General features: G+C 47.3%; 3 protein-coding genes across 8 annotated transcripts in view; all 3 read left to right on the top strand.

The window, feature by feature from the left end:
* The first annotated feature begins 20,167 nt into the window (after positions 1 to 20,167).
* ARID1A (AT-rich interaction domain 1A) lies at positions 20,168 to 90,602 on the top strand. 5 transcript variants are annotated; one of them, XM_060140950.1, is made up of 20 exons: positions 20,168 to 21,672; positions 46,561 to 46,773; positions 48,074 to 48,526; positions 49,535 to 49,651; positions 72,481 to 72,572; positions 73,024 to 73,112; positions 73,655 to 73,822; positions 74,528 to 74,840; positions 76,435 to 76,580; positions 76,668 to 76,777; positions 77,959 to 78,168; positions 80,847 to 81,054; positions 82,539 to 82,671; positions 82,846 to 83,021; positions 83,329 to 83,479; positions 83,566 to 83,712; positions 83,797 to 83,893; positions 84,369 to 85,254; positions 85,620 to 85,750; positions 87,498 to 90,602. In XM_060140950.1, exons 1-20 carry the CDS (start codon positions 20,533 to 20,535, stop codon positions 89,226 to 89,228), a joined length of 6,711 nt encoding a protein of 2,236 aa, XP_059996933.1. In that variant the 5' UTR covers positions 20,168 to 20,532; the 3' UTR covers positions 89,229 to 90,602. The 5 variants fall into 5 exon arrangements, with proteins under 5 accessions (XP_059996933.1, XP_059996932.1, XP_059996931.1 ...); XM_060140949.1 differs by having other exon boundaries at positions 72,481 to 72,721; positions 73,023 to 73,112; positions 82,849 to 83,021; XM_060140948.1 differs by having other exon boundaries at positions 72,481 to 72,721; positions 73,023 to 73,112.
* Positions 90,603 to 97,362: 6,760 nt separating this feature from the next.
* On the top strand, positions 97,363 to 110,494 carry PIGV (phosphatidylinositol glycan anchor biosynthesis class V). 2 transcript variants are annotated; one of them, XM_060140946.1, is made up of 5 exons: positions 97,363 to 97,800; positions 98,341 to 98,425; positions 100,534 to 100,668; positions 103,848 to 104,969; positions 106,495 to 110,494. In XM_060140946.1, the coding sequence occupies exons 3-5, from the start codon at positions 100,591 to 100,593 to the stop codon at positions 106,774 to 106,776; spliced, it is 1,482 nt and encodes a 493-aa protein (XP_059996929.1). In that variant the 5' UTR covers positions 97,363 to 97,800; positions 98,341 to 98,425; positions 100,534 to 100,590; the 3' UTR covers positions 106,777 to 110,494. The 2 variants fall into 2 exon arrangements, with proteins under 2 accessions (XP_059996929.1, XP_059996930.1); XM_060140947.1 differs by having other exon boundaries at positions 97,363 to 98,425; positions 106,547 to 106,677.
* Positions 110,495 to 117,887: 7,393 nt separating this feature from the next.
* Positions 117,888 to 140,853, top strand: part of ZDHHC18 (zinc finger DHHC-type palmitoyltransferase 18) — a 24,128-nt gene continuing 1,162 nt past the window's right edge. The window contains exons 1-8 of the mRNA XM_060140944.1: positions 117,888 to 118,327; positions 122,525 to 122,685; positions 134,876 to 135,025; positions 136,485 to 136,622; positions 136,753 to 136,801; positions 137,322 to 137,424; positions 138,964 to 139,076; positions 139,990 to 140,853. The exon at positions 139,990 to 140,853 is cut by the window's right edge and continues 1,162 nt beyond it. Of these exons, the coding sequence (XP_059996927.1) occupies positions 118,011 to 118,327; positions 122,525 to 122,685; positions 134,876 to 135,025; positions 136,485 to 136,622; positions 136,753 to 136,801; positions 137,322 to 137,424; positions 138,964 to 139,076; positions 139,990 to 140,107 (1,149 nt within the window). The 5' untranslated portion in view covers positions 117,888 to 118,010 and the 3' untranslated portion in view covers positions 140,108 to 140,853. The remainder of the gene's footprint in view (positions 118,328 to 122,524; positions 122,686 to 134,875; positions 135,026 to 136,484; positions 136,623 to 136,752; positions 136,802 to 137,321; positions 137,425 to 138,963; positions 139,077 to 139,989) is intronic.

Genomic DNA, 140,853 nt, shown 5'->3' with positions numbered 1-140,853 from the left:
TTAGTTGTGGTGTGCGGGATCTTTGTTGCATCATGTGGAATCTTTAGTTGCGGCTTGCAAACTCTTAGTTGTGGCATGCGGGATCTAGATCCCTGACCAGAGATCGAACCCAGGCCCCCTGTGTTGGGAGCACGGAGTCTTAGCTACTGGACCCCCAGGGAAGTCCCTAACATGATATGTTAGATGTACTTTTTTTAAAAAAACTTTTCTTAATGGCTTTCTTTTTTTAAATTAATTAATTAATTTTATTTATTTATTTGACTATGTTGGGTCTTCATTGCTGTGCGTGGACTTTCTCTAGTGGAGGCGAGCAGGGGCTGCTCTTCGTTGTGGTGCTCTTCTCATTGCCGTGGCTTCTCTTGTTGCGGAGCACGGGCTCTAGGCGCACGGGCTTCAGTAGTTGTGGCACGCGGGATCAGTAGTTGTGGCGCACAGGCTTAGTTTCTCTGCGGCATGTGGGATCTTCCCAGACCAGGGCTTGAATCCGTGTCCCCTGCAGTGGCAGACGGATTGTTAACCCCTGCGCCACCAGGGAAGCCCTAGATGTACTTCTTCCACTGAGAATGACTTTAACAGTTCTACTGTAAATTTCCACAGTAACATAAAATAAAAATGAGTTTAAAAAGTGTCTGCTGACTTGTCGACACCGTAATAATGGTATTTGCACCCATAGCTTTTATGAGTATTACTGTAAATACTATACAGTTTCAAGGCATTTTGCTCTGGGCTTTACTATTCCATGTATCATGAATCATCCAACTCCTCAGTTATCTCTTGGACTTTCTAGTATTTTGAATGGCAATCTCTCTCAAGGGAGCCCTTCTAATTGCAGAATCTGTGCCTAGTATCCTTGGATTTGCTGGTTCAGCATGAGCATGAATTGATTAGTCTATGTATCCACATGTCTTATGGAACGTGTATTTCCTGTGTTCGCCATCTGCCAAATTGGAGCAGCATTTGGACCAGAAGATATTATCCTTCCTCTGATTTACTGTCTCTCTGAATAGAACCTCTTACTTAAATTTGGTTTGGTCAAAGGGCATTAATAGAAGGCTTTTTTTTTAATAAGGCTTTTGAAAAAATTCAGTATAACTGATGATTCCACAACAAAGCAAAGAATCCCCAAAACTGCAATATTGAGTGAGATGGCATGCCTTCAAATCTTGAATAGTATCATGGGAAGTCCATCTTTAGTCATTCCACAGATTGATCGCCTCTTTTTTTTTTTAATTTTTAAAAAATTTAGTTGTGGCTCATGGGCTCTAGAGCGTAGGCTCAGTAGTTGTGGCGCACGGGCTTAGTTGCTCCGCAGCATGTGGGATCTTCCCGGAGCAGGGCTCGAACCCGTGTCCCCTGCAATGGCAGGCGGATTCTTAACCACTGTGCCACCAGGGAAGTCCCCAATCACTTCTCTTAATTTATCACTCAATAGCATTTATTGAACACCCTTGTGGCGGGCACTTGCAAATGCTGTAAATACAAAGGCAGTAAGCTAAGCTCCTTGCCCTCATGGAGCTCACAGACTGCCAACTATTACTATGTGTGATAATGCTACAATAGAGGCACATAAATGTTTGAATATTATGCGAAAAATGATTTTGGGAAAGACCACTATAATATATTTTAGGGATACAAAATGTGGGGAACAAATCATTCTTGGGTTTAGGATTCCTTATTTTGTTTGTTATTAGATATTTACTAAAACATATTTTAATGCCTTCTGTATGCTGGGAGTTGTGCTTGATGAAAAATTACATGTGGTCTCTGCCCCAATGAAGGAGATAGACAGACATTTTAAAATGTAGAATTCGATATTTTCAAAGCTAAGAAGAGAAGTTCAAGGTGTCCTGCAAAACTACAAGGAATTTAGATAGAAGGAAAGCCACTAACGGGACTTCCCTAGTGGTCCAGTGGCTAAGACTTCATGCTTGCAACGCAGGGGGCCCAGGTTTGGTACCTGGTTAGGGAACTAGATCCCACATGCCAAAACTAAAGATCCCGCATGCTGCAACTAAGACCTGGCACAGCCAAATAAATAAATAAATAAATATTTTTTTTAAAAAGAAGGAAAGCCACCAAGCATATTGTATGTTATCTATTGCTATATAACAAATAATTTCCAAAATTAGAAGCTTCAGACAACAATAAACATTTATTATTCCATATAGTTTCTACAGGTCAGGAGTTCAGGAATGTCTAAATGTTGTGGTTCTGAGACTTTCATGAGTTTTGTAGTCAAAGTGTCGGTCGGGACTGCAGTCATCTGAGACTTAACTGAGGCAGAAAGAGCCAATTCCAAGATGGCTTATTCACCTGGCTGTTGGCAGGAGGCCTCAGTTCTTTGCCTCATGGACTACTTTATAGGGTTGCTTGTCTTCAAGGCATAGCCACTAGTTTCCTCTAGAAAGAGTGATCTGAGAGAGTAACGAAGAAGCCACAAGTCTTTTATGAATTGCCTCAGAAATCGTATACCTGGGACTTCCCAGGTGGTCCAATGGTTAAGACTCTGTACTCCCAATGCAGGGGGACAGGGTTTGATCCCTGGTTAGGGAACTAGATCCCACATGCTGCAACTAAGAGTTCGCAAGCCACAACTAAAGATTCCTCATGCGCAACGAAGATCCCACAGGTGGCAACGAAGATCCCCCATGCCACAACTAAGACCCGGTGCAGCCAAATAAGTTAATTAATTAATTAATTAATATTAAAAAAAAAAGCAATCGTATGTCTTTATTTCCACACTACCCTACTGGTTCCAGAGGTCATCCCTATCAGCATGAGAGGGGACACGGATAGCAGGAGGTAAGGACCATCGAAGGCCATCTTGGAGGCTGACTACCACATGTATGAATCTTCAAATGCAAGCTTGCTGAAATCAGACTTTTCAGAAGAACCCAATGTAGTTTAAAAAAAACCCACCAAGGATGGAGTTGGTCAGAGAATCATGGAATGGCATAACCAACCGGGTAGAAGCAGTTTAGGCAGAAACTCTAATACAGTAGATATAGATATATATTGATAGATAGCTAATTATAGCATAAAACTAACCTAAAGCAGAAACAGAAAATGGAAGAAAGACCATGAATTAATTGAGGCACTAGAATTGGTGTTTGTCACAATTAAAGGGAAAAAAGGAAGAAAAATTAAAGAATTAAAGACTTTAAAAGTTGCTGTAAATATTAAAAAAGAACTCAGAAAAGCACGGTTCTATTGTCATTCATTCATTATGGACTATGCCACTGACTGACTGACAAAGCTTGTAAATGGCTCCTACGATTCAAATCGTCTCTTAGTATCATCACAGAAGATCTTGTCCCCTTTAAGCAAGGTTGACCCCTCTAGCTATCTTTCGATAACAGTTGTTTTAGGAAATTGCCTAAGATTTCCTCTTATTGAACTACACTTGTACTTGTTCTCACCAAAGTCTCAACGTTGTACTATATCAGTTCAACATTTGCCTTTGCACTCCAGATGGGGTGTTCATATCCCTAACTGCCTAGCAGGATCTAGTTCCCCGACTAGGGTTCAAACCCGGCCCCCCTGCATTGGGAGCCCAGAGTCTTACCCTGTGGACCACCAGGGGAGTCCCCCATCAGGTGGCTTTAGATCTGCTCTTATGAAACCCAACCCTGGCCTTTAAACAAGTTGGCCTTTGGTTTCAGCTGGGCTAGTCCAAGTCTCCTGACCACCCCCTCAGAGGGAGATTCTAGCAACTGGGAAGAACCACTTCCACTTTATCTTCTAATGATAACTGACAATTACAAGCACAGCTGGTTGGTTACATTTATTGCCAGTAGGTCCATGGTCAAGTTGGCCTCAATTACTCTGCTGAATACATGCTGATTACTCTATTATTACCTCTTAGCAACAGTATAAGGAAGGCAACCTGACTTAATAGAAAGGATGCAGAATCTGAGAGTAGCTTTCTAGGTCTGGGAACCAGAGAGAGGGAGGTGAGTGGAGGTGGAGAGATGGGCAACCCTAGTCCTTAACCCTCCTTATTTACCCAGGGGCACCCAGATTCCCTATCTCTCCTTTCCCTCAATACACAGGACTTGAAGTGTCCCTTACCCACTCCAGTCTGACCTCCGCCATTCCAGAGCAAGCTGGACCAGATGTGCATGGACTGAGTTTTGACCATGCAACTGAGGTGAAATCCTAAGAGAGGGCAAAGCAACAATATGAAAGGAACCCAAGTCTCTGATTGACCAGGTGCAGCAGAGCTACCTGCTGCTCAGAATCTTCCAGACTGTTATTTGAGAAATAAACTTCTGTTTTCTCATTTTAAAAAAGAAAAAAAGAGTACAGACACCTTTTTTTTTTGAATTTTTGAATTTTATTTTATCTTATTTTTATACAGGAGGCTCTTATTAGTCAGAATAGAGACTCTTGATTAAGGGTTGGATTCGAATATCAGCTCTTAAACTTAACACTCCTGTGACCCAGTTAAGTTCCTTTAATATCTATTAACTTCAGTTTTCCATAGGTGTAAAGTAAGGTTGTTATATATTTCACAGCACTGTTCAAGGTATAGGAAAGAAAATATGTACACCTGGCGTATAGTGGACACTCTATATTTATTTATTTATTTTATTTAAAACTTTATTTTTAAATTTATTTTTGGCTGCATTGGGTCTTTGTTGCTGCGCGCGGGCTTTCTCTAGTTGCATTGAGCGGGGGCTACTCTTCGTTGTGGTGCGCGGGCTTCTCATTGCGGTGGCTTCTCTTGTTGCGGAGCACGGGTTCTAGGCGCGCGGGCTTCGGTAGTTGCGGCACGTGGGCTCTAGAGCGCAGGCTCAGTAGTTGTGGCACACGGGCTTAGTTGCTCCCCGGCATGTGGGATCTTCCTGGGCCAGGGCTCGAACTCATGTCCCTTGCACTGGCAGGCTGATTCTTAACCACTGCTCCACCAGGCAAGTCCCTAGTATATTTTAATATTTCCCAAAATGCATTACTTTGCACTCTATTTCTTAATGCTAACAATGACCGAGAAAATAACAAGAGCTTAAAGTATATTTGCTATATGTTTCAAGAAGGCAGGGATCAATTTTATTTAAAATAATTTTTTTGTGGAGGGACTGCGCTGCGCAGCATCTGGAATCCTATTTCCCTGACCAGGGATCAAACCCATGTTCCCTGCATTGGAAGCATGGAGTCTTAACCATTGGACCACTAGGGAAGTCCCTAAAATATTTCATTAAAGGCAGATTTTTAAACATCTTACACTTAAGGGGATTAGTTTAAATTAATTAGAAAACTAATTCAGAATTTTCACGTTCTTCAAAGGTGTTAGATAAATGAAGATTTTCTAAATTATAATAGCAAAGTCAGAATAAATACCTGTTTATGTTGACAAGTCTTCTAAATGTGTCTTTAGATCTGGTTGGTTGCTTTGACCCCCAAGCAAGAGAGAATAAATAACGCATTCCTCTACAAGCTGACTAACCATAAAAGTGTAACAAGTTCCCATTGGTATGCCCAGACCTGTGGAAGAGAAAATGAGTAGAAAATAAGAAAGGTATGTAGCACCTTGTTCTGACTTCCCAAGGATTAAAGGATGATCATATGAACAAACCCACAATGTAAATTATTTATACTGTTGAATAATATGAAACTATATAAATTAACAAAGATTATATATAAGAACAATTTCTAAGCAATTCCTAACACATATAAGCTATTGTTTAAGAATTCAATAATATCTTGAAGTCCATTAATGCTATAGTTCTCACCTTTTGAGATACCTCTGTGGCTCTTAGGGGGTTATTTGTTACTCAAGGGTCAAAGTAAGTTGAAAGCAGAAAGTTCTGCAAGACTACCAGCCAGGAACACATGAATCTATCTGCTTTTCTTCCTTACTGTCCAAGACAGCAGGGTCTTTCTTGTCTGATTCACTCAGGAAGAGCAGGACTCTTCAAGACACGCTGAGAGAATCCACCAAGCACATGACAGGTTGGTTAGGGCTGCAGGCTACCATTATATACCTTCCCTCCCATCCCCTCCAGGGCAAAACCCCATGAGAGCTGAACCTTGTCTGTCTTATGTACAGCGTACAGCACAGGGCTGGCATGTAGTAGTATTCAACCATTTCCTAAATGAACATGATATAGTGGCAATGAGAACTTGAGGTAACTGGAGCCTTAATTTGGAAAGCATTTCCCAGGCATAAAGGCATGACCTGGGGATATATAAGCTACTCAAGGAGTACAGCGCAGTGTACAACAATCTGTAATGGAGCTATATGCCCCCAAATGAACTCAGACAAGGTCCCAAATCCAGGCACAGGCATCTAGGGAAAATGATTTTGTTACCATGCTAGTTTTTCTTTGGGACTGATAATTTATGTTTCATAACAGAAATTTGGCTTTGGGCAGCTTCATTTATTTATTAAAAAAATTTTTTTGTTTTTGTGGTATGTGGGCCTCTCACTGTTGTGGCCTCTCCCGTTGCAGAGCACAGGCTCTGGACGCGCAGGCTCAGCGGCCATGGCTCACGGGCCCAGCCGCTCCGCGGCATGTGGGATCTTCCTGCACCGGGGCACGAACCCTTGTCCCCTGCATCAGCAGGTGGACTCTCAACCACTGCGCCAACAGGGAAGCCCCCAGCTTCATTTATTAAAGAAGAACATCATGATTTTGGAGAACAGAACACCGTTTTCCTTGTTTTGCTGTTCAGTAGGGCAGAATGTTTAGACCGACTCTCTTTTTTACAGAAGTAACTTAGCATACCCAAATGTCTAAGTACACAACTGTTATGCTGCTGGAAGTGGCAAGAGAAAACAATCCAGGTAGAAATGAGCAGGAAAAGATGTTTAGGTTCCCTGTTCTGTGAAGAGTAATGTAGGGAAATGAAAGTGAACTGGAGAGGAAGAGAAATGGGAGCTGAAGAAACAGCCAAGAATCAGGAAGAGAGATTGCAAAACATGCCCCCTTTAGCCCCAAGTGCATTTGCATTTGCCTCTTTCTCTGCCTTTTGGTTGTTTAGAGGTGCCAGGCATGCGTTGCCACATGGCACACCCTCGACCTCTCCTGGTCACACTCTGTCATGAGTCACACCTTGAGTCCTGTGGAAACAGCAAAGAGCTGGGCTCTCGGGGAGGAAGACAGTGCCTGACCCAGTGTCCACTACTTCAAGAAATGGGCATAAGGTGGCAGCACTGGTAGTGCCTGCAGGTGTTGTGGAGAGAAACTTGGCCAAGGGCCAGCTGTACTTGAGCTGCTAAGTCCCAGGGAAAAGATGGAAAAGGGGAACTCTGTTAAAGACCTCCTTATTAGGGTAGTAAGTGATGGAAGGAAAAAGGCTTCTCCTGGGGAAGCAGTGGCACCAGGAGCTCCACTAGGAGGAATGCGTGATGAGGTCACATTGCCTGGCACCCATACGTCTGTTAAAAGAATAACTGCCACTTATGAGGAAGGATTAAGACGGACTGATGAACAACATGGATGAATCTTGAAAACATGGTAAGTGAAAGAAGCCAATCACAAAAGATGTGTACTGTACAATTCTGCTTACGTGAAATGTCCAGCACAGGCAAATCTATAGAGACAGAACGTAGGTGAGTGATCGCCTAGGGCTTGAGACTGGGGACAAAGAGGGGGTGACTGCTAAAGGGTTTCTCTTTAGGTTGATGAAATGTTCTAAAATTGATTGTGGTGATGGTTGCACAACTCTGAATAAGCTAAAAACCATTGAATTTTGCACGTTAATGGATAAATTGTAATGAAACCTCAATAAAGCTGTTACTTTTTAAAAAATGAATATTTAATTAAAACCAGAGAGGAAAGGTTATAACGTGAGTGCATTCTTAACCCTTCTCTCCCTCCCTGGTCCTTTGAATACCTATGGTTTCAATAGGGATGAGAGGCATGCCTTTTCCTGGAATCACCCACTTCTAAGCCAGTGCCTCCTAAACTTTAATTTGCATACAGATCACCTGTGGATCTTGTCAAACTGCAGAATCTGTTTCAGAAGGTCTGAAGTGGAGCCTAAGACTGTGCATTTCTAAGAAGCTCCTAGGTGATCTTGAAGCTGCTGGTCCTAGAATTACACTTGCAATAGAGAGACTCTAAGAGACTCATTGAAATTATATTTGTTCTTTGATTGAGATTAGTATTATGTCAGCTCTGTACTGAAGTTAAAATGCCAAGTAAATATTTTTATTTCGACTTGCTAGTGGCATAACATATATATGATGCTTCTAACAACAGTTAATACAGGTATCTTGAAAAAGTACATTACTAACATTATGGTATTTATTATCCATTTTTATTGAAAAGTTCAGGATTTGGAACTGTAAGAGAACTGGGTTTGAATCCTGGCTCTATCATTAACCAGTGTCATGGCCTTGGACTATCTGAGTTTCAGTTTCTTTGTGTATAGAATGGAGATACTAATACCTATCTCAGCGGATTTTTGGGAGTGCTGGAGACTATGGCACACACATTATACTCACTCTTGAGATAACTACTATTATTGTCATCATATTTGTGTGAGGTGGGAGAGCTACCACATTTCCTTCTCTGGATCTCGCATCACTCCATATTTTCTTTAAAACCTCCTAAATCTTGAAATTTTGGTTGTGTGGGAGATGATTCTCAAAAATTATTTTTCTTTATCTGCCTAAAGAAGGTGTTGTTTGGAGCTCTAGTAAAATCCATACGGAATATAATTTTTAATACGTAGATGTCTGCTTTCTTTTTTGTGGGAGGGTTTGTTCTTTTATTAAGAGATTCAAAGAAAAAGTTCAAGATTTGTTTTGTTTGTTTGTTTGTTTTTTTGCGGTACGCGGGCCTCTCACTGTTGTTGCCTCTCCCGTTGCAGAGCACAGGTTCCGGACGCACAGGCCCAATGGCCATGGCTCACAGGGCCAGCCGCTCCGCGGCATGTGGGATCCTCCCGGACCAGGGCGCGAACCTGTGTCCTCTGCATCGGCAGGCGGATTCTGAACCACTGCGCCACCAGGGAAACCTGTTCAGGATGTTTAATAAGGAATTTTGGTCTCCCTGATTCTCTAGTGTTAAGCTGGAATAATTCAACATCAATGACTTATTTTTGTTTAAAAAAATTTTCAAACTGAGTTACTCAATTTCACTTTAGGGCCTCTGCTATTTTCCTTTTCCTTTACAGGTACAGCAGGCAAGTTCTTCTAATGCTTGGCCCTCAGGGAAGCCTACAGAGAGAGGCAATTCGGAAAACCCTGTTTTGGAACAGAGCTGCTCCTCAATAGCTCCGCATGGAAGAGGAATTCTTGCCACAAATGACAAGACATCACAGGCACACAGCTTGGACTAGAGTGAGGACTGCTGCTTCTTCCTTCTTGTGGTGCTCTGACCTGGGAGGCCCATGGACTACAGTATTAGGCAAGCACCCAGGTGCCTTGTTCCTCCATGTTATACTTGGGCTGCAGTCTGAATGTTGTAGACTTGCAAGGGGCTGCCCAATGTATTTGCTTCCTTTTGTTTTTATAGTCTTTCGACTTTTAGGCTGACTTTATCTCCTTGATTTTCCTAGTTTCTGGAAGAATATGTAGCAAATACTAATTGTCACTGGCAAGTTCCCGGCATACAGCATTAGTGAAATTCATTTCTTCCTTCTTGTTAAATCATTCTTGTGTTTAAAAAAAATTTTTTTTAACACTTTTGTAAATTTAACCCCTTGCCAACACCTTTCTGTCACTGTATACTCAGCATTAGCTATATGAAGGCCTAAGCAGTATGGAGACTTAAGAACTTGTTTTCTTCTCTATTTGTTTTTTAAATTATAGAAGACTCTAATGCTGTCAGCTGGTAAATGTTTAGAATTTAAGGTAAACATCACTCTAACTTTTGTAAACACTGTAATAGAAAACTGGTTTTAGAGATGCAAAAACAAATCAAAAATTTTGTTTTATGGAGAATTGTGTTGAAGACATATTTTGAAATTTGAAGAAGGAAACAAGAGGTTCTATGTCTTCAGTGCAGCTTTGAATATTTAGGATTTCTTCTGTTAACTGTTCTGTTTTGTGTCACTACTGCATGAGGGCCTCAGAAAGGCTGGACTGGAAACACCAGCCCCCTGAAAGGGACAGTCACGTGTTCATGGAGTGAGGAAGTGCTAGCTGCTGGCTGGGGACTTCCCAGGTCACTAATTTTGAAAAACCCCCTAAACACTGATCTTAAAGATCCAATTCTTCTCTTCAACAGCAAGGATCAAAATGTTGGAAGGCTGTATCCTGTTTCCTCATCTAGCACCAGGATTCTGGTGAAGAGTTGCAATGGAGTGGACTCTAAGTCGGCTTGTTCTTTCCTTTCTTATTCGACCAATTAAGGACATTATTTCATTTGGTGCGTCTTAGCCATTCATTTTGGTGGACAGTTGTTTCTCTTGTTATAAAGACCAATGACCATTCTAAACCCAGAGTCAGCCAAATAGGTAAAACAAATATCGCATAATTCCACATAGCTGCCTTAGGAGGACTGAGTTCTAGTCTATGCAGGAATCCCTGGCATGAGCACTGTTATGTACAGAAGCCTGAGCTTAGAGAGCAGCCAGTGTGGCATAGATTGTGACTTGTGGACATTTCTGTGCCATTTAGTCCAAGTACAATTACCCATCATGAGAGCCTATGTGACGCAAACAGAAAGAGAGTAGGAGAAGATGAACAGGAGGAAAGAAGTTATCTTAATTCTATTCTCCCCAAGGGGAGAAAATGACTAAAATATAACCTGAGTGTAAGAGCATTAGTAATATTAATAATAATATCTTTGATAATTAGGCCACTGATCTCAAAGTACTTTTATTTATTTATTTATTTTAAATTTATTTATTTATTTTTGGCTGCATTGGGTCTTCGTTGCTGCGTGCGGGCTCTCTCTGGTTGCGGCGAGTGGGGGCCACTCTTCATTGTGGTGCATGGGCTTCTCACTGTGGGCTTCTCACTGTGGTGGCTTCTCTTGTTGTGGAGCATGGGCTCCAGGCTTGTGGGCTTCATTAGCTGCAGCACACAGGCTCAGTAGTTGTGGCTCGCAGGCTCCAGAACGCAGGCTCAGTAGTTGTGGCGCACGGGCTCAGTTGTTCCGCAGCATGTGGGATCTTCCCGGACCAGGACTTGAACCCGTGTCCCCTGCACTGGCAGGCGGATTCCCAACCACTGCACCACCACCAGGGAAGCCCTCAAGTACTTTTTTTTTTTTTTTTGCAGTGCGTGGGCCTCTCACTGTTGTGGCCTCTCCCATTGCGGAACACAGGCTCCGGACACGCAGGCTCAGCGGCCATGGCCCACGGGCCCAGGCTCTCCGCGGCATGTGGGATCTTCCCGGACCGGGGCATGAACCGGTGTCCCCTGCATCAGGAGGTGGGCTCTCAACCACTGCGCCACCAGGGAAACACCCCTCAAGTACTTTTAACATCCATTATTTTCTTTGTACTCACCAAAATCTCTTTAACGTCCCATAGAATGGGAATTGCCATGTCTTAAGTTTTTCCCTGTTCCTCTTTCCTCTTTATTCATCAACTTTCTTGGAAAATGAGGGATCTCGCCCTGAGAGTTAGGAACTTATCGATTTTGAAGGAAAAAGGCCTATCTTTCCTGTTAGTTAGACATCATCCTACACTGTACTTTATAGGAGGTACAAAAGTAGTGTATATTACAATTTTGTACATCACAGCAGGGTAATTGACAGAGAACCTTCCATTTACAGTAAACTGAATGAGAGGATTGACATCCAAAATCAAAAAGTGGAAACCTCTAGACTGGTTTCAAAGCATCACAGTGAAAGGACAGTCATGTGACTCATGGAGAACCTCTGCTCTGATGCTTCAGAGCATACATAGTCCATATGATTAGATTTTGTAAGTCTGAAATCTTGATCATTACAGTCTATAAATGGATATAGCCTTTTGGAAGTCTGACTTAGAATGAAAGCCTGGACCTTTGTCTCAAATATTGAGATACTATCAAATTGTAGGCTCTTTGCCTTGAATATTAGGTAGGTTATCCTCCTTTAACTCTTGTCTTCTGTTTCTTCATCCTCCACCCCCAATCACTCCCAAGAAGAACATCTCTGACAGAGTTTTCAATGTCTTTGTAGTACTTCATTCCTGTAAATTCCTTCTTCTCTATGTTTTTGTTCTGTTTTATGTAGTTTGGAAAATGACAGTGTAGAGTATGTTTGGTATAACCCTAGTCCTGGCCAGCATTTTTCATCCCTTTAAAAAATATATATATATATTATATATATATAAATATGTGTGTGTGTATATATATATACACACGGGTGTGTGTGTGTGTGTTCTGCGGTTGAAAGTATAGAACTAAAAACTTTATTTATTTATTTATTTAGGCCACACCTTGCAGCATGAAGGATCTTAGCTCCCCGACCAGGGACAAAACCTTTGCCCCCTGCAGTGGAAGCACAGAGTCCTAACCACTGGACCACCAGGGAATTCCCTAGAAGTAAAAACTTTAAATAAAATAGAGGGCTTCCCTGGTAGCACAGTGGTTAAGAATGGCCTGACAATTCAGGGGACATGGGTTCGATCCCTGGTCCGGGAAGATCCCACATGCTGTGGAGCAGCTAAGCCTGTGCACCACAACTACTGAGCCTGCGTTCTAGAGCCCGTGAGCCATAACTACTGAAGCCCACACGCCTAGAGCCCGTGCTCCACAACAAGAGAAGCCACTGCAATGAGAAGCCTGCGCACTGCAACGGAGAGTAGTTCCCGCTCACAGCAACCAGAGAAAGCCCGCGCACGGCGACGAAGACCCAACGCAGCCAAAAATAGATAAATAAGTTAAAAATAAAAAAGAAAATGTTTCTTGTATTGTTCCTGTTAAGCATTTCTCATATTTTGGCATCACACACCAAAACATGATGTCAGAGGTGTGGGGTGGGGGGGGAGCAGGTAGAGGTGAGGGAAAGACCAGGTTAGATAGTACAATGTGTGCAGTGGTGAAGAATTGACTAAATTTAATTAATCTTCAATTAGCAGATCACTGAGGATATGAATCACTCACTGGCAGTCAAAAGGTGATGTCAGTGAATGGTTATGGCTCAGCATGACTGCTTCTGTTTGCTCCTGTATTTACTCCTAGCACTATTGCTACTGCAGGGCTCTCCTATGAATTTTTTTTTTTTTTTTTTTTTCGGTACGCGGGCCTCTCCTGTGAATTTTATTGTGGGACTTTAGAAATGTCTACTGCCAAGGGTAGCATTAATAAGTATTCCAGTTGATAGTTAGAGCAAGGAACAAGTTTCTTAATGAAGTTTATAAATATGGCTTTGGACTGATCTTATTGGCAATAGTCATATTATTAATTTCTAGTTGAAAGAATCACATGCTCACAGGAGTACTGAGCCTACGTAGAAGACTCATTTTGGTGGAAATTGGGTTAGAACAGCACATGCAACTCAAGGATTGCTGAAGAAGGGCAGGTGCATAAAGTTGCTTCATCATGAAAGGTGAATATTCAACGTGGAGACTGAGCGTCCTTGGTTAAGTTTATAAAACAGTTTCTGCCTAAACTCTCTGTAATAGTTACCAATTGTGCTAATAATGGATTACAAAAATCCTCAGTAGCCAATCAGGTTGCGACCTCCTTACTTCTAAGCATCTTCCTAGAGAATATCTTATGAAGGTTATGTAGTATCTCAATTCTCCTATGATTGCATCTTGGAAACACTGGCTGCTAGTTCATAAAAAACCAGAGAGTATGTACAGAGTCAACTAGAATCCTTCTTTTCTAGATACTTTGGACTTCCAACTTTAGCTGGGCTAAAGTGGAACGACATGAGCCATGAACTCCAGGGTTTTCTGGACAGAGTGCCATATTTTTAAGTAACCGTGATTGACGGTTATGGGAAAAAAAATACTTAAATGGGCTCTTGGACTTTGTTCTGAGGTCAAAAGGGACCGCATTAAAAAATGTGTATTCTATATCCTGATCTTGGTGTTTGGGACAAAAATAGTACCTAATGTTGTGTGATATTGTGTATTCTTTTGTTTGAACATAGTTTGTAGATGGACTCTATTAGTGAAAACACACTGTGGTGGAGAGGAATGTGTGTGTGTGTGTGTTTCAGTGCTGTTTTTATTTATTTTTATTTTTTATTTTTTTGCGGTGCGCGGGCCTCTCACTGTTGTGGCCTCTCCCGTTGCGGAGCACAGGCTCTGACGTGCAGGCTCAGCGGCCATGGCTCACGGGCCCAGCCGCTCCGCGGCATGTGGGATCTTGCCAGACCGGGGCCCGTGTCCCCCGCATCGGCAGGCGGACTCTCAACCACTGCGCCACCAGGGAAGCCCTCAGTGCTGTTTTTAAATGGCCTGTTGGGTAGGTTTGATGAATGTGTTAGGTTATTTCACCTTTGTCTCCTGTTCTCTCCCTCCACAGTAAGACTGGAAGAACAACACACTTATACCCAAGCCTCCAGTAGTCTCTTTGGAAGGGTAGGCCAATTAGAACCAAACTGCTTGTCCCCACCCCCAGCCACTCTGGTAGGTTCTGAATCCAGTTTCAGTGTTGTTAAATTTCAGGGCAGAAAGTGATAATTTGGAAAAGTGCCAAAACCCACTGTAATTTTTCCTGGCAGCTTTCCCTTGGTGTCATTGGTAAGTTCTGCATTTCACTGGAGTACCGCACCACTACTACTACAGTACCTCGCAGCAGACTTTTTCATTTGGTCCACTTTTATCTTTGGAAGAAGCCGTTTTTCAGTAGGGATAGATGGATTTACACTCTATTAAAGCTAGTCAGAATGCTTTCCCTTAAGGGTCATTCACTTCCTGCCTTATGCTTAATAAGTTCCCTTGGATTTTCCTTGATGCTTACATAAAAAGCCTGGGATGATCATGCTGGAGTATTCTCTTGAGGCGGCTGTGTTGCACACTTGCTGTTTTAGGCTCCTATCCTGTTTCACAGGACTGCATGCCTACCTCCCTCCATTTTGTCAGTGCTCACTGGGTTTTTCCTTCTCTTTCCACCTCTCTTCTACAGACTTGTGTTGGAGCAAAAGACTCCATTCCAGATCCATTCCAGAGTTACTATGAGAAACTTCCCCACTCTCTGACTTTTTTTCCTATCTCAGTAAAATGGCAGTGTAAGAAAGCTCTATGCAGTCAGGGCTGAAAGAAATACCCACCTAGAATATTTGATTTTCCTTCTGATTTTCTTCTCTACTCTCAACTTTCAAAAATTTCCCCTACAATCATTTTACATGTGTGGAATTTTCTAGATTGGTTTTAAAGAATAAAGCAGAACAAATGCAGCCTGGATTGGTTTAATATGGGAAGTCAAAGAAAACAGACTTTTACTGTTCCTGAGCAATAGCTTCAGTATTAAGATTGGTGACCTTATCTTTCCTTGGTAGTGTTGTTAGTGTTTAGCTCTCCAAATCTAAAAACAGCTTTGTGTAATAAGTACCAAACACAAAATTGTCTTGTCTCTTCTGATGGACTGTAAAGTGGCTTTCAAGCTTCTTTGTAAGTAGGTTTTTCATATCTGCACTATTTTTGTGTCCGTTGGTGAACACAAACCTTCAGTGAGGCTCAGGAGAAATGCCCAAATTCCTGATCTGCCCAGTGGTTTTATAAAACTCGAGTCTGGGTTGGTTTGTTTGTCTTTAAAATATTATTAATAGTTTTACTCTATCTTCTACAAAAGAATCGTCAACAAGCTCACCAATGATATAAGTGGTTACGGAAAATGTATATATTAGAATGTGAGAGAGCTTGTGCTTTTTCCCTCATGTTAGATTGACTCTGGGTGCTTGCTTTGTTTGAAACCCACCACAAACCAAACTAGCCTGGACCTTTATTTATTTAATTTTATTTTAGATTTCAGTTTTGGGGTAGGTGATGGTGAGGGTAATTCTTATTTTATATTGGTACAAAAAAAGCAAGTTGACTTATACCTAAGGGTTTTTTTGCAGAGCTACTCTTTTGGTGAAGAAAAAAAAAGCCTCATTCAGAAATTAACATTTCTCAAAATGTGTTCCTTATTATTCTGAAATGTAAGTTCCTTCAAATTGTTTATTTTAAAACTCTGAGATGAATGGAAGAAGGATCTAGACAAGGAGTTGTTGAGCGCCCACCATGCTTGATACCTCTGGGGTTGCTCCTTTGGAATTCTAGGTGCTGGGCAAGCGCAATTTTACCAGGGCTGTTGAGCGCCATTCGGACTCCATTCCATTTTTCTCCGTGGCGATCCAGTTCGTATCTTACAGCTCCCGCCTGGAAGCCGGTAATGTAATGAATTGCCTTGACTCTTGCTTCAATCCACTTTCCTCGCTTAATATGCAGTCCAAAGTTTTGCAGCTCGCTGTCAGATGGTACTGCTACACTTTCACACTGCTCCCAAAGCCTCCGCTGGGGCTGTTTCAGAACACGGAGTTACAAACTTTAAGAAACAGACAGCTCCAGACGGAAATCCACGCCAGGCTTTGAGCTCTGCTTCTGGCTTCCGTCAACTGACATAGTTGCCCTTTTGCTCAAACTCGCAGCTCCAGTTCGCACTCGGGAGAGCTCCGCTGGGTATCTGCTTGCTTCGGCGCGGCGGGGACGCGTGTGAGGCTACGAGCCGGCGCTCCACCTATTTCGCCGCGCCTTAGTTCAGAACCGAGGCAAACCTTCACTTGGGTCCCTGGGCTTAAACGTCTTCCTTCAAAAAGAGTGGGGAAAGGAAGGAGCCGGGCCCGATCTTTTGTTTGTTTGTTGAATTTTGTATTTCGGACACTTGGGAAGCAAATTGCCAGAGAGGAAGGGCTGTCCTCCCTGCAAACGTTTCCCTCTCTTAGCAAACCCTCCAGGCCTCGGTTCCACATTTTGCAGTTGACTGCGTGGATTTTAATAGGCTGTTCCCTTACTCTCGGGCCCAATCCATGCACACTGTGTAGCCAGATAAAATGAGAGCACATTTTCTGCCATTTTCAGTCGGTTTGTCCTGGCAGCCCTGCCCCCTTCCTTGGCTGCGGCAGCCGCGGGAGTTAATGCTGCGCGCAGAAAACTCCGCCTGATCCTCCGGGCCGGAGATCCAGTCCACGTTTGCCAGGTGCCGTGCGGTAGGGGACGGCGATAAGAACTCTCTTGTGACGGAGCGAGCGAGACTTTAGTCCGGTTTCCATGTCAACGATACAGTCCATATTTGCCATCAGGCTGTTGGTGGCAAAGGAGCTTTCGTGCGGGTAGCGCTGTCCTAGTCCTAGTTCTCCAATCGGCGCCGGGATTCCTGAGCTGCCTAGGTGTGGGGTTAAAAGGCAGGGGCCGTGGGGGAGAAAACTCCACCAGCGGGAGGACCCACAGCCCCAAACCCGGGTCTCGGAGCTTGGGCCGGCCACGTGCCCTGTTCCTCCCCTCCCCCCCTTTCCCGCAGCCATTACCCCTAGGGAAAGCTGATGGGCCAGTTTCTAAGAAAGTTCCCGTCAACTCGGGATAGTGATGTGGGGCTGTAAGGGTAGGGGTGGAAGAGGACCCTAAAGGATTTGAGATTAAAAAAAAAAAAGTGGGAAAGGAGAAATCCGACATTACTACCTCCTCCAACCCAGGTGGAGAGATTTTTTGCGCACTTTATTGCTAGACAAAAATGGTGGCTGTTTTCAAAACAGCCTGCCCACGTGTCGGACAGGGATTTTGGCACTTTCCAAATTTCACAGCCATTGAAGAAAGGGGATGAGGGCTTCCTCTGGAGACAAATTCATTCTGGCTTCCAGATTGTCACTGGGCTCCAGGTTTCTCATTATACTCCACCTCTGAGGGAAATGGCAGGGTAATTGCAGGTAAAAAATTCCTCATTTGTGTGCAGGACTCAGGACTGTTTGCCAGCTCAGAGGCAGTTGATTAAATAGCCAAGTCCATTTAAGAGGCAGCCTATAATCTGGTTTCTAGGACCTAATGCACCGGGCGAGTTGTTGCCCCTGAGGACTGTGAGTGAAAGGAGGGCACTGGTCCATTCCAGTCAGTCAGATCCTGGTAGGCCGGTTTGGTTCTTGGCTTGGGGGGAAAGAAAACACCAGTAGGAAGTTTTTGCTTTTTTAGTGTAAGATGCTCTTAGGTTTTCTTGGGGGTAAGAATGAGTTCAGGTTTTCGGAATTATTCACAGTGACCAGTGGCATGGCCAAAACTCCAGGGGCCTGCAGAATCTGGAAGTTCTAAGGTAATGGTTCTGTGGCCATGAAGTCTCCATTTACAGAATCTAAGGGGGAAAAAGGCTCTGGTGTCTAGTGACTAGCTGGCTTGGCCTCTCCCAACGCAGCCTTGGGCTTGGTGAGGAGCTGGAATCCCCTCTGGCTTTTGTAGCCTGTCATGTCAGAGCATTCCAAGTCAGCCAGAGGAGGAAAAGGCTGCTGCTGGGATTCGGTGGGGCCTGTGGATCTAGAATTTTCTATGTATGCCTGCAGCTCAACCAGCATCTCTTAGAATATAATGGTAAACTTTGATGATTCTTTACAGTGTAGGACAGAAAACAAATTTGGGTTGCATCTGTTTTCTAAGTGACCTCTTAGACTGCACCTTTTCTCTCTTTAAGGTGAAATAGTTTCCTCCATTTGGTCATCCCTTTTCTGCAGTGGTTTCTTTGAACACTTAGGTTCCTCCAGTCCCTGAAGCCTCTTCTGTGATCTGTTTACAGTTTTACAGGTACTGTCTTTGGAGACTGGGGCTCTTGGTCATTGTGGGCAAAGGTGGGGCTTGTGTTCTCCCGCTAGAAGGCTGTCATATGCCCTCAAAGTAGCTTCAGTGGTGACTATTTTAAGTCAGTGTTGAGATGACCAGCTTTGATCTCAAACCCATTCTGATCACATTGTTGAATATGGCACAACTTGACCACTGTTTTTTTTTTTTTAATTAATTAATTAAAAAATTTTTGTCTGCATTGGGTCTTCGTTGCTGAGCACGGGCTTCCTCTAGTTGCCGTGAGTGGGGGCTACTCTTTGTTGCAGTGCGCGGGCTTCTCATTGCTGTGGCTTCTCCTGTTGTGGAGCACGGGTTCTAGGCACGCGGGCTTCAGTAGTTGTGGCTCACGGGTGTAGCTGCTCCGCGGCATGTGGGATCTTGCCCGGTCAGGGCTCAAACCTGTGTCCCCTGCATTGGCAGGCGGATTCTTAACCACTGTGCCACCAGGGAAGCCCGTGACCACTGTTTTTTGTTTGTTTTTAATGCTAAGTAGTTAGGGGCAGCTGTGGGGACTCTGCTGCTTTTTAAAGCCACCCTCCTCTGCTCTGACTTTAAGTGACAGGGCAGTCCCCTACACTCTGTCTTGATTCTGTAAAATGGAGATAATAGACCTCATGCCCCCAGGGCCTTGTGAGGACTGGCTAATGAGGGCAGAGGAGTGGGAAAACGGAAAGTCTAAAACAATGATCTGTCATTCCATGCAGCTTGCAAAGGGGATAAACTGTAAGGCTCAGCTGGTTCTTTGGAGCGGGTTTGTAAAAGGTTTTGAAGAAGAAAAGTGCTGTAGAGGTGCTAAGTAGCAGCCAAGAGACCAGGCCCGCTGCCAGGGGGGTCAGGCCTGGGCCGAGGCGGCCGCGGTCTCGGGCTCAGGCCAATTTTGCAGCCCCAAGTAAACTTCACGGTTGCCCGCTCCCCTACGCGCGGCCTGGAGGGGACCGACCTGGGTAGGAACGCCAGGAGGGAGGCGGCGGAGGCTCCGGAGAGGCGCGAGCTCCGGGCCGGGTTTTCCCCGAAGCCTTCGGCGGCGGCGCTGCCGAGCGAAAGCGGCAGAGGGCCTGCCGCCGCCGCGGCTGGTTCTCTCCCCTCCTCCTTTGTGAAGGGACGGGAGCGAGTCCGTTCCACGGCCTGCGCCCGCTCCGCGCTCCGCTCCGGGTTTGCCAGGCGGCCGCGACGGCGCTGGGTAAAATGGCAGTGCTGAGCCTCGTGTCGGAGTGAGGGGGACTCGGAGGAGAGTGGGGCGCTCTAGCCGCTCAGTCCGGCCGCCCGCCCGCCCGCTCGCCCGCTGCCGCGCAGCAACCTCAGCCCGCGCCGCGGCCGGGGAGGGGAGGCAGGGCGCCCGGCCCGGCCTACGCTCCGACTCTACCTCCCGGCGCCTGGGCTGCTGCCGCGCGCCCTCCAGCCCGCCCGTCCCGGGTCCCCCTCCCCCCGCTCCCTCCCTCCCTCCCTCCCCGCCCCCTCCCCCTCGCCTGCCTCCCTCCCTCCCTCCCTCCCTCCCTCCTCCTTTCTCCGGCAGCAGAAAGCGGAGAGTCACAGCGGGGCCAGGCCCTGGGGAGCGGAGCCTCCACCGCCCCCCTCATTCCCAGGCAAGGGCTTGGGGGGAATGAGCCGGGAGAGCCGGGTCCCGAGCCTACAGAGCCGGGAGCAGCTGAGCCGCCGGCGCCTCGGCCGCCGCCGCCGCCTCCTCCTCCTCCGCCGCCGCCAGCCCGGAGCCTGAGCCGGCGGGGCGGGGGGGAGAGGAGCGAGCGAGCGCAGCGCAGCAGCGGAGCCCCGCGAGGCCCGCCCGGGCGAGTGGGGAGGGCAGCCCGGGGGATTCGGCCCCGGGGCGGGGTGGGAGGGGGAAAGAAGACGAAGACAGGGCCGGGTCTCTCCGCGGACGAGACAGCGGGGATCATGGCCGCGCAGGTCGCCCCCGCCGCCGCCAGCAGCCTGGGCAACCCGCCGCCGCCGCCCTCGGAGCTGAAGAAAGCGGAGCAGCAGCAGCGGGAGGAGGCGGGGGGCGAGGCGGCGGCGGTAGCGGCCGAGCGCGGGGAAATGAAGGCAGCCGCCGGGCAGGAAAGCGAGGGCCCCGCCGTGGGGCCGCCGCAGCCACTGGGAAAAGAGCTGCAGGACGGGGCTGAGAGCAATGGGGGTGGCGGCGGCGGCGGAGCCGGCGGCGGTGGCGGGCCCGGCGCGGAGCCGGACCTGAAGAACTCGAACGGGAACGCGGGCCCTAGGCCCGCCCTGAACAATAACCTCACGGAGCCGCCCGGCGGCGGTGGTGGCGGCAGCAGCGACGGGGTGGGGGCGCCTCCTCACTCAGCCGCGGCCGCCTTGCCGCCCCCAGCCTACGGCTTCGGGCAACCCTACGGCCGGAGCCCGTCTGCCGTCGCCGCCGCGGCGGCCGCCGTCTTCCACCAACAACATGGCGGACAACAAAGCCCTGGCCTGGCAGCGCTGCAGAGCGGCGGCGGCGGCGGGGGCCTGGAGCCCTACGCGGGGCCCCAGCAGAACTCGCACGACCACGGCTTCCCCAACCACCAGTACAACTCCTACTACCCCAACCGCAGCGCCTACCCCCCGCCCCCCCAGGCCTACGCGCTGAGCTCCCCGAGAGGTGGCACTCCGGGGTCCGGCGCGGCGGCGGCCGCCGGCTCCAAGCCGCCTCCCTCCTCCAGCGCCTCCGCCTCCTCGTCGTCTTCGTCCTTCGCTCAGCAGCGCTTCGGGGCCATGGGGGGAGGCGGCCCCACAGCGGCCGGAGGGGGAACCCCTCAGCCCACCGCCACCCCCACCCTCAACCAACTGCTCACGTCGCCCAGCTCGGCCCGGGGCTACCAGGGCTACCCCGGGGGCGACTACGGCGGCGGGCCCCAGGACGGGGGCGCCGGCAAGGGCCCGGCGGACATGGCCTCGCAGTGCTGGGGGGCTGCTGCTGCTGCGGCGGCGGCGGCGGCGGCGGCCGCCTCGGGAGGAGCCCAACAAAGGAGCCACCACGCGCCCATGAGCCCCGGGAGCAGCGGCGGCGGGGGTCAGCCGCTCGCCCGGACCCCGCAGGTACACGGCTGAGTGGGGAGGGGGCTGGGGCGAGCGGGGTCCTGGGAGTGGGGGGCGGCGGCGGGGAGCAGGCCACAGCCGTGGGCTACCCCCAGTCCGGGGCCCCCACTGCTGGGGAGCTGCCATTGTCTCGCTCTTCCCTCTTAAAATGGCTGCCTGTCTGCCTTACTCTCTTTCCCTCTTTCAGCCTTTGTGTGGGGCTTTCCCTGAGGTGTCTGCTCCCCTTCTCCCTCTACCCTGGTCCCTTCCAGCTCTGGGAGTTTTCCAGGGGGTGCGAAGCAGAGTGTGCGGGAAAGGGCCCGGCCCGGGGTGACGGGGTGCTGGGGAGTCAGGTTAGGGGTATAGGCAGTGCTAGGAGGTCTGGAGTTGAGTGAACAGTTATTTGCTCACCTGCCGCTCCTCTCTGCTCCTCCCCCCACCGCCCACCTTTTTCTAGGCCGGTCCCCATCTGTGTTTTCAAGGAGGGGCCCCTCGGGCTCGGGGGGACCTCGAGGGAGGGCAGGGGCCTGCTTGGGAGCAGCTAGAGGCCGGCTGCGGTCCATCCAGGGCAGCCCGGGCCGTCTCCTGTCTTAGTCTCCGTCGGCCCAGTGGCCTGGGCTTCTCCCTGGAAGTGCTGGTAAACAGCTGAGTGATTGGAGTAGTAAGTGCAGATTGCTTTGGTTTGGGATTTGAATTATGGAGGTAAAATCCTTCTGTCAAAGCCAGGAGACAGTTGGTCTTAGGTTGACATCCTATCTGTGATCTGATTGGCTCCCCATCTCCTGCTCTTGGCCATTTATAATTGCCTCTGATGTAATGGTACAACAATCCTGATGAGCTCATAAACTTTTACACTCTGCTTTTCTGCCAGTGATAACCCAAACCATCGCTGCCACTATCTGCCTTTTATTCCAGAGCTGAAATTGGCTGTGACCTTGAGGAGGGAGGTTTAAGCAGCAATACTGTATCAGCAGGAGCAGAGTCCCAGACAGGCTGCCCTTGTTACATTGTGCCCGAAACAAAAGAGGAGGCAGTGGCATTTTGCTTGTACCTTGGATTTATTTTGCTTGTTATGTTTTATGCAGACTGAAATAGATTCTGTGTTGTTAGAACAGTAGCTGAGTTTTTCTCTACAATGGGTTTGCTGTTTGTTTTGGTTTTGTGACTTTCCTGATGGTATAAATGACTTCTTTGATGGCTCTGAAGATGCGTTTGTCTTGAGTAATTTTGACCCTGTTCGCTTTGCAGAACTGAAATTATTTTACTGACCTTTTTATTGAGTGGCAAATGTGGGATCTTTATCAGAGGGAGTAGGAAAAAACTTTGAGAACTGAAAGCTTTCTGAAAGAGAATTTCATATTTAGGTGTTCTGTTTTAAGGAAGGCTGGCCTCATTATTTGTTTACATGTTAACACTTTCTTTTGTTAATTGAACTTGGGGAGAGCAGATCAATTTAAAGGGAAGGACATCTTTTTTGATCTTGAGAGGGGCTGTTTCTTAAAGGCTTGGTTGGTGAAATTTATCATTTGTTCCTGGAAATATCAAAAAGCCTAGTTTTCTATTTTGTCATCATTCATTTTACAGCTTTGAAATAGAGGTCAACCAGTTTTTTTCTTTGCATTTTAAGTTCCATTTATTTCTGTCTTCCAAGATAACAAAGATATGACCTACAATGATACTTAAGACTTGCTTAGAAATTACAACTTTTAGGTGTGTTTTTATGTATTCTGTTTTATTTTGCTCTTCCTCTTCATCATGTTCTGTCTTCAGTGCTTTGGCCACGAATATTGGGTATTCTTTGGAGTCATCTATCTTTTCAAAGCAGAAAAAAGTCTTCCTTCATGTCTGCCCCTCTCCTAGCAGTACCCAGTTGTACCTTTGTCCTATGAGATTTTGTTCACTTCGGCGGCCTAATTAGATGTATTCCCTCCCCATCTTAGAACTGCTTTTCTACCCTTACGTTGAGCTGGGAATTTTGAAAATATTTATGTCAGGTAGCAGGTTTAGAGGTCTGTGCCTTGACTCCGTGTCTTCCATGATGTTCTACATCTGGGCAAGAAATAGGGGAATTTTAAATTAGATTCCTAGTGTCTGGAGGAGAAATTTTGTCTTAGAACATCTTCTCTCTGGGTCATTCTGTAGTTTATCTCTTTCCCCTCATTTTTTCCCTTTTGGGGGTGAGGGGGAAAGGAGGCTAAGTAATTTACTATTCTTAAACCGTTAGATGAAATAATTTGGGGTAAGTCAAGGCTCATTTAAAAACAAAAATTAATTTGAATTCTTTCAGCTTGGGGATATTCAAGCAAATTCTTTTTTTTTTTGGTAAAACCAATTTTTGCCGTATAGTAATTTCTGTTTTTCAGTCATTAAACAAATATTTGAGCACTTTCTATGTACTAGGCACTATGTTCTGTTCTGGATAAATGGTAGGAAAGTAGATACAGTCCCTGTTTGGAAGCTTGTCTGTGCTGCCTTTGTGCGAATTTTCTTATTCCCTTTTAACATTAACAGGCCTAGCACTTCACACAACATAGATTTCTGTCGGATTTCAGTTCAGTTGCCTGTTCTCCTGAGACCCAGAGCATGGGCTGGTGAGCATTCACTTGTAGAAGAGACCGTGCAACTTCCAGTTTTGTGGGTTGTTTCAGGTGTGTCATCTAGATGAAGGTTGTAGGTGGGTAGATTTCGTTCTGAATTCCTTTTTGCTACTTAAGGATAAACTACTTGTCAGACCATGATGCCTATTCTTATGCATTCTTAAATAATAAGATCTTGGTTTGTTCTCTTCTTTCCCTAACTCAGTCTTGAATTAAGAGTTGTTTGCAAGTGTTTCACTTTGTTATAAGGCAGAAACTAACACACCATTGTAAAGCAATTATACTGTAATAAAGATGTTAAAAAAAAGTTTTTTGCAGGGACTTGATTAACAGAGTTAAGGTGGTAATGTTCATTTGACTCTGAATCTTTATGGAATAAAGATTAGGTATGTGTGTGTATTGTGGCTCTGTCTTTTTCACAGGAGCTGGTTGGATCCCATCAAACAAACTTTTCCTTTATGCCTTTCCATAAGTAGTATTGTATCTCAAGGTGTTGAATCCTGCTACTGATGAAATACTTTTCAGTCACCTATGTTCTTGAACCTCGTGTAAAGCTTTTTTTTTTTAGCTGTAGTACCTTGAACTGGTAGACTACGCTCATCAAAGTAAAAAATCCAATAGAATATGTAGTCCAGGATCAAGGTGGATTTGATTGTAGAAGCTTGGCTGTTAGTTCCTGCTATGGAAATATCAAATGATATTTCCGACTCCTGGGAAACAAATACAGGAATCCTGGGCTTATGGGAATGCTTACTGGCAGAAATTCTGGGCTGGCTGAAACACAGGACTCTTGGAGCTCTCTCAAGTAGGAGGGATCAGGAAAACCACACTGAGGCGGCACTTAGTTGTGAGGGCTTCATGTTTCTCTGCTTTCCATGAGAGAACTGGGCTGATGAAGGTTGGGATGATGGTGAGAGAAGAGAGAAAGCAGTCAGGACCAAGGCTGGCTTCTTTGTATTGGGCCCTGTGGGGATTTTTTAAGGTTCCTTCCCTTGTGTGTGGCACAGAGTAACCATGACAAGTGGCACCTGCTGTAACAAGATGATTTGGATTGCATTAAATATTCATATGTTAGATTGACTCCTGTAGGGTGTGAAGTCTACAGTCACTCTTTTGCAAAGTTAGCGAACCTTTATGTATGTATGTATGTATATATTTATGGCTGCGTTGGTCTGCGTACGGGCTTTCTCTAGTTGCGGCAAGCAGGGGCTACACTTCCTTGCGGTGTGTGGGCTTCTCATTTCAGTGGCTTCTCTTGCTGTGGAGCACACGCTCTAGGTGCTCGGGCTTCAGTAGTTGCAGCACGCGGGCTCTAGAGCGCAGGCTCGGTAGTTCTGGCTCACAGGCTTGGTTGCCCCATGGCATGTGGGATCTTCCTGGACCAGGGATTGAAGCTATGTCTCCTGCATCGGCAGGCGGATTCTTAACCACTGCGCCCCAGGGAAGTCCCAGTGAACCTTTTTTAAAACGTGGAAATAAGCTAACAAAGTAATGGTCAGGGTCTTTTCCCATTCCCATCCCCCAAAAGTTTGTATTGATTGGCTTCAAATCCCAAAATTCTAGAAGCAACTGAAGCATGCAAATATGGCTAAAATATGGCATTCAAAATAAATTGGCACTAAATAGTTCTTTCCTGCCAGTGAGATGGGATGATACCTTGGTCTCTGAAATGGAGTCCTGATTCCCTTGGCTTTCATTTCTGGGTTTTTCCCTGTTTAGATTGGTCATTATCATTACTGATGTGCATCGAGTTGTGTGTGGTATAGTAGTGAGCAGTAAAGAGTGCAGGACTCAGAAGGAAGAGGAGCTTTGGTTCCACATGCAGCTCTGGATTAAGCTGTGTGACTTTGGGCAGGGCATTTGCCTTCTCTGTTTCATTTTCTCTTCGCTGGTAAAGCGAAGCTGGTGAACTGCATAACCTTCTCTGATGCTACACATCTGTCTGTGCTTCCATACCTGGCTTGTTAGGAGGGCAGCTTCTTCCTGTACCTTTTTCAACAGGGATCCTGAGACCATCTTTCTTTCCCTGGGCTCAAGGAATTCAAGTCTGTTTTCTCTTGAGGACTTACAGGAACAAGCTCTAAATAGTTGGGTGCCACTGTGGTCTGTGGCCCTTCACAGAAAAAGCCCTACCAGATTGTTTTGCTTTGAGACTGTTAATCTGGTTGTCATTAGTCATTCCACCTGGCTGGTGGTATTAATACACTAAACAGTAATTGAAAAATTAGAGTTCATTAGAGCAAGACTTGAAAAATAGTTCCTTCAGAATCTCCATGAGGGGATTTTGGGTAGATTAGGGAGGGGGTGAGGAGTGGATATTCATAAATTCAGCATTAACACTGTTTCTTTGGTTGGGGGTGGATAGGAAGGTGGGGAGAGGTAGTATTAAGCTCTCCAGACTCTTCTGGTGTTTGGGCAGGTCTAGGTCTGGTTTGGGCAGTTGGTTGTAATCTGAGTGCCTGAACTTGCCCTGTAAGTTTTGCTGAGAGAGGAGCAAAAGTTCCTGAGACTGGAACAGGAACAGGAAAAGCTAAGCGTCTCAGGGTCAGCTTCATAGGTGTATTGCCATTTCTCATACCCCTGTTGTTTTTTTAAAACTATGTTGTGTGGTTTGCAGTTGGTCCTGGAAATGCTGTTCATTCGGCTGTTCTCCAGTATACCAGAATTTCCAATTTTTCTCCTCCTGGTTTAGTAGTTAAAAAGTGTAATTTAGGCATCTTAGAGGTGTGCTAGAAGGAAGCTTCCCTTTATGAAAGAGGGAAAAAGGTGGAGGGAAAGGTGTTTGATAATTCTTTGCTTGACACAGCAGCTTCTTCTCTCTGAAGGAGCCAAGTGTTTCAGAGCTTTGTGTAAATACTTGCTGAGCTGTCAATATGTACCCAGGAGGTTTCTATAGTAAGATGTAAACGGCTCTATAGAATGTTTGACAGGCAAATTAATAAACAGTGTTCAAGCAAAGATAATGCTAGTTTCTTCTCACGTGGTGGAATAAAATAACATTGGAGAAAAAGACTTGGGGGTAGGGAAGAGAGGGTAATGCTGGAGGGTAGAGGTGGGGGTGGAGAGCATGGAGATGAGAAGAAATGACGTAAAAGAGGTTTGAAGTGAAAAGAGGATGCCCTGGAAGAGAAACCTCCCTGGTTCTGGCTCCATGCTGAGTTCAGGGCACGTGGAGCCCTGTTTAAAATCGGTTGCAGTTTCAGAGTGAAAATAAACAGAAGTTTGGAAAGAAGGTCCTAAGTTTCAGTTAGTGAACTAAGTGTGCTCCTAAAGCTTGCTTTATGAGACTGTGAGTTTTAAATTTAAAGCATTGTTCTTTCAGAACGTTTCTGTAGTTTGGTGAGATGTTTTTAGGGTTGGGTTTGCATTTTTGGAATACCAAAAAGGAAAAAAAAGATACTACTACTTCAGTGCTGTCCTCAGCCTCTGTTCTGCTTTGGCTCGCAGGATTATAAGCCCACTCCTCCAAGGGCCAGGTTTAATTTTTTTAAATTAATTAATTAATTATTTTTTGGCTGCATTGGGTCTCCGTTGCTGCGTGCGGGCTTTCTCTAGTTGTGGTGAGAGGGGGCTACTCTTCATTGTGGTGCGTGGGCTTCTCACTGTAGTGGCTTCTCTTGTTAGGGAGCACGGGCTCTAGGCGCACGGGCTTCAGTAGTTGTGGCACGTGGGCTCAGTAGTTGTGGCTCACGGGCTTAGTTGCACCAGGCTTAGTGGGATCTTCCTGGACCAGGGCTCGAACGCGTGTCCCCTCCTGCATTGGCAGGCAATTTTTAACCACTGTGCCACCAGGGAAGCCCGGGCTGGGTTTAATTTATATAGCTTTTACTGGACTCCTGTGCATCACTTGTTTTTTGTTTGTTTGTTCTTGTTTTTGTTTTTGTTTGCGGTACGCGGGCCTCTCTCTGCTGTGGCCTCTCCCGCTGCAGAGCGCAGGCTCAGCGGCCATGGCTCACAGACCCAGCCGCTCCGCGGCATGTGGGATCCTCCTGGACCGGGGCATGAACCCGTGTCCCCTGCATCGGCAGGCGGACTCTCAACCACTGCGCCACCAGGGAATCCCCATCACTTATTTTTATATTAAAATTAATGCCCCAGGTTCCTGGGTCATTACAGTGTTTGCGGACTCGCTAAGTCCTGCCTGAAGGGTTATGTGAGTAGATTCAATCTTTGTTTTTAAAATTGCCATTTTAGGATTAAAAACGTTTCTGGTTCTTCTGGTGAAACATTCTTTTTATGGAGGAGGAGGTATTTTAGAAGTGTTTTATCTGTCTGCCTGTCGTACTCTCCCTTGGTAGCCTTGTGAGATGACCGGATTTACTTTCTCAAAGTCTCTTTTTAAACGTAATCCACTGACTCTGACACCAGTGTTCTTCACAAGAAGTGTTTTTTAGACCAGAGTCCTGGAAGTGCCTTTTTGACTCAGCATAGTAGTAGGGAGTATGAATGTAATTATGGCCCTGACCATAATTTTTAGTTAGGTTCAGCTAACTTACCAAAGGCTATCAGCTTGTTTTAAAACAAGATACAAAAACTTGGATTGACACTGACATTGATTGCCCAGGGCTTTCCCCAGTATGGTGGTAGGGAGGGTATTAGAACTTCAGGCTTGTTGCTGAGAGCATGATTTCTAGCTCAGGGGGGTCTGGAGATTCAAATGGGGGTGGGATGTAGCTCTTTGTGAACATACCTACTAGATACTAGGGAGGGACTTAAAAGATAGAGGCAATATCTGCTTCAGAAGAATTTAGTTTTCTTGGGAAACATGCTTATGTGTACACATTTGGAAAACTCGCAAAGCAGGGTTTTACAAATGGATACAGACCAAACTAAGTGTATGGGCTGAAGGAATCTGAGAATAAGGAGCAATCACATTTGGGCAGAGTAAACCTGGGACAGCTTTCCAGAGGCAGTGATTTGTGAAGTTAAATGTCCAAGAAGGGGAAAGTTAAAATATTAATTTGCTTTTTCATAATGCTACTCTGAGTTTCATGGGCTTTATAGAATTCAAGTTACACATCCATTCCCAGACCTGTAGTTGTCTGATTCTGGTGACTTTGAGAATTTGGACTGTAACCAGTTCCATGAAAGAGAGTGGTTTCAGGGTCTTAGTGGTTCCTGTGGTTATGTGGGGCCTTTAGTACAACCTGCCAAGTTCTTGGCTAGTTCAGAGGCTGTTTTGTAGTAATTTTGGGTTTGGAAGTTTGTGTCACCTTCAGAGTTGTGTGCCCTGGACAACTCTACAGTGATAGTCGTTCAACTTTGGTTAGAGAGCCTGAGTTTTTTCTTTTTCGGCAAAGTTAATTGACCTTTCTTAAAACAGGAGCCATGAGGTACCTGTCTGGACTCAGGCTGCTGCTGTTTCTGAAGGTTTGGGAGCTGTGCTCAAGCTGAGGGTTTTTGGGTGGGTAAGCCTGCACATATGCAGTTTGCCCATCTGTTCACAGAAATGGCCTTTAATATTGTTTTTGATTAGGTTGGCTGTGGCCAAGAAGCTCATAAATGCTGCAAACACATGCTTATTCCTTATGGGAGCCTCTGAAATGTAGTGATTTTGGTTTCTCTTTACCTGCTAGTCCATGTGTGATTGGATCACATGTGATTTCTGGCACTTTTCAAATGGTAAGTGGATGCTTAACAACTGAAGATGCATGGAGTGTCCAGTACCAGGCTACTACAGTGCTTCCACCTGGAAGAGGAGGGTAGGTTACACTGTTCCAGTATAAAGATATGGAGTCTTGAATACAGATTCTAGTTTGGAAATATCTCTTCCACCATCTTTACCTTGCCATTCTGGCATTTTGCGAAAGTGAGTTTCCAGTAACTCAGAATTGGGCACAGTGGTTCCCGCAAGTGTGTAGGGGCTTGAGATGAACTCCTTAGTCAGTCCAGGTTTTAAGAATCCAAGTTGGGGTGAATGTTGACTTAACTGCCTTGAGTATTCTTCCCTGAACTTGCTCTTCCCCCTATTTAAATGGATGGCATTAGTATTTATTGCATTTGAAGGGACATCTGAGTGAACTTTTATTTTTGTTAGTCATTTGTGCATACTAGAAGATGGTCTTGGGACAGGTTGAGTCTGTATTTCCCAGTGGCTTCTGCATTTTCTAAGGGTGGACTGCAGTGGGAAGAAGTCTAATGCCAAGAATGCATTCCAACATGCTGCAGAGTAGGAAATTTGATCCCTAAAATGTTGACTTAGTGTTGGTTATGGTACATATTAGAAATCACTCAGTAATCCAGGACAGATTTTTGTCGTCCTCCAGGAAGTTAATGTTGGTATGAAATACTAAGGGGCTTTGGGCACTGGGCTATGCGCTCTGCAGGCCCAGAGTGCTGCTTGAATATGAAGAGGAAATGTGCCATGTGCTTTTTTTTTTCTCTTTTGCATTTGGGCTTCCTTATGGCTTCATTGCTTCTGGGTTCGTAAGTCTGCAATGTTAGGTATTAGACTTCCTCCTCCCTTGGCACTGGCACGTTCATGATTTTTTTGTGGCTCATCACCAGCAGCCAAGATTTTTGTATGCTTTTCCCTCTTAAACTTGTTAGCTTTCAGCTTGCTTGTTTATAGACGTCTCTGTTAAAAGGAACTCCCCCCTCAAGATCTAGCACCAGCATGACGGCAGCAGGGGAATTTAGGGATTGGTGTGATATTTGAAAACCCATTTGCTGTGTGCTTAGTGTCTTTATTTTGCCTCCTGTTTTCCTTGAGGTCACAACTTGCATGAGTGCATCTGGGTCCAGCTGTTTATTCTCAACTGACTGGTGCCTGGTGTACTTTGACTTTAAGAAGAGTGTGAGTTCAGCCACGTGGTAGAGGATTAAAGGCTACATCGTGCTGGGTGCTTCCTTTAAGAGGAAACAGATATGTCTTTGGGCTCTTCTTGCCCAGTGATTTCCTCTCTCTCTTGGGTAGACCTTATTACAGCTTTCTGTTGTTCTTAGAGAACAAATCACCTGAGCAGAATGCTGGGAATTGGTTGCTCTTTGTTACTACATCTTTTCTGGTGAATACAGATGGCTTTCTCTCTTGCCTTTTGGACAAGATTCTGTTCTGGTTGGAAGGTGATGGAGTTTCATGGCATTAGTTTAGGAGTGTGAAACTCTTGATTCACATTTGGATAACCTGCCTTTTGTTTCCAGACTTCTAACTTTTTACCTGTTTAGGAATCTGGGCTGCCAAAGATATTAATAAGGATTTGGGGATCAATTCTATAGGTAGTTTGTCCACAACTTTGTCCTGGGCCAGGGGTAGGCCAGGGACCTCACTGAGTTCCCTGTTTTCAAGTGATGGTGTGTTGGGGGTGAATATTAATGGTAATTACCATGTAGTTGAGTACTTGCTATGTGCCAAGCACTATGCTTGGGTCTCTCCATGAATTTCTTTATTTAATCTTCACAATCATGAGAGGTGGGTTCTAGAGTTATTCCTCCCACTTTACAGATGAGGAAGTAGAGTAAGAATGAGAAATTCGCCCTAGGACAAAAAACTAGTAAAAGGTAGAGTTTAGGTTTGAATCAAGGTTTGTCTGATTCTCCAGAGCTGTGTAACATTATAAAATACTAAGTTTGCTTCTCCAAAATAAATTATTCAAGCACTAGACCTTGTTGGGACATTATTTTTTGCAATAATCTAGAACTCTTTTTTTAAAAAAAACTATTTATTTAGGCTGTGCCAGGTCTTCATTGCGGCATGCGAGATCTTTAGTTGCAGCGTGCATGTGGGATCTAGTTCCCCGACCAGGGATGGAACCCGGGCCCCCTGCATTGGGAGCTCAGATTCTTGGCCACTGGACCACGAAGGAAGTCCCTAGAACTCTTAAATGGGGTGAAAGACTGAAAAGCCTTTAGTTACAGTTTGACATTATGCCTAGATTTCCGTCCCATCCATCTCTTCCATTTAGAATTTTATTTAGGTTTTTGATGAATGTCTGTATGATCCCGATGGTAAGAATTGGCAGGATTTGGTCCTTAGGCCCTTTTCTCTTTGAGAGTGGGGATAGAGGTAGGATTCAGGCTCAAAGATAGAGCCCTTCACTTTGACCTAAATGAGAGTAACTTGCATTATGAAAATATTTGCAGAGTGATTTTACTTTCTAGAACTTGGAGCACTCACTGGAGAGATGAGGATTATTGTCTTAATTTTCCACTTCAGGGAAGTGAACACGTAAAGGTTAAGTGCCTCACACAGTTTCATGTCAGAGTCAGCTCTAAAAGTGAGGTTTAAAGTTCCCTTAGGCTGTGTGACTTCAGGCAAGTCACTTCTCTGAATCTGTATCCTCAACTGTATGATAAGGAAAAATATCTACTTGCAGCTGTAGTAAACGTTAAATAACATATATGTAAGTATTACTTGTTATCCAATAAAATTCGAACACAGCTCCTAGTTGGTAGAGGCCCCTGCTTGAGAGGGGGATAGAATTGAATGGTTAAAGACAGACAGCATTAGTCTGTGCTGAATTAAAAGCTATCCCATAGTTTTTACCTGGGCCCATAGCATTTTTACCTGGGCCCTGTTTAGAAATGCAAATACTCATCCAGACGTACTGAATCCAAAACTCTGGCAGTATGTTTTAACAAGACCTCCAGGCCACTATAATGCACACTCAAGTTTGAGAACTACTGGATTTATGCTCAACTAGGCTACAGAATATATCTGAAATACCTGAGGGGCTTCTTCCACATTATACCAAAGGCTAATGTTTCAGATGTATCTGCCCTTCCCATGATGTTGAAAGTGTGTTATTGGTTGGAGAAAAGGTTAAAAGTGCTAGGGGTTGGGGGAGAAGAAAGAAAATACTTCTGAGATGGATCTTCTATACAGTAATGACACACTCTGTTTGTTTATAGGACCTGGGGACTCCCTGCCCTCCGTTTCTCTTTTAGCTCTTTGGTGGCGTAGCATGGGGATGGTTCTGATTTGATGAAGGTGGAAAAGCTCATTTTAGGGTGGTGGCCTCCAAGTATGACCAGTTGATAAAACTGCCCAAAAAAGTCGTTCTTGAAAATGCTCCTCAGAGGCTAGTATTTGAAACCTTAATTAAATGCCATGATATCCTTTCTGCTCGTTGATGGCCAGCTGATCTGAGAATCTGGTGGTCTCTGAGTAGACCATTCTTAATGACTTCCCTCTGTCTCTCATCCCCCACCCCTCAGTGCCCCAGTGGCCACCTTGAGTTTTGCTGTGATTCCTTTCCTTGTGTCCCTTGTTGTGAAGTCCTAGTAAATAAACCCTCTAAGAAGACTCCTGACAAGTTACCCCGTCTCTGAAGTGGATGAGGTCTCTTTGAGGAATGGACATTTGAGCCAAAACCTGTCCCTAGTTGTATGACTTAATAAGGATTGTGCTTGGCACAGAGATGGAAGTTACAGAAATGGTTAGATAATAAACATTAATAATGCAAAGACCAAGTGGAGAACCAGTGTTGTAGTTCATGGGGGCTTTCTGAAAACCTGATGTGGTTTCTGAATCCTTCCTATTAAAAACATGTTTCCTGTACCAGACCTCTTTTCCCTCCTGCCTGAGAAGGGAAGCTGTGATCACTGTGACCTGGCTGCGATGAAGGCAGAGGCTTCCAGGAGGCAGTATGCTGACAGTTTGATCTGTGATTTGATATTTTTATGTACAGACAATACTCTGGTAGTCATATGTTCCGTGTGTGTGTTTTTGTGTTCTAGACTCACTTTATCATCCCTCTGCCATTCAGCTTTATTTTCTCTCTGTTCTTGTTTTTTTCCTTTTTCATTCTTTCCTTTGGTTTCTAACTCTGTTAGTAGAATGCAAAGCACATGGAGACTTCAGTAGCTTTAACACACCAGAGCTGACAAAATGTCTTACGGGAACCGGAGAGGCAATTTATACCACTTTCAGATCAACATCGTTTCAGTGAAGATTCCTGGTATCTGCTTACCTCTGTTGGAATGGCCTGGCTAACTAGAGGCAGGACGTGTCTTTGTCTAATAAACTAAGAAACAGAAGTTTCCTAGATGATCTCTCCCTCTTCTCTTTTCTCACCTTATTGCCTTTGGTCTGGAGACTTTCTTAGCCCTCCTTAATCTGTTTTGGGGGTTCTGTTGGTCTAAGACAGATTTGTAACATTCTTGTTTTTCTTTCTAGTCTGTGATTTGAATCTTCTGCTTTCCCAGTGCAGCTTTGAATTGGCTTCTTTAAAACCCCTACATAAAACCTCAAGTGACCAATATGTGGTCTCATTATGGTATTTTGGGTTAAAATAAAATGAGATTGAGATTGCCTTATTCAAGGCACACAGAATTTCCCTTTGGTAAATGTGTTTGGGTGAGTGAACACAGCAATCTCAAAAGAGTGTATGAGCCAAAACAGACTTGGGGGGGGGTACGGATAAATATTAGCTAGATTTCCATAGCTTAGTGTGCCAAGTATTCATCCCAATTTGATTATACTGGCCACAGATAGCAGGAAAGACAGCTGGTAACTTTGGTCTAGTCTCATGCATTTCTCGTATAAATGATGAAGCCAGGGTCTTCAGTACACATTTGTGTGGACAGTGGTATAGAGGAGGGGAGGTTGGTACCAATGTACTTTTGGAGCTCTGAAAAGAATAGGAGAATCTATAGTACTCTATGGCTTTTCATTCAGGGAACTGCTGACCTTAAAAAAGCCTGAGGATTTGGAAGCATCTATAATCTTAATAAGGTAGGCTGTGCCCTTGGCCGTTCTTTAACTTATTTTATTGTGCTTGTTATAGTGGACATAGGGGGACCAAGGGAAAGGCTGGCATTTTTGGAAAGTGGTCCAGGGCAGCCCTAGGAATTAATGAAAGTGCCATGGCTGCTGCTTCTCAGTGTCTTTATCAAAATATAGTACTTGATTGGATTGATTACAATCAAAGCATGATGGCAAACAGATTCCCCTACTGCATGTGAATCAAGTTCCTACAGCTAAGTGATGTCACAGATACCTTTTTTAGTATAGAAGGAAAAACTTGGGCAGAATGTAAAACTGTGCACTTAGAGAAATTTAGAACCTTTTTATATGACCCATGCCAGACCAAGTCTGGAGTTACAGATAAAGTAAAAGGAACGGGGGAAAAGAGAGCTTTTTAAAGGAGAAGGCAAGGAGGCCTTGAAGTTTTCTGGCTAGAAGCAGTTTTTGCCTTTGCCTTTTTTGTCTATTTTTGAGCAGTTATCTGTAAAGCAATTTAACATATGGAAGAGGGAGTAGTATTTTAGAAACTAGGTCAAAAGAACTAGGTGTGATTTAGAAGTGTTGTCTTTACTGAAAAGTTGATATATACTCTCCTGGGTAAAGCTCTGTTTGAAAGGCTATGTGCCCCTTGCCTCTCCATGTATCCCTTAAGCGTACCATATCAATTCCTGATAAATAACAAATAGGTAGGGAAGAAAATGTCTAAACCTACTTAGTGCTTCATTCTTAACCTGCTCAGTTGGGCTGCGGTCCATCCACAATAAGGTCCATTCCCTAGTAGAAGCACCAAAGGATGGTTTGTGGGAGGAAATACTTTTTTCTGATGTCAACCCATAACACCTCGTGTGGGTAGTCAGGTCTGTATTTTGTTAAGTTTTTAATTATTAAGCATATACTGGAAGGCAGTATACCAACCTGTTTTCCTTGTATACCATCAGGTTTTCTTGGACTTTGATCATATGCCCCATTTCTCAAGAATTTTCAGGATAAGAACTTTTTTTTTTTAGCTCACTTAATTGTCCGGTCCTGTTACTGAAATATTGTCTAATTTAAAGCATACAATAGTTGGGACTTGCCAGTGTAAGAAATCTTGTGGCAAAACTTTTTTTGAAAAACCTGTGAGTACCTACCTACTATTTGGCAGTTGCTTACAGTAATGTAACAGCTACTTAAGGAGCTTCTACAATGTATCAGGCAACAGGATTCATAATGCCACGGAGTACTTTCTAGTAGGGAAAGATATAAATAAATAATCACAAATAACTATATAATTATAATTGTATTAATGCACTGGGGAAGTACTGCCTTCAGTAAATTATTTTCCAACTGTTTCATAAAGTAAATTTTTATTTATGATTACCTTGGCTAGTGGGTGACTTTGTACTGTTGAGCTCTTGGGATAGGTACCAGTCAGTTCTGATTCCCTTTCCCATCACTGCTCCAGGGTCAATTGTTACAGGAAATTCTCCATCTCAGACTGGACTTGTAATGGGCTAGAGTCCATTATTTCTCAGTGAGGCTCTTCTTTGTGTGGAGATGCATTGCAGGACATTTGGCATCCTGCTCCCCAGGTAATAAATGTCAGTAATACCACAGAATCGCTGTGATAACCTAAAAGGCACTTTCGTACATTGGTTTCCAAACACTTCTCAGGGGCTAGTATTGCCCTGGTTGAAAACCGTTGGGCTTTACTGTCAGGATTCTTGGAAGGAGCTATTGAACAAATTCCTTTGGGAGAACAGACTGAAAGTAGGTAGAGCTTGAGAACTGGACTGGTCAACCCTTTTGGTGTCTAACGTGTGTGTGTGTGTGTGTGTGTGTGTGTGAGTGTGTTTGTGTTTAAGTTTTCTTTATTTTTTTTTCTTTATTTTTTTTTTTGTGGTACGCGGGCCTCTCACCGTTGTGGCCTCTCCCGTTGCGGAGCACAGGCTCCAGACATGCAGGCTCAGCGGCCATGGCTCACATGCCCAGCCGCTCCGCATGTGGGATCTTCCCGGACTGGGGCACGAACCCGTGTCCCCTGCATTGGCAGGCGGACTCTCAACCACTGCGCCACCAGGGAAGCCCAAGTTTTCTTTATTTTTAAAAAATATTTATTTATTTTTGGCTGCATTGGGTCTTCGTTGCTGTACATGGGGGCTACTCTTCGTTGCAGTGCACCGAAGTTGTCTTATTGCGGTGGCTTCTCTTTGTTGCAGAGCACAGGCTCTAGGCATGTGGGCTCAGTAGTTGTGGTACACAGGCTTAGTTGCTCCGCGGCATGTGGGATCTTCCTGGATCAGGGCTCGAACCCATGTCCCCTGCATTGGCAAGTGAATTCTTTTTTTTTTCTTTTTTGCGGTACGCGGGCCTCTCACTGTTGTGGCCTCTCCCGTTGCGGAGCACAGGCTCCGGACGCGCAGGCTCAGCGGCCATGGCTCACGGGCCTAGCCGCTCCTCGGCATGTGGGATCTTCCCGGACCGGGGCACGAACCCGTGTCCCCTGCATCGGCAGGCGGACTCTTAACCACTGCGCCACCAGGGAAGCCCGGCAGGCGGATTCTTAACCGCTGCACCACCAGGGAAGTCCTGTAGTATTCTTGTTTTTTAAGTGGGTATTTTGAAACTGCTTTCAGCTCCATTCTGCTTTTTCTCCTATTGAGTATGGAGAGAGGGAAGTAATTTATTTGATTGTTAGTTAACTTCTAGTTGACCACTTTGGGTTTCTGGTCTTGAGTGTGTGGGACCAGACCTGGGTCTGGTTTCTAAGCTTTATTGCTTAGAAATTTGGGACTTGTGTAGGATGATAATAGCTAACATTTTGGGTGCTGGAGGAGATAGCAATCAAACACAGACACATACCTTGTATTCTAGCCTTGTAGCTTATACTAGTCTAGGATATAGACTTTAAACAAGATAAATAAGTAAACTTTAGCATATAGTATGCTTAGTGTTATGTGCTCAGGAGCAAAGTTAATCAGGGATCAACTATAAGAAGTGTGCAGGATTGAAATCTTAAATGGGTACACCAGGGGAGGCCAAAATGAAGTGATATTTGATGTGAGAGAGCTATACTAATACCTGAGAGAAGAAAGAGTATTCCAGGTGGAGAGATCAGTGAATACAAAGACTCTGAGGCTGGAGCATGTCCAGCTGGTTTGAAGAACAATGTTTTGTTTCGTTTTAATGTATTAACTTATTCAACCCTGAGGGTGTTACTACTGCCGTCTCTATTCTGTTGATGTAGAGACTGAGGGACAGAGAAGTTGAAGGCATTGTAGAGGCAGAGCTCTTAGGACTTACTGTGTTGAACCAAAGCATTTCCTCTCAGCATGAAAGAGGTTAGGAATTGCCAAGACCTCTAGAATTCCACTTTCTCTTTCACAGTCCCCTTTCTTTTCCTCTTTTAAAGTAGAAAAGTTTGTTTTACACACGGATGTCTACCTTCCCGGAGTTTATGTTCTAGTCTAGGATACAGACAGTGAACAAGGTAAATAAGTAAAGCATATAGTATTGTTAGTAATAGGTGGTCAGGTGAACAAGACAGTCGGGGATTAAGTATAAGAATTTGGGAAATCTTGGCTTTGAGAATGCTGCTTATTTGGGAATCTGAGGTCTGTTCCTAGTTTTTCTCTATTGGCCAGGCACTGCCCTCTTCAGACCATAGGTTGGCTAAGGAAGCTGAACGTGCATCTGAGTTCTAGGGTCATTCTGTGCTGGAGATGGGAGGAGATTTGGAGGGAGGCCATGCAGCCCAAATGCTCCCAGACTGGACATGAGAATTGCCTGAGGAGATTCCTGGCCCCATCCCAGAGCTGCTGATTCAGAATCTAGAGGGCGGGATTCAAGTGTGTAGCTGAAGAGGTTAGGTACAGCCTGATTAGTGCCTACCCCTCTCTCCCCAGTTGGTCAGAGAACTGGGATTGAAACTCAGGCATTCTCTTAGTCTAGTGTACTCTTTTCATCGTGTTGTAATGCTGTCTTACTCTTGAGATTAAAAAGTTGTAAACAAGGGGATGTTTAATTTTATCAAATGGCATTTCATTCTTGTTTAATCATTGTCTTGGGGCCTTACTGTTTTATATATTATATACCTGGGTTTTAAGTAGTACCTGAAGAATTCTTTCTCAAGAAGGTATGTGTCTTTCTTAGAGGCTTTTGTAATTCATTGGAAATTGGGAGAAATTGGTTAGCTAAGTTTGGTCTTCCGAAAAAGGGATCATCATTTTTGGAAGAGCACTTTCTCTTTGAAAGGTGGCTAATGAAAGTGCTCTGGATGAGAAGAACTTTATCATTTGTTGGGGAATTTATTACTTTAATGCTCTACTTGCTTTATTTGAAGAGCTCTTTCAGGACCCAGCGAAGAAATAAAGAAATGCCAGCCACCTGGTTGTGGTTTTTCTGTCACGCCTCTTCTGGGGGACAGCTGCGAGGTGGTTATTACGGTTGGCTCTCATAATTTATTTGAGTTTTGTGGAAGATTCAGTGACTTTTCCCCCTTTGGTCTCTTTTTTCTACCCTTAGTGAGTTTTTTTCTGATTTTCTGGTCTGGAAAGATGGAGCACAGTAGCCTAAATACCTCTGAGCCAGGGAGAGAGCCAGGCATCTTGTCTTGTTCTCTATCACATTAGAGACAGTGTGGGTTGGAAGGTCCTGAGTCTGTTGTCAGGTTGCAGCCCCTCCTAGGAGTTCGGTCAGCTTGATGCTTCAGGTCATGTCTTTGAAATGGGCTCTTACTTAAGGCTGAAAAGGGGAATGTGCCCTGATCTTCAAGAATCGTTTCTGTAAACAGAATGGGGTAGATAGAACTTTTAATTGACTTTGGGTTTTTTATTTATATTCAACTTGGACACTTATGGAACGTTGAAAGAATTTTTTAAAAAACTGTCTCTTTCAGGTGGTAGTTGTAAACTAGTTGTTGGTAATTCCTCTCTCACCATAGGCATATGGCCAGTTTGTTGAGAACTGGAATGAACTAGAACTAAAATGAAAGAATTGTTTTCAGTCTCTTGTGAAGTAGAAAAATGGGGTGTGATTCTCAGGTTATGAATGATAAGAAACATAGGCTGAGTGGGTTGATCTCCTGGGTCAGGTGTTGGTATATCTGATGAGAGATTTTTATTTTCTTATCATCAGTATAGCTTCAGGAAATCAGTGATGTCTCTGGTGAGGCCAAATAGGAAGTGAAGAATCTCTTGTTATCCTGGGTCACATAAACAGTGGGCACATGACTGTTTAAATGCAAAACAAAATGAAGGGAAGGAATCTCCTTATTTTAGGAGGCAGGGTCTGGGGATAGAACTAAATGCAGGTTTCTGGGCAGTTTTTCCTTGATTGGGATTGGGCCCCTAGACCAGTCTTCAAAGCCATGAAGTGTACTGGAGGAGTGAGAAAAAACAGGATGAGGATACAGATGTCTGTGTGGCTGGGGAGGGGGGCACTGTGAGAATGATTTATGCTGGTCAGCTCACGTGTATCGGGGTGCAAAGGGTGGTTCTCTCTATGGAATCTACTCGGTCCTTCCTCAGATCTGAGTGTGGGGCCACGTGGAGCTTGCGGGAAGCTGAGAGCACGTTGGTTGGGAGAGGCCTTAACTTTTGTATTTATCCCTCCCTGGAATGCTCCTCAGTAGGGGAGCGTCCCATAGGGAAACTGGATCAACAGCTGCCGCCTGTCCCTGTAATCACAGGAAGCCAAGGCTGGGTGCCTTTGTATGGGAGCTCCACAGCCAGACAATAGTTTGTGCTGGCGGGGCCATGTGGCGAGTCACGTGACCTGGGGCTGTTTTCTGCCGGGGTCCTTACCCATCTGTTCTTTCGGCTCTTTCTGGGTTATCAGGCGCCAGTCCAAGTCCTCCCAGGCAGCCAGCTTCATGGCCAGAGATTACGAGCACTAACCTTCCTGGCAGGGGTGGTGTGGCTTCGCGTTTATGCAGATTAGCCATGTGTTTCTCACTTCAAGGCGTTCCACAGGAAAAGCCTTTTCCTGTGTTTGGCTCTCAGTGGGCGGTTCCCAGCTTACTGTACTGGGACTCAGCAAGCAGCAGGCGTGCACGAGAGGGATCACAGTACACTGGCCCCCTCCCATTCCACCTCCAGTGCTACGTCACCACAACACAACCGCTCGAGCTCTCATACTGTTGGTGTCATTCATTCGGTGCCAAGATTGCTTTAAAAAATTCCCTTGGCCCCAGTTCAAACAGGAGTACAGCTGGGATGTGTTAGATTTTAGGCAGTCTGCCCTCAATTTGAGATGAGTTATAAATAGCAGTGCCGACTTCCTTAACTACCGCTCTCTGAGGTAAAATGCAGGTTAATTACTGTGGGAATCAATTAGGTGGTTCTTTTGGTTAAAGAGCCAGGGATGCTTTTTTTTATTGTTGTTATTAAAAGTCATACAACAAATCTGGCCAGGAATAAATTGAAAGCGCAGTGAGTAAGAAATAATATTCTAGGTTTCTACTAGCCTCAACTAGTTGGCATTTAGGGTGACAGGACAAGTGGTAGTCAAGACTTCTGCTTTCTGATGGACACATTTTTGGCAGCCCAGTCCATCTCTCTCCAGTCATGTTCTTGCTGGTCCTTGGGTACCAAATCTGGTTCCTTTGGTTTGCTACACAGTCACTTCCTTTCTGCATCTTTGGATTGGGACTGAAGCCTGGAACTTTCCTCAGTTGGACTTTTATTTCAAGAAAATTAAGAAGTTTCTCTTTCCTGGTGCCACTGCATGTGGTGTGGTGCATTTTGGTGAACAGTATCTCTCACTTTGGAGTCCCTGGCCCTGCCTTCTCTGCTCTCTTCTCAATCAGTTGTGATCAGAAGTTGGAGAATTTGAAGTCCAGTGTGTTATATCTCAGCAACCCCTTAGGTCGTTATGGCTTTCCTTGGTGCAATAAGTTGTAAGGGATTCCATTAGCCCTCTGATCTGGAGGGGCTTTTAATTCCATTTGCTTAGAGCAGGGAAACTCTGTGCAAGTGGTTAGTCTGTAAGCTGTTTGTTCTGAATATATTCAAAGGGACCAGCCTGCTAGGCATCCTTGCCTTTGATGCCTAGGGAAACTGCAACTTTTGATGCATTTCATTTGGCAGGCAGTTTGTAAGACGTCCAGTGATCTGGAAAGAGATAAGTGGTGAATAGAGATGGGAGTTTTCTTATGGCTCTTTTCCTCTTTTTTATTTTTATTTTTTATGAATGCAGGAGAGTATATAGCAGGGGGCCCGACTGCCCTGATCAAGGGGGCAGCATTTTCCTCTCAATTATGTGTCTTTGTGGCAGAGCCTTTGCTTTTGAAGTGTAATCACAGTAATCTACTCCTGTGGTTTCCCATTGAAGGGATTTCCTCTCTGTCTTTCCCAGAGAGGAATCTCTGGCTCTTTGGTGTTTCCCATCCTCTGCCTCTTCCTTGGTGCCTGCAGACTGCTGATACTGGTTTTTCTGTCTTGTATGTAGTAAGCATTTTTCTCGGCTGAAATTGCTACTTTCCAAAAAAACTGATTAGTGAAGATTTAAGGCCCCTTCTCTGTTATGAAAGATTGGAAGATGACATTTCATCTATAACTGCAAATCACAAATCTTTCACAATGGTTTTAAATGTCAGAAGTGTGAGTTCAGTCCCTGCCTACCTCCCCTTCTGATATGAGCAGATGTTTAACTTTGACATGAGACCAGATTAATCTGGTTGAACTGAATATATTTTAGTTGCTAAGCTGTGTATTCCGTTTATTATAACCCTTTAGTGAAGGGAAGGGGTCAGAAATCTGATGTCCAGGAAAGGGAAATGTCTTAATTTCATTTTTTAGAATAAGAATTTTTTTAACTTGCGTTTATTTTTAGTCTGCAAGGAGTTTCTAAAGTAATGGAAGAATCCTTGAACCCTTTAGTAGCTGTCCTCAATTGGGAGTGCAGGCACCCTGATGTGAGACATGGGGCGGGGGTGGTGGGTAGGGGGGAGTAACTTGCCTTTAGCCTTTTGTTTTTAAGCAGTGTGTTTGTGGATGCCTGTGTGGTTTGAAGACCTCTCTGGTTATAGGAGAGAGGCACTTAAGGATGGCACTTAAGAGTCTCCTCAGAGGTGGGCTCATTCTTCCTTGACTGTTTGTTCTACCCTCCCCTTTACTTTTTCAGTTCAGTCCCCATTTTTTTCTGCCCTCAAAGTCATAACCTGGTTTAGGGGTGTCCCTGGCCCTTTGGCTAGGTGGTTTAATCTAGGCTTTCTTCCCATAGTATCCCCTACCCACTTCTTAAAGTAGGGCAGCCTGGCACAGTGAAGTTCCTGAGCCCTAGTTCTGCACTTGGGGTCTTTCGGGGGACTTTGAAGATAAAATACCTGATCTCCGATTTCTGAGAACTTAGTCTCGAGAGATGCAGTCAGTTAGCTGGACAACTAAGTGCTAAACCTATGATTCTGACTGATTTTACAATAGGACATTTAGAAGTGTGAAAGAACAGAATGTGCTAAAGAAGTGGGAAGTGGCTTCATGTTGAAGGGTTGGGTTTCTGCTGGTGGAAGCCATTGTGGACAGGAGGGCAGGGCAGGGTACTATTGCACAGAGCTGGACATGTGGGAAGTCTGGCATGAGGCTGAAAAATGCGTAGAACTGGAGCACTGTGGCCCATTTTAGAGCCAGGCAGAAGCACTATTTATCATAATTGATAATAGCTACTATTCATTGGGTGTTTAAGTACCAGGCACTGTGTGAAGTGTGTTATGTGCATTTTATGTTGTTTTTGTTTTTGTTTTTTGGCTGTGTTGGGTCTTTGATGGTGCACGTGGGCCTTCTCTGGTTGCGGTGAGTGGGAGCTACTCTTCGTCGCGGTGCGCAGGCTTCTCTTGTTGCGGAGCACGGGCTCTAGGCGCGCGGGCTTCAGTAGTTGTGGTACATGGGCTCTAGAGCACAGGCTCAGTAGTTGTGATGCACGGGCTTAGTTGCTCCGCAGCATGTGGGATCTTCCTGGACCAGGGCTCGAACCCGTGTCCCCTGCATTGGCAGGTGGATTCTTAACCACTGCGTCACCTGGGAAGCCCCAGTTATGTGCATTTTAGTTAAAGAATTGATGTGCTCAAGGTCAGTGACAAGAGTTAGGATTTGAACCCAAGTCTGTCGATTTATTACTTTCTTTGCTCTTTCTATTTGATACTGTACCTGATGTAGTGGGTAGGAAGTTTGGGGCTGTTGTTGAGCAGGGAGAGGTGAAAATGATTTGTGAGTATTGCTCTAGAACTGTGCAATCCAGTATAACCACCAGCTACATGTGGTTATTTGAATTTAAAGTAAATAAAAAGAATTCAGTTCCTCAGTCACACTAGGCATATTTCAAGTACTTAATAGTCATACAACACAGAAAATTTTATTGGGCAGTGTTTCTCTAGATCACTGGTTCTCAGCTAGTAATATATGTTAGAACTAGGGAATTTCCTGGCAGTCCAGTGGTTAGGACTTGGCGCTTTCACTGCCGTGGCCTGGGTTCAATCCCTGGTTGGGGAACTAAGAACTAAGATCCCACAAGCCATGCATTGCCCCCTCCCCCGACACACGAATCATCCAAGGATCTTAAGGGGTTTAGGGGGAGGGAGCCAAGCCTTTCTAGACTTGCTAAATTGGAATCTCTAGGGAGAGGCCCAGGCATTTGTGCAGCTTCTCACATCTGATCGGTAGCTGTGGTTAATAGCTGCTGCTCTAGAAGCTCCGTAGTAACCATGGTAATGACTGCCCCTTGTGTGTTGAGGAGATCTAGACTGACAGAGATACCCAGAGTGGGCTGGTCTCTGTTCAGCAAATGTAGTCTCTTCACCTGGGGGCCACGTGGACAGCAGCTGCAGTCTAGGATAAGATGAGGATCTCCTTGTTATTTGCGGCATGATGTGGCTGTGTAAGCCCCTGAGCTCTTTGTAGGAGAGAATGGTGATGTTTTGGCTCCATTGCCAGGTGTATCTGGGGAAGACCACATGCTATTTATTACTCACTAGTTTGGTTGTTGAATTTGAACTTCCTAAACAGGCTCAAAAGAATCCACGTGGCTCCAAAGTTATGATCGGGAATGTTATTGGAGCTTCTGATACAGAGGCAGGTCTGGGCAAAAATTGTTTAGTTATGATTGTTGGAAATAACACTTTAATAATATTGACATGTAGTAGTGATTTGGGACACGGTTTTACTATGATTCTCGTAGTTTGGAAACTTGAGAGGTTTCAGTGTTAACCTTTTAAGGTGAGATTTCAGCTGCAGCCTAAGAGAGAACTTCGTTTCTGCTTTTTTTCGGTTAGTATTTAGAAGAATAGTCTCTGTGGCTTTTTATCTTATCCATTTTCCTCACGACAGCTCAACTTCTTCATTATTATAAAACACTTAGGTAGTGTGCTGCAAAAAAAAATATATTAGAATAATTTATTAATTATAGAATAATAGAACCAGAAGGGACCCTAGGTGTAATCTAGGCCAGTGGTTCTTAAAAGTATGGTGGTCCCTGGACCAGCAGCATCAGTATTACCTGGGCACTGCTATAAATGCATATCTTAGGCCCACCCCTGAACCTACAGAATCGTACCCTGGGGATGGGTCCCAGCAGTGTGCGTTTTAACAAGCCCTCCGGGTGATTCTGATGCATTCTGAAGTTTGAGAACCACTGAATTCCTTAATACCTACTCCCCATCCCCAATTTAAGATTCAGTTTTCAGGTTTTACGTCAGGTGCAGGCCTACTTGGCAACTTGGGTGTATCTATTTAAGTGCTTAGTGATACTCCTTCCCTTCTCACCACCAATAGATATAGGTAGGCATCTCTGGGAGGGGAAAGTGTGCTGGGCCTCTGTTCTGCGTAGCTCCAGTAAGATAAAATTATGTCAGAAAGTGAATGAGTTGACTGATCCTGTTGCACCACAAAGAGCTGGAAATTATGTTTGTAGCCAAATACCTATGAGCTTTGAGGTTCCATTATTGGTACCTCTGCATCTTGTTTTTTAGAGAGACATACTCTCTACCTGCCTTCACCCTCAAGCTCTTGAATATTAAAGGAGGTGAACTTTTCAGTTGAGTTGTACAAGGCTCTAAATAAATTCGGGGTCACAATTCCCTCAACAACTGTAACTTAGCTATGATACCCAGTTGGAAGAAAGCATAAATTTAAGTCCTCGTGCCATAGCACAAACGGGCTCTGGATGTGCAAGGAAATAAGTTTCCACTGTTTAAAGAATAAAAACATCTAGAGGCTTGTGTATTTGAATTCCCTACCACAGTATTAAAGCATCAGTTCTGGTGTTATTGAACAGGATCATGGCAGAGTATAGCAGCACCATCCCCTCCCAACTGAAGGGCCTTTGTTCTCATTTTTCTGTACCATAGAGTACGTGTATTCATTGCTCCACACCTGGCCCGTTCCTTGGATCTCAAGTAGTACCACACTTATAAAGTAGTATATAGCTTAGAAGATGCTTTCACAAACTGGTGGTGTTTCCATTTTACATATGACAAAATCAAGGTTCTGAGGAAGGTTAAATGACTTGCTCAAGGGTTATTGGGTCTATACCATTACTTTATTTCATAGTAACTGTTTTCCTTTGTGGCATACAGACCTGTATGCCAAGGTTTGTGTTCATATTGGCTAGAGGACATCAAAGCTTCAGGTTAATGAAATGCTCTTTATTTTGTAGCCATCCAGTCCAATGGATCAGATGGGCAAGATGAGACCTCAGCCATATGGCGGGACTAACCCATACTCGCAACAACAGGGACCTCCATCAGGACCGCAGCAAGGACATGGGTACCCAGGGCAGCCATATGGGTCCCAGACCCCGCAGCGGTACCCGATGACCATGCAGGGCCGAGCGCAGAGTACCATGGGCGGCCTCTCTTATGCACAGCAGGTAGATGTTGACTCCGATTACCTCAATCCTTGTTGCTGTCCAAGATCTGGTCTTCAGCTATAGAATCAGAATGTGTCTTTGGCTTCCAAACCTCTTGAAAGGAACATAGGCCAACTGACTCAGTTAGTTTCACTGTGCTATGTACAAGGCCAAGGTTGTGGTCACCATCGCATGTATGCTTGAAGGAAAACTGCTCCCTGGCCACCTGCTATACGTATCTGTCTTCTTTGACCTGGCTGGCCTGCTTGTACCCACTGAATGGCGATCTCTGAAGGAAGTGGGAAGAAAGAAAAAGGCAGTGGCTGAGCACCAATCAATCCACTGCTACCAAGAAAAACCGCTCATACCATGTGCCCTGGGGAGAGAAGAGGCCCTTCATGTTCTCAAGGCCTTCAACATACAGCTGTCTGGTTTAAAGTGAATGTTTAGAAGGGACTGGGAGTAGCAGGAAAAGGGAGGATTGAACAGTAAAGATGCTAACAGTGCTATTGCAGATGTTAAGATTTTACTCATCTCCTTTTATCTGACCATCCGCACCATCATCTTTTTATTGCCATTTTTTGTTTTGACAGCATTTTCTACCATTTATATGTGAGTGGTATTCATACTGAAAATGGTGAGGGATAGAATATAAGACGTAACTTTACTTCTAAGACTTGAAAGCAAAGTATGCCCTTATATAAAATCACTTTTTTTTTTTCAATGAGAAAATGGAGGAGAGTTGGGAAGGATATTATTGGTCTTTTTTTCCCCCCTCCTTGCCAGATATACCCCTGGTGCCTAGAGTAGTGCCTGGTACAAGTAAGCAAGTAGGCTGTCAGATACTTTTTGAATGAAGACTAAATGAAAAAGAGAACCAGGGTAGTTTAGTGATTGGCATACCATCTGGCTTACTAAACCCTAGGTTTCAGTCGGCTGAGCCAGGCTGCTCTTGACTCTTCGTTGTGGCTAGGATACAGATTCCTAGCGCTTATAAAAACAGTCTAGGCCGTGATAAAAAGAGTAGACTCATTGGTGAAAACAGCTGTTCTTGAACTCTTGTAAGTTGACCATATTTTTATTAAATAGTGTGAATTTTCTGCGAATGAATGTGATCCACTTAAGAATAAACCAACTAGGAACCCAGCCTGGCTGTCCTTCCTGGCTCGGTTTAACAGGGTTGGTAGAAAAACCCTGGGCTTTCTAAATGTGAGGCTTGGCTTGCCAGCTTTGTATACCCATCTTCAGGGCATGGCTTCTGACATAATCATCTTTCTTCATCCGGAAGGGTCAGTGCTAAAAGTATCCTTTCCTTTTACAGATTCCACCTTATGGACAGCCAGGCCCCAGCGGGTATGGTCAGCAGGGCCAGGCTCCATATTACAACCAGCAAAGCCCTCACCCCCAGCAGCAGCAGCAGCCCTACTCCCAGCAGCCACCATCCCAGACCCCTCACGCCCAGCCTTCATATCAGCAGCAGCCTCAGTCTCAGCCACCGCAGCTCCAGTCCTCTCAGCCTCCGTATTCCCAGCAGCCATCCCAGCCCCCCCATCAGCAGTCCCCAACCCCGTACCCCACCCAGCAGTCCACCACCCAGCAGCACCCCCAGAGCCAGCCCCCCTACTCACAGCCGCAGGCACAGTCTCCTTACCAGCAGCCGCCACCTCAGCAGCCAGCATCCTCGACGCTTTCCCAGCAGGCTGCGTACCCTCAGCCCCAGTCTCAGCAGTCACAGCAAACTGCCTATTCTCAGCAGCGCTTCCCTCCACCACAGGTAAGAGGCCCCTTCCTCATGCCCTTCCCTACGTGTGACTGCAGACTTTGGGGGCTGGTGTCATGAGAACTTTGCCTTACAAAATTGGTTCTCTAATTGAAACTAATAAAGATATAACTGCATAAAAACCTGTAGCTCTCCATACTCATGAAATAGGGCAGTGGAGAGTTGCATAGGCAGAAAAGAGATAAAGATAATGGGACTGATTTTTTTTTTTTCTTTTTCTTTTTTTTTAACTCAGAATTCAGAACTTGAGCATCCAAGTTAGTTTGGTCTTTTTAAAAACAGTCGCTTTGGGAGGCTGTACTGTACATTCATCCAACTGCCATTCCATTCTGCTATTGCTCAAAATATTTTGGAGCCCTTCATTTGAAACTGCTGTCAGAGCTGACATCACATTCTTTAGAATAGTCTCAGTGGTAGCAAATCTCTTTATTTTTTTGAGAGTGGATTTGATTTTGGGAAATAGCTAAAATTCATCTGTAGCCATGTCTATGAACAAGGTAGGTGATAAAGTCTAAATAACAATTTGGGCTTTATTCTTTAAGGAGCAGAAAGAGGAGAATGACTGAGTGATGACAGGTCCATTAAAGATTTTGTGCATTGATGGCATTGTTGGAATAAATATCTTTAAAGGAAGCAGTACTCATTTTAATGCAGAGGTCCTAGCGTGAGTTTTTTGTTGGTGTTTTTGAATCAGGTGGTCTCATTCCTTGATAGATATAACTTGTAGTTAGCTAGACTTTAGCATTTATCCCCAAGTAACAGCGTTCTGTGGGTGGTGATAAATGGTCAGGAGTGCCATCAGAGAGTCTTATGTCCACTGTTGACATTCTTAAGAGCCACAGCTTGTTTTTTTCTGCCTTTGGGTAATATTGTGTGTGATTGGGCAGTCTCTCACACCTAGCTTCCCCTGTTGAAGAGAGTCCCATAGGCCTTTCATCATGAAGCAAGCTTGCCTGGTTTATCAATACCAAGCTCTCACAGCTTTTGTTTTTCTTGTTTTAGGAGTTATCTCAAGATTCATTTGGGTCTCAGGCGTCCTCAGCCCCCTCAATGACCTCCAGTAAGGGAGGGCAAGAAGATATGAACCTGAGTCTTCAGTCAAGACCTTCAAGCTTGCCTGTGAGTATTTCTGCCACCCTCTAAAAGATGATGGGGGCAGAGAGAAAAGCAAAGAAAACCAGTTTCTGATTGGATGTTTTGGTGGTATTGAGCTAAATGAATGATGAGCTATTCCTTGAATTCAGGCTCAAAATTCTGAATAGGAATTTATGGACTGACCTTATAGAATGTCTGTTTTGGTTGCCTGCCCAGGGAGGAATATGTGTGTGATCTCTGTTTAGAGATCTAAACACTGTTTTAAAGTTTTTTTGTTTGTTCATCTTACTTTTGAGGGCTTAATTTTTAGGTGTTTGTCTGAGCGGTAAGCTGGGAGGTAGGATCTGGGGTGCATTCAGCATGGATTGTCACCTTGAGCGTGGCGGAGTAAAAGCAGATTTGCTAGTTGTTGTTTTGTGTGAATAGGTGCTTTCGTCTAGTAGAGTTTTTGGTGCCCAGATGCTTGGTTAGTGTTTGTAGAATGGACTGACAGTATCCTGAGAAAGACAGTGTGGTTTGCTGATTTAGAGCTTGGGCTCTACACTCAGAGTTCCTGGGTCTGCATTTTGACTCTGCCGCTAACTCTGGATCCTTGAGCAAGTCACTTAACCTCTCCGTGCCTTAGTTTTTGCATCTGTAAAATGAAACTCTTAAGTACCCACTTCATGGAGAGGTTAATATTAAATAAGTTTATATAAAGAGAGTACTGGTGCTTGTAGGTGCTCCATAAATGTCAGCTGTTATCATCATCATCTTAGAGGGACTATACTTGATACTCAAAGGCAGTTAACACCAACTATTAAATAGTAGGCTGGTTCTGGGAACATTTACCTTTCGTCTTAGCTCTGCCAGTACACGTAGGCATGTCACTTAGGCTGGGCACAGGAATAAAATGGGATGTTCTGAAATCTAGTAAGACTGCAGGTAGCAAACCTGCCATTACAAATCTGGCTTCAGTTTAGGAAATGGAAATTCAGCCACAGGTGCAAATAAGATTCTTTTGAAATTTTGATTCTACTTGGATTTGAAGCTTGTCTCTTCATTTATTCTGACTTTGGGGAAAATGGTTTTGGGATCTTTAAGGAATAGGTGGGAGGCAGGAACTCACTTCATCGTGAAGCCTCCATGGCTTCCCTTGAAGATCTCTGAACCATAACCTTAGTAGGGCAAGGTCTGTGGAGTCCCTCAGCACCTGTAATTCAGGCTTCCCAGGCCAGGATGAATAGCTATTGTCAGATGGGACTTCGGAGACTGTTGACTTTCTCAGCTGAGGAATTGGGGGAGGAAGTGTCTGAATAAGGCAATCACTCTTTGTTCCCTTCTCATTAATGTCTGTTGCAATCCTTTTCTGCATCCTGAACTTCACTGGAATGTGCTTTTTAACCTGATTCAGTCAGAACTGTGTAACCACTCCCTCATCATCTATGGTCTGTAGCTAAATCTGGGTGAGGTACACAATATTGTGGCAAGAATCCAGATCGGTGGATTTCTACCAGTGCTGTAAGTTGCTCCTCATCAAAAAGTTTCTGCTTGTTTCTAGTGACCTTTTGATTGGACTGTATTTGATAGCTTTTAGTCCTGAGAAACCTAGCATACAAACATGTTGTGTGTCTTTTGAGGGTTGAGGGCCTTATACTGTTGAATCCAAGAGCTTGATTTGACCTTCTGAAGTGAAGACACTGGTAGCCTCTTGGGCCCAGGAGAGGGTTGTTCTTGGGTTAGCCTATCACAAGGAGCATTCCCAAGTTCAGGCTTCTACTGTAGATTCATACAAATGGGTCATTTGCTTTGTAGTAGAAACTCCGTGTGAGAGGTGAGCAGGCTGGGTTATTGGCATCTTGTTTGTTGAATTGCTTTTTATCCCTCTGCTACTTGGACAAAGAAACAAAAGGTGGTTTACTCTTCGAAATTTTGGTTTGATGCCAGATTTGCCTAGCCAGGCTGGGGAAATAGTCACATCTGAAGAAGGGAGAAGGCTGGATTCCCTGCAAGGGGCCCACTCCTTTCTTCAGCAGGTGTGTTAAGGGAGCCCTAAGTTCGCCAGTGAATCCCTCCACTCAGCACGTGTTTGTTTGGCTCCAGAGCAGATGCTGTGCAGCCCCATCAGTGTTCCACATCCCTCTTTTCAGGCATTCGCCTTTCTGGCTTAGCCCTAAAGGCATTACGATTGTGACCCTTGACTTAAAGGCCCAGTATGGTTTCTGATCCTGATTATTACAAAAATTAGATTTTGAGGAGTTTTTGCTCAGCTATTAATGCCAAACCATTTAGCTACTATTATCCTGATTATGTTATCCCTCTATTAAAACCTCTCAATTATTTTTCATTAATCTTAGAATAAAATCCAAAATCCTTATTATTACAAAGGCTATTCTCCGCCCCCCTCCCCGCCCTCCCTTTCTGATTTAGTAGGTCTGGAGTGAGGTCTCAGAATTTGCATTTCTAACAAATTCTTGATGCTGCTAGACCAAGGATGGCACTTTGAGAACCTCTGCTTCATCCTTTTTTGCTCTCAGCCCTCTCAGTTTCTGTAAGGCCCCATGCCTTTTCTGCTTCCAGCCCCTTGCACACAATCTTCCCTTTGCCTAATACACTTTTCCTCCTAACTTTTCCCGTTCATATTTCAGACTACATCTTCAAGATCATTTCCTCAGAAAACTCCTTCCTAATCAAGCTTCAAAACTCAGCTTAAGGGGCTTCCCTGGTGGCGCAGTGGTTGAGAGTCCGCCATGCAGGGGACGCGGGTTCGTGTCCCGGTCTGGGAGGATCCCATGTGCCGCGGAGCGGCTGGGCCCATGAGCCATGGCAGCGGAGCCTGCGCATCTGGAGCCTGTGCTCCGCAACGGGAGAGACCACGACAGTGAGAGGCCCGCGTACGGCAAAAAAAAAAAAAAAAAAAAAAAATCAGCGTAAATAACTTCGATGATGCCTTCACTGACTTAAGACAGTTTTTTTTAATTAATTAATTATTAATTAGGTTGTGCTGGGTCTTAGTTGCGGCAGGCAGGCTCCTTCGTTGTGGCAGGTGAACTCTTAGTTGCAGCATGCATGTGAGATCTAGTTCCCTGACCAGGGATCGAATCTGGACCCCCTGCATTGGGAGCACAGAGTCTTAACCACTGTACCACCAGCGAAGTCCCTAAAGGTAGTTTTTATTTTATTATTTTAAAAGCCTGCAATATTTAAGATATATGAAAAGGTATAAAAAATAATTAGTTGCCTGAGTACCCATCTTTAGAAACCAAACCTTGCTGGAACAGGTAAAAGCACCTTATATAGCCCAGTGGGATCACTTCCCTACCCTTGTGCCCAGAGAAGCACTATCCTGTATCTGAGGGTTTTTTGCTCCATCTTGCTAGAGTATTTTGCTGATACTTCTATGTTGTTGGGTCTTTTCCACTAGACAGAAAGCTCTTGGAGGGTAGGCATTGTATTATTGACCTCTGTGCCCATAACACGTATCGCATTATACCCAAAACCAGTGGTTCTCTACCTTGGCTGCATGTTAGAATTACCTGGGAAGCAAATGATCTTTAAAACCAATGGCCAGAGTTCACAGAGTTCTGATTTGTTTGATATGGGGTGAGGCTTGGGCTTTGGTATGCTTAGAAGCTGTCCTGGGTGATTCTGATTTACAGCCCCTGTAGAGATCCACTAGTCCAAACTATGTCAGGTTCCTTTACTGTAATAGACCATCTTAGTGCCCATGCTTCTTGTCAGTGCTTATCTCAAGGGTAATTTCAGTTACTTATTCCAAGCTTAGTGAGGGTAGACTTGCTTTGTCTTGCTCAATGCCATCATAGTGCCTGGCATATAGTAGGTTCCAACTCATTGAACAAATAAACCTGAGCAGGTTCATTGATCATCCAAAAAGTGTATGGCTGACAGGGGACAGCGTGACCATATTACCAGATTGTTGTTTTCACTGCTAGTGCAAAGCGGTTATCACAGACTGATATGGGAATGCCCAAACTTCATTTTAGAGGATAGATTAATTTATTTGTGCTTCCTGACAGTGGCCTTAGGAAGAAATGGGGTTGGGGTTTGTCATTATCTTATAGCTACCACTTCACCTTATGTTAAGAAGGTTCTTGGGACTTCCCTGCTGGCGGTCCAGTGGTCAAGACTCAGTGCTTCCATTGCAGGGGGCACGGTTCAATCCCTGGTCAGGGGAAGTAAGATCCTGCATGCCACATGGTGCAGCCAAAAAAAATAAAAGAAAGAAAGAAGGTTCTTGTAAGGGGTGGGTGAGCAAATCTCTAGGTGTTTCGTTAAGTCTTCAGTTTTCTTTATTTTGGGTCAAAATCTGTAAGGGAGTCATCTGTAAATTGGTTTCTGACTTTTGATTATAGTCATTTTTGAGAATGACTTGGAGTTGCATCTTGAAAAGCTTCTATTTAAGTGATTCATTCAAGTGTATGTGGTTTCCTTGGAGTAATGACTGCTTCCCAAATTTTTCTTACTGCAGCACATTTGTAAATTTACATGTTAGTCTTGAAAGTGTACCTGGGATAGAGTTTCCATTCAGTGGTGCAAAATGGATATAGGATTAAAAGCCTTGATCTGGTAGAGGTTAGCTATATCACTGCTTCTCAAACTTCAGCATGCATTAGGAATCATCTGGAGATCAATTAGAACAAGATTACTGACCTCTACCCAGAGAGATTCTGATTCAGTAGTTGTGGGGTAGGACCCAAGAATTTGCATTTCTAAGAAGCTCTCAGGTGGTGCTGTAGTTCTAAAGACCATACTTGAATAACAATGAGCTTTGGTAGTCCTTTGAAAAGGGAAGAAAAAAATGACTAGACTTGGAAGCCACAGTGGCAACTTGAATAATAGTGGTGGTGACTTACACTGTCGTTTGCCTCTTGATGATCTGGAGGGAAGACTGCGGGTTGAAAATGAAGGAGGGGAGACCTTGGGAGAGACAGACTGCCTGCAGCTGTGCCCCCTGCAGTTTATTCGGAGGTTAGGGCAGCCCTTGCGTTGCCAGCACACCCTGGGAGCTCTCAGCTCTGTGGCACTGATTGCTGGATCCCTTGTATAAGTTGTTCACCAAATCCTAGTCTACCTCAGAAATGGCTTTTAAATCCCTTGCCCTTCCTCGTTGCCTTTCTTTCAGGCCCCCATTATCTCTCACCAGGTGTTTTGCTACAGAGTCCTGACCTGTTTCTTTTCCTTCCAAGTCTGTCCTCAACATAATCACCAGAGTGATCATCTTAAAAAATCAAACTTGGCAAGTTACACTATTGTTCTAAAACCTCTGGGTACTTGTTGCCTATAGGTTTAAGCCCAAGTGTGACATACAAGTTCCTTTGTGATCTGGAGTATTGAGGATATTTTAAAAAGAAAAAGAAAAGTAGGTAAGTTCCCTGTCTTACCTGTAAAACCTGGCACCCTGTTTGCTGTGGTTGTCATATAGGAGGCAGAATACGCATTAGACAAGGGTTGAACTTTGATGACTTCTGAGGTAATCTGAGCTCTTAAGTTGGTGAGTCTGAGTATGACATGCTTGCAACCCTCAAGGATCCTCCTCTGTTTCATTAGTAAAATAGATGGAAGAATGTGTGCCTGAATGTTACAGTGAGTGCTATCAGGGCTTGGTGAACTCAGTGATCCATTTATGTCTAAATAGTAGAGGGAAGACATCATGGCAGAAGTTTAGTTAGAATGAACTAGGTATGGATGTATTGGGGTGGTTGGAAAGGAAAGTACAGCCTGAGCAGAGGCTCGGTGGGGGTGGGATGCAGTGTGGATGACACTTAGAGGGGCTGGTCAGGATCAGGCTTCCCGGGGTGGGGAGTAACAAACAGGATGGAAAGCTAGATCACAGGGGCTGGAGCCCTGGTAGGATAAGGGAGCCATTTGGATCTTATCTCATAGGCCTGCAGATATGTAATTAGGGCAGTAGCATGATGAAATTAATGTTTTACAGAAATGATCCATTGGTGTGTAGTGTAGTTTGAAAAGGGGATAGTCTGCAAGCAAGGGGATAAGTTAAACTGTTGAAATAGTTCTGGTGTTCAGTGGAGTTCTACCCCTCTGTCTCATTTACATAACCACCTAGTCTTAGTTGTGAGATGCACAGGAAAGAATCTATAGAACTGAGAATAACTGCATTCTACTGGCTGGAAAATTTAACAATGTTGTATACTGGGTTGGGGCGGGGGCGGGGGGATCTCATTGACGGAAATAGAAAGGTTAATAGGAAAACGCATTTTTGAGGAGAATTTAAGTCCCATATAGTGAGATATCGAAAAACAAATGCTTAGTTACTAGTTGGAGATAGGAGACTGAAACTTGGGTAAGAGCTGAGTCTGGATAGAACTTGAGAGTTGTCTGCATAGTGGTTAATAGTTAAACCATGGAATGAAGTTAAACCATGGAATAGTTAAACCACCCAGACCATGCAGCATGGAGAGAGGAGCCAGATGGAGCCCTGGACAATGCCTGTGGTCACTGAGTAGAAGCGCCCAACACGTAGCTGGAGAGATTGGAGGGGGACCAGGATCATGTCATATTTCCATATTTCTGGAAGCCAAGGAAGGGACAAAGATGGTGTGCATCTAAAGTATTTTCAAGGAATATAAAGTTAGATTTGTCATGAAGCAGGTTATTGGAATACTTCTGAGGTAGGGAGAAGACCTAATTTCTGAGGGCTGGAGGGAAGGAAATGAGCAAGGGAAAGGTGTAAGGGTAACGAGCACCCTTGAAAGGCGTGGAAAGGGAGGCAGCTGAATCGGCCCGAATTCCTTAGGTTCATCTCAAGACCCACATGTGTATAAAGCAGATAGATACAGAATGGTGACGCTGCTGACAGAACATTAGGAAGGTATAATAAACAGGCACATCTTTCAGGAGTTGCGAGAGAAGGGAATCAGGGACACTGGTTTAGCTTAAAAGGGACACTATATATCCTTGACTGAAAATGTCTCAGACACTGCCATTGAAGATCTCAACCATATTTGTTTGCTGTGGTTAGATAGGAGTGGAAGTGTGGAAGTTGTTGATGCCAGGAGTGAGGTGAGCTGGAGTAGGATTTTTTTTTTTTTTTTTTTTTTTGCGATACGCGGGCCTCTCACTGTTGTGGCCTCTCCCGTTGCGGAGCACAGGCTCCGGACGCGCAGGCTCAGCGGCCATGGCTCACGGGCCCAGCCGCTCCGCGGCATGTGGGATCCTCCCAGACCAGGGCACGAACCCGTGTCCCCTGCATCGGCAGGCGGACTCTCAACCACTGTGCCACCAGGGAAGCCCAGGAGTAGGATTTTTAATGTCTGTTAAATTATCTAAAGATATTGTTGTATCACTTGGGTTTCCAAGCCCTTCTTTAGATTTCTACTTAACAACAAAGTAGCTATTAGCACTCATGCTTTACTACTGTGATGTTCTCAAATCTTGAGAGCTTGGGTTATAGTGATCTGGAAAGAAGAAATGGGAGGGAACTCTTGTAGAATCTGAATCTTAGAGGGCAGGAGTGAAGCCAGGAAAGGATCTACAGCCAAAATGAATCTTCCTGGAAAGGCAGGAATTGAAATGTATTAAGTTGAATAATCACTTCTATTTTACATAAGAAGAAACTAAGGCTCGGAATTGGAATTTGAATCCAGTTTTCTCTGATATTTTAGATGAAATATTTCCTTTAGCATCCCACCCAGCAGAGGAAAGTCATGGACAATCTGATTCTCTCTTAATGTTTAGCCAAAAGCCTGAACCCTTTGTCATTTAACATTTACTAGATTTGTCCTAAAAGAAGAGTATAAATGTATTTCCATTTCCCTTTTTTGCCCAGACCTGCCTGTGATGGAGGCATAGATGAGTTGTGAACTGAAGGCACAGGGAGGAGTGGGAGAGGGAAGATGGCCAAATCTATAGGTCAGGCCTGCTGGAGGTACTAACCAACTGGGGAATCACCTCAAACTGAAAAGTTGACAAAAGTGGTTCTTTGGTTTCCTTGTGTTGTATGGGAGCCTGCTCTGTGCCTGTTTAAAAATTTTTTAAGTCTATTTTTTAAAAATATTTATTTATTTATTTATTTGCCTGCGTTGGGTCTTCGTTGCTATGCACGGGCTTTCTCTAGCTGCGGCCAGCGGGGGCTGCTCTTCGTTGTGGTGTGTGGGCTTCTCATTGTGGTGGCTTCTCTTGTTGTGGAGCACAGGCTCTAGGCACGTGGGCTTCAAGTGGTTGAGGCACGCAGGCTCAGTAGTTGTGGTTCACGGGCTCTAGAGCGCAGGCTCAGTAGTTGTGGTTCACGGGCTTAGTTGCTCCGTGGCAACTTCTGTGGGATCTTCCCGGAACAGGGATAGGACCAGTGTCCCCTGCATTGGCAGGTGGATTCTTAACCACTGCGCCACCAGGGAAGTCCCTGTGCCTTTTTTTTTTAAAGCAGTGTCCTGATTAATGCTAAAACTTTAATCAGTTAGATCCTTGGTACTGGGGAAAATGTGGTCCATTATCTAGCAGCACAGATATCACCTGGGAGCTTGCAAGAAATGCAGATTCTTGGGCCCCAGACTAGCTTTATTGAATCCAACACTGTTAACAAGATCTCCAGGTGATTCATGTGTCTTATGGTTCTGAAGCAAGGAGGAGTTAGACCCTGAAAGCTGAGAGTAATATTTTCAAATAAAATATCATGCCAGAGACTTTGGAATACAATAAATTTTACCGTGTCTAGTAAACCAGTTGTTTTGTGGGTGCTCTGGGGACCCTGACTCCCTGTGCCTACAGTCCAGACACTATTATGGGGCCATCTACAACTCCCAGCATACCTCTGCAACCTCATCCCTGGCCACTCGCGTGTGCCTTAAGCTCCTCACAAGCCATGGTCCTTCCTGCCATTGTCCTTTTGCTTAAGGTGTGTGTGTGATCTCTGCTTCCCCCCCACCCCCAACCTCTTTTTTTTTTTTTTTTTTAAAGCCCAGCAAACTTCTACTTTGGCTTCAAAACCTAGCTGTGAAATACCTTCTCTGGGACTTCTTCCCATTTTCTTCATGTTGACGTAGCATTATGCTGGTACTTCTGCTTGAGTACTCAGGCCTGTGTCTAATACCTGTGTCAGGCAAATACTTAGTAAACCTTTGTTGACTAGCCCCTAGGTTCTTGCTACCTACTTGATCTTGGGGACCAGCTTTTTGTTGTCTAGGTTTATTGGTGAGGGGCGGGGGGGCAGAATGACAGAAATTCTCTAAAGGCTTAAAAAACTGGAATGTTTGTGAAGGATTTTAATTTTACACTGTTAGTGTTTCCTTTAATCACATTTCATGGTAAAAGGAGGCAGGACCAACGGTTTTTGCCTAGGTTTTCGATGGCTTATTTTTAAAGGGATAACAGAAATGTCACTAGCAATTTTGGTACCCAGAGAAGCTGGGCCATTCTGAGGTTGGTGACCTGTTTTCTTTACATCTGACTGTGTATCTATGCTTGCTCCCCTTGAATTGTAATCCAGGTGCTCTTAGAAAGTCTCATAAAGGAAATCCCCACCCCCTCCCACATATCTGCCCAGACTGCTCAGAGCAGCATGTACCGTGTGCAAGTAGCTGTCCCTTCTCTAGAACGCCGGTTCTCTGGCAGGACTAGCCAATCTGCTTCTCCATCTTAGTCACGCTGCTTTGGCCCTGATACTGCCTGGCGCCTGCTGGAGCCTGTGCTGCTAGCAGCAGATTACTGTATGCTTGTTCCTGGGCCCATTTCCTGTTTCTATTCTAGTTGCTGGTGGCTCAGCTCTGCTTCCTGCCTGTGTGTCTCACACAGATTCCTCTTGCTGGAACCTTTTGTTTTCTTCGGAACAAATTCATTCTGAAAACTAACTGAGCCTTAGGTCTAGTGTTATGGCTCCTGGGCTCAGTTAGCATTACTGAGGACTGGTGGGAAGTACCCCATCCCCACCAAGCATATCACTTCGATTTGACCTTGTTTTTCAGTTTGTCCCCAGTCCTGCTACAGGAAGCTGGTGGTTCATTACTTCAATCAGAAATTGGTATAAGAAGATAAACTGGGATCTTGTAGGTCAAATGTATCTTCACTTATTAGCAGTGCAGGGCTGTCAGGACTGTTGTGCCCTGGTTCTTAACCACCTGGAGTATGTAAAACATACTTCCTGCTGCTGAGGAAGACAGTTGGTACCCTTTCTAGCCCAAGCCCAGAGAATATATTTGGGCTTGGGCAGGTAATGCTATCCTCAGCAGAGTAAAAGCTTACAGAGAATATAGGGATGGAAAGGAAAGCATGTGCTGACTCAACCTTCCAACTTATGTGAGCAGTTCAACACCCCTCAGAGCTTAGAGTGGGAGGGAGAAAGTACAGGAAGGTTGTAAAAAAGGAAGAAGTGAAGGAGGTTGTCTTGGGCAAATGTATTTTAAAGTTCTTCTAGGCTTCCCCATTTTGCCCATTTTTCCCCAGAAGACTCTGACTCAGGGAATATGCTTTGTGAATAATTCTCTTCTTTCTCCTTCACAACTACTCTCTTAGGATCATCTGACAGTACTGTGTCAGATAGAGTGATTTCTACACTGAACCTAGGCCATGCTAAACCCTAGGTATGTTTAATAGAGAAGTATTTAATATAGGGAATTGGACTTAAAAATTGTTAGGCGGATTGAGGGAGCATGCTCTAGGCTCATCCTCCAGGAGTCAGGATCTAGACCTAGATTTGACCCACCAAGGGAACTCCTGCTTGTGAGTCACTATCAGATTGAGTGCTCTAAATCTGCTATCTAGGGATCAGTAAGCTGGAATCAAGAAGCAGCAGCTGCTGCTACCAGAACCAGCACCCAGTTAACTGGAAGATGAAACCAAAATGCTCCTGTAGAGACAAGTGAAGGAGACAGAAGTATGATCACTGCCATACTTTGATCTAATCTTGAGTCTGATTCTAATTAGCAGAACCTGAATTATAGCCAAAACCCATCTGCAGGGATTCTGGGAAATGTAGTTTTTAGCTTTTTAACCTCTGCAATTAGGAAAAGAGTAGAATGAAGTTAGCATGAGCTACTTCACAGAATATTCACCACACTTAACACAAACACCACCATCCCCCCTCACCCCACTCTTTACATATATGAGGAATCCAAGACCCAAAAAAGTTAAAGGACTTGCCCAAGGTCATTCAGTAAATGAGAATATGGGCTTCCCTAATAGTGAAAACCCATTGCTTTTACTATTAGGAAAAACTCCTATAAAGGGTGAGTAAAAAGCTCCTTTAGGGGAAGGAAGAGTGCCATATTCAGAAAACAGACTTTGGGGACTTCCCTGGTGGCACAGTGGTTAAGAATCTGCCTGCCAATGCAGGGGCACGGGTGCGAGCCCTGGTCCGGGAAGATCCCACATGCCGCGGAGCAGCTAAGCCCGTGCGCCACAACTACTGACCCTGTGCTCTAGAGCCCGTGAGCCACAACTACTGAGCCCGCATGCCTAGAGCCTGTGCTCCGCAACAAAGAGAAGTCACCGCAATGAGAAGCCCGCACTCCGCAACAAAGAGTAGCCCCTGCTTGCCGCAACTAGAGAAAGCCCGCGCACAGCAACGAAGACCCAACGCAGCCAAAAATAAATAAATAAATACATTAATTAATTAAAGAAAAAAAGAAAACAGACTTTGTCTTCCATATTCTCTTCTCTTTGAGGAAAGGGAGGGAGGAGGTATGGAGAGATGTGGGGTTGAGACTTCTAGGCAAAGGTAGTGATACTGTAGCTTCTGGATTTGGGTCTCCTCCATAGGAAGATGTAGGAAGCATTTACTCTGGAAGGAAGAAACCTCAACAACTAGAATTTCTTGAAATTCCTGAGTCAACATATGGATGAACTCAGTTGCCTAGGTGACAGTAGCTTTCCTCCATCTATCTCCCCTTCTCCTTCTCTCTTGTTGGTGCTTTTATAACCTGCAGAGCTGTCTGGGAGACTACCTTGGTGAAGTACATGCCCCAGTTCTGCCATTGTCCTTCTCCAAGAAGACCAAACAAAATCCAAAAGCTAGCCCCTAGATTTGGGATTGTGAAGCTGTTTCTTGTCTGTCTGGGGAAGGTGGGTGAGGGGTAGCTTGGACTTTCTGAACGAAGTCCTCCTAGAAATGCTATATTTACAGAAACCACTAGGGCCCCCCTGCACCAGAGTGAGAATCTTGGTCCAGAGAGGAGGACCCATAGGTGTGAACTATGTTAACATACCTGATAAATCAAGCATGGAATCAGCTCTGTTGTCTTTTTCTCATATTTCTAAGATATTTGACGTTCTACCTGAATGTTACGATGAAACTGGTATGTGATCTAGTGCTGTCCCTTTGGGGGCCAGTGCTTGATCTCTTGCTCCATCTACTTCCATGGCCAGAACCTATTTCTCCTCCCCACCTGGTGTCAGCATGGAATTGGCTGGTATTGTGATGTAATCTCTGATTGCTGTGAGGCGGAGCTCATCTCCAAGCTGTTGGCTAGCTTCCTATTGACCTTTCCCCAAGGGAGTTAAGAAGCCTTGCCTTGTTGAAGGTGGGAACTAGAGGTTGAAGGTTCAGACTGAGAGCAAATCTGTCCCTTAAGGCCAGCTTTGTTGTGGGAGGAATATTGACGGTTGTTTACTGAGGTGAGTGAACGTAATTTCCTGATATTTGAGGAGAGAAAAAAAGTAGGAGAGAAAAAAAAGTAGGAGAGAAACCAAGTTCCAAATAAATTCACTGCATCTGTATTCAGAGGAACTGTCATCAAGAATATTCGTTCTTTTCCTTCCTCATCTTTTGCTTTTAGGACTTGACTATGTCTTTCCCTGTGTACAGAGTTGTTGTTTTTTTGGTTTTAAAGGCCTTCAGGGCTGTCTTTTCTGGTTTAGGATTCTATCCATTCCCCACTCTCAGATTTCTTTGTTCCACCCCTCCCCCCAAATCTTTGGATTTTATCTAGACCCGTAGGTCATGGTAGGGAAGACCACTGGCAAATATAAATTTAGGGCTTTAAATATCAAACCAAGGAGGCCATCCAGCCCCCTAGACCTTGGTCTACGCTGTGTTAAGCACAGTGCCAACTTTACCTTCTCTACTTGTGTACATTACGTCCGTCCTCCTTGCTTTCTGGTTGCTGTATTTCTGAGGAGCAGCCAAATGAGGTGAAGCCTAAGGCAGTACCCCTCCCCCTTACACTTCTCAGATCTAGAATTCTGCCGTCTTTTCCTCTCCCCTTTTTCCTGTTCTCCTTACTCAAGTTCTAGGATCCAAGCTGATGATCATGGTGGAACACGGTCTGTGTGGTTGGCCTTCTTGACAGGGAATGCAAGCTTGGAGAAAGTAGGGGGTTCTTAACTTCTTTGTCTTCTCTAGCTTTACAGTGCTCACTTCCTGCTGGGATTAGAATAGCCCTATTCCATAAATATGCACTGATCTTGACTGCTCTAACTCAGGCCCAGCTCTGACCTAGTTTCATTTTTTTTCAGATTTGAGTCTTAGCAGCTAGTGACCCTTACAACACTCTGTACACTTTTGGCCAAGAGGTGGTTTCTGGCTAGATGAGACATTCTCTAATGAGAAATGCCTAAGTGAGAAGAAACCTTGGCAGGGGAGGGGTATGTGTCAGAAGGCTGGTCAGGTAGGTAACATGGGTATTATACAGACGTGGTGGGGTCTGTGACAAACTAGAAAGCAAGGTTTCAATCGATCAGCACCTCTGGGAGTTCTAGGATCTATTCTTTTCATAAGTTGGGAACCTGGATTTTTTTATGTAAAACATCTGAATTATTAGAAAGGTCTCATGGGGACGTTGGGCAATGGATTAAAAGGTTCTCCGGGGCCTGTGGGTCTACCCCTGCAGCTTGTGGATTGCCCAGGTAGCTTTGGTTCCCTTGAGCTGGTGCTTACAATTTTTCTGGGTTTAGGGGCCAGCTGTGGGAAACACCATCTATCCGTTGCCAACTCTTATTGTGTTTTTGGTGTTTGTTTTATTGGCTTGGGGAGGGGGAAGTGCAGGGGAGATGTTGAGCAGAAGCACTCAATGTGAGTAAACCTCTAGCCGAGCAGATCTGTGGGAGCAGAGTATCGACCCCTGGAAAATCAATGGCTGCTGCAGTGGCCGAGCTGCTGTTTGAAGGGGCGCCCACTGCAGGAATGCTGGCAGCCCAACGCTCTTTCTTCTCCCCACTTTTTACCTCAGCAACGCCCTCAGCCTCCACCCAAAGGGTCAGACCTACGTCAAGAGATTCTGCTGAGGTGGATTAGAACAGCAGGTTCTTGTTTTTTGTAATTAGATTGAAATTTCTCCAGTGATACAGAGCCCCACCTCCCGACAGCCTCCTTGCCCAACGTTCCTTCCCTGCACTGCAGTTCTATCAAGAGCTCTTATCAAGTGGCTGAGGCCCTTTCAGGATTGCACTTCTCCGTCTTAGGCAGGAGAGTCAGTTCCCTTGATGACAACACCCAAGAGTCCCTCCTTCATTGTGGAGGTCTGGAGTGGAGGTGTGCAGGGTTAGGGTGGAGGAATGACTATTAAAGGAAAGAGACTAATAGAGATTGGGTCTAAAGAGGATGCTTTTGAGTAATAGTTATCAAGCATTTATAGTCTTTTGTGTGCCTGGCATTTTTCTCTTCACTAATAACATAGGAGAATATAGCTCCTAAGGCTAATGAGGAAAAAGGCAGATTCAGCACAGTACCATCAGTCCTGAACACTGGGTCTAGAGGACGTTGAAGGGACTCTGGGCTCTGCCTGCGGAGCGAGCGTGAGGGATCAGGGTAGTTATACTGTGATTGTGGAGGCTTTGCCCCCACAAAGCTGTTCTCATCTTTGAAGATCCCAAGGCAGAAAACAATTTTAGTCTGTAGTTGATACACCTATAGTGCAACTTCAAGCAACTGTTCTTCCCACCCAGTTCTCTTTGGTGGCTGGGAAATGGGCTACCCTGTTGTGTTAGAGGAGAGCTCTGTTGCCCCATTGTTGGAGCGCGGCTGTGGGCAGGGGGTTGAAGCTTGCTTGGCACATGCCCCAGAAAGGAGTAGTTTGGGAGTTGGGGCTCCTAAACAAGACCCAGTTGTCCTGCAGTTTGCAACGGTGGCTGCAGGGCTGGGTGAGGAAGAAAGTGTGAAATTATCGGAGATGAGGCCGCCTAGAGGCTAGGAGTGTTTTGACTTCTCTCTCTGGGCCACACCCTTATGCTTGATAATAGGATTAGGGCCCAGGAGTACCTGCAGAGAGAGATCAGACACCTACTTTCATGGGACTTAACTTCCTGCTTATCTCCCTAGATTCTAAGTCACTCTCTCCTCCCTCCTCACCCCTGTGCATTAAGTATCCTTCTCAGGACCCAGAGGAGAGGAAAAGTACTACACCCTTTAGTATAGAAAAAGTAGGTTTAAATTAAGAGAGTTATAGGTGACAGGGCTGACTTGAAATAACCATGAAAGGAAGAGTGATTTATAAGGAAGAGTGGCTAGGAAAGAGAGGAACACATAGCATTGTAGACTTGTAGAGTTGGATTATCTAGTTTTATTCTTTCCTTCTGCAGAAGAACTAAGTGATACCTAGTGAGGTTAGCCTCTTAGAGTCATGTAGCTAATCACCCGGTGTGTCTGGAGACAGACTGTTGTTGCCTCACCTTGTTTGGAGCACGGAGCCTAGCCTTTGATAGTGGCAAACTTCCACCTTATGGTGGAAAGAGTGCAGGCTTTGGAATCAAAAATACGGGTTTAGACCCAGTTCTTCTGTTTAATAGCTCTCTCCTTGGGTAAGTCATTTAACTTCTGAGCCTCTTGCTGCTTTGTTAAAACGGGGATGATACCTACCTCAGAAGATTGTGAGAGTGGAATGTGAGACAGCCACGTACCCTAGGGTTGAACACATGATAGTCACATATTCGTGTCAGTTCTGAGTCCCTTAAAGAGGGAGACACGAAGGGACTTGGCTTTTATTCCTCTTTCCAACATCCTTTGAATTTGGAGATTTGGTCTCCCAGAGCTTTCTTTATGAAATTTGTTGAGTATATGTAGGGGATTTCGTCTTGGAAGTGGGCCCCTGAAAAGCATTCTGGAGACAAGAAGAGTCTGACCTTTCTCTACTGTGCATTTCCCACCAGGCAGCCAGAAGGTACCCAGAAGAAATGATTCATTATCGCCAAAATAAAAGCTTGTAGAAAAAGAGAAGTGGGAGTTTGGTGAGGGGTTTTTGGGAACTTGGGGTGGGGGGTTAAGAAATAAGAGTTCTCTGAGCCTTTCCCAGAGCAGTTTCTTCTATTCCACACAGTGAGTGTAGTCCAGGCAGGAGATGGTGCTTGGTCCTAAGCTGCAAGGATAGTTGCCAGCCTCTGTGTCTTTTCTTTCCCCTTCCCTACCACCTGCTTAAAGCCTGACTTGGAAGTAAGAGGCAGCCTCTTCTGTGTGTTGATTCGTTCTTGGCATTTCCACGAGCACTGCTACCGCTAGCCTGCTCTCAAGGGAGGGATGGCATTTAGTCTCCTGGACTAAGACCACTTATTAGAACAACAGAGCAGCAGTCCTGTAACTCTGGAGTCCCTTCTAGCCTGGGTGGGTCAGATCGCCCATCTTTCCATTTAGCAAAGACTGAGGAGAAAAAAGAGAATTATTGTACTGAATATTTTTTTGTGAGTGTATGATAGAGGTAGCCTCTTCCTCCCCTGACCCTTGACAAATATGTTGCTTAAAGAAGGCTTTATGAAAAATCAGCTCTCCCCCAAATTTATTTGCCTTAAGTAGTTCTGAAGTAATTAAGTTTGTCTTTTTCCTTGAAGTTTGTTAAAACTATTGCCTCCTTTCCTACCATCTGCCTTTCATCAAAGTTAAGTTTCCCAACCTCTTCTGTGTTCTTCAGGATTTCCTCCCATTCTCCAGCCTGGGAGCAGCCTCCCACAGGGACCGTGGATCTGTTAGGCTGGGCAAGTATGTGTGTAGAATTTACCTGGGGCGGATGGTTTCCCTGCCAGTAGTCAGCACAACTTGGCAAAAGCTCGTCACAACTGAAAGAATATGAGGACTCCACCTGGGGGTTAACAGAAGCTCTATTTCTCGAGGATTCGGCCAAATTTATGAGAAAACCCTGAATCTGAGCATTGCTATGAGCTCGTTCTTTAGACTCCCTTATTGATGTTGCTTAATCTGTTCAGCAAAATGAGCTGATGTCATCCTTGTGAGTCTCTGTCAGAAGATTGTTTAACCCCCCACCCTTCTGTAACCCTGATCTGGTATCTTCCTGCTTGAAAGTGTACTTAATCAGGCAGCCAGTTCATGTTAGAATTTGTAGCTCTTCCTGTGAGAGCACTGCAAACACCCCCCAACCCCACCCCACCCCCCACACACACCCAGTGAGGTATGGACTGTGTGATTTTGGGCACGGTTTTGTTGTGGTGTGAAGAGGTGTTAGCTGCTGAGTTCTGTTTGTCAGCAGAGCCTGACAGACCCATGCTGGCACTCGCTGGGGCTGGGCAACCAATCACAGCTGGAACAGTTATCGTCATGGAATCCCTATGGGCTTCCTCCATCAGGTCACATCCCAAAATAACATTGGGCAGTATTTCAAGTGAAGAAACGAAGGCTTTCGGGGCTGTAGCCAGCCTGGAGTGTGAGATTCTGTGTGAAATAGTTGGACCTGCTCCAGCGCTTTTGATCTGCATGGTAGATGAGCAATAAAATGCATGAAACACGTTGGAAACACGTGAGGAAATTCTCCCTGGCCCTGCTGCTTCCTTGGAACTGGCAGGGCACTGAGTGGGCTGATCCTCACCTCCTATCTCTCAGCAGGATTATGCTTGGAGGAATGCAAGCCCGGGAAAAGAGATCTTTCCACTTACAGGGCATTGCTACAATTCTTTCAGCAGTCCTCCTAGAAGACACCTGTTAGGTGGACTCTTTTGGGAGAACTGAGAACCTGAGTCCTGAAATGCTAAAGGTCGCCCCACCAGGGAGAGAGAATAGGGGCTTGGATTGATTGAACTTTGTGTGATATGTGTGCTGTAGAAAGCCGAACTTGTTAGGCACAGTGAAGTCTGACTCAACAACCAGACATCCGGCTTTTTGTGGAACAAAAGACCTGAAAAACTGGCTTTTTGTAGGGTAGAAAGCAGAGGTGTGTCCTGTGCCATAAAAGGACGTGGAGTTCAGAGCAATATCTGTTCATGCAGATGGAGGAGGGAGACTTCTTTTGGAGTCTTCTGCTTTTACCACTCCCTCTCATTTCCCAATAAAAACATTTACTGTGATTAGCCGCTCAGATTGATGGGTATGTCTTACATCTTATACTGCTGTGTATAGTTAGTTGTATCTCTTATTCAGGGTATTGCTGCTGGTATTGCATTTTCCATATGGCCCTGACTATATGGTGCCGGTAGAGTTTCTTGCAGATGCCCCAGACTCAGATTTGTCACAGACTCAGATTTGTCCAGTCCTTTCGTCATATAAATGAGAAAAGTGAAGCCCATCTTGTTGCTAGCTTGCCCAAGGTCACAACTGATAAGTACCAAGAGCTGGGCTTTGGTCTCCTAACTCAAGGTTATGATGCTTTTTCCTCAGTCTATATAGTATCACAGCGTAGTGGAAAGAGAAAGAACATAGGCTTTGGGGTTCAGCAGATCTGGGTTCAAAGTCTGATTTCTGCCACTTACTGGCTGGATGGCTTGGGCATGTAACCCCGTCTCTGAGCACCCGCTTGCTCCTTTTCAACATGTTAGTGGTGGTAGTACCTGCTTCCAAGAATTGTAGAAAATTAAGTAACTCCATAAAATGCCTGACACATCGTAGATGCTCAAATGATAGTTATTGTTAGTATTAATATAAATGATCTGTTCCTTCCTATGCTAACATTCTGGTTCTTAATATCTTTTTAAATCAACTCCCCCCATGCTGACCAGTTGCCCTCTGATGAAAATGACAGTTTGAGAGACTGGCTTCAAACCAACCAAATGAGAGAGATAAGAAGATTAACGCTGATTCTTCCCCTACGGTTACTCTGTGCCCAGGCATCCCAGCCCACGTGGACTGCTGTTGACAGTGGTTTACTTAGTACTTTTTCTCTACGAAGCTCAGGGCACTTTACCAAAACTGACAGCTCTCCTCAGAATGCCTCTGTGAAGGAAGCCACCACATTGCCACCACAGGTGCCTCTAGGGTCCTGAGAGCGCAACCCCAGGGGCTGCCTGTGGTTTTTTTCAGGCTCCTGGGATCCCTCAGGTGGGCTAGGATGTTTGCTTGTGTATCTGTGGAGAGCCTGGTTTTTAACAGATGTGTGGCTGAAAGAGCATCTGTAGGCCCCGCCCTGACCCCATAGCAGCGGTTGTTGGGTTGGTGGGGTTTTTTCCTTTTAATTTTTTTTATTGATATATATTTGATATACAATATTATATTAGTTTCAGGTGTACAGTATAACGATTCAGTATTTGTATATATTGTGAAATGAGTAACACAATGAGTCTAGTTAACATCGTCACCTGTATAGTTACAGAATATTTTTTTCTTGTGATGAGAACTTTTTAAATATTTTAGATATACAGTTCTATTAACTTTAGTCACCATACTGTACATTACACCCCCATGGCTTATTTATTTTATAACAGGAAGTTTGTACCTTTTAACCCCCTTCTCTGATTTCTCCCCCGCCACCTCTGGCCACCACCAGTCTTCTCTGTGAGCTTGGTTTTTGTTCTGTTTTGTTTTAGATTCCACATGTAAGTGAGATCATACAGTACTTATCTTTCTCTGTTTGACTTATTTCACTTAGCATAGTGCACTCAAGGTTCATCCATGCTGTCACAAATGGCAAGATTTCATCCTTTTTTATGACTGAATAATAATATTCCTGTGTGTGTGTGTGTGTGTGTGTGTGTGTGTGTGTGTGTGTGTACACCACATTTTGTTTATCCATTCATCTGTCATTGGACATTTAGGTTGCTTTCATGCCTTGGCTATCGTAAATAATGCTACAGTGAACATGGGGGTGCATCTATCTTTTCGAGTTAGTGTTTTGGTTTTCTTTGGATAAATACCCAGAAGTGGAATTGCTGGATCATGCGGTAGTTCCTTTTTTTTTTTTTTTTTTTGAGGGACCTCCATACTGTTTTCCATAGTGGCTGCACCAATTTATATTTCCACCAGCAGTGCACGAGGGTTCCCTTTTTTCCACATCCTTGCCAATACTTGTTTCTTTTCGTCTTTTTGTTAATAGCCATCCTAACAGACGTGAGGCTTATTGTGGTTTTGAATTGCATTTTCCTGATGGTTAGTGATGTTGAACATCCTTTTTTTTTTTTTCCTCCTCAGTTCCTCAGAAGGTCTCCAAGGATATACACCAGCTTGAATGGGGTTCCTCTATTGAAGGCAGCAGAAAGAGAGCAAAGGGGACTTTTAAGTTTACCTATACTATCTCAACTGTTTTTACCATGAGAATGTTCATGTTTTACTTGTTTAATCAAAGACAGAAATGTTTAAAACATTTAATTTTTCAAGGCCATTTGAAGAGTTCTTGTCTTATGGATAGACCTTCAATTCCTGTACTGTTCCAAAGTATGCTGATTTCTTTTTCCTCTAAGCAAGTAGCTCTTATTACTAGAAGCTGGTGGTTTGGTAAGGAATGGAGACAGTAGGAGGGAATGCTGAGGAAAGCTACTGGTCCCTAAAACAGAGCATTGGACTGTGGTTTCTGTTATAAACCAGGGCTTAACAAGTGGCTTTCAAGGCCTTTTCTGGCCTACACAGTTGGCTCCTCTTGTCATCTTGCTGCCTCTTTGAGTTTACTCTCCTTGGTTCAGAAGCTAGGTGTCCCTGGTACAGCTTAGCCCTCAACGTGGGGAAGGAATCCTCTCTTGGGATGAATCTAGGGCTCTTCATAGCTCCAGGTACTTTAATCCTTTGAGACGAAAGAGGCCCTTTGGTGTTACCTAGAGAAGGGCTTCTTGAGTTCTCTTCCATGCTGGGACTAATTCTAGTTGCAGTTTGTGAAAGCATGCTATGGTGTACTGGGTCTGCTCCTTGTAGGAAAGCTAGCATTTTCTGACTTCTCAACTAACACTGAGAGCTGAACACAGACACAAATGCACACCTACCTACTTGCCTTGCCTTCAAGGCAAGCTTTGTTCCCACAGAACTCAGCAGAAATGCTCCCAGCCTAGTGAAGTAACCAACTGGTTTGCAAAGATCCAACCAACCTGGAGACTTAGGGGAGAGCCTAAGAGGTGCTCTTTGATCTCCAGTGTTACTGTCTGACTCCAGGGTCAGAATCACCTTGAACTGATCTCTCCAAGGTGAGCTTGTTGTGGGAATAGGAATAGACTCAAATCAGGCCATTTTGGATTTCCTTCCTCTTCAGCTGTGTCTCTTTAAGAGAGCTCTTTTCTTAACTATTTGAGTATTAGGGTTTTCACAGACCTGAGCGTGTACTGAAAGCTTTCATTCTTTCTTCAAGGTACAGTTAGTTCCCAGCCTGAAGTTAATGCGTGATGTTGAGCCCATGGTATTGCTAGAGAGTGAACTTGGGGCTGGGAGGGGGTTGGGGGTGCATTTCCTGGGGTGAATATTTTTATTTTTTTGGTGTGCCACGCGGCATGGAGGATCTTAGTTCCCTGATCAGGGATCGAACCCACGCCCCCTGCAGTGGAAGTGTGGAATCTTAACCACTGGACTGCCAGGGAAGTCCCTTTTTCTATTTTTAAATATTTTTCATATTGAGCTCCTGATTGCTAATCTTGGGGTTTACTGACCTAGAGTGAACTCTTTACCGATTAATTCAAGACAAGCACAACCTCCAAATAAATACCAAATTCTCATTGAAAAACTTAAAACTAGGAAAAAAAACTGGGTTTGTTCAGTTGGCAAACATTTGTTCATCCCTGTTGTTGGCCAGGTGTTAGGAATGTAGTCCCAGACCCTCTTGGCAGTTAAAGAATTGTCTGTGCAATATATCCCTTTCTTACCTCCTACCCCTTATGTTTTAAAGTATGGTAACTTGGAGTGAGTTCTTGGTAAATGTAGGTTATAATAATTTGATGGAGAGGGGATCTGTGAATGTTGCCCAAACTTGTTAACATTTTCTTACAGCTCCTGATGCTGTCCTGGCAGTGTTTTGTTAAGTTTCCCCGTTGGAAAAGAACTAAAGGCTCGCTGAAAGAGCTGCTCTCTTATGACTATAGAAGTTGGGGCTGGGAAAGAAGATGAAAGTACTACATGTGCTTCTGGTAGATAGACCAGAAGATAGACCAGCAAACTATAGCTTGTGGGCTAGTTACTTTTAAAAATTAATTAATTAATGGCTGTGTTGGGTCTTCATTGCTGCGCGTGGGGGCTACTCTTGTTGCGGTGCGCGGGCTTCTCGTTGCGGTGGCTTCTCTTGTTGCGGAGCACGGGCTCTAGGCGCGCGGGCTTCAGTAGTTGTGGCATGTGGGCTCAGTAGTTGTGGCTCACGGGCTCAGTAGTTGTGGCTCGCGGGCTCTAGAGCGCAGGCTCAGTAGTTGTGGCGCACGGGCTCAGTTGCTCCGCGGCATGTGGGATCTTCCCGGACCAGGGCTCGAACCCGTGTCCCCTGCATTGGCGGGCGGATTCTTAACCACTGCGCCACCAGGGAAGTCCCTAGTTACTTGTTTTTATAAATAATGTTTTGTTAGAACACAGTCATATCCATTTGTTTATGTGTTGTCTGTGACTGCTTCTGCACTCTGGTGGCAGAGTTGAATAGTTGTGACAAAGACTATGTGGCCTTTAGAGTCTAAAGTATTTCCTCTCTGGCCCTTAATAGAGAGCTTGCTGTATGTAAGCTATAGTATCATGACTGCATAAATGTGTGCAGTATATTTACTTCGGGTTGTTTAAGAAAAATGTTGATCATGTAGTAGGATTGTTGGAAAAAGAATCTTTCTGCCTAATACTGCTAATCCATGTCCTTGTGTGTATGTTCCAGGATCTGTCTGGTTCAATAGACGATCTCCCCATGGGGACAGAAGGAGCTCTGAGCCCTGGAGTGAGCACATCAGGGATTTCAAGCAGCCAAGGGGAGCAGAGTAATCCAGCTCAGTCTCCTTTTTCTCCCCATACCTCCCCTCACCTGCCTGGCATCCGAGGCCCCTCCCCGTCCCCAGTTGGCTCTCCTGCCAGTGTTGCTCAGTCTCGCTCAGGACCACTCTCGCCTGCTGCAGTGCCAGGTACCCACGAGTGCTGACCTTTGGGGAAAGGGAAAGAGGACTGGCCCCCAGCAATATTAGGGAGCCCCAGGCTTCCACTGGCAGAGAGTTTCCCTTCAGCATTTGAAGAAGGGAGATGGGAGCCCCTTTGCTGGATCCTTTTGTGAATGGGATACTGGGAGGTTCTTGGCCTTCTCAGAAGCCATTTCCAGTTCTAACTTGACCTTCTGGCTAGAATTTCCAGGCTATGGAATTCTAGTTGCGGCGGAATTCTAGTTCCAATTAGTCATAATTGGCTTACTTCTTTCTCTGTCTGGAGCAGGCAACCAGATGCCACCTCGGCCACCCAGTGGCCAGTCGGACAGCATCATGCATCCTTCTATGAACCAATCAAGCATTGCCCAAGATCGAGGTGAGAGGCTGGGCTTCAAGGGAGGGGGGAGCAGGGCAGAGGCAGACCTTTGATTGATTATCTGTGCAACAGCTTTTGGAGAACTGTATGACCATGAAGCTTAGGACAGTGTCAGCAGCAGGTTGTGAAGTTAGGATGGGCTTGGCCATCTTGGTGTCTCTAGAATTATGTTCCCCCACAGTCATTCTTTGTTGGTCATGTGTTTTGATGGATTTCCCCCCTACATTGTGCCTGATTTGGTCAGCAAATACTAAATACTCAGCATTGAATCTTTACCCTTTAAATCCTACCTCTTTTTGGGGGGAGGGGGGGGTCATTGCTGTTTGTTTTTTCAAACCTCCATTTAGTAGAAACAGTTAGCATGCCCTGGTTAATGGCTGTGTCACTTTTGAGTGTGCCTAAAAGAGCACACAATTTATACAGCAGATAAGAGCCCCCGTGCAAGTATTTGCTAAAGAAAACGTAGATGGTGAAGACCTAAGGGAGAGCATTTGTTCCCATTGTATTGAGGTACTAACTTTATGGACACTACCCACAAATAGGTTACATGCAGAGGAACCCCCAGATGCCCCAGTACAGTTCCCCCCAGCCTGGGTCGGCCTTATCTCCACGTCAGCCTTCTGGAGGACAGATGCACACAGGCATGGGCTCCTACCAGCAGAACTCCATGGGGAGCTATGGTCCCCAGGGAAGTCAGTACGGCCCACAGGGTGAGTATACTACCGTAGGAGTACATGGAGGTGAGGCGAGAAAAGAGTTCCTTGTTTGATATGCTGCTCTCTGGGTTATTAGAGTAGAACTGTCCTTTGCCTTAAGTCCACCAAGGCCAGGCCCTTGAAGTAGGGCAGGACTGCCATCATGGGAGAGTCCTTGAATATCTCTGAGCCTCTGTTTCATCTCTAAAATGGGGATAAGGTATTTAGCCCAAGACTGAGCACAGACACTTAGTAAATGGTAATTATTGGTTATTAAACTTTTTTGAGTAAATTAGTCCTACTAGAGTAGATCTTTGCTCAAAATCAGCCCTAGGTGGATCTAAAGCTGAATTTCTTAAACAGAGCATGGAAGATGAGTATGTAGAAAGGAAAGAATTCTGGGCGTTGAAGGGCCTAGATAGCAGCGTAGCCAGCCTTGCCTGCCAGACAGCCTTGCTCTGTGCTGTGCTGTCCTTAAGATAAGGGGACGACTGAGGCCTGCCTTTAAATACTCCTGCCCCCCCCCACTTTTTTTGTTTTTAAATGGATCATGAAGTTTTGTTGTTGTTTAAAGAGACCATGAAATTGGTCTCTTTCCAGACCAAATATTGAATGATTCCCATTATTTGTTATCTTTGGAGTTTTAGAGTTGAGTGTTATTAGTGAGTTGCTAGTGAGTCACTAACCAAGTCTCTGCATCTTCTCTCCTTCCCCTCCCAGGAGGCTACCCCAGGCAGCCAAACTATAATGCCTTGCCCAATGCTAACTACCCCAGTGCAGGCATGGCTGGAAGCATGAACCCTATGGGTGCTGGAGGTCAGATGCATGGGCAGCCTGGCATCCCACCTTATGGCACACTCCCTCCAGGGAGAATGAGTCATGCCTCCATGGGCAACCGGCCTTATGGCCCTAACATGGCCAATATGCCACCTCAGGTTGGGTCAGGGATGTGTCCCCCACCAGGGGGTATGAACCGGAAAACTCAAGAAACTGCTGTCGCCATGCACGTTGCTGCCAACTCTATCCAGAACAGGTAAGGCCTGGGAAGTGAAGAGGGAGGGTATCAGTGCTAGGAAACTCATTGTAGAGTCATTTAGGTTGTTGAGATACTTCTGGACCTAAATCATGTTATCTTGGTAAATATGCATTTTATTGAGAGCTCTTTAGAAAACCAGGTTTCTTTACAGTGAAAAATATAGCAGGAATGCTGATTTGTAAGCATCTTAGATTGGTATCAAATTTCACATGACCAGATACCATATGTAAAGAACTTTATAAAGTATACATTATTTTGATTAGTAAAATAAGTCTTCAGAGTTTATTTCTTCTGCCAGTCTAGCTTCTTGGTTTCCAAAAGGATTTTTTTTTAAATGCAATTTTATTTATTTGTTTATTTATTTTTGGCTGCGTTGGCTCTTTGTTGCTGCATGTGGGCTTTCTCTGTTTGCGACGAATGGGGACTACTCTTCGTTGCGGTGCCCAGGCTTCTCATTGTGGTGGCTTCTCTTGTTGCGGAGCACGGGCTCTAGGTGCGCAGGCTTCAGTAGTTGTGGCACGTGGGCTCAGTAGTTGTGGCTTGCAGGCTCTAGAGTGCAGGCTCAGTAGTTGTGGTGCACGGGCTTAGTTGCTCCGCAGCATGTGGGATCTTCCTGGACCAGGGCTCGAACCCATGCCCCCTGCACTGGCAGGCGGATTCTTAACCACTGCGCCACCAGGGAAGCCCTCCAAAAGGATTTTTAATGATTCACATGATTTGGATCTACGATGTAAGAAATGGAGGGTGGTGAGGTTGTGGTTTGCCATTTCTCCTACTCTTCTGTGTGGTCCTGTGTATTTGACTCTGGTGCAAAAGTGTAGAAGGCTCGTGTGATTTGGTTTAATGACTTCAAGATTCATCTCTTCTTCCTTGGCCACTGACTTCAGTGACTATGATTCTGCTGTTTTTGAAGTCTGTGTACCCCATTGTTGGTGCCTACAGTTCTTAAAGCGACTCTTACTGGGATGTTGATGAACCACGGTAGAATAGGGTGATTGACTATAAAGAGGTGGATTTGGTTCCCTGGTGGCCTAGTGTTTAGGACTCTGGGCTTTCACCGCCGTGGCCGTGGTTCAGTCCCTGGTCAGGGAACTGAGATCCTGCAAACCATGCAACACGGCCAAAAAATAAGTAAATAAGGGTTTTTTGAGGTATAATTTTAAAAATAAAATAAAAAGAATGCAAAACCCCTCCAGGTGCCATGCTAGAGTAATAAAATTGAGCATTTAATCTAGGCCTTTTGCCATAGTGAGGGCCCTTAAATGGAAACACAGCTTGACTTTGGAGATGCCTTAAAAGGAGGCAGTATTTAAGAGGCACCGTAAGACTCCATTCTTCAAGGAGTGTATCCTTTAAAATTGAGCTGTGAGTTCCTTTTGGGAGCTTGCACCCTCTTAGAGCTGTTTGTGGGTGGTGGAAGATAAGAATATCTCTGTGCATGGTTGTGGTTTGCGGGAGCCATAAACTTTTTCCTTGTAAGCCTAACTAGATGATCTTGGCTCACACAGCCCTATTTAGCTCAAGTCCAAATCCGAAAGCTTAGCGTCTCTAACTGTTGTCTCTCTCTCACACTTTGCATCTTCTTCCTCAGGCCACCAGGCTACCCCAATATGAATCAAGGGGGCATAATGGGAACTGGACCTCCCTATGGACAAGGGATTAATAGTATGGCTGGCATGATCAACCCTCAGGGACCCCCATATCCCATGGGTGGAACCATGGCTAACAATTCAGCAGGTAAGTCCTAGTCATTGTTCACCCCAGGGATTTCTTCCAAAGTGATCTTCATGTCACAAACCTATTGGACTTTTTTCTCTTTTATAGGGATGGCAGCCAGCCCAGAGATGATGGGTCTTGGGGATGTCAAGTTAACTCCAGCCACCAAAATGAACAACAAGGCAGATGGGACACCCAAGACGGAATCTAAATCCAAGGTAATGATTTATATTTTGACCCCTCAACTTTCTGTCCCATCCTTTCAGTGATAGGAAGGAAAAAGAAGAGAGGGTGATTAGATTCCAGCCTTTTATGACACCAACTAGATAATCTTGGAAAAGAGTGCTGTCACCTCTTCTTACCATGAAGGGTCCCAGGATAATAGTTCACTGAATTGGGTTTGAGTTAGCCTAAGGGGTCCTAACGTAAATAACATGTTCTCACAGCTGTCTGATATGGAGGAAATGCCAGACCTGCAGAGTAGAATTCTCTGCACTGCTCTCTCTGAAACCGTGACCCTTGTCCTTATGCATTGATAGATGGTGTATGCCATGGGGGACTAGTTCTTCTCTTCCTGGACCTTACTCAGAACAGCAGGAATGGTTGGTGCCCTACGTTCTATAAAGTGGGAGACGAGGCAGGTGGGGTTTTGGGTCCTTGGCCTCTCTTAGATTGATCCTGAGTGTGCTATTGGTTGGACTGTGTGGCATTTTGGGGACCTGCTCAGTATTTAAGTCATTTAAATTATTTCGGCCCTTTGTCATGCCTCATTTTCCCTATCTTATAAAGTAGGGGAAATCAAAATCATAACTGCCACCTCTTGTGGACGTTCACCTCTGGCTTCTAGACCCTTTTAGTCATCCTCATGTCTTGGATAGGATATCCAAAGCCATTCAAGCAGGACCCTTCCTTTCTTGAGAGGAGGAAGAGTTGGCTTTCATTTTAGTCAGTTGTCTCAAGGTCATGTTTTGTGTTTCTTGAGTTCTCTGAAACAGTCTGTAAAAGTGTGTCCAGGCTCCTGGGTAGTAGTATGGGAGTAGTGACATTGATGTCAGGTGGACAAGGGTTTGACTCTCAGTCCTGCTACTTAAAAGCTATGAGATCTCAGGCATGGCCTCCTTGTGCTTGCTACCTTATCTTTTAAGAGCAGGATAATTTATAATACCTAATGTGTAAAGGCCTCTAGCACAGCACTCAATACATAACACATAGGCAGTGTTAGCTTTCTTTCTTTATAGGAACGTCTATCTCCCTTTTGGTTTTTGTGAAGGCAGTGCAGATGTTAGTGGCCACCCAGAATGAGAAGCTTTACGACTGCCCTAATCGAGGGATTTCTAAGACCCCTAGCATAGGCTTTGAATCTGACCAGTTCCTAAGAATCTTGACCTGCCCCTTTCAGAAATCCAGTTCTTCTACTACAACCAATGAGAAGATCACCAAGTTGTATGAGCTGGGTGGTGAGCCTGAGAGGAAGATGTGGGTGGACCGTTATCTGGCCTTCACGGAGGAGAAGGCCATGGGCATGACAAATCTGCCTGCTGTGGGTAGGAAACCTCTGGACCTGTACCGCCTCTATGTGTCTGTGAAGGAAATTGGTGGATTGACTCAGGTGAGTGCCTGGCACTTGGCTTCCCCTGTGGTTTCAACAAGCCTCTCTCTAGGTACTCAGTGGCATCACTGGTGCCATGCATCCCACAGGCACATCACCCTCTCCTGCTGCTCTCTGAGTCACATACTGACAGACCAGGGAGCTCGGGCCTTCCAGAAGATAAGGCAAAGGGAGGAGGCTGAGACCTCCGTGGGTAGTGTAAAGTATTAGCATTAACTTACCATGTGTCCAGAGTCCCCCTGGGTTGCAAAAATCGGGCAAGTCTGTGGGCATTCTGATTCCATGGCAGGCAGTTTGGAGTAGTAGACAAGGGCAAGGTTCAGGGATGGGTCTGGAAAAAAAAAAAAAGAGATGGGTCTGGTTTTGAATTCTTTCTTAGCCACTTACGATATATGTGACCTTAATCGAGGTATATAACTACTCCGAGCCCTCGTTTTCCTTATTTGGAATGTAGGGACAGTGTGTATCCTGTTGAGACTGTCGAAAGCTGGGGATAATCAAACAGCTTTCAGCAAGATTTCTGTCACATAAATTGGTCTACAGTATGGTACAAGGGAAGCCAGAGTGGTTGCTGATCCTTTCATTCTAGGAAGCTTCCCAATGGAGGTGGGATTTCAGGAGCTATTAAATAGAAATAGTTTATGAAGGAAGAAGTAGGTGGGAAATTGTGTTTAGTCACTCTGTATGGGAGACTTAAGTGATTGGGTTAATCTCCACTGGAAACCTTTGAACTGAGCACCAGCCTGAGCCTTGCGCCTGCCCTAATAACTTATATCTTTGTTTTACACTCAGCCCAGGAGTCAAACAGGTGAGGCAGCGCTGGCAGACAGCCCACTGTGCCTTGCAAACTTTCCTCCTATGTATGTTCTGTAGTCATCATACCGGGAGCCTGCTATTGGATCTGAGTGTGGGGCTGAGCTCAGGGGGAGGCGTCGTGGGGAGGGGTGTATTCCAAACCTTCTAAATCAGAAGAGAAAACAGCTGTCACCAGCAGAAAAGAAAATGATTGGAATGAAGCCAACCAACAGTCAGTTATGAATTCCTTCTCCCTCAGGCTTCGTTCCCCTCCCCCACAAAAGGAAAACAAAATAAAACAAGACACGTGCATACCACCACATAACGAGCGTGGGAAGCCGAGCCACAGCAGGCTTCTGAGGTGACCCTGGGTTCATTCCTGCCATTCTCCCTGGTATTGAGCTCTCGTAGTCAGGGCTCTTCTACCTGAAGGGAAAGGGGGCATTGGGTTAGGTTTGGCACACTGTTGATTGTGTGGGCTTCTGGGTTCACTGGACCTAAAATGAGGTATAGAGGGAATCCCAAAGCCTGCGTCTGTCTTCCAGTTTGCAAAAGGTTGCCAACCTTTTAGATGCAGTGATGTGATTAAACTCTAAAGACAGAGTTTAGAGGAGAAAGAGTGCTGTTCCGAGTTAGTTTGTGAAGGCTCCAAGAAGGCAAAAGATGAGACCTGAGCTTTTCTGAAGGATTAGTAGGGTTTAGGTAGAGGGCGGGGGAGGGAGGAGGCAGTTGACTGGCCCAGCTGTCATGCTGATGGGAAAGAGTCTGGAGTATACCCTACCAGTGCCACCTCCAACCTTCAAGACTCTGCTCAGATATTGCCTGCTCTAGGAAGTGTTCGTCTAGGTTGTTCCTTTCTTTGCTGCCTTATCACTCTTCTCTGGTGTCACAGGTACCAGACCAGCAGGTATCAAAACATATTGAACTCCCTGTGGATTGGGACTGGAAAGTCAGTGTTTCTAGCCTTGAGAGACAGGCTTATCACATTGTGGATGAATAAACATAAGAATACATGAAGGGGACTTCCGTGGCGGTCCAGTGGTTCAGACTCTGCTCTTCCACTGCAGGGGGCATGGGATCCTTCCCTGGTTGGGGAACTAAGATCCCGCATGCCGCGCAGAGCGCCCAAAAAAAGGAATACGTGAAGAAGGAGACCTGCCTGGCTAAAGCAGACAGACCAAGTGTAGGGACTGGGGGACTGGTCTTGATCAGTGTGTGCTGAAGCTGAGGAGAGGAGGCAGAACTGTAGGCCGGCCGCTGGGAAGGGGCAAAGGAGTCATAGGGTCTGAAGCATCTCCCGGACAATCAAGACAGTGACTGCTGAGGGAAAGGGGCTTGTAGTTATATGTCCTTGAGATGCAGGGAGCAGTGACGCAGAGTATCAAATTTGGAAGGAGCCCCACACTGAGAAAAAAAATCAGTTATGAAAACCCCCAGTTTGACAAAGTAAAAGTCAAGCAGCGTGGTCGTTGATATTGCCACACGTCTCCATTTTATAAAATGTTAGTTTTTATCAGTTCATTTAAAATATGATTTGGATCTGGGTGATTTGCACATCATTTCTCAGCAGTACACTTGTGTAAAGCAAAGCCCATACCTTCTGAATTCCATTCTCTCTAATAGTGGTGTAAGGTTTGCCCTATTTTGAATAAGCACTGTCTGACAGTTGCAGTGATCTGTGGATAAAACCTGCTGAGGGTAGAGGGAAACCATGGATTTAATGTTTATTGTGGACTCTCCACAAGCAAGGTTAACTTTTGTGGTTAACAGAACTGTGATATCACAAGATGAGTGAGTACCTGGTAGCCTGATGGGGTTTGGGGTATGTGGGCAGGAAGACCAGATGGTAGATGTACCCCCAACTCTTCTGGTTGGTTGTACAGGTCAACAAGAACAAAAAATGGCGGGAACTTGCGACCAACCTCAATGTCGGCACCTCAAGCAGTGCTGCCAGCTCCTTGAAAAAGCAGTACATCCAATGTCTCTATGCCTTTGAGTGCAAGATCGAACGGGGAGAAGACCCTCCCCCAGACATCTTTGCAGCTGCTGATTCCAAGAAGTCCCAGCCCAAGATCCAGCCTCCCTCTCCTGGTAAGGATTGGGTGAGCAGCCTCACCAAGGCTCACCCTTCAAGGGTAGCATTCAATGGACTTGACATGGGGAGTGGGAAGGGTAAGCTGGGACGAAGTGAGAGAGTGGCACGGACATATATACACTACCAAATGTAAAACCGATAGCTAGTGGGAAGCAGCCGCATAGCACAGGGAGATCAGCTCGGTGCTTTGTGACCACCTAGAGGGGTGGGAGAGGGAGGGTGGGAGGAAAGAGATATGGGGATATATGTATATGTATAGCTGATTCACTTTGTTATACAGCAGCAATTAACACAACATTGTAAAGCAATTATACTCCAATAAAGATGTTTTTAAAAAATGAAAAAAATAAAAGGGGTAGCATTCAAGGGTCCAGGTTCCTTATTCACCAGTGCCTGCCACCAGGGATGTGTGCTTTGCCTTGTCCTACCACAGAGCTTAACAGGTTGGCAGACTAAAGAGCGGGCAGCGGCGACTCCCTTGGGAGATAGTTTGCAGCAGCCCTTAAGTTTTAATTTTCATTGTGCACCTGGCGTCTTGCCAAATGTTTGTAAACTAGTGAGTGGGAGGGACACCAAAGGAGTCGGGAAATCTGACAAATAGCAGTGAGGCAGGGCCATCTGGGAGCTTTGGCTCACTGATGTCAGCGCCTTAGAATGCAGCTCAGACTAGAGCCCTGAATTCCCCAGGGAGCTGAGATGGTAATGAATGGGAAGGAGGGGGTGGGGAGGGAACATGAATGGAGCTCTCTGCTGGGAGTGCCTCTGCCCACCCTGCTTTCTGAGAGGAGGATGGGGCCTGGACAAGCATGGGGAGGGAAGAAGGCCAGGGCTCCTAGAAGGTGGGTGTAAACACATGCGCCCTGGTGTTGACCTCTGAGGGTATAGTGAGTGCCTGAGATGACTCATCAGCTGGGGAGGCCTAATCAGTGGGATATCTGCTGCTGGGAATGGTAGCTAATGGAAACATTAATTATGGGTAGTTCTGTGCTCATCAGCTTAAGGGAACATTTGAAACTGCACAGTGCCACTGGGTTAGATGCTTGAGAATAGGAGTTCCTGGGCTCCTGCAGTGTTCTGCAGGTTTGGGGCAAGATGGAACCTCCCCATCTAGCATTCCAGGGCCTCTTACTGGGAGCTTGTGTACCAGCATAACAATGTGTAATAGGTTAGGTAGGGTCCTTGGGGGAAGTAAAGAAAAGTAGTCAGGGAAGCTGACAGACTCAAGGAATCACCAGCATGTTGATGGCATCGCCACACCACTCCTGGTCTCCAAATGTGAACAGCAGCAAAAAGCGATAGCGCTCTCAGATTTCCTTCTTTATTACTGGCCTTGCAGATCCTCTCTTGAGGAGGGTTATTTAGGTTTTAAAGAACCCTAGTTCTAGCCTTATAATGATCTGCTTCAAAGAGATCCTAGGGCATTTGTGTGTTGCTGTGAGAGTTAAATACTTTCCTGCTCACCCTGCATCTCTGTCCACAGCGGGATCAGGGTCAATGCAGGGGCCACAGACACCTCAGTCAACCAGCAGTTCCATGGCAGAAGGGGGAGACCTGAAGCCACCAACTCCAGCATCCACACCACACAGCCAGATCCCCCCCTTGCCAGGCATGAGGTAAGGCCTGGAGCAGGGACAGGTGGTTTGGGGGATCCTGGACAGAAGTGCATGAGCTCCTGTGCAGCCCAGGGCGGTCCCTGCTCTGCCTGTCCAACCAGTGACTCCCATGTGCCTTGCATTATTGGAGGAATTCCTTTATTTGGGGTCTAATTGGCTTTCCTCACTCTGGAGCAGGAGCAATTCGGTCGGGATCCAGGATGCCTTTCCTGATGGAAGTGACCCCACATTCCAAAAGCGGAATTCCATGACTCCAAACCCTGGGTACCAGCCCAGTATGAATACCTCTGACATGATGGGGCGCATGTCCTACGAGCCAAATAAGGATCCTTATGGCAGCATGAGGAAAGGTGACCAACTACTGTTTGCCTTACTTCCTTGAGGACGGGGAATTGCGGGGGCGGTGGGTAGACTTGAGAGTGATTTAAGGTTTCTTGTCGAGCCATCCTCCCTTCTTGTCTCCCTCTCCCTGGCCTCACCTTGTCATCCCTTTATCAGTGTGTCTTCTTTGCTGGTTGGGGCCATTTTAGATCTCTGTTAAAGACCTGGTACAAACCTGAGCTCTGAAGAGGGCCTGGGTCTTTGGGGCAGGCAAGGTATAGGCTGCTAGGCCTACTGACGAACCAGTTTGCTCATCGTCTTCCCTTTTGCTCTTAGCTCCGGGGAGTGATCCCTTCATGTCCTCAGGTCAGGGCCCTAACGGCGGGATGGGGGACCCCTACAGTCGAGCTGCCGGCCCTGGGCTGGGAAATGTGGCGATGGGACCGCGACAGCACTATCCCTATGGAGGTCCTTATGACAGAGTGAGGTAAGCACGCCCCACCTCCCACCCCTGTCCCACACCAGCACCCCACAACTATCATGGACTCAACCTGCTTCTCCAATTTTGTTTAGGACGGAGCCCGGAATAGGACCCGAGGGAAACATGGGCACTGCAGCCCCACAGCCGAATCTCATGCCTTCCAACCCAGACTCGGGGATGTATTCTCCTAGCCGTTACCCCGCACAGCCGCAGCCGCAGCCGCAGCCGCAGCAGCAACGGTAAGTAAAGCCTGGTCTCAGTGCCACTGTGGCTCAGGCTTCCCCACTTCCCACCCTGATCCTCTGTTTCTCTCCTTCCTGCAGACATGATTCCTATGGCAATCAGTTCTCCGCTCAAGGCACCCCTTCCAGCAGCCCCTTCCCCAGCCAGCAGACCACGATGTATCAGCAGCAGCAGCAGGTGAGGAGGGTAGCGGGTGAGCTGACACACAGGTTCCCCCGAGAGCCAGTTAGAAGGCTAAGTTGTGCAGTCTGTGAAGTCCACTTTAGATTCTTTGGTGTTCTTCTCCCACCCCGATGGCCGCTTCTGTCTGAAGAGCCAGGCCCTCAGTCTCTTCCCTGTTTGGAGTCTAGTCCTGTCTCTAGTTCTCCAAAAGGGTTAGAAACAGGCCTTATTTTGAGTTTTGAACTTTTCCACATTTTTCTACTTAGAGCAAGGGAGAGCCAGAGGGAATAGAGAATGATTCTTGCTTTCAGAAACAACTTCAAAAGATAACTCATAAAGGTGATTCCTTTGTTCCCTTGGAGTCTGTGTCCTCTCTTCTAGAGGGGCAGAAGTAAGCCCAGCAGGTGTCTGGTGTAGCATCTGGGCAGCTGTGGATCTTGTGTCCCTGAGTGCAGAGTATTAACCTTTCCTGTGCTTGTCCCCGTCTTAGAATTACAAGCGGCCGATGGATGGCACATATGGCCCTCCTGCCAAGAGGCACGAAGGGGAGATGTACAGTGTGCCGTACAGCACGGGGCAGGGGCAGCCCCAGCAGCAGCAGTTGCCCCCAGCCCAGCCCCAGCCTGCCAGCCAGCAACAAGCTGCTCAGCCTTCCCCTCAGCAAGATGTGTACAACCAGTATGGCAATGCCTATCCTGCCACTGCTGCTACTGAGCGCCGACCAGCAGGCGGCCCCCAGAACCAGTTTCCATTCCAGTTTGGCCGAGACCGTGTCTCAGCACCCCCTGGCTCCAGTGCCCAGCAGAACATGCCACCGCAGATGATGGGTGGCCCCATACAGGCATCGGCTGAGGTTGCTCAGCAAGGCACCATGTGGCAGGGGCGTAATGACATGACCTACAGTTACGCCAACAGGCAGAGCACGGGCTCTGCCCCGCAAGGTGCTGCCTATCATGGCGTGAACCGAACAGATGAAATGCTGCACACGGATCAGAGAGCCAACCATGAAGGCCCATGGCCTTCCCATGGCACACGCCAGCCCCCATATGGTCCTTCTGCCCCCGTGCCCCCCATGACAAGGCCCCCTCCATCCAACTACCAGCCCCCACCAAGCATGCAGAATCACATTCCTCAGGTATCCAGCCCTGCTCCCCTGCCCCGGCCAATGGAGAACCGCACCTCTCCTAGCAAGTCTCCATTCCTGCACTCCGGGATGAAGATGCAGAAGGCAGGTCCCCCAGTACCTGCCTCACACATAGCACCTGCCCCTGTGCAGCCCCCTATGATTCGGCGGGACATCACCTTCCCACCTGGCTCTGTTGAAGCCACACAGCCTGTGTTGAAGCAGAGGAGGCGGCTCACGATGAAAGACATCGGTAAGGAGACCTCCTTGATTGGGTTGCTTAATCTGCCTCTTTACATCTTGTTCATTGTTCTCTCTCCATCCTGATGTTCTGGATGAATTAAAATCTGGTCCAGTGTTGACTAAAGTAGAGCCAAAGAACTTTGGGTAAGGAAGAAATCAGCTGATGTCAGGCTTTACTAAAGGAATTGCCACACAGTGATGTCCTAAGAGAGCCTAGAAGCCATGAGGGGCAGATGTGTGTCATCTCCCAGATTGGAACTGCCTCTCACCATGTGTTCTCTTCAGAGTAGCCTGACTGATGAGCCAGCTCTGGGGTGGGGGGTGCCTCCTGCCAACCTGGGCTTGGTGGATGGACGACGTGGAGGTTTATTTCAGGAACCCCGGAGGCATGGCGGGTAATGATGTCCCTCAAGTCTGGGCTGCTTGCAGAGAGCACGTGGGCATTAGACACCATTAACATCCTGCTGTATGATGACAACAGCATCATGACTTTCAACCTCAGTCAGGTGAGTACAGGTGCCCGGGGAAGATTGGGAGGGCCTGGGATCTTCTTGAAGGAGATGATGCTAAGTGACCAGGGAATTAAGCCATCCCTGGCCAACATGGTCTCCTTTCTCTCACTTGCTGTCTGATACCTTCTATGCCAGTACTTTGCCACCAGCCATGGGCCTAGAATACTGAGAACAATAATTGTGTAATTTAGTCAATCAGGATTGACTTCAAAGGGAGAAACTTGTTGGTATTGGTAAGAAATGCAGATCCTGTTGACGTCAGTGAGGACACCATATTTTTTAGACTACCAAGAAGAACCTGTTGTCTGTCAGTGAGTAGAGCAGTTTCTTTATTTTCCCTTTCTTTCTTCATCCACTCCGAATAGAAGAGGTCTTTCTTGATCCCATTTTTCCTAAGGTGTAGAATGGGAAGGGTAAAGAAGTGCACGCTGCTGGGCGGGGGCTGGGGGGGCAGTTAATGTAGAGGTGGTTTTCCAGACCTTTTCTCCATAGACACGCACCTGGAGTTTTCTCAGCTGGGAAGAGTTTCTGCTGCACCATCCTACTCTTTTCTTTTGATCATCCTCAGCACCTACCAGCCCATCTGTTTAGGAGTTGACTAGGGGGGCATCGTTATTAATAGTTCCCATTTACTGTGCCCTCACTTTGTGCTAGGTACTTCATATTTTCTTTTGTATCATCCTCACTGCAGCCTTCTGAGGCAGATGTGGCCTCTTAGAGATGAGTAAATAGGCTCAGAGTCTTATCTTTGCCCAGGTTCACACAGCTGTTAGCAGTCTTTCTGAATCCAAAGCCTGCTTCCCATGAGAAAGAAAAGGAACAAATATTGATTGAGCAATTTCCATAAGCCAGGCACTTGACATATTCCATTTAGACGTTAGAACAACCCTGTAAAGTTTAGGAATGTGCATCATTTTCAGTGGAAAGATAGGAAAGCTACAGCTCAGAGAGTTTAAATCATACAGATAGTTCCTGGAAAAGCCAGAATTCAAACCTGGATCTTTTTTTAAGTCTAAAGCCCTATTTTTTCCTTTCTGCTATACTCTTTAGCCAGAGATTAATCTGACTGGAGATTAATGTTTTCTGCTGGGAGTAGTAAATGGCCTGTACAGAATCTAAGCTGAAATTTGGGTCTGTCTAGCACCAGCTTGGAACAGTGTTTAGAGAATATAAGCCTCATCCCACTCATTATGTTACATGACGCACAGAGGTCCAGCCTCCTGGAAAAGTTGGGGAGCTTGGGGAAGAGAGCAAATGAACATCTGTCCACCCTGCATTGTGTTGGAAGGTGTTATCCCACCATGCCTAGCCTTGGGCTCCACTTGGCAATGGAATGTAGAGAGTGTCCTAAGAGGGACAATGGCAGTGACCAACGGGTAGGAAACTGGGCCTGGTGAAGAGAAGCAGAAATTGGTTGAGAAAGGTGAGGCTGAGAGGTGGGTGGCACTGGTAGGTGAGGTGCAGGGTTGCTGGTCAGTGGTCCATCTGCTGAAGCAGGCTTGTGTGAAGATTGTTTGGGCAGAAGGAAGAATTTTGTGCTAAGCAGAGGAGAGTTCAAATGACTTGCTTTGTGGAGAGCCTTTGGGAAAGGAGAACTCTGACTCTCCCAGTGATACAGACATCTGACCTAGAAGGGAAGAGGGGAGATTAGATAGAAGACCTTGGCAGGCCTCTCAAGTCAAGGATTCTCTTCTTAGCCCACTTTTCTCCCTTAATTTATTTCCTGTTCTTTCTCTTCTAGCTCCCAGGGTTGCTAGAGCTCCTTGTGGAATATTTCCGACGTTGCCTGATTGAGATCTTTGGCATTTTAAAGGAGTATGAGGTGGGTGACCCAGGACAGAGAACACTACTGGACCCTGGGAGATTCAGCAAAGCGTCTAGTCCAGCTCCTATGGAGGGGGTGGAGGAGGAAGACCTTCTAGGTCCCAAACTAGAGGAGGAAGAAGAGGAGGAAGTAATTGAAAATGATGAGGAGATGGCCTTTGCGGGCAAGGACAAAGCCGCCTCAGAGAATAGTGAGGAGAAACTGATTAGTAAGTTTGACAGGCTTCCAGTAAAGATCGTGCAAAAGAATGACCCGTTCGTGGTGGACTGCTCAGATAAGCTTGGGCGCGTGCAGGAGTTTGACAGTGGCTTGCTGCACTGGCGGATTGGTGGGGGGGACACCACTGAGCATATCCAGACCCACTTTGAGAGCAAAACAGAGCTGCTGCCTTCCCGGCCTCATGTACCCTGCCCACCAGTCACTCGGAAGTATGTCACAGCAGTAGAGGGTACACCAGGGACAACAGAGCAGGAGGGCCCCCCGACTGATGGCCCTCCAGAAAAACGGATCACAGCCACTATGGATGACATGTTGTCCACCCGGTCTAGCACACTGACCGAGGAGGGAGCTAAGAGTGTAGAGGCCACCAAGGAAAGCAGCAAGTTTCCATTTGGCATCAGCCCAGCACAGAGCCATCGGAACATCAAGATCCTAGAGGATGAACCCCACAGTAAAGATGAGACCCCACTGTGTACCCTTCTGGACTGGCAGGATTCCCTTGCCAAACGCTGCGTCTGTGTCTCCAATACCATCCGAAGTCTGTCATTTGTGCCAGGCAACGACTTTGAGATGTCCAAGCACCCGGGGCTGCTGCTCATCCTGGGCAAGCTGATCCTTCTGCACCACAAGCACCCGGAACGGAAGCAGGCGCCACTGACTTACGAGAAGGAGGAGGAGCAGGACCAAGGGGTGAGCTGCAACAAAGTGGAGTGGTGGTGGGACTGCTTGGAGATGCTTCGGGAAAACACCTTGGTCACGCTCGCCAACATTTCGGGGCAGTTGGACCTCTCTCCATACCCCGAGAGCATTTGCCTGCCTGTCCTGGATGGACTCCTACACTGGGCAGTCTGCCCTTCAGCTGAAGCCCAGGACCCCTTCTCCACCCTGGGCCCCAACGCCGTCCTCTCCCCACAGAGACTGGTCTTGGAAACCCTCAGCAAACTCAGCATCCAGGACAACAATGTGGACCTGATCCTGGCCACACCCCCCTTCAGCCGCCTGGAGAAGTTGTACAGCACCATGGTGCGCTTCCTCAGTGACCGAAAGAACCCGGTGTGCCGGGAGATGGCTGTGGTACTGCTAGCCAACCTGGCACAGGGTGACAGCCTGGCGGCCCGTGCCATTGCAGTGCAGAAAGGCAGCATCGGCAACCTCCTGGGCTTCCTGGAGGATAGCCTTGCTGCCACACAGTTCCAGCAGAGCCAGGCCAGCCTGCTCCACATGCAGAACCCGCCCTTTGAGCCAACTAGTGTGGACATGATGCGACGGGCTGCCCGTGCGCTGCTGGCCCTGGCCAAGGTGGACGAGAACCACTCGGAGTTCACGCTGTATGAGTCACGGCTGTTGGACATCTCGGTATCACCGTTGATGAACTCATTGGTTTCACAAGTCATTTGCGATGTACTGTTTTTGATTGGCCAGTCATGACAGCCGTGGGACACCTCCCTCCCTGTGTGCGTGTGCGTGTGTGGAGAACTTAGAAACTGACTGTTGCCCTTTATTTATGCAAAACCACCTCAGAATCCAGTTTACCCTGTGCTGTCCAGCTTCTCCCTTGGAAAAAAAGTCTCTCCTATTTCTCTTTTCTCTTCCTTCTCGCCCCTTCTTCCTCCCGATCTTTCTATTCCCTGTCCTCACTTTACTCCCCTCAGGACCCTGCCCTATTTGAAAAGACAAAGCTCTGCCTACATAGAAGACTTTTTTTATTTTAACCAAAGTTACTGTCGTTTACAGTGAGTTTGGGGAAAAAAAAATAAAAATAAAAATGGCTTTCCCAGTCCTTGCATCAAGGGGATGCCACATTTCATAATGTTTTTAATGGTTAAAAAAAACAAAAAACAAAAAAACAAAAAAAAAAGGAAAAAAAAAACAAAAAAAAAACCCTGAAGGACAAAAATGGTGACTGCTGAACTGTGTATGGTTTATTGTTGTACATTCACAATCTTGCAGGAACCGAGAAGTTCGCAGTTGTGGACAAACCCTGTTCACTGGAGAGGCCTGTGCAGTAGAGTGTAGACCCTTTCATGTACTGTACTGTACACCTGATACTGTAAACATACTGTAATAATAATGTCTCACATGGAAACAAGAGAAAACGCTGGGTCAGCAGCAAGCTGTAGTTTTTAAAAATGTTTTTAGTTAAACGTTGAGGAGAAAAAAAAAAAAAAGGCTTTTCCCCCAAAGTATCATGTGTGAACCTACAACACCCTGACCTCTTTCTCTCCTCCTTGATTGTATGAATAACCCTGAGATCACCTCTTAGAACTGGTTTTAACCTTTAGCTGCAGCGGCTGCGCTGCCACGTGTGTATATATATGACGTTGTACATTGCACATACCCTTGGATCCCCACAGTTTGGACCCCCTCCCAGCTACCCCTTTATAGTATGACGAGTTAACAAGTTGGTGACCTGCACAAAGCGAGACACAGCTATTTAATCTCTTGCCAGACATCGCCCCTCTTGGTGCGATGCTGTACAGGTCTCTGTAAAAAGTCCTTGCTGTCTCAGCAGCCAATCAACTTATAGTTTATTTTTTTCTGGGTTTTTGTTTTGTTTTGTTTTCTTTCTAATCGAGGTGTGAAAAAGTTCTAGGTTCAGTTGAAGTTCCTGATGAAGAAACACAATTGAGATTTTTTCAGTGATAAAATCTGCATATTTGTATTTCAAACAATGTAGCTAAAACTTGATGTAAATTCCTCCTTTTTTCCTTTTTTGGCTTAATGAATATCATTTATTCAGTATGAAATCTTTATACTATATGTTCCACGTGTTAAGAATAAATGTACATTAAATCTTGGTAAGACGTTTGTGAAGCTTTTTATTTTTAAACTGTTTAAAATCTTGACCCTTTTGGGGGTGTTGGGGAGCTGGTCCTGTCCTTGCGAGTCCCCCTTGGTATACTCTCTCCCTAAATGGTGGCATCCTGGACCCTGTCATTTCTGCACCATATTCACTTGACCTTCCACAGTGTAAGTCTGACTTTAAGAGAGCTGTAGAGATGATTTTACCTGCAGAAGAAGTTCTAGGCATAAAAAGCTTGTTAGCCTCTTGAAGTAAAGTGGGTTTAAGTAGCCAAAGAAATTGATGATACTCTAGGAAAAAACTTTTGGAAATAGTTGGCAAAGGGAGGATCTCCATTTTTCTTAGAAATATTTTAAAAGACCATTATCTGGAGTCAGCCTCCAACTTAACCATTTATTTCTCCAGACCAGCTCTCTTCCCTGATTCCAGATTAGAGCATTCAGCTGCCTTTTTAAAAAAATGTTTAATCTATTTATCTATTTATTTATTTATTTATGGCTGTGTTGGGTCTGTTGCTGCACGTGGGCTTTCCCTAGTTGCAGCGAGCAGGGGCCACTATTCATCGTGGTGCACGTGCGGTGGCTTCTCTTGTTGCAAAGCATGGGCTGTAGGCGCACGGGCTTCAGTAGTTGTGGCTCATGGGCTTTAGAGCGCAGGCCCAGTAGTTGTGGCATGTGGGCCGAGTTGCTCCATGGCATGTGGGATCTTCCCGGACCAGGGCTTGAATTCGTGTCCCCTGCATTGGCAGGCGGATCCCTAACCACTGTGCCACCAGGGTAGCCCTCAGCTGCCTTCTTGACATCTCTGCTTGAAAGTTTAATATGAATATGCCTAAGATGCCCTGTCTTCCCCTAGAAACCTGCTTCTCCCATAGTTTTCTCAGGAAATGGCAACTCCATCGCTTGGCCAAAAACATCCTTGACTCATTCATTTCCACATCCAGTCTGTTAGCTCTCTTCAAAAAATAATCCTCAGTCCAGCTACTACCACTAGTTCAAGACACCATCATATCTTTCTTGAACTCAAAATATCCTCCAAACTGGCCTCCCTGCTTCTGCTTTGCCTGGTGTTTGAACCTATTTTCAACATAGCAACCAGAATGCTCCCTTTAAAACCTAAGGTCAGAATCCTTCGGTGCTTCAGCCTTACTCTGAGTAAAAGTCCAGATCCTTGTAGTGACCTACAATGGCCCTCAGTTATCTATCTTACTGTTACCTCTTTGGTCTTCTCTCTTCCCCATTGCTTGTTCCACCATACAGAGCTGTTATCACCAGATAAAATGGCATGGCTCAAGTCCTCATCTCCTTCAGGTCTTTGCTCAAATATCAGCTCGGTGAATCTTTCCCTGGCCACCTTATTTAAAATAGCAATCTGGGACTTCCCTGGTGGTCCAGTGGTTGAGACTCTGTGCTTCCACTGCAGGGGGCACGGGTCTGATCCCTGGTTGGGGAAGCTCTGCATGCTGCGTGGTGCGGCCAAAAAAAATAATAAAATAAGATAGCAATCTCTTCCCCTGCCTCATTTCCCTTCTCTGCTTGATTTTTCTTTATAGCACTTTTTACCATCTGGCTTACTGTATATTGTACTTACCTACTGTCTTCCACTGTAATTAATGTAAGTTCTCTGAGGGCAGGGGATTTATTTGGTTCATTGCTATATCCCTGTCCTGCAGAACAGCCTGGCACATAGTAGCCACTTACTAAGTAGCTGCTGAATGAAATGGTAGATGTTGGCCAGATGCAGTTACATTTATAAGGCTAATGTTGCAATATATAGCTTCTCTATTCATCTCCTTCCTTAGGGAGACAATGGAGAAACCAGAAACAGTAACAGAGAAAATGCTATTATTGTGGACACTTAGAAGCAAAACAAGACAAAAGATTTCTATTGAGTACCTACTTGTGTACCAGACATAGTACATCAAATAATTCCACAACAGCCCCATGCCTGTGAGGTCAGTATTCTGGCTCCCGTTTTACAGCTGAGGAAAGCAGCTTGAGTTCACACACAAAGGTCCCCCTGACTCCAAGGCCCGAGTTCTTCCTAATGCACCACACTCCACCTCCTTCCTGGGTTGGAGAACAACCAGGAGTAACTGGACCCAGCTGTGGAGCACAGCAGGCAAGATTCGTTTTTTGCTGTGTTTAGCATGAGGTAAAATTGTCCCAGGAATTTCAGTCAAGTGTTCATCAAACTAAGTGTGGTTGTTAATATTTGGGTCAGGGACAGGAATGACTAATTCATACGTCTCCATTGAGAGAGGGGGAAATAGAGACAATTGGCTAACGTTTGTCAACTAAGATGCCTTCCTAGGACTCTTCTGGAAAAAAACTAAATGGCAAGCTTTTCATATCTATATTTTGGTGAGTAATACTGCTCTTGGCTATTTTTGCTCTGGCCTTCTGAAACTCCAATTTCTAGTCAAGAAACTGCATTTCTGGGCTGTGTGTGGAGCATTGCCTAGGAGTTTGGTTTCCTGGGTTCTTTTCATCTGCTCTCCTGCAATGCAGGAGGAGCCTAGCCTGGTGTCCAGTTTCTGACTGGAGTTACCGCAGGCACAGGCCGAAAGGGCTGCTAGTCACTGAGCTGTGAGTAATTTGCTTTTGAGAAGTAAATAGAACCTCGCCAATAGAGAACCCAGGGGTGTGGCCAGTAAGTAGTTCTTTTCCCAGGCTCCTCCCTCCCCAGCCCCGCAAGTGACCGTAACCTTCTTTCAAGGCTGGAGAGCAGCCAAGTCCAGCCTAAACAATAGTCTCAACCTCATTGGCTCTTTTGCCTTGCGGCCACTACCACCCCCAAGTGGCTAAGGCCCTTCCCACTGGGCCTCTCGGTGGGGTCAAGGTTTTCTAACTACCGAAAGGCAAACACCGAAGAAAGGGTGAAAAACACCTAGTATCCGTGGCCTTTAAATGATCAGCATTTTGGCTCCTGAAATTGGGAGGAAGGGTGGGGTCCTTGTCCCAGGGTGGATGGGCATCCTCAAGTGATATGTATGGCCAGAGCCAAAAAGGATGCTTCTGGTAAATGTCCAAGACCTGACTGGTGCCACCCCTAGTTTCAGCATGGATTTAAGTGTCATCCAGCATCCTTGGAAACTGCCAACGAATGCCCACGAAAAGAATCCGCACGAAAAGAAGTAGCATAAAGTTTGGGTAAGGTACAGCTGCCTGTCATCACAGGCATTAGCCCTGCCTGCTAACAGCTGGCAGTGACAGAATCAGAGGCCAGTGTGCTCACTTTTGTCCCATAATGGCCTAGCCTCAAAGCCAAGATCAGGATCAGCTACTCCGTCATTCCCCTAAGATTAGGACCACGGAAAGTTTGGTGTCTGGAAGCTGAGTTACTGAGAGATGGCCAAGGCCATCTCCAGATGTGGCGGCAGAGCAAAGCAGCTACAGAGGAAAAGGAGTCGTCAGGTTGCTCCAGGGAAGTGAGTGCTCCATGAGAACTCCCAAACTTCCTTCACATCTTCAGTGGGAAAATCACTTGCTCCCCTTTTTGTTCAGGGAGTTGTAACGGTGCACCTTTTTTTAAAATAAAATATTTATTTATTTATTTTTGGTTGCGTCGGGTCTTAGTTGTGGCACGTCGGATGTTTCTTTGCGGCGCACGGGCTTCTCTCTAGTTGTGGCGTGCGTGCTTCAGAGTGTGTGGGCTCTGTAGTTGCGGCACGCAGGCTCTCTAGTTGTGGCATGTGGGCTTAGTTGCCCCACGGCATGTGGGATCTTAGTTCCCCAATCAGGGATTTAATCCGTGTCCCCTGCCTTGGAAGGCAGATTCTTAACCACTGGACCTAACAGCTCATGTTTATCAAGCACTTTGTGCCAAGCACTATAAAATCCATAAGGTAGATGATACTATCATCTCCATGAGGACAAGGACTGTGTCTGTCTTGCTTAGTGTTACAGCCTCATCCCCATCACATAGTAGGCACTCCTATTTCATTGAACAAATCAAAAAGATAAAACTGTAATTTAATGGAGGAAAGAGTAGGTAGGAGCTGTTAAGACTTGGTGTGCCTTATGTAGAATTCTCGGCATAGCCCGTAAAGACTCTTAGTTGTGTGGGAAAAAAAAGGAAGAGAGGGAAAGAGGTAAACCTGAGAAAGATTAAAATACTGTGGGGTGGTAAAAAACAAAACAAAACAGCCAGGGAGGCTGAAGACCTGAATTCAAATCCCACCTCTGCCCCTAGCTGTGTAACTTCAGGCCAGTCACTTCTTCCCGAGCCTTAGTTCCCTCATCCATAAAATGCAGGTATCAGGTTAAACAAACAGATTTATTCACTAGTTCCTTACTGAGTACACACAATGTGCAAGGCATTGTTCTAAGTGCTGGTAACACTTTGGTGAACAAGGCCCCTGCTCTCATAGAGCTTGCATTCCCTAAGAGGAAAACAGACAATGAAATGAGGAAAATTCATGGACAGGACAACCAGGTGATAATAAGTGCTATGATGAAAGCAGAACAGTGATGGGATAGTACAGAGTGGTAGTTGTGGCTGGGTAGACAGAGAAAGCTTCTCCAAGGAGGTGACATTTCAGCTGAGACCTGAATATAGTGCGTTGGCCAAAGAGTGGTCGGCAGTGAAGCATTTCAAACAGGGGAAACGGCAAGAGCAGAGCCAGGCAAGTTCAGAAACAGAAATGCTGTCTCTTACATTCTAGGAGTCTAGAAACAGCGATGCACTGCTTACATTGTTTAATTTGGTCCGGGATTTGTATTATGAAACCGTTTCTTGGTGGTGTGGCATATCTGCTTCTTTATGGAAGTGTTTGGGCGGTGTAGAATCTTTTGGGAGCCCTGGGATACGTCCCTGTCTCTCCAGCTCTCCCACAGTGCTGGCCGCTCAGGGGCTCCCTGTGTAGATGCAGGCTCCATTTTAGCTGCAGACTCTAAAAGCAGACTGGAGAGAGCTGCCTCCTTCCACTACTTACTCACAGCCTTGAAGGCCCAGAACCCCTCCCACCCCACCTAGTCCTCTTCCATTCTGACAAGCCAGAGCTTTGAGAGCACAAGATTCAGCTTCCTTGTTTTCCAGTTGGAGCAGCAGCCAGAAAATGAAACAGGAAACAGAGCGGAAGAGAAGGGGGGTGGGTAGTAGAGAAGGAAAGGAAGGAGAGATTGCAAGAAAGTAGGGCTGAAGAGCTGGACAAAGTTCTACCTCTAAAGGGTGACAGTTGAGCTTTTATAAAACATTCTGATGTGTCAAAAGAGACCCCTGTCCTTTTTACAAACAGATTTTTGAGGGAATTTGGTGTGAACAGAGGGAACCTAAAGAATGCATGTCTTTTTCCCTGTGAATCCACAAAGGAAGGATAGTTCATTTCTCAGTTTTGTCTCTGCAAACACAGTACTGCTTGGAGCCTCACAGACTTCTAGAGATTCAAGCCACAACCTTAGGCCCCAGGCACGAGTGTGCCCCACGGCTCTGCCGATTCACTCACATCCCTCCGGAGCTGAGAGCAAGGGTGTGTCACCGAAAAACCTGGGGTTCTAAACTCCATTTTCCCCCTTCTCCTTCAACACACCACAACTAAAACGTGATTTATCCACCTTACACACAACAAATACCTGAGGGCAGTTCAGGTCCCAGGGCCTGAAATGAGCTATAAAGAATCAAAAGGCACAGTCCCTGGCCCCCAGAGAACTGCTGTGGATTCGCTGTCTTCGCGCCTGGAGCGAGAGCAACCACCTCTTTTGTTCCCACCCACAGTAGTAGCTGTTGCGGAAGATAAAGCCCTCCCTCCGCCAGGGCTGTGGCCAGAGGCTAACCCAGACCCTAGCTTCGTTTGGAGGTCAGATAACTGAAACCACAGGCGGCTTTGGAATCCTGAGAAACGAGAAATCCACCAACGGAGAAGGATTTATTATCTATTTCCTTTAAGGAGGGTGCAAAGCTGTTCTAACAGTTTCCGTTACAGGGTTCCCAACTGGCCGCTCCTCCCGCACAGACAGTTCTGTTGAGTTAGCTTCTTTCTTTCTTCTGCTTTTTTGGGCCCACTTTCTACGAGAGAGAAACTGCTTGAGTAAGGAAGGAGAAAGGAGTCCTGGGGGTCGTTCTCTGAAGTTTCCTTCACCGCCCTCGTCAGCCACGGGAGGTGGGGCTGCGGGCTGCAGCGGGAGCGAAGGTCCCGAGCAGCCGGAGGAGGGGAAAGTCGGGGGGAACCCCCACTTTCTTCACGCCCAGGACGCAGGGGGCCGCTCCTGGCCACAGAAGCCCCAAGCAGGCTTTTCTTTCCCTTCAGAGAACAGCTATTGTGTGCTAGGCCCTGTACTGAGCTGTTGTTGCCTGACAGCAGGGAAAGTGCGGCTCTGCCTTCCGTTTAGAGGCCGCGGGGCAGCCCCCAACTCCAAGGGCCTTGGCCCACACGGGAACTCAGTGGATGTTTGTGGGGTGCAACTGGGGCAAGAGCACCGACTCGGAGACAGCAGCCCTGGCGGACTAACTGAAGGCGGGGGGAAGGGGCTGAGGAACCCCTGGTGTCACCAAAGCGGGAAAGTGCCAAGGCGGAGGAGAGCGGAGGAGACCGGAGGAGAGCGGAGGATCCGGCTCACGCCATCCACACCCCGCTCGCCCGGACTCAACATGGCCGCTGCGGCGGGGGGCGGGGCAGCTCCGAGTCCCGGCAGGAGCGGGGCGGGGCCGCCATCAGCGGAGCCAGTACGCAGGCGCGGCCGCTCGGGTCCCCGGATGGAGGAACTGTGGTTCGGGCCCCGCCTGGGAGGTAGAGACCGGCGGGCGCTGGGGATCCGGCGCCAGCTTGGGAGCCTAGGAGTTCTGGGGGGAGGGAAGTTGTCAAACGGAGGCCGAGGGAACTGAGGCGGAGGCCGCCGAGAAGCGAGGAGCCCCGCCCCTCCGCCATAGCGGCCTCCCAGGGCCGCCTCTTCCGTTACAGCCTCCCGCCCTCCCCTGCCTTCCGGGCCTAGGCCGGGCCGGGCCTCGCCGGCCCCCTCGGGAGTAACCTCTGAGCCGTGGCCCCTTTGGGGAGAGGAGATGCCCAATCCCCTCTTGGGACTGTGTCCGAAAGGAAAGGGCTAGAACGGGCTTCGGACCCGCCTAGGCAGGCAGAAGGCGGCCCCTGCGTCGCGGCGGCCATCAAGACCTCTGGTCCTAAGGACCCTGGGTCCGAACACACCACCACCACCCACCCCGCGCCCGCCCCCGAGGATGTTAGTCTTACAGCCCAGGATGTGAGTCCTGGGCTCCGATTCAACAGGTTTTCCTATCTGCTCAGATAGGGCCCTCCCTGCCCTAAGCATAGCCAGCAAGAGCATGCGCTGTCACTGGACAAGTCCTGGGCTGGGAGTTGGGAGACCCTGGTTGTAATTCTGGCTCTGAAAGAGCGCATCCCCTTTGGCAGGAGTGACGGCTGGTGGAAAGATTGATGTTTAAGACAAAAAAAAAAAAAATTCTCCTTAAATATAGCCTAGGGAGTGCCACTTGACCCCAGTGAGCCTCAGTTTCCACATCCATAAAATGGCGATGGTAATTACACAGGGTCTAATGAGATCTCTGACGTAAAAACTCTGGAGTCTTATTACTCACCTCTCTGGGGTATATTTATCTCACGGGAAAACAGAGTAAAACTAGTTGCTCTGTAAGTGTCCTGCCAGTTCAGAGGGCCTGTGATTTCGTAAACGGGTTGTTGGGAAGTGAAGCCCGCAGTTAGCTGAGAGGGAGAGCTCACTGGCTTTATTTTTGTTTTCACATGGTTTACCTGTAAACTAAGTGTAGGCTACAAGTCGTCTGTGATCGCTGGGTCTAGAGCTTGACTCTGGAGAAAGGAAAGGAAGAATGGAAGCCTGGTGAAGAGGCAGAGGTGGGTTCCGTGCTTTTCTTTTCCCAACTCTTCTGCATGTGGGTGGGAAATGAAGGAAGGGAAAAAGTGAATTCACCCTCGGATGGAGAACCAGCGGCCGTGTAAGGTTGGCTGTGCTTGTTTCTACGATTCCTCTCGATTCGGCGAGTCAGATGTTGGCAGTGTTGGGGGGATTTCAGAAGCTTGCCTTTGAACTGAATTTTGATGAGCAAACCGGTGTGGCGCTTGTGGCCCCTCCCTTCCTCCAGGCCTCCTGGTGATGGAGTAAGCAACAGGCGCCCCCTTGTGCTGAGAGGAAAGAGAACTGTTGCTTATGGCCAGTTTTCTGGAGAAATTGTATTTTCCTGTGGCTTCTGTGACTTTGTCGTTTTGCTCTCAACATGAGATATGGTGGGAGGAGTACTCGGAGCAGGGATTTTATATCCAGAGCCAATGAACTGGTGAAGCCATATCCAGTGCTTACTACTTCCACTCAATTAGAACACAGGCTTAAAATGCTTGTTTGTAGTGCTAGGCCCTGGGGATATAGTTGGGAGCAAGATAGACAAAGCCCCTGCCCTCATAAACAACCTAAATAAGCAATAGCAATAAAGACGACAAGGCAGAGTGTAATGAGAGCATATCACATAGTCTAGTGAGAGTCAGAGAATTCCAGAAACAAGTGATAACCGAAAGGTTTGATAGGTGTTAGCCAGATAGGAGAAGGAAGAAAAGTCTTCCAGGCCTCCCTCCCTGTTAATTTCTCAGTTCTAGTATTTTTTCTTTTAGCGTTAGTTCTTCACCCCAAGTTGATGAGCTGCCCCTGATGCTCTTGCCCTTCCTTCTGATTTCCGACTGGTTCCGTAGGAGCCATTGCTACTTCTTTTAGCACAAGGAATTGTTAAAAAAAAAAAAATGCCTTAAAGTGCATTCCTTCCCTCAGAATGGCTTTGCAGTTGTTTATACATTGCTGCCATTCCAACAAAGAGATGGGAAATAACAGTTTTCCCCATCCCTAGTAGTCGACTCTGTCGTCCCCCTAAGTTTGTTTTAGCAATGTGAGCTGGCTGAAGTCCTGCTGAGTGGTGGTTTTCTTTTCCTTCTCCACTTAATTTAACAGACCAGCTGAACACACATCAGAGAGCTTAACTAGAGTGTGTAGTCATTATGGTCTTCCAGTTCAGTTCTATGCCCCACTTTTGGGACTCTGGTTTGGGACCTAGTTTATTATTCTGGGCAACAGAGAAAGGGCACACACTAAATAACGGCAACCACAATATAGATTTGGTAGTACTTCTTCACACTTCAGTCCATTTCACCATCGTGACAATTTCATGAGACAGGCAAAATAGTCTGATCTCATTTTTTTAAATTAATTAATTTATTTATTATAAATTTATTTATTTATCTTTGGTTGCATTGGTCTTTGTTGCTGTGTGTGGGCTTTAGTTGCTGTGAGCAGGGGCTACTCTTCTTTGTGGTGCGCGGGCTTCTCATTGCGGTGGCTTCTCATGTTGCAGAGCACGGGCTCTAGGCGCATGGGCTTCAGTAGTTGTGGCACGCAGGCTTCAGTAGTTGTGGCACGCGGGCTCAGTAGCTGTGGCTCACGGGCTCTAGAGCGCAGGCTCAGTAGTTAGGGTACGTGGGCTTAGTTGCTCTGCAGCCTGTGGGATCTTCCCGGACCAGGGTTCGAACCCGTGTCCTCTGCATTGGCAGGCGGATTCTTAACCACTGTGGCACCAGGAAAGTCCCCCGATCTCATTTTATACACAGAGAACTGAGGCTTAGAAGAACAAAATGAGAACTTATGAATGACAAAGTCAGGACTTGAACCCAGGTCTTTAGTTCCTGGATAGGGGCACTCAACAGGCTTTTAAAGGTTTTCTGTGAGCTTAGCTTTCCAGCTCCATGCCTATCTGTGTGGAACTGCCCCTACAAGAATACAGTGCTTCAGAGTGACACCAAGAGGTCCCATCTGCCTTTAAGACGCTTTTTCCTCATCTGGAAAGTAAGGTGGTTAAGTCTGCCATAGTAGTCCTGAAGCAGGGGTGATGTTTTCATGAAGAATGCTTTCAAGAATTTACTTTCTGCCCATGTGTGACATTTCCTCTTTGGGTTTTGGAGTTTAGAAGCCTGAGGGAGTTCAGCCCTGGCAGCAGCCCCCCTGAATTCCTGGTGGTGAGAGGATGTGGCCCCTGGACACATCCCGGAAAGAGGTCCTGGGGTTTGCAGTCAGCTGCCGTGTCCTGACTCTGGTGCTGCAGGTCAGTCTCTGATCTTTTGTCCTGAACATGCCATTGCCACATGACTGGGCTAGACATTAAGAATAGGCCTCATCTTCTTTCCCTTTCCCAGATGCGCCCCCCCCCCGACCATGTGTTTAGAACTATAGAGACCTAGACCACATAGCTGAAAAGTGGGCAGGACTCGTAGATATGACCTATTAATCTCTTATTTTATATTTATTTATTTTGATCTATTAATCTCTTATTTTACACATGAAGTAGCTGAGGCCCAGAAAGGATAAATGGCTTCCTTAAAGTCACAAGGCAAGTTAGAGAAGGACCAGAATCAGACCCCAGGTTTCCTTACTCTTGGGCTAGTGGTCTTTCCAGCAGACCATGATGTTCTGTAACCAGAACAGGTGTGTTCTGGTTTAGGGTGTGACAGCTCAAAGCGTTGCCCTGGGTCCCCTGACCAGGAGACTGAGCGTTGCATCAGTCAGTTGAGTGGGCGAGAGGTGGCACTGTCCTGAGACCCTCTGTGTATATTTGTTTAGTCAGCAGTGTCTCCTGCTCTTCCCCCAGCTGTGTCCCCTTGCTGTCTCACCCACACACAACCCGCAGAATGCATTTTGCAATTCCCTGTCCCCTCCAAGACTGCCCTTGATACATATTTTAATCAACTTTCAGGTATATATGAACTCTGTATGGTGCCTAGCACAGTGCCCAGTGCTTAGTATGTCTTCAGTATCTGTTATTGTTGAATGTATGTCAACACCCTAGGGATGTTCTATTAGCATATTATATGTGCCTTTCATCACAAGCACATTCTCTCTGAGGCTCATCGGTGGTTCCTTTGTGGAAAACTCCTTTTTTCCCTCCTCCCCCACTATGTGAGGCATAACAGCCTCTGTTAAACCTCTGTCCCAGGTTTAAGTGAAGTGTCTTCAACTTGGAGACTAGGGCTGTTACCTGTGACTGTCACTCCTGTCCCACTTGTTTTCACTGTTTGAAGTGGCCTGATAAAGAAACTGAAAAAGGGAAAAGCCTTAAAAATGAGGTTATACTCCTGTTGCTAGGCTGGAAAACTGACTTGATGATGGCTTTGAACCAGCATCAGCTGAATGATTGACAGAACTAAGGGAGCAATACTGTGACTCGGCATCTGGGATAGGGTACCAGGACAGCTGGGTTCTAATTCAGATGGTGATTTGGAAACAAGTATGTTTCCTCTATACTGTTCGCTCAACCACCAAATTTTATTAAGTTCCTGCCCTGGTCAAAGAACTATGCTAGGTGGGAGTATAAAAAGTCACGATTTCTTTTCCCTTAAGCAGCTGACCAAATCTAACGGGGCAAAAAGACATTTAATAATAATGCTATTTCATTATCCTCCCCTCCCCCCCTTCCAGCTTTAAAGCTCACGCCATCAGGTTATACCCCAGTTACCCTTTGTTGTTGCTGTCATCTCTGTTAGCGACAACTCATTCCTCCTCATTCCTTGAAGGTTTTAGCTCCTGATTCACTGTTATTCTTTCCAGCACTACTGTATATTTCTTGGTGGTTTCAATATCAGTAAAGCTGATACATCTAACCACTGTCTCCTATCTTTCCAGTTCACTCCCTCCACTACCCCAGTTCTAACGATTCTTCCACTCCCTCAGGACTTATCCATTGATTCTACCATGGTTTCACTGTCCCTCACCTACCTCATGGCTTCAGCTCCACTTCTTACCCAGCTTAGATTCCATGGTCCACCATGCATACACGTACAACTCACTTGCTCCCTTCTCCCTATGTCTTAATCACAAGACAAAAGCCCAGCCATGGTTAAATTCAATTCTGTGTCTACTCCACGCATGCATCTGCCCAGAGAAAAGCACACAACCTTGTTAACTAGTTTCTTTGTATTCAATATCATTAACCCAAGTGAGTCCTTAATGCTGCCTGGCAATCTTAGTGTATTTCCTTGGTCCAGTCGCTCACCCATTCTCTCAAATTTTTCTGCACATCAGAATCAGCTGGGAGAGCTAAAAACAATCTAAACGCCCAGGCTGTACCCCATATTGGTTAAGTCATCAATGTTGTAGCAGGAGGGAAACCCAGGCATCAGTATTTTTGAAACCCCTTGGGCAATTCCAGTGCACAGCCTATTTTGAGAACTAGGGTCATAGATGACTTATTTTACACATTTTCCTCTTAAGTCTCTAGCACCTTTTCCCCAGCTTGTTTTCCTGAGTGAAAATTCAGAAAAGTAGAAGCAATAAGAAGTAACCTTCTGAATACTTCCACCACAGCCATCAGCATACCTACATCTGCACCTCTGTGCCTTCACTACTGAAGGGTGGATGAACTGTCTGTCTCCTCTCTAAGGCCAGTTCCACCTCCAAAGCAGATTCCATACCCTTTTGCCTGCTCCAGCAATTCTTCCCTTTCTCGCCTGCATACTCAGTGGTTTCCTTTCCACTGGATATTCCCATTGGCAAACAAATACTTACCTCCCGCCTTTGGAAAAAAAAACAAGATTTCTCTTGACCCCACAATGTCATTCACCTACTACCCCATTTCTCTGCTTCCCTTTACAGGAAAACTCCTCCAAACAGTTGTCTGTATCTACTGTCTCACTTCTTCCCTTCTCTGCTGAACCCAGTCCAGGCAGTCTTCTCTCTCCTCCACTCCACTGAAGTAGCTCTTGTCAAAGTCACCAATGACATTCCCATTGCTAAAGCCAGTGGTCAGTTTTCAGTCCCCATCTTACTTGACCTATCAGCAACATTTAAGAGCCGATCACTCCTTTGCTTTACTTGGTTCTATGACACCATGCTCTCCTGGTTTCCTCCCTACCTCACTGACCTTCCTTCTTTACCTTTATTGCTAGATCCTCACTCTCTTCCGAGCCTCTAAATATTGACATGTCTGAGGCCCAGTCCTCAGATCTCTTCTTTTCTCTATCTGCACTTCTTCCCTGGGTGATCTCATTCAGTCTCACACCTTTTAATATCATCCATATACTTATGACTCCCAAATTTATATCTCTAGCCCTGATTGCTCTCCTGACCCTCAGACCCATATATCTCACTGTCTCGTTGACCTCTGCACTGGAATGTCCATCTCAAACTTAACTTGTGATTCTTCCCCAACATGTCTGTTCCTCCTCATTTTATTAAATGGTAATGCTTCCACTGGCTCAACCAAAATCCTAGTTCTCCTTCATCCCACAGGCTCTCTTCAATGCCATCATCCCAGACCATCATGCGGAAGCCTTCTCACCTCCTCGCCTCGCCCCCTCCGGCTCTGTGGACCAACTTGTGGAAAGTCTCCTGGGTGGCCTGTCTCACTGGGATGCTGAACACTTCCTGTTCATTGCTGAGCATGGCTACCTGTATGAGCACAACTTTGCCTTCTTCCCCGGTTTCCCCCTGGTCCTGTTGGTGGGGACTGAATTGCTGAGACCCCTGTGGGGGTTACTGAGCCTACGGAGTTGCCTGCTAATCTCAGTAGCATCGCTCAATTCCTTGTTCTCCGTGCTGGCCGCACTTGCGCTTCATGACCTGGGCTGTCTGGTTTTGCGCTGTCCCCGCCAGGCTTTTTATGGAGCGCTGCTCTTCTGCCTCAGCCCCGCCAATGTCTTCCTGGCGGCTGGCTACTCAGAAGCTTTGTTTGCCCTCCTGACATTCAGCGCCCTGGGGCAGCTGGAAAGGGGCCGAAGCTGGACTAGTGGAATCCTCTTTGCCCTTGCCACTGGTGTGCGCTCCAACGGGCTGGTCAACGTTGGCTTCCTCGTGCATTCTCAGTGCCGAGGCTTTTTCTCTTCTCTCATGGTGCGGAATCCTCTGAGACGGCTCTTGAAGCTGATGGGCTCTGTGTTCCTGTCAGTGCTCACACTTAGCCTTCCCTTTGCCCTCTTTCAATATTACGCCTATACCCAGTTCTGTCTGCCAGGCCCAGCCTACCCCATTCCTAAGCCCTTGCTGCAGTTAGCTGTGGACAAGGGCTACCGAATCGTAGAGGGAAATGAGCCGCCTTGGTGCTCCTGGGATCTTCCCCTAATATACAGCTACATCCAGGATATCTATTGGAATGTTGGCTTTTTGAGATACTATGAACTCAAGCAGGTGCCCAATTTTCTACTGGCTGCGCCAGTGGCTATACTGGTTGCCTGGGCAACTTGGACATATGTGACCGCCCATCCTTGGCTCTGCCTTACACTTGGGATGCAAAGGAGCAAGAACAGAGAGACCGCAGAGAAGCCTGAGCCTGGATTCCTCAGTCCTCGGGTGTTCGTGTACCTGGTCCACGCTGCAGCGCTGCTGCTGTTTGGTGGTCTGTGCCTGCATGTTCAGGTGAGGTGGACTCCTGGCTGGGAAAAGGTGGGAACACGGGCCAAAGCCCTCAGTCGGGGGCAGGGAAGACCTTTAACTTCGCCCATTTGAGTGACCTGTACCTAATTTATTCATTCAACAACTATTTGGGGGTGTTTTTAGTGTGAGTCCCTGGGTCAGATCACTGAGGTTAGAACATAAATAAGTTAAGTTTGCTGCCCTGGTAGGTCTTGTGGTCAAAATGGAGAGACAGACATTTAACGGCTTAAATTATAGTATAGTGAGATGGAATTGGAGATATTTTTGAGGTAAAGTATTGTGGAAGCACAGAGGAAAAAGTAGCTAACTGGCTGAAGGAGGTGAGGAGGGCATCATATTTAGGCTGGGTCCTGAAGGGTAAGAAGGAATTCCATTTAAGAAGCAGAGGAAGAACATTCTGGGCAAATGGAAGGGCATGTGCGAAGACAACGAGAGTTGTGAAAGGACCTGATCTGACTGAGTTATAGGAATAGCACAGAGGGTATCTCTGGGACCTTCCCCTAACTTACAACTATACCCAGAATGTCTGCTTGAATGTCGACTTTCTGAGGTACTCTGAGCTCTGGCAGGTGCTCCATTTTCAGAGGAGCTCTCTTGTGCAATGTTCGGTTGGTGGGGAGGATAGAGAGGGATGGGAAGGGTTTGATCATACATTCGATTTTTTTTGGTTCCTGGTCCACCATAAACCCTGAGGAAGTCCAGGTCCAGGTCCACCATAAACCCTGAGGAAGTCTTTTTGTCTCCATGCTGGCCACTCCTCAGCAGTTTCTGCCTCTTGGAGGCGCACATTGGCTGTTTGTAAAGTTCTCTGCGCTATGTGACTAAGAGGCACAGGGGAAATAGAAAGGAGCACTCTGTGTTTGTAGCTGGATGAGCTAGTAGAGTGAGTGCCAGCGAAGCTTAGAGTTTCAAGGATAGACGAGGGGGGGCCATTTGGAGACCTGGCTCTGAGCTTCCCTAGAAGGACAGTGTTGAACCACAGGATCCCTCGCCCCCTTTCTCTCTGCTTTGCCATCCCCGTGGGATGAGGGAACCGTTTCAGGGGGCAGGGGATCAGAGTCCTGGCCCTGGGCTAAAAGTGGACCCCACAGACTTTTTTTTTTTTTTTTTGGCCATGCCGCATGGCACGTGGGATCTTAGTTCCCCAACCAGGGATCGAATCCACGCCCCCTGCGTTGGAAGCGTGGAATCTTAACCACTGGACTGCCAGGGAAGTCCCCTGACCACCCGCCCCCCCCCATAGAATTTTTAGTATCAGTTGGCCCATTATTGTGGTAATTAGTGTGTAGCCATATTTATTTGTAACATTGCAGTCACCTGGCTGGCGTCATGCACAGCTTTATAAGGCAGATCCTAAGCTCTGCTGAATGAATATCTTTTCCAGTGTAATACATTTGTAGTCGTAGAGCTATAGCTCACCCAGCAGCAGGGAAGTCCCAGGCTCATCCAATTTGAGGCAGTGACATTCCAGTAAATGTGTGGGTTTTCCCCTTCTTATGATTTCCAGGTTCTCACCAGGTTTTTATGCTCCTCCACTCCTATTGTGTACTGGTTTTCAGCTCACTTGCTTCAAGATCAAGAACCACTGCTGAGATCCCTAGAGACTGTGCCTTGGAAGCCTCTTTCAGGGGACTCCCCACCAGGACAAAAGGTCCCCAGAAACTCTATCATGGGACTCTTGTACAACTGGAAAACTTGTTCTCTGGTCACACGGTGCATTCTAGGCTACTTCCTGACTTACTGGCTCCTGGGACTACTCCTGCATTGCAACTTCCTACCTTGGACATGACCTGGAGACTTGGGGACAGGCTTGAAGCAGACTTAACCAGGGTCTGAAAGTACAAATACATGCTGGGGCTGCCTGTGCTGCCCTGGAACCCTTACTCTGCCCGTTAGAATCTCTCTCTCCTTGAAGGTTGGTTAGGAGTGGGAGAAGTGTGAGCCTCTAGAGAGCACCTTCTGGTCCTGGCCATGGCAGACTTTAGGGTAGTAACTGTTTTCTCTGTAAATGAAGAAATCTTATTCCAGGTCTAAAGCGTACCTGGATCTGTCTTGTCAATCAACCATAGCAGAGATAGTCTTAAACTTACCACCTACCCACACGTAAATTTAAATGTAAATTATTTAAATGTGAATTTCATCAAAGGCTCTAGCTGACAAGCTGGTCATAGTCCACACAGTGATGGCGGAGGCCTGGACAGTGTAGCCTAAGTACAATGGGACCATCTTTTCTAAATGGGACATTGTTTCTGATTATTTTTTTCATGATTTGTTCACTTATTTATATGAAAAACCTTACAAAGATACGCAAATTAAACAACTTTTGATTATATCTGCAATTAATTACCTTTTTATTTTTTAAATTATTTTATTTTATTTTATTGGCTGCACAGCTTGCGGGAGCTTTGTTCACTGACCAGGGATTAAACCCGGTCCACAGCAGTGAAAGCACCGAGCTGGACCACCAGTGAATTCCCATAAATTACCTTTTTAAAAATATAATACAAATTAAGGGCTGAGACCCTGCCACATACTCTGCATCCACACTTCATTTGGATATTAAAGGTCAATTGAGGCAAAAAAAATTAATACAAGTTACTTGGGGGAAAAAAGTCATGGTAAGAAGAACATTGCATGAGGAGGCAGGAGGCCTGGATTCTGGTCCTCTCAGTAAAGCCCCACTTAACAGCTGTGTGACCTTGGGAGAGTTTTCAGAGCCTTAGTTACCTCTTCTGAAACTAGGGGAAAATTACATTCTCCCACTGGAAAAAATATCCAGTTCTCCTCTTTTCAGCACTCTGAGGAGTAATTTCAGTGACGTTTCCTCTGAAGGAGGAAGAGCAGTGACACTTGGCAAATAAGGCTCCCCTGTCCTGTGTAAGTAAGCCTGCCCAGGGGCAACTAAATGTTCAATGTGTGAGCAGTGACTGGTTTTCCGGCCCTGCCCGAGTGCCTGTGCTTTCTTGATTGGTAGGTAAGGGTCAGATGAGCCAACACAGCAGCAGGAATTGATAAATTGTAGGTAAGTCCAGGGTTGAATGAAATGGTATCTTCCTGGCCCCCATTTGGTAATGGGCTTGACTCTATAATTGTAGTAAAATCTTGACCCCTGCTGAGCTATTTTTTCTCATTCTTTGAGCCAGGTAAGAGGCTCTGCATCATCACCACTCTTTCCCCATTTGAGCCAAAAATTCCAACAAGCAGAAACTTCGAAATAGATGGATTGACACGCTCCCTCTGACCATGACTGCAAGTTAAACTTGCCAGCTGAAGGGAAGCTCCTGGCTGAGCCCCAGCACCCTCTATTGGAGCTCCTAGTCAGCCTGGCCAATAAGCATTTCCCATCCATCGCCCCAGCTTTAGCACAGCTGAGAGAATTTGGTCCAGAGTCAAATGCTTCTGAAAATGTACACACAGATCGGGACAGCCCTCTGCCTTCTGCCAAGACACCCGAGTGCCCTTCTTGGCAAAAGATGATCACCCCTGCCCTAGTGTCCCTTCAGTTGGCAGAAACTGTTCCCTCCCTCCTCACCCACAGCTGCAAATCTGGGGACTTCCACCCTGTGTGCAGGGAGCGTTGAGGGCCTGATTCAGCTCTTTATTGCAGAGGTAGGAGTACTAGATTGTTTGCTCTCATGGATTGACCTCTTTGCCTCTTTTGGGGGGGATAATCAGAACTGATTGTTTCCCTACTGGAAGAGGTGACTCAAACTCCGCAGGGTAGGGGATGATTTCACTGCTTTGGCAGTCTCAGCTTAACGTTCACACTAGACCTCGTCACCCCCAGAAACAAGTGATTTCAAGGACCGGAAACCCTATAAATGCGAACCTCTCATTTCTCAACTAATACCAAGGAACTAAATCACTCTGGTATTTTGCAAAGACCATTCTGGTTACAGCCGATCATAGAGGAGTTAAGTGAGGACCCCAGCTAGGTGGACGTACCTGGTGTGACCTGGAGATGGACACAGTTTTCTCTCTGACCTTGGAGGGATCTAGTTCTCTAAGGAGCTAAGGAATGGGCTGATTTTATGGCCAGCAGCTGTCCTTTTACTATCCTATTAACAGTCTTTAATAGCCTTCAAGAGGGATATGAAGGGCCCAAGGCAGGAAGCTTCCTGTTTACCCTGAGGTCTAACAATGCTGCAGCTGGGTTGGGCGTCTACAATTTCAGAGAAAAGTCATTTCCTTCTGAGACCCAGCTAAAACAGAAACCAGACGCTTTATGTACCTAGAAGTAGATGCTTTTTTGTTCTTTAATGAAGGTGGGAGGAGAGGGAACGTTTGACATGGCTTTACCAGTCCCCCTGAAAAAAAAAAATCACTTTTCTTGAACAGACCCTCTCACCCTCCTCCAAAAAATGTAGTGTGTGCAGGCTCATGGGATTTGCAACTGATTGATTCTTTCAGCAATTGTTTGGTATTGCCTGTTTTAGGGGACTAAAGAAGACTCGCCCTGCTTCCTGTCCTCAAATAGCTGCCTGATAGAGTTTCTAGCAGAAACACAGGAACGTTAATCAAGGAAAAAACTAATAAATTCTGGGGAATGAAGAGATACTTAAACTTCTTGCTCAGTATTCTCTACTTGAACTTTTTATGCTGAGGATGAATTAAAATTTTACTTGTATGCTTGGGAAAAGGTAAGTGTGGTACAGAGTAAGTTCTCTGTAAATTCACACAAGATGGAGATCCCTCCCAGCTTGGAATACTTGAAAAGACTTTGTAGGGAATGGCCTTTGAGTTGGACTTTGAAGGACAGTAGGATTTGAAGTTAAGGGCAGAGAATGAGTATAGGAAGCAGGAAACAGAACAGGACAGGGAGAGCTCAGTTTGAGTGGAACTGAGGTATTGTCATTGTTGTCTAAGCATTGAAATCAGCCCCAAGCCCAGCTCCACTGTGTACTAGCTGTGTAAAGGTGAGCCAGATACTGAATCTCTAGGCCTCTGTTCACTCATCTGTAAAACATGGATAACACTATCTACCTCATAGATATGAATAATAATATTATCTATCTCAGAGTTATGTGAGTTAAATGAAAAATGTTTAGAATAGTACTAACAAAAGAATAGCTGCATTTTGGACGTGTTGAGTTTACAATGCCATCAGCACATTCATATGCCAGGAAATGTGGACCAGGAGACAAGGAGAGGGGTCAGGGAGCAATCCACACAGACATGATAATTATAGCAGCCATGATATTGGATGAGATTGTCAAAAAGAAAAAATGTAGAGAGAGAAGGAGGGCCTGTAAAACCTTGGGCAAGTGACTCAACTTCTCTAAACCTGTTTTCTCATCTCTAAAATGGGGGTGACATCACTTACCACACAGAGTAGTTATGAAGATTAAATGAGATAAAGCACTAGATAAAGCACTAGCATAGCACGTAGCACATAGTAAGAACTTAATGAATGGTAGCTATTTTTTATCATCATCATCGTCATCATTGTTATCGTCGTCATTAAAAAACCAGGAACAAATATTATCTGCTGTACACAACATTGTAAATCAACTATACTTCAATAAAAAAATTTTTTTTTAATTGCCTTTCTTTTTAAGGCTGAATAATATTCCATTGTATGTATATACCACATTTTGTTTATCCATTCATCCTTTGAGGGATATACTTGGATAGCTCCACCTTTTGGCTATTGCGAATAATGCTGCTATGAACATTGGTGTACAAATACCTGTTCAAGTCCCTGTTTTCAATTCTTTGGGGTATATACCCAGAAGTATATATTGCTGGATCATATGTTAATTCTATGTTGTTGTTGTTTTTTAGGAACTGCTATACTGTTTTCCACAGGATTTGCATCATTTTGTATTCCCAGTAGCAGTGCACAAGGATCCAAATTTCTCTACATCCTCACCAACACTTATTTTCCTTTTTTTTTCTTCTTCTCTTTTTTTAAAATACTAGCCATCCTAGTGGTTGTGAAGTTGTATCTCACTGTAGTTTTGATTTGCATTTCCCTAATAATTAGTGATGTTGAGCATCTTTTTATGTGCTTATTGGCCATTTGTATACCTTTGGAGAAATGTCTATTCAGATCCTTTGCCCTTTATTTATTTATTTTTTTTGGCCTCACCACGTGGCATGCAGGACCTTAGTTCCCTGGCCGGGGATGAACCTGCACCCCCTGCAGTGGAAGCATGGAATCTTAACCACTGGACTGCCAGGGAAGTCCCCCTTTGCCCTTTTTTTTTTTTTTTTGGCTGCTTTGGGTCTTCATTGCTGCACGCAGGCTTTCTCTAGTTGTGGTAAGCAGGGGCTACTCTTTACTGCGGTGCGCGGGCTTCTCATTGTGGTGGCTTCTCTTGTTGCGGAGCGTGGGCTCTAGGCGCGCGGGCTTCAGTAGTTGTGGCACATGGGCTCAGCAGTTGTGGCTCGCGGGCTCTAGAGTGCAGGCTCAGTAGTTGTGGCTCACGGGCCTAGTTGCTCCGCGGCATGTGGGATCTTCCTGGACCAGGGCTCGAACCCATGTCTCCCGCATTGGCAGGTGGATTCTTAACCACTGTGCCACCAGGGAAGCCCAGGTCTAACATTCTTACACATGTGAATATCCAGTTTTCCCAGCACCATTTATTGAAAAAACTGTCCTTTCCTCATTGAAAGGTCTTGGAGGTCTTGTCAGAATCTTTTGACTGTATATGCAAGGGTTTATTTCTAGGCTCTGTATTCTACTCCATTGATCTATATGCCTTTCTTTATGCCAGTACCACACTGTTTTGATTACTGTAGATTTGTAGTAAGTTTTGAAAACAGGAGGTATGAGACCTCCAATTTTATTCTTCTTGTACAAAACTGTTTTGGCTATTCAGGGTCCCTTGAGGTTTCATATTAAATTTAGGTAGTCAAAGCTTTTTTCTTTTTTCTTTTGGGCTCAAAATTTCTTTGGCAATACAGTTACCTCAAAATATTTTTGGAGGTGGGCTTCCCTGGTGGCACAGTGGTTGAGAGTCCGCCTGCTGATGCAGGGGACACGGGTTCGTGCCCCGGTCCGGGAAGATACCACATACCGTGGAGCGGCTGGGCCTGTGAGCCATGGCCGCTGAGCCTGCGCGTCCGGAGCCTGTGCTCCGCAATGGGAGAAGCCACAACAGTGAGAGGCCCGCGTACCGCAACAAACAAACAAACAAGCAAACAAAAAACAGTATTTTTGGAGGGACTTCCCTGGTGGCGCAGTGGTTCAGACTCCGCACTCCCGATGCAGAGGGCTCGGGTTCGATCCCTGGTCAGGGCACTAGATCCCACAGGCATGCCACAACTAAGAGTTCGCATGCCACAACTAAGGAGCCCACGTGCTGCAACTAAGGAGCCCACATGCCGCAACTAAGGAGCTGGCAAACTGCAACTAAGGAACACTTGAGCCACAACTAAGGAGCTCCCCGGCTGCAACTAAGACCCGGTGCAACCAAATAAATAAATAATAAAAATATTTTTAAAAGAGAGACAACATTGTAAATGAACTTTACTCCAATAAAAAATAAACATTGGGGACTTCCCAGGTGGTGCAGTGGTTAAGAATCCACCTGTCAGTGCAGGGGATACAGGTTCAAGCCCTGAACCAGGAAGATCCCACATGCCATGGAGCAACTAAGCCCATGCGCCACAACTACTGAGCCTGTGCTCTAGAGCCCGTGAGCCACAACTGCTGAGCCTGAGTGCCACATCTACTGAAGCCCACATACATAGAGTCCGAGCTCTGCAACAAGAGAAGCTACCATAATGAGAAGCCCACACACTGCAACAAAGTAGCCCCCACTCACCGCAACAAGAGAAAGCCCATGTGCAGCAACAGAGACCCAACGCAGCCAAAAATAAATAAATAAATAAATTTATTTTTAAAAAAATTACATTTAAAAAATAAAAGAAGTAATGAGACACAAGCTTTAAAAATATATATATATTTTTGGTATATAAATCAGAATTCTCCAGAGAAACATAACCAATTAGATGTACATGTGTGTGTATCTGTATCTATATGTATGTATGTGTCTATATACATAGAGAGAGATTTTAATGAATTGGCTCATATGATTGTGGAGGCTGGCAAGTCCACAATCTGCTGGGTAGGCCAGCAGCTGGAGACCCAGTGGAAGAGCTGATGTTATAATTTGAGTCTGAAGGCAGTCAACTGGCAGAATTACCTCTTTCTCAGGGAAAGTCCATCCTTTTTCTTTTTTTCATCCTTTTTCTATTAAGACCTTCAACTGATTGGATGAGACCCACTCAATTTATGGAGGATAATCTGCTTTTACTCAAGTCTACTGTTTTAAATGGTACTCTCATCTGAAGAAAAACCTTCACAGAAACATCTAGATTATTTGACCAAATATCTGTGTACCGTGGCCTAGCCAAGTTGACACACAAAATTAACACAACAGATTTCTGCTCTATTTGCTTCTAGTCAGATCCATGTGACACTAACCACACTCAAGTTCTTTCCTAGATAGGATTCTCAAGCTGATATATTTATATCCTCATCACCCCCTTGCCTTACTCTCAGCGTAATAGTGGCTACATTGAAGTCATATGAAGTAAGTGGAAAGGCCACACTCTTCACCTGATATTTGCCTTAGAGGTAATCACATCTTTCACCTCATGTTGTTCAAGACATTTTTTGATCTTATACAATTTGTAGTCAAGAAGCAGTCATCTTTTCTGACCCTGAAAGGCCCATCATTTTTGGACTTTCTCCATTTCCCTTTCACCTCTGCTTGAAAATCAGCTAATTTTCACCTAATTTCACCTCTTTCTTCTAATACTTTATAAAGACACTTGTGCTAGTTATTAAGTTATTGTCTCAGCTCCAAATCCACCCTTCTACTTTCTACTATGAGATAGTGGAGCTGGGACTCTGCAAATCACTTTTCTGCTGTTAGCTGACTCTACTTTGGGCTCTGCCAATAGGGGCCACTAGAGGGCGATAGTGAGGTCACAGGAGGAAGAAAGGACTCCTTTCTTCCTTCTGCTTCCTGTTCGTGTGAGGTCACCCTAGGAATGCTCCTTCACCCCAGCAGCAGCATTGCCTTCCTATAGCAACAGCTGAATCCACTTTGCAGTTTTTCCCAAAAGTTACAAACCCAGCTTCATGGTGTCCCAGTCAGAAACACCAGCACCATCTGGATTGCACCTCTTTCTCAGAAGTGTTGGTCCCTCCTCTAAGTTCAGAGACACCAGACACCAGCACTAGACTTAGAGGTCTGAGTTTCAGCTCTGTAGGGCCCCTCTTCTTCTTTTTTTTTTTTTTGGCTGCGCCACACAGCATGCGGGATCTTAGGTCCCCAACCAGGAATCAAACCTGCACCCCCTGCAGTGGAAGCAGAGTCTTAACCACTGGACCGCCAGGGAAGTCCAGGGCCCGTCTTCTAAGTTTCTAAGTTTTAGTAATTCCAAACTCTTTCCTTTGTTCTCCTAGCCCTAGGAGTTATAGATGCTTCCTGCTGTTGCTGCCTCCATGGTATCTCAGTTTTCTTTTCATCCTTTTAGTTATCTAGTTAACAACTTTATACCTAGTTAACCATTCTAACCATTCTTTATGTTAGATTTTCCCCAGTGACTGGTGTGGTTTCTGTCTCATTGGCGGGACACTGACTGACACAGAAATTAGTGCTAGGAGGGGTCCCAGGAAACAGACCTCAAAAGATGGGATTAGGGAACTGGTCCGGTTGTGTCATTGGGTTTGAATGTGCTAAAAGCTGCTTGTCAATGAGAAACGTGATGCCGCTAATCCACGGCATGCCGTGGCAACATGATTAATTAAATTATCACCTGTGGTTATTTGTGATGAAGTGCCAACTAAAAGGCAAGTGCCTTGGGGGCCCAAGTGGTTGTTGCACCTGACTGTTATGGCAGTGATGATGGCTTACAGGGACTTTGTATGGGAAGAATTCTTCTGAGTGCATCAGAGTCCTTGCAGAAAGAAAATGACAAGCTTGGGTCTTTAGATTTTTTTGATGTGGACAATTTTTTTAAAGTCTTTATTGAATTTGTTACAATATTGCTTCTGTTTTATGTTTTGGGGTTTTTTTGGCTGCGAGGCATGTGGGATCTTAGCTCCCTGACCAGGGATCAAACCCACACCCCTTGCATTGGAAGGCGAAATCGTAACTACTGGGCTGCCATAGAAGTCCCAAGCTTAGGTCTTTAAACTCTCGGCTCAAGACATGGTCAGAGAGTCACAGAGCTTCCATGATAGCCATAAAAGACTCTCTTATTTCTTGTAGCCACCAGCCTTATTTGCTACAAATAAAACAAAAATATGGTGCATGTTGTAGAATTTCATTAGTTGAATTCAGTCTGACTAAGCCTTTCCTGTTATTGAGAAGAAGTGGGACCCTAAAACTTGGAATGGAGACATGTGGTTTGACTCTCTTCTAGGTTCTCAGAGTCTCCTCCATTCTGCCAGCAGATGGAAAGGAGAGCGGAGATCAGCACTTGAGAGTTTTATGGGACAGTCTGTCACTTCCACTCATATTCCATTAGCCAGGATTCAGTACCTCTCTGTAAGAGAGGCTGGGAACTGTGGGTTTTGGTGAGAATGGGTAGTGTATGCCACACTAAATAGGTCACTAGTGACATTTAAGATAGAATTCTTAGGGGAGTTGTAAAAAGTTAAGAAATGATTAAGTGACAGGGAAGTGGTAGCTACTTTTTAATATGAGAGGCTAATGAGAGAGAAAAAGATAAACCTGAAGCTAGAGTGAGGAGGTAGCCAAACACGGAAAGCAGTTTCTGTTGTTGGTTTTTTAGTTTAGTTTTGCATTTTAATTGATAGAGGAGAATTGAGATGCATTTGTAGTCTCAGAGAACAGGAAGAGAGATAGGACATGAGTGGAGGGTTGGCCATGGACAGAATGAGGCCCACATCTTTAAGATGAGAGGAAAGGATTGATACAAATAGAAATTATGAGGTCGAGAGGAGGGTAGCTAACAGTCAAGCAGGATAGTTTTGGTTTCTGTAAAGTGACAAGGAGCAAGAATTAGGGTTGCAAGAAGATCCAGTTGAGGTGGGACAGGAATCTGTATTTGAACCAGTATGTCCAGTTTTGTGGATTTGTTCCACAGCCAAAGAGCAAGAGGGGAGGAAGTCCACAATATGGTTCATTCCAAGGTGGGGCTCATCAAATCCAGAATCTTTGGCACCAAGGGCATGGTTCTGTGGCCTTTGTCATGTGTAAAAATTAACAGAACCTTGAGGTCATTGTTGCTGTCTTTCTACCCCTCTGCATCGTGTATTCTGACTTCTTTTCTTACTCTCTCCTATCCTAGTCTCCAGCTCTCTCTTTTCCTATACTTTTCCTTAGGTTTTCCAGTAACCCCAGTGTGGTGGACAGACCCTAAGGTGAGCCTCAGTGATTCCTGCCTGCTGGTATTCACACTTTTGTGTGATCCTCTTGAGTTCAAGTGGGACCTGTGATTTGCTTCTAACCTATAAAATATGGTGAAGGTATTGGGCTGCCACTCCCATTACATATATGTTACGTTATGTAAAACTCCGTGTTAGCAGACTGGGGCTAGAGATTCTCCTTGTGGGCTTGATGAAGTAAGAGGCCATGTTGTAGAAGCCCACGTGGCAAGGAACTGTGGTAACCTCAAGGAACTGCAGGTGGCCTCTGAAACCTCAGGGAGGCCTCTGGGTGACAGCCAGGCCCTCAGTCAGACAGTCACAAGGAACTAAGTTCTGCCCACAAAACCTGAGTGGGTTTGCAGGTATTTTCTTCCCCAGTTGAGTCCCCAGATGAGCATGCAGCCTTGCTGACATCTTGATTGCAGCCTTCTGAGACTAAGCAAAGGGCTCAGCTAAGCAGTCCCAGTGCTCCTGACCTAGAACCTGTGAGATATAACGTGTGTTGTTTTAAGTCACTAAATTTGTGGTAATTTGTTACACAGCAACAGAAAAATAATACACCCAGAATTCCTGAAAAACCCTGGGGCTGGGGCTTCCGTGGTGGCTCAGTTTTTAAGAATCCACCTGCCAATGCAGGGGACACAGGTTCGATCCCTGGTCTGGGAAGATCCCACATGCTGTGGAGCAACGAAGCCCGTGTGCCACAACTACTGAGCCAGTGCGCCTAGAGCCCGCGAGCCACAACTACTGAAGTCGGTGCACCTAGAGCCCATGCTCCGCAACAAGAGAAGCCACCGCAATGCGAGGCCCGCGCACCGCAACAAAGAGTAGCCCCCGCTCGCTGCAACCAGAAAAAGCCTACGCGCAGCAAAGAAGACCCAACACAGCCAAAAATAAATAAAATAAATTAAAAAACAAACAAACAAACAAAAAAACACTGGGGCCCTGTGGCATCAACCTTGCATTAGGTGATAGGAAACCTGGGTCTGGGTGCAGGTCACAGAGCTGGGTGAGGGAGGACAGGATGTGCCACACATACCCCTTGGACACTTTGAACTTCAACACAGTAATTAATAGGCCCCTGGCTTTCAAAGCAGATTGTATCCCCATCCCCACCCCTGCTGGCCCCGCAAAATGCCTGTCCAGTAGGTAGGTCATCAGAGATGGGTGAAGCCTGGCCCTGGAAATACAGATTGCCAGAAGTAGTTCACGAAATCCACCTCTCGAATCTCGGCGCTCGGCACGGCGCCCGGAATACAGCGGACGCCCAACAAATGGTTTGATTGCAAAAGAACAGAAAGAGTCCTGGAGCGCGCCTCTGCTGCCCCGTCATTGTGCAGCAGGGATCGGGGCGGCAGTGGATTGGTTGGGGCCCTGCAGCGGGTCAGGACCCGGCCGCGGGGCCCGAGCGCCATCCCAGACCCAGGCGGAGGGGGCGCTGCGGCGGGAGGCCGCGTGGGGCGGGGCGGGGCGGCGATGGGGCCGCCCCCTGCGAGCGAGCGCCGCGCGCCCCCGCCGCCGCCGCCGCCGCCGCCGCCGCCGCCGCCGCCGCCGCCGCAGCCGCCGCAGCCGCCGCAGCCACCGCTAGCAGCTTCTCCGCTCCACCTCGGTCCTGGTGCGGCCCGGCCGGCCCGCGGGGTGCAGAGCCGAGGTCTGCGGCCGACCGCATGAAGGACTGCGAATACCAGCAGATCAGCCCCGGGGCCGCCCCGCCGCCCGCCTCCCCCGGGGCGCGCCGCCCCGGCCCCGCCGCGCCCCCCGGCCCGGGCCCCGGGCCCCCGCCGCCCGCCGCCGCGCCGCGCTGGAGCAGCAGCGGCAGCGGCAGCGAGAGCATCGGCCGCCGCCCGCGGCGCAAGTGGGAGGTGTTCCCGGGCCGCAACCGCTTCTACTGCGGCGGCCGCCTTATGCTATCCGGCCACGGCGGCGTCTTCGCCCTCACGCTGCTGCTCATCCTCACCACCACCGTCCTCTTCTTCGTCTTCGAGTGAGTTCGGCGGCGTCCCCGCCCCCTGAGGCGCCCCATACCCTCCGATCCCCTTTGCCGCCTGCCGCTCACCCCACCTTCCCCAGCCCTTGATGGACACTCCAGCCCCTCTGGTCCCCTGCTGGGCACCCCGTCCTCTCCCACCTCCTGGGCCCTCCACCTTTCCCAGCACCTGCCAGGCACCCTCCCTTCCCAGCTTCTCCTTGGCGCCTTTCAGAATCTGCCCTCAGGCCTCTCCAGTCTCCTTGCTTATCTCCCACCTGTCCTTTCTGGTCCCCTCCCAGACTCGCCATCCTTCCGTGACAATTGGGATCACCATCTAAGCTGGTCCCCTCCATCCCTGCCAGCCATCCCATCCCCTCTGGCCCCTCCCTAGCACCCCCATCCTTCCCTGGCACCCTGCCTTTGCCAACCTCTGCCAGGATCACTGCCCTCCCATGTCCCTCCAAGACCCCTATCCTCTCTGCCCTCTCAGAATCTGCCCCAGGCCTCCCCAGCTCCTTAGATAGATTCCCCTCTCCTCACCTATCCCCTGGACCATCTCTTGTTCCCAGCTTCTTTCTGACTCCTTGAGGCATCTTTTCTTTATATCCTTTCCAGACAACTTCTGAATTTCTTCCTTGTCCTTTGGCTATATACCACCTCAGATTTCCCGTCCATCTTCCCTGTTCCCTCCAGGGCCCCTCTAGGGTCCCCTAGTCATCTCTCTACTCTCAGACCCTCCCCCCTTGCTTTCCCTTCAGTCGTTCTTACCCTAGGCCTTCAAATATCTTTGGGCCTCTCAGACCTCCCCTTTTCTCTCCAGCACCTTCCTTAGTTTCTCCAGAGCTTCCTGTCCTTCCCTCCTCCTCCTCTGGTCCCCCCAGACATGTCCCAGGCCCCTGCCCCCCACCTCCTGACCTCCTGGCTTTCTTTCCCTTCCCAACACTCCAGAGTACCTTCTGGCCTGTTCCACGGCAGGGACAGTTGCAGTGCCTTGTTATTTTTCAAGAGTCGAGAGGATTTTCGTGTGACAGGTCATATTTGTCCCCATGGCTTTTTGACCTCTTCGTATCCCCAGTGACTCAGGATTGGCCCACACAGTGGTCACCATTTCATGGATGGAGGAAGGGATGCCTGTCACTTTACCAGGGTCACATATTTGTATCAGAAGTTTTCCACTCTACCATTGATCTCTAGCTTGAGCCACCTGCTTCCTGATTCCTTTCACACACACTCACACATACACACAAACGCACCCCTACCCATGCTGCATGAGCCCCACCTTTCCCTCCTGGTTCTACCCATCCTTTGTGGTCTTACTCAATTTTACAGGTGGTTCAGAACTCCATCTCTGCAGCCAGCAGAGCTGGTTCACGTCTCAGCTCCACCACGCACCAAGTGTGTGACTTCGGGGCAGCCACTTCACTACTCAGAACCCCAGTTTCCTCATCTATAAAATGCGGTGTATAATAGTGCCCCCTCCCCAGGTTGTCACGAGGGTGGCAGGAATCCATGCACATAAGCTTTTAGCTGGTGATAAGCATTGAAAGCTGGCTGCTGCTGTTACTTGTCATCACCAAAAAGCCCTTCCCAAGGGCCTTGATAAGGCTTCCACCAAGACACTGGCCCCCAGGTACCCCTTCCAGCTGCCAGATCATGTATCTGCAACCTTGGGTTTCCCCTTGAAGCAAGGTGAGGGCTTCCTACCAATTAGCTTCTCCCTTTCACCCTTTCCTTTCTGACTCAGGGTGGATAAAAAGTTCCAGAATAATTAACAAGCAGAAACTCTGGGGAACCCCCAGATCCAGCATGGCCCTTGGCTGAGTTTCAGATCCACCCCGCTGGGCCGGCCCACGTGGGTGTTTTGGAAGTTCCTTTTCCAGCATCCCTCAGGCTCCACCAGATCCTCCCAGCCAGGGATGCAGCTGAGGCAGGAGGAAGTGGTGCTTGGCAGGGCCGGCCCCTGTGACCCTGCAGTGTGGGATTTGGTCAATTCAGAACCTCTGGGCTGAGGGGATATCTTCACTGGTGACAGATTTGTCCCCAGAGAGGGAGGAAGCGAGGACTTCTGGGTTCCAGGAAGAGCTTGTGAATCATCTCGTCTTTGTTGCTGCTTCTCCTCACTTGGGCTGGTGGTGTTGGCAGGAGGGTTTGGGTTTGGGCTGAGAGCTCGCCTGGGCCTGGACTGGGGTGGAACCTCAGGAGGGACCTGGCGTATGGGAACGCTGTTGGCGAGGGCCTGGAGGGCGAGAGGTGCTCACACTCTCCCAAGGCTCTGGGGAGAGGTAAACGTGGCTCTAGGGCCTTTCTTGCTGTGAATGATTTTCTCTAATGTGTGATTTGGTGCATTCTTGCACAGGCCTCCCAGCTTCTGCCCTGCTTCCCATCCCCACACAGCAGCCAGAGTGCCCCCTTTACTTCCAAGTCAGATCTGAATATTCCCTGCCTCTCTGGGTAAGAGCCAGAGCCCTCGTGGTGGCTTCCTCTCTGTCCCCATCTCCTCCCACTGTCCCCTGTGCATTCCCTCCCAGGCACATTGGCCTCCTTGCATACTCCGACCTCAGGGCCTTTGCATGGTTTGGAATATCCTTCCTTTAGATAGCTTCCTGGCCCACTCCCTCACTTTCTCCTGTCCTTCCCTGACCATGCCTGTAATACAGGAAACTGGCCCCCTCCCTCCTGTCCCCTCTGCCCTGACTTATTCTCCAAAACACTCGCCACTATCTGACATACTACACTTATGCTTCTGGTTAGCTTCTTGCCTGTCTCTCTCCATGAGAACAGGTGTTTATTCTCACTGTTGTATTCACAGTGCCTAGAACAGGGCCTGGTATGTAGTAGGCACTCAATACAGTAAATACATTGCAATACAATATAGCAAATACATTTATTTGTTGAATGAAATGGACAGAGCATTTGCTGGGGGCTTGGAGACCCCAATCCTGCCATCGCCTGGCTGGGTGACCTTGGATCTGGCTGTGGGCTTTGGAGTCCCGTCTGTAAAGCCAGGGGCCAGGACTTGGTGTTCCTGAGGGCTCTGCAAATCTTCTCCATCTCCCAAGAAGTCTGGTTGTACATGAACTGGTTGAGTTGTCATGTGGGTGACACAGAGGGCGCAGCACTGTTTGAGGCTCAGACCTGGGGACCACTGAGATGTTTGGAGCAGAACGTGGCCCACTTGGAGCCCTTGGTTTTGGCAGTCTCTGCTCCTCAAGGGAAGGGCCTCTCTGGAGGCCAGAGCCTCCAACAATGGAGGCTCCAGAAACAGCATGTAGATGCCCACGGGTTTGCTCTTGTGACTATGCCAGCTCCTGGGACGTTGGCTGATTCAGGCCTCCCAGCGGTCAGTCATCCCCAAACAGCAGTTCCTCACCCCATCAGGTGCCACTCTGGCTCTGGGAGGGAAGGCCACATAGGATGGTGGTTAATAGTATGGGCGGGCCTCAACATCAGACCCGTGCACAGGCTGTTGGAGCCCACTAGGGTCAGGGGGCCTGATAGAACTGACTCCGGATGCCAGCCCTTGGGTGACAGTGGCAGTGGCTGGACCATGCTCTTCCCCCTACACCCTTTACCTGGCTGACCCTACTCATTCAGGTTCTAGCTTAGGAAGTCTCTCCTTCATCCAGTCTTTCCTAACTGTTCTACTACTTTCCCCTTCCCCATTATAACATGCCAAGCCCTGTGTGGCAGTTCTCTGTTTACATGTCTGTTTTCCTCACTGGGCCATAAGCCTCATTGAGGGAGCAGGGGGCCTCTTGTCTTATTCACTGCCGTTATCCCTGCTGCTTGTTGAAGTCATTGCCTTTAACACAGAGAAGACCTCAGTAAATATTTGTGGAGAGACCGAATAAATGAGTGCACACTGTCCTGGATGATTCATCTCAAGTGACAATCCAGTTCATTGGTAGTGGCTGCCTGAAGCTCTGTGTTTAGAAGGAATCTGAGGCTGCAGCCAAGTGCAGGCGTTGAGTGCTGGGATCTGTTGATCACATCTGCCAGGGGCTCAGGGAGAAAGTACAAGGATCAATTAGTGATGTCTGCTCTAGGCACAGACGGGTGCGGGGCTGCACTCATCCAGGGACCATACATCTGCCTCTGTTCAGGACCGTGGTGGTGTTTGATGGGATGACAGCGCCTGCCTGGTGCCGTAGCCCTGAGCCCCAGGCAGCCCTTGGAGTGTCTGCTTATCTCTCTCTCCCTCTCTTTTTCTAGCTGTCCCTTCTTGGCCCGCCAGCTGACCCTTGCCATCCCCATCATTGCTGCCATCCTGTTTTTCTTCGTCATGAGCTGCCTGCTACAGACAAGTTTCACCGACCCCGGAATCCTGCCCCGGGCCACCGTCTGTGAGGCAGCGGCCCTGGAGAAACAGATCGGTGAGGCTCCTACTCCAGCTGTGGCTGTGTCTCCCAGCTCCGCATTTCTTGATTTGAGAGGAGGCCTGATTTTCTCTTCCCACACTGTGCTAGGCACTGGGGGTACCGTGGTGAGCAGGGCAAGCTGGAGCCGATGCTAGAGTGGAGGAAGCAGAGGATAAGCACATGAGCAAATAAGCGAGAAACACTACCACGTGAGGGCCGGTGTTGAGAGCCACACGGTACTGAGTGCTCACTGGAGCCCAGGCACTGTGTTCGCCTCTTTATATGCATGATCATATTTAATCCCCCAGTAATCCTGTGAGACAGGTACTGTTGTTATTCTCCTTTTACTGATTAATTAAATTGAGTCTCAGAGAGGTTAAGTAAATGGTCGAAGGTCACACAGTCAGTGGAAGAGCGCGGATGAGACCCCGGGCACTCTGACCAGAGTCCCTGCTCTTAAACACACTTATTCATTCACTCATCAAACATTTATTGAGCCCCTACTATGTGCCAGGCACTTTTCTAGATACAGCAGTGAACAAATCTGACGATAATCCCTGTCTTCTTGGAGCTGACATTCCGGTGGGAGGGGAAAGACAGTTAACAATTAAATATCTAGTCTGTGACACAGGAAAGAGGGAAGCTGGGGGAAGGAGGGTGAGAGCTGGGGGAGGGTGTACAATTTTAAATAGGGGGAAAACGGGGGTGGGGAAGGGCTTGTGAAGGAGGTGACATCCGAGCAAAGACACAAAGACCTGCAGAGATGAGGAGTTGAGCTGCGTGGGTGTCTGGGGGAGAGCACGGTGGTGTGGGGAGTGGGCTGGTCCAGATGAGTCGGTCAGGGGGAGCCCTTTGGAGAAGGTGGCACTTGAGATGAGCCAGTAATGTGCGTTCTGGACGTAGTAAAAGCAAAAGCCGGGAGTGGCGACCGGACTGATGTGTTTGAGAAGCGGCAGGAAGGGCAGCGTGGCCAGGAGGGACCTGTGTTCCCAGCACCCAGGTGGCCCTTGGTGCCTCCCTGAGTGCTGAGTGGGTGTCCTGGGTGGCTGGGCGCCACGGCCACGGCCTTAATCTCAGCTTGCTCCACCTCAGCTCCTTCCTGCTGAGAAGTGACGCGGGGATTCGCACACCTCAGGGGTTTCCGGTCTGTGGTTGGCTCCTTCCCCTAACAGGGTGGCTTTCAAACAGACTTAAATAAATACCCAGCTGCCTCTGAAGAGCCCTGGCAGCCTGTGAGTGGCAGAGCCCTGCTGCATCCGTCCTGGAAGTCATTCCACCGATGGTCTGGAGCAGCTCAGGAGGGCGGGCAGGAGGGGAGAGGATGTTCTCCCACGCTTGTCTGTTCTTTGTCTCTCTCCTCTGCCCTGGCCTGTCTTCAGCCACGCCCTCGGTTGTCGTCTTCCTCTGCCTGCATCCAGCTTCCTTCCCCCTCACACCCCTGGGCCACTCGCCACCCAGCCTCCTGGTCTCTGCTGCTTCAGTTTCCTGCGGTCTGACCCAGCGGCCGGCCGCTGGCAGCAGGGGAGGCTCGGGGCAGCCCTGTTTCTCCTCTCTCCAGGTCGGGGCTAATCGTGAGGCAGGATTATTGTCCAGCTCAGCCCAGGCTCAGAGGTCTGGCTGCCTGGAGTCCTCTGGCCTCCTGTGAGCTGTTTGGGTCATACTGACAACAGTAATCCCCTGTGTTTGGGGAGAGCTTGACTGTGCTGGGTGCTCCCCGGCCATTATCCCCACAGATCCTCGCAACAGCCCGGCTGTGCTGATGCAGAAACTGAGGGAGGGGATCCCATGGCCGGGATCGGGGGCGCAGAGACAGAGCCTTGACCCCCAAGCTGTATGCTTTCTCTTCTGAGATGGCGGCAGGGAGACATCCCAGTCTTCCGTGGCCACACGCTCTTTTTTCTGAGGTCTCAGTTCAATTGACTGGGAAGCCTCTGTGACCCCAGGTGGGCTACACCTTCGTGACACCTTCCCAGAGCACCTTGTCCTTCCACCATGACCCTGGGCTGCATGGTGGTCATTACAGAATTGTCAGGCAAACCCAGCGGACTTTCCTGGGTGGTAAGTGTCTTGTTCACCTTGTCCGCCACGTGGAGGGCTCAGCGATGTTGGCTGAATGGACCGGCCTCTACAGAGGCGCTCCTTGCTGTCCCCTGGTGACTGGTGGAGAGACAGTTGGAATTTCTCCTAACCAGGCTTTATAGGTTTCCTCTTTTATGTGTTATTTCTGTATGCCGACTCCTGACTGCAGGGAGAGGAGGCAGGGAGGTTGGAGGGGAGGGGATATGAATCTGATGTGAACCCTCCCTCTGGTGGTTTCCAGCTTAGCCCAGTCCAAGGTGGAAGGCCGGACTGGCTGCCACAGGTTAGAGGAGGCTTGGGAAGAGGATTGAAGAAACCAGGGTGTCTTCCGCCTGGAGGTCATGTGGAGGCTTCCTGGAGAGGTGCCCGGAGCCAAACGATAAAGTTTGGGTGGAGTTCAAGCACAGGAAGGTGTGTGAAGGGAGCCCCCCATGCAAATGGGACAGGACGAGGGGAGGACAGAGTGGGAAGGAGGGGGGCAGGCGTGGGCGCTGAGCAGCCCATGTTGGCTGGACGCAGGAGTGCTTCAGAGAATCTGGAGGGTGCGTAGAGTCAGTCTTGAGGGCCCCTGAGTGTCAGGGTCAGAAACATCCCTTTGAGAACAGTTCCCAAGCCTGGAAAATGGCATCTTTGGGGACTTTGAATCTAAACTTGAACTGGAGGCTTCTAATCAGGGTGAAGCATACCTTCTTAAAAAGGAGTAAAGTCACCGAGCGTTTTCGAGAAGGTCGGGGGCCGGCTCTGAGGTGGGTGGTGCTGTCCATATAAACGTGTGCTGGTTACTGGGGCCCGGGCCCGTGCAGACAGTGTGACCTTCTCATTTTGGCCCCATAGGCCAGCAGCTCCAGCCCCATGGGATCTGGTTCTAGGGCTCCCACCGTGCGAGGACCGTCCCAGCTGGGGTGGCCAGCGCTTCACAGTTTGCCCAGAACTGTCCCTGTTTTAGCACTGAAAGCCTCATATCTTGGGGAACCCCAGAGTTGCAGGCAGAAGGGCTGGTTGGCTACCCTGGCCTGAGCTCCTGACTTGTCAGCTGGTGAGCCGTGCAGCTAGACTCCCCCGTGGGCTCTGGGCAGTTGGAAAAGAGGTAGGAGGAGGCGGCAACATTGCCCCCAAGACCAGACCCCAAGCTCCTGGTCTGATGGGAAGTCATAGGAACACCTGAATCTTGAGTGACAGACACTCACCTAGCCACGGTTACAGCTCACACGACAGACACAGAAGCCGCCTCTCCCTCCGTCACCACACAGCAGGTCACAAACTGCATCCTGTCTGCCCCCAGAATGTCTCCCCTCTGCTCCTTCTGAAGCCCACTGCCCCGGGCAGACACACCTCATTTTCCGCCTGGATTGGCTCGGGACTCTGCTGACCAGGCCCTGTCCTCTCTCCCTTCGGTCATAGTTGTCTCTCCAAGGTCCAGATGTGACCTGGCCCTCCCTGGCTCAGAATTTGGGTGACACCCTACTACCCTCAGCAGCGTTTCCTGAGAATCGGCCATTGGAGTACAGCCTCGGTGATTTTTGCGCTTCTGCGTCTCCCCTTGTACCCTCCTTTCTTTAGTATTTTCCTTTACATGGCTTGCTTTTAAACGATTTTTACAAGGAAAATTTGTATCAGCCCTGTTAGCAGAAGCCACTTGCTCTAAATAGAAGATAATCATAAGAACAAAAGCATGACAATGTTACAGAATTCTTGGTGGTTACATCGCCTGTGGAAAGCAGTCACCTTGAGGCCTGTAAGGGTCACAGGTATTCGGTGTTAAAAGTTGACACTTTCCCCTGGATGGAGTCGAGACTCGAAAGAGAATTGAAAAGGGAGTGACTTTCTCATCATGTGATTCAGTGCTGCTTAGTGTCATGGCCAGGAAACAACCCATTTCCCACCCTCCTGAAAGCTCATCCTTGGAGGCGCACTCACCTGCAGGATGAAGGAGGCTCCGGCCCACCTTTCCCTCGTCGTCTCACTCCACTCCCCGGTGCCCACCTTTCCCTCGTCGTCTCACTCCACTCCCTGGTGCCCACCCTTCCCTCATCATCTCACTCCACTCCCCGGTGCCCCAGCCACACTGCATGCGGATGCCTTGACCCACGGGGCCCCCTCTGCTACCATGCCCCCCCCCCGGCCCCCATGAGCCCAAGGTCTCAGTCTCTCCCACCCAGCTGCAGCGCTGCTTCATCTCGTTGCTTTCTTGAATGCTGCCTCTTGCCCGCTCCCGACATATTCCACTCTGTCTTCTCAAGGTGGGTTGAGTACAGACACCGGTAACACCATTCATTGACCAGCTGTGGGTTACACCTTTACATCTCTCATTGGCGTCATCATCTTACAGGGTTGACGCTGTTATTACCCAGTGAAGAAACTGAGGCTCAGAGAGGTGGAGCAACTTCCTCAAAATCACAAGCTAACAAGTGGCCAGGACGAGTTTCTCAATGAGATCACACTGGCCCCAGAGTCACCACACTTGACTCACCGTGCCTCCTGTGCTGACTCTGTAACTATCCACCTCTCCTGCTCGCTCTGCCCCCAGGCCGAGCTCTTCCTGTACCCCCAGGCCTGCCAGGAAGCCTGTGTGCGGCAGGGGCTCCATAAACCTCCCGAATGAACAGAAATGGTCTGGTGGGGGTCACAGTGACCCGGTATTCACAGCCTGGCCACTGAGGCTGACCTCAAGCCTGGAAGCTGGGCAACTGCAGCCCTGCAGCTGATTCCTCCACAGGTGGGAACAACAGAAGGGCAGGTAGAGGTCCCCGGCCTCCCCTCACTAACGCCTCCTCGCTAGCTCATGGCCAGCCGCAGGGGCCTCCCCGCCAGCCCTGGGTTTCAGTCACAGTCCCAGCCGTTCGGGGCCCGGCTGCGCCTCTTTAGGGCTGGAGTTGGGGTGAAGATACCCAAAGCAGGCCCCCTGGTCAAGAGGAAGGCGTGGGAGATTCATTTCCTTCTCCCAGCCATTCAGCGAGAAGGAGCCTTCCCCTGTTACCACGTCCCTGGGGGCTCTAGTTTCCCACCCGGAGGTGCTTTTTACTTCTTGGGGAAGAGCCTGAACCAGAAAGAGCTCTGGAGGGCAGGGAGAGCATCTCTTATTACCACTCCTTCATTCGTTTCTCCAACGAGTATTTTCTGAACTGAGTAACCAAGCAACCGCACTCGACTCATTTCTGTGTACTTACCCACTACTTCCCTCACCCGCCACCCCGGGCCTTGTACAATATCTTGACGTCATTCATGCTAGTGTCTGAAAGAATGGACAAATGAATGCCCTGGAGGACAAGGGTTCTAATTTCAACCCCACCTTGTACTGTTGGAGTGAAGTTTGTAAAACGCGGGCACATGTCCCGTCGTTGCCCAGCCCAGGGCGTTTTTTGTCCGAGTGAGATGGGGAATGTCAGTGCACTTTGAAAATGGTTTTGCTCTACTGAAACTTAAGAGGCTTGAGACTTGTGGTCAGGAATGGCAAGTGGTCTTGCTCTGGGCACTAACAAGCTACCACTGGTAATGGCTGCTGGGAGGAGCGGGTTGAGGAGGGTTCTGAGGCCGAGACCAGGGCAGTTATTGGTCAGCACTGTCTGGCCTGAGAAAAAGCAGTGGGACACCTGCTTGTCTTCCCCTACCCCGTGCGGGGCTCAGCCCTGAAGCAGCATCCCTGCACAGCCTGCTTTGACCCATCTCCTCCAGGGCCCTGCAGTTGGTGACGTTGCTGAGTCTGGCTGGCACCCTTGCACTGGGCCCTTTTTCCTCTTCTTTACCTCCAGCTCCTGGCAGCCCGAGGAAGCTGGGTGTGCAGAGCCTCACTTCCTCTTTCTCAGGGTTCTAGAGAGGAGGAGGCCTGGCTGCCAGGGGCCAGAACATACTGGTAGGAGTTCTCTCCCTGCCATGGGGGAGAGGCATGGGCACCCCTCTGCCCTGGGAGGGCCTCTGGGACTCCAGTGAGGGTTCCAGTAACTTTTCTCTTAGTCCGGAAGAGGGTCTGTGGCTGTCCTTTGCTCACAGATGGGTTGTGTTCTCAAGTCTCTTCTACAGATCAGTTGTTGGAATATAGTGTTTCGTAGAGACAACAGTAATAATAATGGCTAATATTTATTAAGCTCTTGCCAGGTACTAGGCACTTTGCTAAACCCACTTGATGAATTCTTGCCTGACCCTCCTAACAGCACTAGGAGGTAGATTTGATTATGTCCCATTTTATTTGCTTAGCAGATGAGGGCACAGAGAAGTTATCCGACTTGACACACATCACACAGCTAGAAAGTGACTGGGCCAAGATTCACGCCCAAGTGTCTGTCTGGCTCCAAAGCCTGTATCCAAGCCGGGAGACCACAGTGGGCAGGGGCAGGCACTGGGACCTAGGGCCCGAGGGGCAGGATTAGGGGTTGGGTTTGGAGTAGCATCAACAGCTTTGAGAAGAGCTGGGGAGTTCTGCACACTGGGGTGTCACAGCCTGAGCCGTTTGTCAGGACTAAGGCTCCTGTGAACCCAGCACTGTGCCTTGCAGCCTCTCACTCAGCCCTCACCACAGCTCTGTGAGAGTGAGATGGTCTTGTCTCCATTTTATGGATGAGGAAACTGAGGCTCAGAGAGGTGAAGAGACTTCCTGAATTAGCAAGTGGGTAGCAAAACCAGGATTCGAACCCAGTGTTTCAGACTCCAGAGCCTGTGCCTTGCTGCCCGTCATGAAAACAGCTACTAGTAAGTACTCACCAAGTGTCAGTTCCCTTACGTGTACTATTTCTTTTCTTTTTTTCTTGTTCAATTAAGTTCCACTTTTTAAAAAAAATCGTTTATTTATTTTTGGCTATGTTGGGTCTTCCTTGCTGCGCATGGGCTTTCTCTAGTTGCAGCGAGCAGGGGCTACTCTTCGTTGCGGTGCGCGGGCTTCTCATTGCGGTGGCTTCTGTTGTTGCGGAGCACGGGCTGTAGGCACGCGGACTTTGGTATTTGTGGCTTGTGGGCTCAGTAGTTGTAGCTCACAGGCTCTAGAGTGCAGCCTCAGTAGTTGTGGCGCACGGGCTTAGTTGCTCTGCGGCATGTGGGGAATCTTCCCGGATCAGGGATTGAACTCGTGTCCCCTGCGTTGGCAGGCGGATTCTTAACCACTGCGCCACCAGGGAAGTCTCAAGAGTCAGGATTCGAACTCCAGGCCTGCCTGTCTCTCTCCTCTTTGCCTGCTGCCTCGTAGTTGATAGGCCCAGGACTGCCTGTTTATCCCACTGTCCTTGCCCTCAAGCAGTGTAGGGTCCAGTTGGAGAGACAGTGTACACACACAGCAGTCCTGTCCCAGCTCGGCACGGAGCAGAGTGTGTTCTGTGCTGTGTGTGAGGTCCGACAGCCCCGAGGCTCCTGTGGTCAGGGAGGCTGCTGACAAGGCCCGGTGAGTCCTGGTGTGCAGAGAGAAGGGAGGCTGGGCTCAGGAACAGGGGCAGGAAGCTGGGGCAGAGTAGTGGGAGAAAAGCTGGGAATGGAGGTTGAGCCCAACTGTGGAGGGTCCTAACATCAGGACAAGAAGTTTGCCTTTATCCTGTTTGTTAGGGGAGGCCAGTGAAGGGTTTCTGAGCTGGGAAGTGACTCACGAGGGGTTATTTAGAGGAATGTGACAGTGTGTACAAGGCGGGTGGAAAGGCAGAGGGTCTGGGAGCAGGTAGTCTTCTGGGGAAGCTGTTTGGTGATACGGGCCTGGCCTGGGTTAGGGTGTTGGGAGTGGAGAGAGTGACAGGTGATGAAGGAAAAACCTGACCAGACCTAGCAACTGGCCAGGCATGGATGAGGGAGAAGGAAGGGTCTGCGAGGAGCCTTCAAACTGGGTTCCCCTGCCTCTGCCTTACTGGCTGCGTGACCTCGGACAAATCCCCTGACCTCTCTGGCCCTCTCTTCTCATTTGTAAACTGAAGGAGTTAGAACAGAGGCAGTCAGTGAAGGGACATTTATCAGGTATCTGCTGTGTGCCCGGGGCTGTGTTATATGCTCTTTGAGGTTCCTTTCGGCCCTTGGGTTGTGCCATCCGCAGAAATAAGGAACTAGACAGGGAAAAATAACACTCATGACACTTCAAAATTTACAAGAAGACCTCAAGCCCAAGCCTTGGGAGCTTGGGTTCACGTCCTGATTCTGCCACTGTGTGGCCTTGAACAAGTCACTAGCCTCACTGAAAAGGCTCCTTAACTGTAACCTGGAGATGATGACGATCACTTTACCTCCTGGGGTGTTATCAGGACTGAAGAGGAGACTATACGCCACGTGGCCAGCATACAGTGGCACGCAGTGACCTGTTCCCTTTCCCTTCTTCCTCTCAGTAGCTCTGTGAGCTGGCAGTAACAGTGCACACTTCCTAAGCATTTACTTTATGCCACTTCACACGTATTAACTCATTTAACCCTCGCAGCATCTTTATGAGGTGAGTACTCTTCTTATCCCCACTTCGGTGATCGAGGAAACAGGCACAGAGAGGTTAAATGATTTGCCTTGTCACACATCTAGCAAATGGCATCATCAAGAGAAACCCAGCTGGTAAAAGGTAGAGCTAGGACTCGTGTCCCATTCTACCTGTTACACACATTTTACAGATGAGAAAACTGAGGCTCAGAAAAGTTCATTGGACTGCAACCTCGCACACAGTCAGTGGCAAAACCAGGTTTCAGAGTCTGTCCGTTGGCCTCAAACCCCCTGCCTTGACCGTGCTGCCATTGCTAAGGAAGAGATGCTTAGATGCTTAGTTCCATTTTAAACGTGCTACCGTCGAAGTGGTGGTGAAACAGCCTAGCAAAAGTCTCTGGGAGCTAGGAACGTGAGACACGAATCCGCTTCACTGATGCATGCCAAGTGCCTAGAATAGTGCCTGGCACACGCTAGGCACTCAGTAAGTAATCGTCGGGGGCAAGTGGCCAAACTGGAGATGTTATCTGGGACTCAGTCCAGTGGAAATGATGTCTGGGAACATAGCCGAGGGCTGGGGATCCCAGGCAGCCCTGTGTGACTCTCGGGATTCTGTCTGGGGAGAAGCCACTGTTCTGGGGAACGCTGGTCTTCCGTGGCCTGGGGGACCAAGAGGCTCTGTGGGTAGAATTGTGGGTTTTGCATATGGCAGATCTAAGTTCAGCTTCCTGCTCTGCCAGCCTACCCACCTTGTGACGTCAGACAAGTTACTTTCTTTTTCCTTTTTCTCAGATTTTTACTGAAGTATAACAGGCTTGCTAAAAGTGTACAACTCGTAAGTGTTCTGTTTGTTGAGGGTTCACGGTTGGAACACACACGTAATTAGCACCCAGATCAAGAAACAGTGGTGTCCCAGGAGTCCCCCTTGTGCCCCTTTCCGGTCTCTGTCAGCCCCCGCCCCCAAGGATAACCACGATCCTGACTTTTAACACCATAGATTACTTTCATCTGTTTGTGAACATTTTATGCTCTTACGTCTATGGGTATTTTTCACTTTACACAACGTTTGTGATATTCGTTCATATTGCCGTGTGTAATTAAGGATCATTCATTCTCATTGCTGTATAGAATGCCATTGTATGACTATACTGCAATTTCTTCTTTTTTTAATCCATTCTACTATTGATGGGTGTTTGGGTAGTTCCAGATTTTGGCTATTTTGAGAATTGTTTTTGGAACAGTCTTGTACTTGTCTTTGGTGCACGTCAGTTCATGCGCATTTCTGCTGGGAAAATACCTACGAGTGGGATTGCTGGGATGCGTATGCTGAGCTTTGGTAGTTAGTGCAAAACAGTTGTCCAGAGTGGTCATATGAGATTTCTAGCTGCTTTACATTTCTGCCAACACTTGAGAGATGTGTGTGTGTGTGTGTGTGTGTGTGTGTGTGGTTTTTTGTTTCTTTTTTTCAGTTTTAGCCATTCTGGTGCATATGTGCTGGTAATATATTGTGGTTTTAATTTCCATTTCCCCAATGACTTAACAAGTACGAGCACTTTTTCATGTGTCTGTTGGCCATTTGACCACCTTCTTTTATGAAATGCCTCTTTGAATCTTTTGACCACGTTCGAATTCAGTTGTCTGACTTTTTCTTACTGACTCATAGGAGTTCTTTACATATTCTGGATACGCATCCTTTGTCCTTTGTCAGATAAACATACTGCAAATACAACTCTGAAGGTCATCTTTTCATTCTCTTGATGATCTCTTTAGATGAACAGAAGTTCTTAATTTTGATAAAATGCTGTTTATCATATTGCTCTTTTATGAGTAGTCCCTTTGTGTCTTGTTGAAGAAATCTTTGTCTACTCCAGAGTCATGAGGTTGCTCTATTTTTCTTTTTCTTTTTTTTAATCCAGAACGTTCGTATTGCGAGCTGCAGTCCATCTGGAATTGAGTTTGTATTTAGTGGGAGGCAGGGGCGCAGATATGTTTTTTCCCCCCATTTGTGTATCCAGTGGACCCCGCACTGTTTACTGGGAGGAGACCATCTTCCTTCCTTTTTGTTTAAGTAAATTTATTTATTTATTTATTTAATTTATTTATTTATGGCTGCTCTGGGTGTTTGTTGCTGCGCGCAGGCTTTTCTCTAGTTGTGGCAAGTGGGGGCTACTCTTCGTTGCGGTGCTCAGGCTTCTCATTGCGGTGTCTTCTCTTGTTGCGGAGCGTGGGCTCTAGGCACACGGGCTTCAGTAGTTGTGGCCCGTGGGCTTCAGTAGTTGTGGCTCGCGGGCTCTAGAGCGCAGGCTCAGTAGTTGTGGCGCACGGGCTTAGTTGCTCCACGGCATGTGGGATCTTCCTGGACCAGGGCTCAAACCCGTGTCCCCTGCATTGGCAGGTGGATTCTCAACCACTGCACCACCAGGGAAGCCCCCATCTTCCCTCTTGGCACTGCAATGTTACCTTTGTCGTGAACCACACGAACATGTACATGTTCATATCTGGAGTCTCTGTTCTGTTCCATTGGTCAGCGTTTCTACCCTTGTACCCAAACCAGGATGTCTTACGTGCTAAGGCTTTATCATAAGTGTTGATGTCCTGTGGTATAAGACCTTTAGCTTTGTTCTTCAAGAGTGCCTTGGCTATTCTTGGCCCTTTGATTGCCATGTGAATTTTAGAATGAGTTTGTCAATTTCCACACACCAAAAAAATCCTGACTGGGATTATGTTGAATCTACAGATTAATTTAGGGAGAATAAATCCTTTTTTAATATTGAGTCTCTGCCAATCCATGAATATCATATATCTCTGTATTTCTTTTTTCTCTTAAAATTTTTATTATGAAAAATTTCTAACATTCAGAAAAGTTGGAAGAATTAATACAACAAATTCCTATACATTCACTGTCTAGATTAGTTATTTGTGTCATACACACACCTACACACATAATTCTTATTAAGCCATTTCATAATAAATTATATACATCATAGACACCTAACCCATCAATACTTCAATATGTATCTCCAAGATTTAAGGATAGCCTCCTCATAATGACAATTCCATTATCACATCTAGGAAAATTAATAGTTCCCAAATTTCTAATCTATAGTCATTTGTCCCCCATCACCCTCCAAATCTCTTTTGTTGCTGTGTTTTGTTTTTGGAAACAGGATCCAGTCTAGGACCAAGCATTGTATTGGTTTATATCTCTTAAATCTCTTTTAATTTAGAACCATCTCCCTTCTCCTTTTGTAAGTGACATCGACTTAAAAACATTTTTTTTTAATTGAACTATAGTTGATGTACAGTATGACATTGACTTCTGTTAGAGGGCAGGCCAGTGGTCTTGTAGATGTCCCCCATTCTGGATCTGATTGTTTCTTCATAGCTTTACTCTCACTGTGTCCTCTGTCCCTCTGTCTCCTGAACCTCCTGGAAACCAGAACTTAGATCCAGGCTTGTTTAGATGCAGATAAACCTCGCGAAGGCTTCCCTGGTCTCCCTTTCTGATAGCCCTCCTTAGAGTGGCACGCGAGCCGGTGTGTGAAGCTTCAGCGCGGCGCTTGGCGCATAGCAAGTTTCGGTAGGTGGCAGCAGCCCTTGAGATTTGTCCCCCACTTAGGGATTTTGCCCTAATGTTTGTTCCCCAGAAACAGCTTCCCTAAAGCTTCTCTTGTCCCGGCCAGGCAGCACTGGCTTCCCCCCGTGCTGCGGCTCCCGGCTCTGGGCTTGGCCATCCCCCATCTGTCTCTCGTCCCCGTCTCAGACAACACAGGCAGTTCCACGTACCGGCCACCCCCTCGGACCCGGGAGGTGATGATCAATGGGCAGGTGGTGAAGCTGAAGTACTGCTTCACCTGCAAGATGTTTCGGCCGCCCCGGACCTCACACTGCAGTGTCTGCGACAACTGTGTGGGTAAGTGGGAGCCCTGAGAGGGATGGAGCCTTGCAGACAGGGGAGTCGCTCATGGGGGCCGGGGGGTGTCTGAAGTACCCAGGGCTGGGCAGGAAGTCTGGTTCACCCAGATTTGCTGTGACTGAGGAGGGGCTGTGGAGCGGGGGCTCCGAATGTGACCAGTGGTACCTTGGCTTCAGCGCAGGATTAGTGGATTCCTTCTCCCAGCTCTGAAGTGTGGGGCAGACACAGAGATGCCCTGAACCCTTCTTCCAGGCCTTGGCCTGGTCCTCAGTAGGTCCAGGTTCCAAGGAGCCAGAGACTAGAGCAATGACATTCTAGATATGTGGCCCAGGGCCAGCTATACCGAAAGACTTTGACCTGATTCCCAGAATTTAGAGGGACAAGAATCTGGGAACAGGAGTTTAAGCTGGTAAGGTGGAGAGGACATAGCCCGGCTTGGAAGCTAAGCTCCTGACCCACAGCTGCAGTGGTTGCTGGAGAGCCAGAGGCTGTCTTGTCCCCTTTCCCTGCTCTCCAGAGGTCTGGCAGCTCTGATGGGGACCCAGGGTGCGCCCCTGGGAGGGTGTTGTAAGGGAAAGGCTATGCAGAGGACCCAGGCGAGCTGAGCCATGTTGACTGTGCCCGGTCCCCAGGGCGGAGAGCTCATCACGCTAGCTCAGTACTCCCTGAGCGAGAGAACAGTGGGGAACACCCAGACAGCAGGAAGTGAAGTGGGTGACTCAGTGGGCGTCAATCATCCCTGAGAATCTGTCCCACCCCCCACCCCCTCCCACCGTGAAGGGCCCCGGCCTGGGTGTGAGGCCTGCGACAGGCTTGTGACCCACATTCCCACAGGGGACTTTCCTCACTGGTCTGGGTGTGACCCCACCCCCAGGGACATAGTACTGGTGTGAGCTCAGCCCTCTGACTAGGCCTCCGATGCCGGTTCTCCACAAGTTACGTCGCGGCCCAGCCCCTCATTGGTCCTCTATTCTAGAGCAAGGGACTGGGGTCATTGGTTGTTGGCATGGGGCTGGGATCGGAGGCCAGGTGACAGGTACTTTTTGTGGCTCTTCTTTGTACCAGACACTGACTGCCAGACCCTGGGATGCAGCTCAGGCCCTCTCATGGGGCTCACAATCGAATAGGGGTTACAGGCCAGCCCACCAATTGTAAATAAATATATAAACACACGTGGGCAAAGTGCAGCAAAGGATAAATGCCGTGGCAACAAGGCAGATAACAGGGGCCTCACCTTGTCTGGGGTTGGGGGAGACTTTCTCAAGGAAGTGGCCTTGCAGCTGAGACAAGAAGGAAGAATTACGGGAACTGGCAGGTGAAGGACCAGAGGCCGGGAGTGTTGAGGAACCGAGAGTCACGTGTGGAGAGAGCGAAGGGGTGGAGATGCGAGGGGCCTCTAACACCCCTGCTGGTTGTAGGCCAGGGTGGCCCTAACCCATCTCCCTGGCCCTTCCAGAACGGTTTGACCATCACTGCCCCTGGGTGGGCAACTGTGTGGGGAAACGGAACTACCGCTTCTTCTATGCGTTCATTCTTTCCCTCTCATTCCTGACGGCCTTCATCTTCGCCTGCGTGGTCACCCACCTGACGCTGCGTGAGTTGGGGATGATGGTGGGAGTGCGGGCAGGGGCAAGCGGGCGGCCCGGGCCAGCAAGCTTGGCCAGGTCAAGGGACTGTGGTCACTCTCCCTTGAGCCGTGCCCTCTCCTGTCTCTTCCTCCCCAGGCTCTCAGGGAAGCAACTTCCTCTCCACTCTGAAGGAGACACCAGCGAGATATCCTTTGTTGGCAAGGGGGAGCCCTGGTGGGACCCGAGGCCCCTTCACTGGGGCGGGTCCCTGCACCTCATCCCGTAAACAGGGGAATGGACTAGAGCTGATGTTCACGCTCTAGAATCCAGTCTACTAGCTGCTTCTGTTCAGCCCCAGGCTGGAGCCGATTCTGAATGGGCTGTTGTGGAGCTGGGATGGCCGAGAGCTCTCAGGGCCACAGTCCCTGTCCTTCCTTAAGACACCAAGCTCCCTGGACCATGCCGTGTCCGCAGTTCTGGTGTTTGGAATCCTCAGTTCCCTCTACCATCCATCACCCTGGGCTCGTCCTGCCCTTGGGGTGCTCCCAAACCCTGCTTGGGGCCCAGGAGGTGATCTGAGATCACGGAAAGCTTACAAAGTTAGATCCTTTCTGGGGAAGTGGCTCCACGGAAGGATGGGTGAGAGAGGCTGGCGAGGCCAGCTTCCAGGCACAGGGAGGCTCCCGGCCCCAGTGTCCGTGTGCCTCCTTGACTGCGCTGCTCACCGTGCTGGAGTTGGTGATCTGCTTCTTCTCCATCTGGTCCATCCTGGGCCTCTCAGGGTTTCACACTTACCTCGTCGCCTCCAACCTGACAACTAATGAAGACGTGAGTAAGGCTGGAGCAACACCTCATCCCTGGGCCCGATCCCAGGATGGAGGCAGGGCTGAGGGAGCCTGGAGCAGCCGCAGTGCAGCCCGGACTTTCAGACTGCCAGGGAAATGCGGGTGGAGACGTGAGGTGACCTGACGTCTCCTTCCAGTGTTCAGGGCTGGGCCCCGGGAGACCCTGTGCAGGCTTCCGAGGCCCCCTCGGTGCTGGCTCCCGGGGCCCCGAGGTTGCTTTCTCCCCAGCCCCGCTGGAGCAACGCTCACACCATAACCGTCATTCCATTTGGCCAGCTCATTACCATTTCCAGAGTTCTTTCAGTTTCTGTCATCTCTTTGGGTCCTTTTGCCAGCTCTGAAGCAGAAGGAACAAGGATGCTTTTTCTTCATATGATGGCTGAGTGACTTGCCCCAGGTCGCCCAGCTGGAAAGGGACAGAGCCAGGGTTGCACTCACAAGCTCGCCGTGCCCACCGCACTGCCCTTGTAGACAGCAGCGATGTGCCTGTTCTCAGGATGTCCTGGGGCTCTCTGAGGCATCCTTGTTGAGGACGCCGGCCAGGACAGAAATGTGAAGCTCCATCTACCTCCTGACCTGCTGCCTTGTAGATCTCTACCAACAAGCATTGTCTGAGCACCCACTGTGTGCCCAGCCCTGGGCCAGACCTGACCGCCCACCCCCCTGCCCCACCATCCTTCCAAACAACAAAAAAGCAAATGAGAGCATCTGTTCCAGGGCCACCATCTGATACTGCTCAGAGGCCCATTGACCAACAGAAAATACATTTCTTGACCTCAGCCTGTCTTTCGGGGAAACGAAACTTAACATGCCCAATAGGGTATCACATGCTGGGTGATTGGTACAGAGCAGAAATGATGTCAGCCAGCTTCTCCCAAGGTGATTTCCTGGGGCCTGTTTCTGCAGGATCATACTAGGGGTTAAGCAAAAAGGGATGTCATGGCCAAATAAGTTTGGAAAACTCTAGGTTAAACTCAAGCCAGAAAAAAAAAAAAAAAAAAAAAAAACTCAAGCCAGTATCCTTTACTGCTAATCTCCTTAAGGCCTTTGATAGCCAGCTTCACAGAGCTAGAGATGGGCAAGATTTCATCTAACAGTGTTACCAGAGAGTTCCCTATTTTTCAAATGAGGACTGAGACTCAGAAGTGGTGATCTGTCCAGGGTCATGCAGCAAGTCTGTGGCAGAGCCAGAGTTCACGGCCAGGTCAGCCTGAGCCCTGTGCCCTTGCACTATCCTCCCTCTTGGGTGGCTGGACAGAGAAGGAGGGATGCACCCACAAAGTCTCCTTTGGAGGCTTCTCTTTGGCTCTGCTCTGTCTTCTGTCTTGGTTAGCGCCTCCTCTTCTGGGTGCCCCCCAACATCCAGCAGTCCCCCACATCCTCACTGAATGGCCTGGGTTAAGGGCATGTTCCCTGCAATAGACTAGCCAGAATTGGTTTCAGAATTTGCTGATCTTCCCCAGCCTCTAGAACAAGTGAAATGAAGGGAGGTACCTGACCCAGAGCTCCTTCCTGCTTGCAGATCAAAGGCTCGTGGTCCAACAAGAGGAGCGGTGAGGCCTCTGTCAATCCCTACAGCCATAAAAGTGTTATCACTAACTGCTGTGCTGTGCTCTGCGGCCCCCTACCTCCCAGGTAAGCCAGGGGGCACAGGGGAAAGGTCATAGGGCCTGGCCTGGCCAGGCCAGTGGGGGGTGGCCCTGTGAGTCTGTTCCTCTGAAAGAGGTTCTGGAATCAGCAGACCTCTCCCCACACCACAGATGCCCTCTGTCCACCATCCCCTGCTGGGTGCACTCAGGACACTTGTCACATAAAGGAATTCTGTAGAGTTTTAACTTGTAATCCTGTGCGATCATTGTAGAAAAAAATTAAGTACAAAATACTAACAAGAGTGTTGTACATCACATGTAATCCTACTCCCCAGGGATAACCACAATTAATGTATTGTCCATGCTAGAGTGAGGCTGCCTTTCTGGTGCTGAAGGCTGGACTGGGTGGGGCCTCCGTCTTCCTCCTGGCAGAGGAGAGCCCTGGTGGCTCAGCCCTGCTGGGAAGCGCCCCCTCTGTCTTGACACCAGGGGGCGCTAGATGTCCAGCTCCGGAGTTAAATTGGGCACTGTGGGGGCGGGGGAGGGAGGCTGGTAAGACTTCCCAACACCATCCCCACCTTCTCCTGCTCAATATCCAATATGCTTCTCTCCGATCCTGCCCCCGGGGAAAGGACAGTAGGAATTGCACCATCTCCCAATGCCCTTTCATCCTTGCTCTTCCCCTTACCTGCAGCCTGGGAGCCCGACAGAACGCTGGACAGTTTGAATTAATAGTGGATAAAATCTGTGGCCAAAAGCCAAGTGTCCAGAGTACAGAGAGGGCCCTTCCAGAAGGGAAGGGTCTTGAGCCGCCAACTGGAGTGCAGCTCCCCTTTCCTCAGCCTTTCTAGGGCTGGGTCTTTCCTTGGCTGGGAGAAGGACCCTGCCATCCAGCCCCCGGCCTGGAGCTCTGGTGTCAGGCAGGGCCTCATGTGTCCCCCCACCTTGTATTTTGAAAGCCTGATTGACCGGAGGGGATTTGTGCAGTCTGACACCGTGTTGCCCTCGCCCATCAGAAGCGACGAGCCAGCCTGCAGAGCCAAGCCTGATGCCAGCATGGTAGGAGGCCACCCCTGAGCCGGGCTCAGTACTTGCCACCTGCTGGCCTGTATGCCCCTCCGCACTCACCTGCCGCCCTCCACACCTGCCAGGACGCTCCCCATTTCACCCGAAGGGAAGCAGAGCCGCCAAAGACTTTTTAAGTCTTTTCGTATTTATTTCCCACCCTGCGTGGCTTTCCCGACACTGTGCCATGGCTGTACCCTCTGCTCCCTAAACCAGGTTCCCACGGTCTTGGGTGCCAAATTCCCCCAGCTGATCAGTGGCAGGAGTGACAGGAGAGAGAGGCCAGGGCTCCTGAGGCCGCCCAGGGGACCACGCCAAGCCTCTGCCGTGCCTCTGAGCCGTGCCCCGTGCGAGTGAGGGTGCGGACTGAGTGTGATGCCTCCGAGGTGGGAGAGCTGCTGGGCCCTGCTGGGCCGGGGTCCAAGGGGTGAAGCAGGACGGAGGAGCAATCGGCTCTGGACAGCAGGCTGTCGGAGAGGATGCTTCTGTGGTCTGCTTTGGTCTGTGGTCTCCTTCATTCTTTTTGTGATAGCCATTGTTCTTTCTTCCATTTTTGTTTTTGTATGGAGTTGGCCAGTAGACTAGAGCTGGGGCTCCAGGTAGAGAGGGCAGAGCTGGGGGTGGCAGGGGTAGCCTGTGTCAGAGGAAGCCAAACCGGAGCCAGGCACCCGAGACCTCAGCTCCTGCATGATTCCTGGGCAGCACACTAGGAAGCGGGGGCCTGGCCCTCTCTCTGCCCACGGACGGTTCTCCAGGGG

This window comes from Lagenorhynchus albirostris, chromosome 2 (genome assembly GCF_949774975.1).
Source record: "Lagenorhynchus albirostris chromosome 2, mLagAlb1.1, whole genome shotgun sequence".
NCBI lineage: Eukaryota > Metazoa > Chordata > Mammalia > Artiodactyla > Delphinidae > Lagenorhynchus > Lagenorhynchus albirostris.
This window is presented reverse-complemented; position numbering and strand designations above follow the sequence as displayed.

Bases quoted from the DNA above. Each gene is read 5' to 3' on its own strand.
- ARID1A (XM_060140948.1), top strand. From the start codon at position 20,533: ATGGCCGCGCAGGTCGCCCCCGCCGCCGCCAGCAGCCTGGGCAACCCG. The intron at 73,823-74,527 runs GTGAGTATACTA...TTCCCCTCCCAG, and splicing joins AAGTCAGTACGGCCCACAGG to GAGGCTACCCCAGGCAGCCA. The intron at 83,022-83,328 runs GTGACCAACTAC...TTTTGCTCTTAG, and splicing joins TTATGGCAGCATGAGGAAAG to CTCCGGGGAGTGATCCCTTC.
- PIGV (XM_060140946.1), top strand. From the start codon at position 100,591: ATGTGGCCCCTGGACACATCCCGGAAAGAGGTCCTGGGGTTTGCAGTC. The intron at 100,669-103,847 runs GTCAGTCTCTGA...TTCATCCCACAG, and splicing joins TCCTGACTCTGGTGCTGCAG to GCTCTCTTCAATGCCATCAT. The intron at 104,970-106,494 runs GTGAGGTGGACT...TATGATTTCCAG, and splicing joins GTCTGTGCCTGCATGTTCAG to GTTCTCACCAGGTTTTTATG.